A 144,179-nucleotide genomic window follows, 5' to 3' on the forward strand; every position below is an offset into this window, starting at 1 on the left:
CAGAGGCAGGCGTAGGGTTTTTTAGAATTGGGGTCCATGGAAAAGCGCGGGGCTGCCGACTGGGAGAAGGTACATTTCCATAACAAGGAAGCAGGTGCAGTCACATGTCCATTAGACAAGGGAGCAACAGTGGCATTTACACAACACAAGGGAACTGGAAGTAGCCAGTTCAAGGTCTATATTGACAAAATAAAGAGAAGGAAGCCCTTCATTCTGATGGAAAAGAAGAAAGCCCAGAGGAATGGAAGGACTATGAGGAAGGAGGGCCTTAGGCCAGGGGTGGGCAAACTTTTTGACTCGAGGGCCACAAGGGGTTCTTAAACTGGACCGAGGGCCAGAACAAGAGCATGGATGGAGTGTTTGTGTGAACTAATATAAATCCAAAGTCAACATCATTACATAAATGGGGACGGTTTTTTTTTGTTTTTTTTGTTTTATTCATTTCAAACGGGCCGGGCCGTAGTTTGCCCACGGCTGGTTAGCAATCAGTATAGCAACCAATTCGAAGGGGAATATTGACCAATCAGAGGGGATATCGGGACACAGGAACTGCAGCCTTTATAAGCCATAGAGAAAAGGGACTTATTGGGACCCTTTCCCCCCCTCCCTACACGGGAGTCTGTACTTGTTCTTCAATAAATTTCCATCTTTGCTATACCACTTTCTGTCTGTGGACTCATTCTTTGATTCTGGTGGACAAAGAATCCGGGTTCCGGTCCAAAAATTCGGTATCAGATGGTGTGTTGGCTGGGGATTTCTCCCTAAGTCAGTCAACACTCTTCACGTCGAATGGTGAGTAGTCACGGATTCTGTCTCTTTTCTGTTTCTGGTATGATTTTGGAGGCAGAAGGCCGCCCACCAGTAACTTAAACTTGGCTGCTGTCTAAAAAGCGGACATTCTCTCTCTCTCTCTCTCTCTCACTGCTTTTTTAAATATAATTTATTGATTTTTTACAGAGAGGAAGGGAAAGGTAGAGAGAGTTAGAAACATCAATGAGAGAGAAACATTGATCAGCTGCCTCCTGCACACCCCCTACTAGGGATGTGCCTGAAACCCTGGTACATGCCCTTGACCGGAATCGAACCCGGGACCCTTGAATCTGCAGGCTGATGCTCTATCCACTGAGCCAAACCAGTTAGGGCTCTCACTGCTTCTTTGTGGATGAATTCTCCAGGGCCAAAACCAAAGCGGGCATGGGTCAGTCAAGTAAAGGTCACTAGGGCAATTGCCGCTGGAAGAAAAAGCCTCCCATGGGAGGATACACTGGTGCCGGTTCGGGTTGAGCATTATGCTTCCGCCAGTTGCAAGTCAAAGCCCGGCCATAGACTAAATGAGTGCTTGGGTCTCTGCCCAGCTCCGAAGATCAAAGAGGCGATTCTACCCCGGGTCTGGGATTCTCGGATGTTCTTACGTAAGAACCACAGCGGAGGTGCTGGGAGCGAATCTCTCCATGGTGTGCAGACCGCCTCAATAGGGTTTTAACAACACATGTAATTAAAGTCTGCCCCGTCCAGGGGATGCAGACAAGGTTTGGTCACCCAGCATCCTTGGTCCTCGCGGCTGACTTAGCTGGGAGGGAAACTGAGACACGCTTCCAAGAACAGCACATTTCTGACCCAGTACTTATGCCGACTCCTCTGGCCCAGATCCCAAGCAGGTTTTAATTGGAGAATCATCTGCTTTTCTTCTGCTTGCTATCTCAGTCAGGTCAAAGAGTATCCAGCCAAGACCGCTGCCTCCGCGGTCCAGGACCCACTAAGCTTAAGATCCTAAGGCACCATTTGTGCACGCCCTTATGGTAAGGGTCCTAGGCAAGAGTTAAGAAAGGAGAGCCAGCTAACTGTTTTCCACCCTGCAGAAGTTTTAGCCTTTTCAGAGAATTCAGCATTAGAGCCAGACAAGCTGTTAAGTTATCTCATTAATTACTGGGTACTTCGCTTCTCGCCTTCATTGTGATTCTGTTAAATGCTCACACCCTCTCGGGAACATTCTGAAAAGTCTCATTTTCGCCAGATTTTATTTCCCAGTCCATTTGAAATTTGGAAAGGCTTTTGGTTAAGCGCACCAACATTACCACAGATTCAGAATTGGGACAACTAATTTTAGAGGACAAATGTATCGCTCAGGCTATCCCAGACATCAGGAGGTTGCAAGAATTGGCTATTGGTCCCAAGAGGACTTTAAAAATCTCCCGAAAGTTACCACCTCTGTGTTCTATAACAGAGACCAGAATGGGGGGAAAGGAGAAATGGGAGGCCAGGCTAAAGCCAAGGCTCTTAGTGCCACACTTAGGCAAGGCAAGGACCCCCAGTCAGAGCCCAGAGGCAAAGGGTCAGTCCCGGTCACCTGCTACAACTGTAGACAGGTTGGACTTATGCGCCGGAGTTGCCCAAGGGGCGTGGTGGACTCCTGAAGCCCTGTCCTGCCTGCCAAGGAAACCACTGGAAGTCGGACCGCCCCTGGAGACTGAGGTCCCTTGTGGGGGGCGGGGGGGTGGGGGGGGACTGACGACCAGTTGGCTCAACAAGGACTGATGGGGCTCGGGGTCTCTCAATTTGGTTCATCAGAGGACTGCCACCTCCACCCAGGAGCCCTGGGTAAGCCTGACAGTTGGGGGGGCAAGGAAATTAATTTCCTGCTCGATGATGGAGCCACCTTCTGTGTACTCCTCCCAAACCTTGGCAAACCATCCTCAGAGGCTGAAGCTGTTACAGGCATGCCTGGGAAGCCAAGAAAGAGATCCTTTTCTCAGCCTTTAGGGCGCAGCTGGGGTAAGTTGTTCCTTTCCCATGGCTTCCTGATCCTGCAAAAAGCCTCACATTCACAAACTTACACTTTCAAATTAGCTTCAGAATCTTCAAATGTTAACCCAGCAGAACATGGTTCTGAGTGACACACAGCCCTACACGGTGCAGAGGCAGAGAGCTTTCTATCTTCATAGAGACGCCGAAGAGCCATCCAAGCTAGCAGCCTAGGGACGTCGCAGCACATAAAGAGACGCTCAAGTTCAAACCCGCCATGTGTTCCTCCTGTCCACAAGCAGCTGAGCCCTGGCAAATTGGGATGTCCCCCGTCTTTAAACAGGCTGATTCAAACGTCAACATGAAACATGAACAGAAACACTCTCACACACAGTATCTACAGGTGCGCACAATCCACAGGCACTCCGCAAAGCACTCCATTAAAAGCCATGTCTCTCGTCCCGGGTTTGGGACTGGCCCTCCCCAGAACCTTAGCGTTTTCCAATGGACCATTTTGGCCATGTGGCTTGCCCGATTGTCTTGCATTCTCCTTGTGTCATTTTCATCATTTTTCAAAGAAAAACCATCTCAGGGCCATTCTACAGCATCCATGAAGAGGTGGGCTCAGGCCAAGGGCCACCTAAAGTGAGGTGGGGCGCCTCTCCTTGAACTAGCCTTTCCTCTACACGGTACAAAAGTCCCAGAAGCACCCCTTAATTTATGAGAAGTGGCTCACCTTTCCAAAAGCCTTCGTGAGCCTTCCAAAAAGGCCGAGGGGTTTTGTTATCCCCTTGACTAATGGTGGTTAATTCAGAGTAGTTAATAGGCTTTATTTTACTAAATTTGAGACCTTCTGTAGTGCAGAAAAAAATCAGGCGTTTTCTTTTTAAGGTTTGTGGGTCAAACTTATCCCAATTCTTGAGGATACATCCTAATGGACTGTCTTTTTGTAGTGTAGAAAACACTTCCCATCTGAAATAAGTATAAAAAAATAAAAAACGTGCAAGGATGCCTGCCACCCTTGTACAGGTGACCTACCCAAGGTCCGCGTGCAGTCGCAGACAAGATGGGCGGGTGGACCACGCACTTACCACCACTTCACATCAGAAACACTATCCTCTCAACCCCGAGCCTCCAGAAGGACTCAATATTCTAATAGGCCATCTATTCTAGAAGCCCAGAGGAATGGAAGGACCATGAGGAAGGAGGGCCTTAGGAATCACTGTAGTAACCACTTCGAAGGGGAATATTGACCAGTCGGGATATCGGGACACAGGAACTGCAGCCTTTATAAGCCATGGGGAAGAAGAACTCAGTGGGACCCTTCTCCCACTCCCTATGTTTTCAGATGTGTTCTACATACTTATTTTTTTTTTTTAAACATTCTCTTACTATGTTTAAAAAATTTAGCATGGTCCTAGCCGGTTTGGCTCAGTGGATAGAGCATTGCCTGCAGACTGAAGGGTTGCTGGCTCAATTACGGTCAAGGGCACATGCCTGGGTTGTAGGCTCAATCCCCAGTAGGGATCATTGATGTTTCTATCTCTCTCTCCCTCTCCTTTCCTCTCTAAAATCAATAAAAATATATTTTAAAAAAACCTTTAGCACGAAACACATTTATCAACGGTTACCATCTAGTTCACAAAATCACTGGGAAGGGGCAGCAGCTATATCTAAAATGAGCAGAAATACCGAGAGGCTGGGTGGTGGGGGACACAGTGGAGTTGCCCCTCCCAGGAAGTTCACATTCCTCCTCCATTTTCTCTCTTCTTTCGGGAACTCTAATTATTCAGATGTCGGGTAATATTATTTCTGGAACTCCTATTATTCATCCCCTATTAGCTTTTTCCCCTCTCATAATTTCTATTTCTTTGACTTTCCTGTCAAAGAAAGGATTTCATTAATTTTATTCTTCAGCTTTTCTACTAATTTTTAAATTTTTTGTTCTATTGATTTTTAAGTTTCACATTTCTAATACAATTAAAAATGAAAACTTTTAAAAGGAGTTAAAAATTGTTTGCCAATTCTGATGGTGTGTTTCTCAGCCCTCCATGCAGGCCTATGTAACCCTGTTTTATGGGTCATCCAGGGTTCGAACTGCTGTATCTTCCTGATGAACGGACTAATCTGTATTTCTAGTAATACTCATTTGCTTTAATGCCTGTTGTGATTGATATTTCCCCCGTTTTCATTTTTAAATGTAGCTTGTGGACATCTAGTTGGAGCCTTCGGGCTTGAGATCGCAGGAGCTTGCTGATGACGGAAAAAAAGCAGGACAAGATTAGTAGTACACAAAGGAATCCAATTAGGTACCAGGCAGTGTTTCTTAACATATTCCATGGATTAAATTCTTTTAAATCATCCAGCAGTTCTTTTGCCAGTTTTGCCGGAGATATAATTTCATCATGACTATTCTGAATGGCTTGCACATGTTTGTGTAGCTGCACTAGGTCTATACTGATATTATGATGATGCCATAGTCCCTGTAGGTGCATTTTGATTTTATTCCAATCCCATAGAGAACTGTTCTAGCGGGCTGAAGTCACACAGATATATGTAAAAGCAGCATGGCATTGCGGCTGCTGTCTAATCTTGATACTTTCTCATTGATGACCTAGTCCTATCACTACAGCTTCCAAAGCATTTAGCTTTGTTTCTAGCCTTTTGTCTATAGCTTCTTGATCATGAAATGTAGCCGAGGTGTTCTGAAGCCAATTTATTGACAAACTTTGTGTTCTGGATGCTTTGGGTCCATGCAAGAGAAGCAGTTACAGCAGATGCAGTGACAGTAACTAGGGTAATAAGACCAAAAATAATAAGTCCCAACGCACATTTTTCCTGGGACAGCTGATTGTGTAATTCCTGCAATGCCTGAAGGCCGCAGCATGATACCATTTTCCTCTTATGTTGGTAGGAAGCATAATGAAAGAAGGCTGCTTTAAAATTAATATATCTTCATTCAGGTTATGCCTGGAAACACAGCTGGTAAGGTTACAGTAATGACATTGGACAGCATAATGGATGTCGAATCTGGTGATGTTCACATTTCCAGTTATCAGTACACATGGGGACTGGACACAGGCTCGTGAGCCATAGCAAGGGCTCGATGTACATGCTCCTTTAGTAGTAGCTAAGAAAGAGCCAGTAAAATTAAGAAAGTCAAGGGCAGCGGCTAAACGCCACAGATCTTTCTGCAAACCTCCTGTTTTTGTGGTCAGGGCGTTCCCTACAAAACCTCCTGGTGACATAGGCTCGTGATGGGGATATTTAGCATCAAGCCTGTGGGACCAATCCAATACATACAAGTCAGAGCCAGAAATATGTCTCACTGGTACAGGGTTGGCACAATCTTGCCATTGAGGAAATGCTCCCAGCTCAGTAGTGGTGCTATTAGGGCAGGAGGGGAGCGGGGGATGCTGATCAGCCAGCCATCGGGTGGCCTTAGGAAATCCTAGTGTAGTAACTGTCTGAACATATTTTCCCATAGCCCAAGAGCCTGCAACGTTAGCAATGTTTGTGCCTCCATAGGACGTCTTATTTTCTTGGCCAAGCTGCAAACATCCTGAAGTCCCCCTTTTAGATAAACAAATAGGGAGCTCCCCACTGAAGCCATTATAAGTATAATCACCTTGGGAAGAAGGAGTTATATGCTTGTCGGAGCTCCCCCCCCGCCCCCCCCGACCATATTAGTGTTGTTAGTAAACACTGGCACTGATTCTCCGGTCCAGATGGCTGGATTGACCACAGGGGGGTCTGGAACATAAGTCCAGTAAGTTTCTGCTGCAGCCATACCTACTTGGCAGCTGACAAGCGCCAGCATAGCAACGAAAAGGTTGGAGGGGGTTACCTGAACCCCCTGTTCTTACGCCACGAGCATCGGTGGTCAGCTTCTTCAGTTGACACTAGCTTTTGGGTGGCCTTGGCCAGCTGCCTTCTGCTTTTCTCCTTCGGGGCTGGTGGCTGAGCTGGCATCATCACCGGAGGTGTGATCTTCAGCTTCTTGAACGGCGTAATGAGCTGTTCTCCTAGGAGGTCCATGGTTGTGACGCACTGCTTGCTCTGGCACCCAGGTGGGGTTAGAAGCCCCTTCTGGAAAGATACAAACATGGCCTCTCCCCCACATCATTACTGGATCTGGCCCTCTCCACTGCCCTGTTTATAAATCCTCCCATCATGCCATACCGGCAGATGCCATGGCACCAGGACTTTGATGCCTCTCGGCTGCTGTGCGACCCTCATCGTCACAATTTAAAAAATTGAAAGTGTGAAGGGCATGATTTAACTGATTCTGTAGAGTAAGATAATACCCCTCTCCCCCTTTCTGTTTTTATATTTGAGTCCTTAAGGTTCGATTAGCTCTTTCTACAATTGCCTGTCCCTAGGGATTATAGGGAATTCCTGTTTTATGCATAATTTGGTATTGCTTGCAAAACTGCGGAAAGGAGGAGCTAGTATAGGCAGGTCCATTATCTGTTTTTATCTCTAGGGGCCATCCCATGACTGGAGAAGCCGCTAGGCAGTGGTTAATTACATGCTTTGCACTTTCCCCTGTTTGGGGAGTAGCAAAAATGAAACGTGAGCATGTGTCTGTAGAGACATGGACCCACCAAAATCTGCCAAATTCAGGCACACGAGTAACATCCATTTGCCAGATTTCTTAGGTTTAAGTCCTCAGGGATTTACCCCCAATGCTGGCACAGGGAGGTGGATAACACACCGAGGGCATTGCTTAACAATTTGGCGAGCCTGTTCTCGGGAAATATGGAGTTCCCTGCGCAAGGCAAAGGCATTTTGACGATGCAGGGCATGCGAGGCCTGTGCCATGGAGGATGGAGTGACCTCCTCTACCGAGGCAACGAAGTGATCTACTTCCTCATTACCTGCAGCCAAGGGACCCGGAAGGCAAGAATGGGGTCTAATATGGCCAATAAAACATGGAAACCGCCGTTTTCGAATAACTCTTCACAAGGTGATAAACAGGTGGAATAGCTCTTCAGAGTTCGTATGCCCAATGGTAGCAGTTTCAATAACTGTAGCCATTCCAACTACATAAGCACTGTCACTGTAGATGTTGACAGGTTCAGAGGCAAAGTTTTCTAAAGCATAACTGAGAGCTTGGATTTCTACTCGTGCAGAGGAGTAATTTGCCTGAATTGCTTTAGAACTCTACACTATGAAATCCGGCTTTCCCTGAGCTGGACCCATCAGTGAAGACAGTGCTTGAGGGAGAGGTTGCTGCTTAACTATTTTTGGAAAGATAAAAGTTGTAACAGACAAAAACTGTAAAATCTTATTAGCAGGATAATGATTTCCAGTTTGACCAGGATAGTTAGCAAGAGCTGTTTGCCAATTAATAGGGTGTTGCCATAGCCAGCTTTGCTGTGCCGTGGTAAATGGCACTGTAATGAGGGAAGGTTCTTGCCCTACTAATTGAACTAGTCTGTACCGTGCTTTTGCTATGAGTTGAGAAACTGAATCATGAAATGGTGTGAATACTTTGGTCGGAGAATGGGCCAGTGGAGCTATTCTATTACTCCTGGGTCCTGCAAAATGACTCCCGTGGGAGTGTGAGTAGTAGAAAAAATTAACACCGGAAGAGGAGTAGTTAAATCTACTCTTGCAAGCTGAGCAGCATGAAGGGCGGCTTCTACTATGGTTAAAGCAGTACCAGCTTCAGCAGTTAATTGTCTGGGAGAAGATGGTGAGGAATCTCCTCCAAGAACATCAAAGGAGCGAAATCTGCAGTAGTCAGTTTTAATGAGGGACGGATCCAGTGAATGTTCCCGGGTAATTTTTGAAAAATCATTTAAAGTTGCTAATGTATCCGTCCGAATTTGTAAGCGTTGAGGACGCACAGTAGGTCCTTCAATTAAACTGCCTAGATATTGAAAAGGAGAAATTTTCTGTATCTTTTCTGGTGCAATACACAGCCCCATCGTTAAGAGAGAGTGCTGTAAGTCTGCAAAAGCTTTATGAAGAGTGTCTACATTCTCATGAGCCAACAAGATGTCATCCATATAATGGATGATGTGTGCCTGGGGGTGCTGCTGCCTTTTGGGGTGGAGCGCTGCATCCACAAAGTCCTGGCAGAGCGCAGGACTGTTAGCCATTCCCTGCGGCAGCACTTCAGCAGTATCTCTTCGTTGGCTCCTTAAAGTTTATGGCAGGGACACTAAATGCAAATCCAGTGGACACTGGATGCAAAGGCATAGTGAAAAAACAACCCTTTAAATCTAGAACGAGTAGTTCATCATTAAGAGGAATAGCAGTAAGTGAGGGCAGCCCCGATAAAAGGGGGCCGGCCCATAACCTCCATGGCCTCTATTGCTCGGAGATCTTGCAAAAGTCTCCTCCCACCTGATTTTTTCTTAATTGCTAAAATAGGTGTATTCCTTGGACCAGCCTTAAGTTGTTCTTGTACCATTGTACTAGAAGCTGTGCTGCTTGAAGCTTCTATCCAGGTAAGGGGCCACTGATCAACCCAAACAGGCATGTCTGAAAGCCAAGTAATTTTTGCAGCAGTCTTGGGTCGGGGAGACAGACGACCAAGGCCCTAATGAAAAAGCTGTGGCTCCCTGTATCCTAACCCTCTTCTCCCTTGCCCGGTGGACGTGGGGACAATCTGCCTTGCTGCCTTTTGCCGAGACCTTTAACAGGATAAAATCCTTGACTTGACATTGGAGCTGTAAGCACAGCGTTGGGACTCCTCGGCAGGAGACAGCGGGGGTTGGTAAAAGCCATCATGGGCACAAGCACTAGGCAGGCGTGAAAGATGAGAAGAAAAACCCGGCTCCGCAAACCACTCTTCCCTCACGCCCGCGCTTCCTCAGCGAAAGGGCCCGTCCCCAGCCGGCGCAGTTGCTGGTTCCGAGCCTGGCACCCCGGCCAGAAAGCCGCCCCGAAACGGCAAATGGGCCAGTGAGGGGAGAGGCGGGGCACCCACACACCCTATGACGCCAAATGGGCCCACAGTTGCCAATGGGCCTGCCCAACGCAGGGCTGCAACATGAGACGCCACAGGGCACCGGGTGGAGCCCGCAGCGATTTGCACAGAGAGCACAGGTGCCCAGCGCTGTCCGCCGAGTATTTCAAGGCGGCCGTGCAATTCCTTTTACAGTTACAGTGATATACTTTACGCTTCCAATTGACCTGGCTTCTTACAGCGCCACATCAGAGAACATCTCGCACCGGTGCGCTTACTTCAGGCGTCTTTCATCACGTAAATCCCTCATCTATTGACTAGCTTCACCGACCAAGCACGTCCTAGAGCCGCGGGGTATTGTGGGTGCAGTATGCAAAACTCTGGGCAGACGCAGCCCCGCCCCCCGCCGCCTCCCCACGCTCCCCGCGGGCGGAGAAGAGCCGCTCTCGCTGGCGCTGCGACCCGCTGGCGTCAGCCGGGCGGCGGAGAGGACGCCGGTGGCGGCCGGGAGGCGCCCTCGGGGGCCTGCGGGCCGGGAGGGCGCGACGCCCGGACCCAGCGTTGGCCCTGCCCCCGCGCGCGGGCCCCGCACCCGCAGCCCAAACCCCAGCCCGCTCATCCACGTGCGCGACCGGCTCTTGCCCGCGCCCTTGGTCAAGATGGCTGTCGCCTCCTCGCGGCTCTTCCCGCCCGCCTTCCGCCTCCTCCTCGGGTTCTTCGTGTTGCTCAGGTGGCCGTGGCCCCGACCCCCGACTCTCGGCCGGCGGCCGGATGCACCCCCAGACTTGCAACCTCTGACCCCGCCCAGGACAGCCCCCCCCCGCCCCCTTCACGGCGGGTCTAGACGGTCCGAGCCGATCCGTCGGGCCTCTCCCCTTAGCGGCCGCCCAGCTCCCGACCCCCTCCCGGACCCTCACCCCGTGGGCGGCACCGGGTCCCACTCCGGCTCCGGTCCCCTCCAGGCGGCGCCCGCGGCCTCCCCCTCCCCCGCGGCCCAGCCCCCGCGGCCGGAGCCCCGCCCCCCTGCCTGGGCCCCGCCAGCCCCGCGGTGCCGCGTGGGTCCTCAGCCTCGGGAAGACCCCTCCCCCTCCTGCCCTCTCCAATGTGAGTTTCTAATAAAGTCTGAGGTTCAGCATTACGTCCCGCGTGTGCACACCAGCTGTAGCATTTCTCTGTAATTTTCTGCTTCTGCCTTTTAGCCCCAAGATGTTCTTTGACGTTTTGTTACAGAAAAACCGGACAGGAACCAAACAGCGCTCTGAGAGTTTGGAGTTACACTGTATTCAGGGTGGTGGGCTTAGGGAAATTAACCCAAATTCTAAGCAAAGCTACAAGCAGAACTTCCCTTTTTACAGAAGAGCCAGCCCTCTGTGCGCTTGCTGGCGGCGGCCTTGAAAACTACACGGTTCTATCCAATTAAAAATGCACCTGGCATGGCATTGGGTGTATCTAGTCTAGTCTCTGGCCCGCAAGGTCAGACAGCCAAGTCTGTCTCCCCCATTATTCAAGCAGGCTAGAAAGCCAAGTTATTTTTCCAGAATTAGATAGAGGCCAGTTTTACAGAATGGGGGTTTGCCTTCGCACTTTGACCTGATCTTATGTCCTGAATGTGGGGCTCCCTTGGGGCCCATATCTAGGCGAGGCCTTACGGGACTTGGTGCCTTCTCCCAGTTCCCCCCGCTGCTTTGCATTTATTTCCACTGGTCTCTGCGCCCCCCCCCCCCCACTCCCCCCTCACACACACATTCGGGTGATGGGAGCGGTCACTGGAGCTTGGTTACTGGGTCCTGTGTGGTCTTCACATGGCCCAGCCCTCTCTCCTCCCACACCAAACATGGGCATGTTGCAGTGAACGCCATAGATGCTCGCTCTAATCGGAGGCCTTACACTTTTAGTCCAGGAGCCAACTCTTTCCCACCTGAGCAGGCCTTTATAGGACCCCACACGTGCTGTCAGAACGCCTGCCTGAGCTTCCCTAGGTGTTCAGAACCTTGCACCTGATCGGTGTGTGAGAGACATGACCAAGCCCTGGGAAGGCTCACAGGAGAACATGGCAACCAACGCAGGCCTGTTGCCCATCAGCAGCCACATGCCACTGCTGGCCCCATCCCAGCCGCCTGCAGGTTCAGTGTGGGCAAAGCGAGTGGAAGCCGCAGGCCGTCCGGAGTCTTCCTGACTGAATTGAGTCAGCACTTCTCTGCAGGTAGACGAGCCTCCTCAGAGGTCCTCTGCCCGCACCACCTAATCTGCCTCTTATACATGGGAGGGTTTTCATTCCTGCTATGTCACTACCCCAGCTAAGCGAGCCCAGAGACCGGGAGGGAATAAGGTCCCATTTTATACACTGCGCTCTGATTTACAGGGCACCCCTTTAACCTGAATCTAATTCTGTTTGTTGATGATTCATGCTGGAAGGATGAAAAGGGGAATTTCCAAGCTGGTTATGCGTCCCTACCCAATATGAACTGCTTGGAAGGAGGAACCTCCCTGAGTCTCCATTAGCCCCACAACACAGCTCCATGCTCTTACCAGAGCCCGCAAGTTATCAAAGGACACATTGTTAATGTTTAGACGGTCATGACCGCTGGTGTGCCTGTGAGGTCATCCATGATTTTGGAGTGTTAGGGAAACAAAGGGGTTTTCTTATGTTTATAAGGACCCCCATAAAAAATGGGCACCAATGCCCTGGCCACTGTGGCTCGGTTGTTTGGGTGTCATCCTGTGCACCAAAAGGCTGATTTCCACTCAGGGCACATGCCTGAGTTACAGACTCCATCCCTGATGGGTGGCTTTCAGGAGGCAACCCATTAATGTTTCCCTCCCCGTCCCTGCCCTCCCTCCCTCCCTTCCTCTATCTCTAAAAATCTTTTTTTAAAAAAAGGGCAACCAGTAGACAGCGATGCTCTGACCTTCTGAAAGGACTGTCACCAACACAGGCTCTCACTGAAAGGCCCGCCGGCCTGTTGGAGAAAGGCCCTCGCTGACTCATGCACAGGCAGCAGCACCGAACCTTCAAGGTTGTGAGGCACCTGGACAAAGTCTGTTCTGCTTCTGCAGAAACAGGCCCAGAGCTCTGCCTTCATACTTGGAATTATCCCGGTTCCTGTCGCCCTCAACCATCAGGCAAGGCTGAGAGAACTAATGGGCTCCTCGGACGTAAAACCTCTAAACCTGCTGAAGCTGCTGGAAGCCTGAGGGGCTGCCCTGGGCCTTGCTGAGTGTGCGCAGTAACCCCTCAGGGAAACAAGCTCCCCCCACACGCGGTCGTCCCCGCAGACCAATGTACATCGGTAACAGCTCTGCTGATGATCCTGGTCAGGCTAATGGGTTATACCAAAGTCTGTCAGCAGGTCAAAAGCTTTTCCAGATTCTGACTCAGAGGATCCCGGTGGTCAGGGTCCGGGGCCTGGTGGCTGGGTATTCTGGACCTGCCCTCAGAGGAAGACAGCCCTGGACCCCACTGGGGGGGACCTCAGCGTACCGGGTGCTGCTGACCATGGGCACTGCCGCATGCCAGCAGGCTCTTGGCCTGGGTCTCCATCTCCAGCTAAAGGCTCCGTCTGCCAGCTGGTGCTGAACAGACGCTGGCGACCCTGGACTCACATTGACAAGAAAGAGAAGTAGCTGACTTCCACTCGGGATACTGGATCAGGACTCCATAGTTTAACCACGAAACTGTTTCTTTCCCCCGTCCTTCCTTTACTCTGGCACTGGCCTACAGAGATAATGTCCTCATTCGTATACCCCAGGCCACTGTTCAGGGGGCTCCCTTTGAGACTGCTAGATTCATCATCAGATATTCTGACCTATCCCTGATGCTAAAGACACCTGCTACTTCCTGTGAGCTGTTTCTCTTCTACCCCAATGTCACTGCAGACTGTGACTGCACTCCTCCAGCCCCAGAAGTCTCTTATCAAGGTTAACCTTTATGGCCAGAACACCCAGTGCCCGTTTTCACCTGTCTCTAATGATACCTGTACTTAACCAATTTGACATAAATACCTATGTAAGTCTTAGTTCATGTGCACCCCTATGTTCTTGTCATTATCTACACCACATCTGCCTCCAATCACAAAACGATCTCACCAGCAGCTCCCATCTTTGCAAGGGATTTAGAACAACTCTTTTTTTTTTTAAATATATTTTATTGATTTTTTACAGAGAGGAAGGGAGAGAGATAGAGAGTTAGAAACATCGATGAGAGAGAAACATCGATCAGCTGCCTCCTGCACATCTCCTACTGGGGATATGCCCGCAACCCAGGTACATGCCCTTGACCGGAATCGAACCTGGGACCTTTCAGTCCGCAGGCCGACGCTCTAGCCACTGAGCCAAACCAGTTTCGGCTAGAACAACTCTTATTTCAGGTTAGATGGACTTCCCAAATGCGCTGGACACCTGACCGACCCATGGCTTGAATGGGCAAATGCAACAATTCCTGCTACTGAGTTCATTGGCAATGCTAGCTTAAGGGGAATGGCTGTGCCGCAACGGGGTTTTCTTTGTCTGTGGCCATTATCATTCTCCTTGGGCCTATGAATGCCTAGATGGCTGGCACATAACCAAGCAATGCCTCTTTGGCTATCTGTGCCCTAAACTGTTCACAAATGAACTGAGATACTTTATTGGTCAATTTCCTTGAGTTTACATTATGGAGTTAGAAAAGACCTTCCAGGAGGCATTCATGACTCAGGATTTGCTTCCTTTGGCAGGGCCCTACATCCCTGGTTAGGAGTAAGTGTAAATGAGGTTATGGTCAGGAACCTCTCCTTAAACTTGAAAATATTGCTGAATCCACTGCTAAGACAATAGCTGCCCAACAACAAAAAATTTGTAGACTCCAGTTAAGGTTGTTCTTGAAAATTAAATAGCCCCTGGTTATCTTCTAGCTGAACATGGAGTGCCTGTGCTGTAGCCAGCACAACTGCTGAGCCTGTATTCACACCTTTGGGGAAGCTGAAGTCAGTTACATAAGATCACGGAGCGAGCTGCTTGTCTTACAAGGGTGACTCCTTCAATGGAGTCTTTCTTTTCCTTATTTGATTTTGAATGGTTTGGGTCTGGGGACCATGGCTCTGAAGTTCACTCCAAAAGTTGGAAATTAACCTGCTTATAATAATCATAATGTCCTCGTTGATGTACTGAATTCTCCCAAAAGCTTTAAATGCATGTTCACAGCTGCTAACCACCAAGCAAATGATTTCCTGAAGATGGGAACACCAGAAAAGGAAGGAAGAGAATGACTGACTGAAAAATTGTGAGCCTACAGTCATGACCTGTGAATACCACACAGAGGGTATAAAAGCTGTGGGGACTACAGAGCAGTAGCTGAGAGGGCCACGGATCCCTTGAATTTAGATCACACCTCTCAGGCTGAGAGTCTGATCAAAGGGGTGGGTGAGGGACTTTTTAAGGAGACAATAGATCCCAAGGGAGTCACTTGTACTAGGTCCCCAGTCAGCAAACCAAGACTTCGTACCTAACCTACTTGCAGTTGTAGCCTCTCCCAAGAATGTAATCTTTAACCAGTTAATTTGCATTACCTGGTCAATAATAGTGAGGTAGTCAGTCTGATAGACCCCTTCTGTCACAGGAAGATGAACTCGCCTGAGGCAATCCAACCTTTGTTAGAAACTTCCTTTTTGAATAGTTGAATAAAGCCAACTAGATCTTTAAACTTAGGTGATTTTTTTTTTTTTTAACACCAGCATCTCTCACTTTCCTCTCCAGGGTTCCTCTTCACCCACAGGCACTCACAGGTCATCTGATATATGGGCAAACCTGGAAATGAGGTAGATCATACCCAAGGGGGCAAGCTTGATCAATGGGCACAGGAGCCAATAGACAGCACACGCTACTTCTATATGTAAGTCAGAAGTGTGGGGAGCAGCTATAGGGTTAAGCCTCAGACTGACCTGTTGGCAAAGTCACAAACAAGTCCCAGCTTAGAGGGCACAGTCCTCTTAGCATAATTAGGCTTGACCTTATGATGCTCCCTAGATCTTATCTGGGAAGCTAATGGGCTGAGGGAGGTGCAGGAAGTGGCCAAAACAAGTGAAACTCACAAGAACAGTGTAACTATGGTGACCACTACCTTGTTTACCTCTGACTATAAAATAAAGGCTCAGCTTGCCTCTGGATCTTTCTCTGTGGCCTCAGCCAGGCACAGGAAGATCCACGGAGACTAAAGAGAGCTATGCTGATCATCTGAAAGCTGTCTCTGTGTCCTTCATTCTTCGCCGACTCTGTCCACACCTTTGGGAACCCCTGGCCCGCTGGGGCTGGACCCCGGCACAGAAGGGTCTGAGCTGCATTCAACAGTTTCTCAGAGGCTTCCTAGCAGGACGAAACCTCAGTCACCCACAGCAGTAACCAGCTTAGGCACACATCTGTGTCTTCCCATCTTGTCCCTGTTCAGTCTCCCAGTGCCAACCCAACTCCTGCTCATTGGAGTCACTTCCCAGAGTGATTGCCTTTACTAGGCCTTCATATCAGGAAGAGCTCAGGCTCAGAAGGTCATGCTCTTTATTTGTGGGTCTTTTAGATTCCATCTCTCAATATAACATACTGTTATCCTATATAATAAAAGCCTAATATGCAAATTGTCCCCTCAGGCTGTTGGTTGTTCACTTGCTATGGCATGCACTGACCACCAGGGGGTGGTGCGGAACATGGTGGGCGTCAGCGACGTGCGGTGCTGGCAGTGGTGGCAGTGAAGGTGCTGCTGGCTCTGATGGACCCCGATAACAGCGGGACTGCAGCAGGATGGTGGAGCAGGTGAGTGGGAGGCGCCAGGTTAAGGTGGGTGCGACCAGGGACCCGATCGCCCCACAGATGGTGACCAACGGCAGGTGGTGGGCCTGCCACCTGGCTCCCAGGTGCTGAGGGAGCTGGGCAGGGGTCCCGGCCCCCATCGATTGCCCCACAGGCGGGATGGTGGAGCAGATGAGGGGGCAGCACCAGGCCACGGTGAGGTGCCAAGCAGGGCTACAGGGCTGCAAGTCTGGGAGCATGAGCTGGGGCTGCGAGCCTGGGGTGCACACTGGGGCCTGATCCCTGTAGGTCACCCCGAGAGACCCCAACCGTGCACAAATTCGTGCACTGGGCCTCTAGTGTGTGTGTGTGTGTGTGTGTGTGTGTGTGTATAAAAATATATTTATGATATATTTAAAGTTATAAAGAATCTCTCCTTTTCTTCATAGCTCCTTCAAGTTAAGAAGCTTCAAGCATTAGATTACCTCAGTTTCTCTTAGAGCAGTGGTTCTCAACCTGTGGGTCGCGACCACTTTGGGGGTTGAACGACCCTTTCACAGGGGTTGCCTAAGACCATCAGAAAACACATATATAATTACATATTGTTTTTGTGATTAACCACTATGCTTTAATTTATGTTCAATTTGTAACAATGAAAATACATCCTGCATATCAGATATTTACATTGCGATCTATAACAGTAGCAAAATTACAGTTATGAAGTAGCAACGAAAATAATTTTATGGTTGGGGGTCACCACAACATGAGGAACTGTATTAAAGGGTCGCGGCATTAGGAAGGTTGAGAACCACTGTCTGAGAGCAATATCTAAGAGATCCTCCATAGCTGGTAGAGAAAAGATCTTAAATTTTTTCAAGTCGGAAATTGTCATTTAAAGGGTTGCAATGAACTTCTGTATTTTAGGATGCAGGCTGTTCTTTAATGCCAGAAACAACATTTTGATGAATCTTTTAGTAATGTTAATGCACCTGCCACTCCCTCCATTATGGTATGATGCTAAGTAAAGGAATGAACAAACAAAACAAAACAAACCAAACAAATTCATAGATGCAGACAACAGATTGGTGGTTACAAGAAGGGAAGGGGTCGGGAGGAGAACAAAATGGGTAAAGGTGGTCAATTGTGTGGTGACAGGTGGAAACTGGACCTTTGGTGGTGACCATGCTATAGTGTATACAGATGTTGAATTATAATGTACCTCTGAAACTTATATAATGTTATAAACCAATGTTACCTCAATTAAAAAAAAGAGTCCTTGCCATTCTGTGGATGAGGGGAAAGTGGGTATATACAAAGTAACAGTGGACATTAAATGATAGTAAATTTTATTATGAAATGTCATTATAGAATATCTGTAGATGGGGGTCCTTTAAATTAGTCTCTTATGTATGTTCTTGATATTTTTCTTAATATAAATTTTTATACGTACAAAACTTTTAAAAGAAATGATAAAAATTTATTGAAGATATTAAGGACTAAAAGGAGAGATATGCCCTGTTTATAGGTCGAATGACTCAATAGTGTAAAAATAAATGCTAGTTCTCCTCCAGTTCAGCCCCAGTAGAGCTGGCCCCAGTGATTTCTGCAAGTTTTGCCAGCATTGCGGCAGTTCTGCTACCCAGCCTCCTCCTCCTCACTGGGCACAGCTTCTCAGGGCAACCAGAGAACCTCACCGTCCAGGTGGCTGCACCCACACTCTCCCAGTGAGGCCTCCTCCCAAGTTGGTTTGTTCCTTAGATATTCTGCTTCAGCCCTTGGGTGTTCTTTCGCGTTCTCTTTTATATCCTTTTAGTTGCAAATTCCTTATAAGTAGTGAATAATTTTTATATTGTGTAGTCCCTGTTTACATTGCTATGTGGTTTGTGTCTCCTAAGCGGGTCTGATTGATACACTAATAAAAGTAAAATTGAACTTGTACATATGTAATATGTGTGACCAGCTAGTGTGTGTGTGTGTGTGTGTGTGTGTGTGTGTGTGTGTGAGAGAGAGAGAGAGAGAGAGAGAGAGAGAGAGAGAGAGAGAGAGAAATAGAGAGAGAGAGGAACTTGCACATGTGTGGCAAATACAAATACAACAATATTCACAGCAATGTTGTTTAGCACAATCTAAAACAGAGCCAGTCCAACAGGAGACAGCTTGGCTGTGCGATGGGAGAGAAAGAGAGAAGTCAAAGGTATCTCCAAGGTTTCTCACGTGAACAACTGGAAGATAAGAGTTGCCATCTCTTGAGATAGGCAAGCCTGGCAGTTGAAGACAGTATCAGAAACTGGTTTTAGACGGGTTATGAGGCATCCAAATGGAGGTGTCAAGCAGGCAGTTGGATATGCAAGTCTGGAGGACTAGCCCGGGTTGTGCATTTGGGGGAGTCCTCAGCATACAGAGTCCCCACAGTCAAGAGGTTGGGTAATATCACAGACAAGTGTGACATGGGGGCACTTCTTGGATGACTGCTGCAGTCTCCCTCCCCTGCCTCAGACGTCACGCCCACCCTCTATCTCCGCCGCTGAAGGTCATCTTTCAGCATCCAGTGACCTTGTGAACGCAGAATTCAGATGCTGGGACTTCACGGCCTCAGCCTCTCCAATGGCTTCCTGCTGCTTCTGGACGGAAGCCCCACTCCTCCGCAGAGGCCCTGGCTGCTGCTCACCACCCGCCCCCCCCCTCCCCCCTACCGCATTCCTTCCCGAACACTCTCTCTAGGGCAGTGGTCTGCAAACCGAGGCTCACGATCCACATGCGGCTCTTTGGCCCCTTGAGTGTGGCTCTTCCACAAAATACCATGTGCGGGCGCGCACGCACAGTGTGATTGAAACTTCGTGGTCCATGCGCAGAAGTCGGTTTTCAGAAAGGAGATAGACGAAACCAGTATACAAGATGAGTGTGGATGGGAGAGTTGGAAGGGGTCGACCTCAGCGAACGTACCTCAATCAGATTGAGGACGTTTTTAGCAAAGGCCAGCTTAGGAGGACCCTGATTAAGTTAATAACAATGTACCTACCTATATAGTTTAAGTTTAAAAAATTTGGCTCTCAAAAGAAATTTCAATCATCGTACTGTTGATATTTGGCTCTGTTGACTAGTGAGTTTGCCGACCACTGGGCTAGGGTATTTGATCACGAGTCACCCTAACGGGACACTCAGAAGCACCTTGTTATGGCTCTGATACCTGCCAGCATGTTAGCTCTCTGCATATCATCTGTCTCCCCTCCGAGGCTCTCCGCTCCCCCAGGCAGTGGCCCAGGCTTCCTCTCCATTGTGTGTTCCCAATGCCATGGACTGCTACGCCACCTGGGAGGCAGTCATACATATTTGCTGAATAAACGTCTTACAGGATATTGCATTCTTTTTAGCTTCCAAATCAGGGGGAGAACCTTGAGCTGCCATTTTCATTTCGTCCACGCTTTATCTTTCTTCACATCCTTCACTCCTTCACCAGCTCCCCCATGGTCACAAACGCTCAACAGTGCTCTAAAGATATTAGAAAGAATACTTTATCACAAAGCCTGTGAATCGGAGGATTGTGTAAAGAAGTTACTCTAATCTAAAGGTCCGCGCACAGCGGAACTCACCCGGTGACTCCAGTAGGTGCCTGACCCGCCTCCCCAGCAGCTGCGCCCCAGGAGGCCCAGCGGGTCGGGTCTGCGAGGCCTGGGAGCCCCGAGCTGTGGTGCCGTCATGGGGGTGGCCCTGGAGCACGTCTTCATTCCCGTAGGGCTGCTGGTGTGCCTGGTCTACCTGGTAAAGTGGGCGAGATTCTCCAGATGTATTTTCCTGCACTTCTGGAAAGTTCTGCCAAGGTCTTTCCTGAAGTCAATGGGCCAGTGGGCAGGTAAAGAAAGCGCTCCAGTCTTGGGTTTTGTTGTTCCTGCTTATTATTGTTTGTGTCTCAAAAGGCATTCTGCATCTTTTTCCTTTGAGCAAAGATTGACTTCCTTTGGGTGATTTTAAGTTGGGGGGGGCGGGGTGTCTAGAAAGCATGAGTAGAATTAGAATTGTTGGGCAAAACAGACGGGGTCTGGGAGATTAGCTGGAGTGGACTGTGCCCGCCACCCACATGCTTGTCCGCAGACCCCACCAGCTGCACTGTCTTCCTTGGGGAGTTTCTGATGATTCAGATATAAATGCTGCAGATGCTCCTCATCCTCCTCTCCCCATTTCCAGAAGCCCAGAGAGCCTCCGTTTTGTTACAGGGTGTTTCAAAAGACTGAAATCCAAATAATTTTAATTCACTTTATTGAAAACATTTTTCTCCGAGCCCTTTTGGGAAGCGAGGGTATTACAAAATGCAGGCAACAAAGATCTCTGTGGAGACACCTTTTGAAGATAGAATCTGGGTCTGGTGTGTCCCAGGCAGGTTAACTGCTGCCTCCTAATGGGACTTATTCCTGGGACTGCTGGAATCTAGCCCCTGTCTGGGTGTACGGTAAAGAAAGCAGGAGGCTGTGGTTTCACGTTACATTTCCAAGTTGGGCACCAAGACATCCAATGGCCTAGAAAAAAAATTTAAGCAGCTTTAGAAATACCATGCCAAGCTAAATAGAAGAAATCGTAAGCAGCTTCATAGGGCTGCCAGATAAATACAGGATTCTCAGTTAAATTTGAATTTCAGATAAACAAGGAGTAATTTTGTAGTATATGACACCCCAAATGCTGTGTGGGACATATTTATACTAAAAACTATTCGTTGTTTACCTGGAAATCAAACGTAACTGGGCATCTCGCCTCCTTATTTGCTAAAGTGGCAATCTTACAACTTCAGCAATGGAAACGGAAAAATTACGATATAGAAATTGTTAGGAGTGGAAAATGGGTTTTGAACTGGGGCATGTTCCATTTGCAGTACGTGTGAATGCTCCCTCGCTTGGGGTCTGCACGCTGGGTCCATGAACTTGCTGGGTGCTCGACCTTGAGGGTCCGGACCCACATGCTCTGCTCTTACAGATGCAAATGCCCATGCCTGAGGGCGCTGTGAACTCTACAAGTGCTGCCCATCAGTGCTGGGCAAAGCCCCGCTAAGAACACTCGGTGCAAAAAAAGTTCATATGGGGCTAGAGATTTAGCATTTGTCACTCAAAAAACATAATCTTAACCTGTCTTTTGAAGCAGTCCTGAATAGTGTTATAATTAGCAGGAGTAAAATGTCCGTGGGCATAGGCAGATATTGGGAGATAATACAGGTCAAATGGGGGGCAGGGAGACAAGAAGAAGATGCAATTACTAGAGACTGAAAGGTCAACTCCTCGGGGCCCTGTTGTTGGTTGGCTAATCATGTCAATGGTATATCTTAATAGACTTGTGGCCGCAAAGTCAGCCAGCCTGTGTTCAAATCCATCATCATTACTGAGCAGCACGACCTTGACCAAGTTAAGAATGTCCTCTCTCTTGGCTTCTGATCTAGGAATTAAGAATAATGATGGTCCCTACTTTAGGGCTTGTTTTGAATATTGAGATGTTGCATCTATAACACTTGAAGCAGTGCCTGGCAGAAAGGAAGCTCTCGATAGATGCCAGCCACTTATTGATGCCATTATCTTAACTATAGTACCGGCCTCGTCCTGGGTGATTTCTGATACCCCCGTAAGAGAGGGGAAGTGGTGACGATAACCCTGAGCGTGGTACTTCTAGTAAGAGGGGCAGGTAACACCCTGGATTCGCTCAGAGGTACCTAATTAAACAAATGATGCCATTAGCAGTTACTAAGCCCGGTGCCCCTGCCAGGGTGCTGCTGGGAGCGTGCACAGCTTGGTCTGCTCTCACCTACAAGTGTTGGGTATAGAAGGATGAGAAGACCCATCTGATTGTTCTATATGAATCAACAGGCCACTGAGCATTGACTCTTCAGGGCCCTCATTTTATTTCAGCCTCTTCTTGCATTTCTGTGTTTTCCTCTTTGTTAAGTTCCCTGCCTTCCATGGGCATTGATTGCCGCTAGTCTGTGGGGGAGGAGAAGGGAAGGAGGGAGAACTGGACTTTTAGGAGGAACCTTGAAATGTCCCACAGTGACAGCTGGCTATGTGGGTAGAGAGATAGCAGGTGCACTGCTTGCCCTTCATGCGTTAAGGCTTGGAAATGTCTAAACCCTTATGGGGTCTGAAGGAACTGTTCCCTGCCTGGGGTGCTTTGTTTCATTTTGGGGTGTGTTTTCATGGCCTCACCAATCCCTCAAAAGGAATAAAAAAAGTTTCATTGTGAATGTTTAATGAGGGAAGTTGAGTGCTGCTTTGGAATATTTAAAAATATATATATATTTTTATTGATTTCAGAGAGGGAGAGAGAGAGAAACATCAATGATGAGAGAGAATCATTGACTGGCTGCCTCCTGCAGCCCACAGCCAGGGCATGTGCCCTTGACTGGAATCGAACCCGGGACCCCTCAGTCCACAGGGCGACACACTATCCACTGAGCAAACCGGCTAGGGCTGCTTTGGAATATTTAGTGTCCTAGGGAGGTGGCCTGCAAGAACACATGGCCAGCTAGATAGAGGACTTTAAAGGTTCAGCTTCCCTTTGAAACCATTTCTGCTTTTTGCAGTGATCACTGGAGCAGGAGACGGGATTGGGAAAGCGTATTCGTTTGAGGTGAGTTGTGTCCTTGGCCTTCTCTGCCTCTTGTGTTGAGCACATTAGAAAGCAACAGACATTCATTATGAAGGGACCTATTTTCTGTAAAAAAGGAAATTTGAAAGTCATAATCTCACTCCCTGGATACCTTTAAAAAATGCAGTGATATTCAAAAGTGGCAGTATCTCCCCTTAGGAGTTGTTTTACAAATATAGGGGCATTGTTATTTTCTAGTGGAATTGTACCACAAGCGTCATATACTTAAGCACAATTTCAAAAAAGTATAAACTACTTTTCTCTTATGTATCCTTTACGTTATGCTTAGGGCATATATTGATTTAAAACATCATTTGTGTGGGCAGAACATATTATCTATGACTTTAACTCCACGAAGATCAAGGGGCATTACAACTATTATGTAAAGAGAGCATCTGATAGGGCCGAGTCGCTGCAATGTTAGTGTCTTTTACTATTTCTCTCCAGGCTTCTTGTTGCTCTGCAGATAGATCCATAATTGATTGATCGATAGACAGATACCTAGGGAACAGATGGGTACCTTTAAAAATACTTTTATAGCATATGCAGTCTTACATGCTATTATTACTGTGTTATTACAAATTCCCTTAATAAAGTATTGTTTTCCTGGAATTCCTATGTATTTTATTTCTTACTAGTGTCATTATACTGGACAATGTGAAATACAAAAGAAGAAATACTAGTGGAATCTTAGGAATTCTGAGGACGACTGTTAGAAAATCAGTGACACCTTAAAGATAGAATCAAACGCGTTTGCGTCGTGAAAACTACAGCCAACAGCAGTGCAGCACCCAGGTGTTTTCTTGTCCCCGAGGCCGTCATCGTGACAGATGCCAAACCACCTGTGTGAGAGGACAGTGCAAGGTGCATGGCAGGCACTTGACAGAAACTGTTGGGACTTGAACAAACCTAAACTATTCCAGTTAGAAAAGCTCCCGGTGCTGGTCTTTTGGGACGGCCCCTCCCCATCCTGTATCCTCTGCCCATAAGTTCCTGGGCACAGACATTGTGCTCCAGCTCTTCACTCTTATCCTAACTGGTGAGTAACAACTTTCTGACGGCCAGTGGTTGCTCAAGGCTCAGCGGGTGAGTGTTGAGGTTGGGGAGACTGTTCAGCAGCCACTTTCCAAAGTCTTGTGTCTTCATTCCCCAAACGAGAAGGACAATTTTTCTCGCTGTTTGCATCAAACCTGTATCACCTTTTATATAACCATTTCCACCTTAGACCAGGTTTCTGGTCTGACCCCTCATCCAAAACTTCCACGGCTCCCCTCTCAGTTCTCGGCATTGCCCAGAAACGTGGGTCCTTTATGATTTTCCAGATTCTTTCCTCAGATTCATGCTGACTTGGCCTGCTCGTGGTCCCCGTGATGCTTGAGACTCAGATACTTTTCTTGCTGTAGAGGGGACCCGTAGGGACGCTCCCCTTAGCATTCGTTTCTCTACTGTTTCCGAAAGCCGTGGCCTGGGCGTCGGACGCTGAGGGGCCAGCCCGCCCTCTGGCACTCACTGTCTGAGACTTCGGACAGTGCCACATTCCTGGGCTTCTAGGCTTCACCAGCCAAGACACACCTCCCAAGAGCCTTCAAGCTCTGAGTTCTGCTTCTGTCCTAGACTGATTCTTGCTTTGCTCTTCTCCTGGTGTAACCTCTTCCTGTGTTCTCTGTTGTCCTTTGCTAAGGCTGGGAGACAGTTTTCTGGACTTCCTCCTTCCCTTCACGCTGGCTTTTCTCCTTCCAGCGAGCCTGCCCTTTGCTCCCTGGTAGCTGCTGCTCCACGGAGAGCAGTGGGGCGACAGGGTGCTGTGGACGGTGATGGCTGGGAGCCCCAACAGGGTGAGCCATCTCGTGTCACACCCTGCCTTCCATGCTCCCTGCAGAATCTCCACATCAAAACCTGGAGGCCATGGCAATCCCACTGGGCTTTTTAAAGGTTAAATGGGATGAGGAGGGGCAGGTGCTTTGCACAGAGTAAGCTCCTCAAGGGCAGCCACTGCTATTTTGGGTGTTTAAACTGTTTTCTTTACCACAAATTCCTTTTTATTTTTTTTAATGAGGAGGAAATGTACTGTACTTACCATATTTTTACTTTTTCCATTCTTCTTTCTTCCTCCCTGATGCTCCAAGAGTCTTTCTATATATATATGTTTATATTTCAGAGAGGTGGGAAGAGGGAGAAAGAGATAGGAACATCAATGAGGAGAGAGAATCATCGATTGGCTGCCTTCTGCACACGCCACACTGAGGATTGAGCCCGCAACCCCGGGTATGTGCTCCACACTAGGGATTGATTCTTGGTTCATAGGTCAATGCTCAACCACTGAGCCATGCAGGCCAGGCCCAAGAATCTTTCTTTTGTTAGTTCCTGTCTATTAAGAGAACTTCCTTTAGCTACTTTTTTAAGAAAAGTCTGCTGGTGACAGATTCTCTTTGTTTCCCTTCTTCAGGGAATGCCTTGACCTCCCCTTTGTCCCTGAAGGGCACTTTCGCTGGAAGAGTTACGGTTGGTAGTCCTTTCTTTCAGCACCTGAAAAATGTGGTGCCACTCAGTTCCGGCCTCAGAGTCTCTGATGAATCTGATGTCATTCAAATTGTTTTTCCACCTTTAAAGAAGGAGTTGTTTTTCTCTCTCACTGTTTTGAAGATTTTTTTCTTAGTCTGCAGAAGTTTAGTTTGAAAGACAAATTGGGAGCCGAAAACCAGGAGTACAGGCTTTATTAGGGGGAAAAACCTGCTGGGCTGTCTCGCAAGGGGAGAGCAGCAACCCGTGCAGAGGTGAGCACTCCTTTTGAGGGGAGGAATGGGAAGGAATGGGGGCGTAGGGTACTCAGCAGGCGCTGATTGGTGGCTTAATGTATGGTCCATATAAGGTACATGGTTAGACACTACGGTACTTAGGGACAAGGGCTTAGGGTATTTGGCAGGTACTGATGGGTGATTCAATGTATAGTCCATATAAGGGACATGGTTAGGCACTCAGGTGTTTCCAGGCTGCAGGTTACGTCATACTCTGCCCACCAGCTGGGAGAAGGGAGGATCTGTCATTGTTATGATGTTGCTTGGTGTGAATTTCTTTGGGTTTATCTTGTTTGAGGCTCACATAGCCTCTTGAATATGTAAGTTTACATCTTTTCACAAATTTGGAAAATTTTCATTCAGTATATCTTCAAATAGTTTTTCTGCCCCCCCCCCCCCCTCTTCTTCTGGAATTACAATGACATGGATGTTAGATCTTTAGTATAAGTGTCTGAGATGCTGGTCATTTATTTTTTCCCCCCAGTGCATTTTTCTCTGTTGTTTTGATGGGTAATTTCTATTGTTTTACCTTTAAGTTCATGAATTCTTTCCTTGGTCCCCTCCATTCTGCTATGGAGCCCATTCATCGAATTTTTAATTTTGGTTATTCCATTTTTTCAGTTCTAAAATTTCCATTTTGTTCTTTTCTCATATCTTCTATTTATTTGCTCAAACTTTGTATTTTCCATGGGTTTTGATTGTGTTCATCCTTGCTCATTAAGGCTTTTTACGATGGCTGCCTTAAAATCCTAGTCATGTATTTCCAACATCTGTGTCACTTCAATGCTGGCATCCGTTGATTATTTTTACTTCACTCAGATCGAGATCTTCCTGGTTCTTGGTGCGATGAGTGACTTTTGATCGACTTTTGGATATTTCTGATTTTATGGTAGAGGCTCTGGGTGGCATTAAATCTCCCGTTTCAGGTCTATGCCACGCCAGTATTGCTGTGGCAGGGGTGGGGCCGACTTGTGCCCACGGGTGAGGGGAGGCCAGGCCTCCCCATCGGCCTTCATTGGCACACGCTGCTGCCTCGTTCCTATGGGCTGGGGTCGGAGTGACCCCATTAGTTCAGTCTGGATGGGAGGGGCAAGAGTGCCCCCTCACTGCTCCCAGGAAGCCTCCAGTGGCACTTGGGGAAGGGGCCTCCTTAGCATGGGGTAGGGGTGGGGGGTGATGGTGCAAGTCCCGCCCTCTCTGCCTTCCCTGTTATCTCCCAGGAGAAGGGAGGGAGGGAGGGAGAGGGAGCCTTGGCACTGCGAGTGGTGGTAGGAGTTCAGGTTCTGCTGATGTTGGGGCGGGGCGGGGGCGGGAGGGGGGCTGTGAAAGTCCCTGCTCCCTCCTTGGCTCCTCTGATGCCCGCCTGGCTGGGGGGCGGCCACTGTTGCCGCAGCCTCCCAGTTCTAGCCATACTGCTCCGTGGGTAAGGGCGCTGACGGATGGCGAGGTCTGGCTGTGGTGACAGAGAGACCCAGTGACAGTCCTGGTTTTCCTGATGAGCAGGTGGCTGTGCTCAGGTTCCTTCTGTCTCGTCTTGTGGCCTGTGCTCTGGTCTTCAAAGCTGGAGCGGGGCCGTGAGCATGCCTGTGTCCTGAGAGCCCTGTGGCCAAGCCCGGCAAGAAAGGCCAGGCGTCACTCGCCACTGCCCGTGAAGACACGGCAGGTGCTAGCGCCCCCTAGCGGTCCCCGCCCGCGTGCACACCTGCACGTTTAGCTCTTGCTCATGTCCGCGCTAATGGAGTCCTGCTTTACACAACCCGCTCTCAGCTTTGCTTCATCCCTTTACTAATCCAGGGCGGAGCTCTGGCCTCGGCAAAGCCATGCAGACACCTGCGTCCTTGTTAATGACCTTGCGCCTCTTCATCCCAGGGTGTGCCTCGTCTCGTCCATCAGCTTCTTAGGGATGGACGCTGAGGTTCTTCATTTTCGTTTTTACAAATAATGTTTAAGATCCACCTTTGAACATGTACACACTCACATATACATCCCTGTCGGTACGATAGCTGGCTCATGGGTATGTGCACTGCAATATTGGGTACCATTGCCAAATTGTTCTCTACATGGCAGAACCAATTTTACTCCATTCCACATTACTATACATTTTATTATTGATGTAAAGTATGCATTTAATATAACTTAAAATATTGTACATTTTCCTTTTTGTCACTCTGATGTATGTAAGTACACCTGTACTCTTGGCTGTTAATGCCCAGAGAATGCTAGAAGCAAAACGCATGACTAAGACTGTCCGGTTTTACGCCTCCACATCTGGGCAGCTCTAGTGCCTCCCCCAACATCTGGGCTGGCATGGATGCCGGCACCGCTCCAGCCCCAGGGTGGCAGACAAGGGCAGTCAGACTTCTTCTCAAGGCAGCTCTCCTGGAAGCCAAGGGAACGCACAGAGCTGGGCCTTGGAGGAAATTCACTTCCTGGCGCTGCTTCAGACCAGCCAGGAAAAACCGCTGCCGCCCTGCTCTTGGCCGTCAGCACACACTTACTTGGCACATATGGTGGAGCCTTACGCCGTCTCAGGAAGGAATTTCTTCTTCCGAACGTTTACATGGCTCGAGTCTAAATTATTCCCGCTGCACTCTCAGCTCGTTCTCTCTCATCTTGCCTTAAATGTAAACAGTAGCTTTTAATTATTTTTACGTTCCCCTGGATTCATTGCTTTGTTCCTGGGTGGCTTGTCTTCAACCCATTAATTTTGTTTCAGGTTTTGAGTACCCTAGGTTCATTGTACTATGCCATGATGTGTGTGTGTGTGTGTGTGTGTGTGTGTGTGTGATGCATAGGCGTGATTACAAAAGATAATAAAATGAGTACTGTGTCCCTTATCACCCAGCTTAAGAAATAGAACACCAGCCCTAGCCAGTTTGACTTAATGGTTAGAGCATTGGCCTGTGGACTGAAGGGTCCCAGGTTCAATTCTGGTCAAGGGCACATGCCCAGGTTGCAGGCTCAATCCCCAGTAGGGGGTGTGCAGGAGGTAGCCTATCAATGATTCTCATCATTGATGTTTCCATCTCTCTCTTCCTCTCCCTTCCCCTCTGAAATCAATAATAATGTATTTAAAAAATGAAATAGAACATCACTCTCATCCTTGAGACATTCCATAGTCACAACATGCCTTTGTGTCCCTCCCTCACCCCCACTCATGTAAGCACAGATCATGATCATTGTGTTAAAATGTCCTTACTTAGAGCGTTCTATTACATATGCACGTGACCCTAACAATGTGTTGGTTGCACCACTTGTTTTGATTTCCATGCAAACTGATTCAGATGTCTTCTGCAACTTGCTTTTGATGGATCAGTAGCATGCCTTTGAAATTCATCCAGGCTGATGTGTGTAGAACACGGTTCACTCATTTTCATAATTATGTAGTATTCCATTATGTAAATATGTCCCGGTTTAGCTACCCTTACCTCTGTTGACGATCTTTTCTGCCATCTCTGCTTTGCTTCCACGAACGCATTGTCCGTGTCTCCAAAGGGCTCCTCGAGAACGTGCCCAGGAGCAGAACTTAGGCAGAGGCAACGTTGTTCGGTAACGTTGCCTCCAGCCAGTTTCCAAAGTTTCTGCGTTGAGGTGATAGCAGCCTCATGAACCGAATAGGGAAATGTTATCTCTTTTATCTTTTTGGAATTATTGGTTTTTTTATTTGAATGTTTGATAGAGTTTATCTGTAAAACCACCTGTGGCCGGAGTTTTCTTTGTGGGACAATTTATAAACGATTTACTTACATCATTATCAGCATCACTTCTTATTTATATGAATACATCATATTGATTATTGCTATTATTTTTAGTGACTATATGACTATTGGGTTTTTAATTTTTCTTGAATAAGTCTTGGACTTATATTTTTCAAGAAATACATTTATGACACCTAAGGTTTCAAATGTGTTGGCACATACTTTTTTTTTTTTGAAAACATTCTCTTACCATGTTGAGAAAACTTTAGCACGAAACACATTTATCAACGGTTACCATCTAGTTCACAAAATCACTGGGAAGGGGCAGCAGCTATATCTGAAAATGAGTAGAAATACCGAGAGGCTGGGTGGTGGGGGACACAGCAGAGCCGCCCCTCCCAGGAAGTTCACATTCCTCCTCCATTTTCTCTCTTCTTTCGGGAACTCTAATTATTCAGATGTCGGGTAATATTATTTCTGGAACTCCTATTTTTCATCCCCTATTAGCTTTTTTCCTCCTCATAATATCTATTTCTTTGGCTCTTTGCTTTCCTGTCTACAAAAGGATTTCATTAATTTTATTCTTCAGCTTGTCTACTAATTTTTTAATTTTTTGTTCTATTGATTTTTAAATTTCACATTTCTTTTTTTTTATTTTTTTTTATTTTTTTCCCATTTTTTTAAATTTATTGCTTAAAGTATTACAAAGGGTATTACATATGTGTCCATTTTATCCCCCCGCCCTAGATAGTCTCCTAGCCTCCCCTATCCCCCAATGTCTTATGTCCACTGGTTATGCTTATATGCATGCATACAAGTCCTTTAGTTGATCTCTTACCCCCCTACCTCCTGCCCCCCAACCCTCCCCGGCCTTCCCGCTGCAGTTTGACAATCTGTTTGAGGCAGCTCTGCCTCTGTATCTATTATTGTTCAAAAGTTTATAATAGTCTCTATTATCCATGAATGAGTGAGATCATGTGGTATTTTTCCTTCATTGACTGGCTTATTTCACTTAGCATAATGCTCTCCAGTTCCATCCATGACGTAGCAACTGGTAAGAGTTCCTTTAAATTTCAGATTTCTAATACAATTAAAAATGAAAACCTTTAAAAGAAGTTGAAAATTGTTGGCCAATTCTGATGGTGTGTTTCTCAGCTGCCTGTGCAGGCCTTTGTAACCCTGTTTTATGGGTCATCCAGGGTTCGAACTGCTGTATCTTCCTGATGAACGGACTAATCTGTATTTCTAGTAATACTCATGTGCTTTAATGCCTGTTGTGATTGATATTGACAAAGCCGTGCCCTTTTTCTTTTGGTTGGTGTTCCATACATATAGGCAATGTTTTTCTCATTTCAGTTTCTACCGTACGTTTTGGGTGTGTTTCTGGAAGATAGCATGCAGCCGGTTTTAATTACTCCTCTTGGGTGTTCTTGTCTTTAATGGAGCATAGCGTACGGACACTTCTGAAATCCTGCAGATATTACGATTACAGTGCAATCATTGTGTTCACTCAGCCAAATAACTCAAAGGATCGCTAATATTTTAAAAGCACAAGGATACCTGTGAAAACTTGTTGGACTTTTATTTAACGTAGCTAGGAAGCATACAGCAGGGAGACAGAGGAGCTCCTTGGAGAGCATTTGATAAGCGGGGCTGTATGTAGTCAGTCGGGAAAGGAATGTGAAATCACATGGGCAAGATAGGTACCAGCCGGGCTCCCTTTCCACGGGGCGGTGATCGCGCCACCCCTGGGTCAGCCTCTCGGCCAGCCTCTGAGCCCGCAGACGCCTCTGTCCCTGGCCTTGTTCCAGGGCAGTGGTTACCTGCCCCAGCGTCAGACCAGGTCAGGCAGCTATTGGAAAACGTTCGAGGGTGGTGTTAATAAACAACCCAAGCATTAATGTTTTGCCTGTATCAAATTTTGGGATGATGTGTTCCTTAATGATTTAACAGCAAAATTAAATTTTTTTAATCACAATGTGTGCATTATGGCCTTGTTAATGTGATAAGGTTAGGGGTAACCTTATCTACAAAACAAACTACAAAGGCTAGAGGCAGTTGTAAAATAAACATTTGTACACAAGAAAATTAAGCTGTGGCATGGGTATTGTAAAACTTAGAATTGGCATAATTAGCTTAATAAAGAGCAAATGGTGGGAGAAGACACGTCTACCACACTCACTTTCATAAAGATGGAGGTCTGCCCCGGAATAGAGTCTGTTACATAAGACAAAAAAAAAAAAAATACACAAACTTCTTGGTGCTAAGCCACTGAAATTTGGTGTTATTTGTTACAGCAGCTAATGTTATCCTAACTAATGCAAATTAACAAGAAATGTCCAAGATTTACATGAAGAAACTTTAAAAGTGTTTTGAAGAATGTATGAAATCTGAATAAATGGATACCATATTTATGGATGAGACATCTGATTACAGCCAATATGTAACTTCCACCTAAATGTCTCTAATTTTAACATAATACTTTAAAATATATACAACTTTATCTGTAAAATCACACTAAGAAAATTAAAAAATAACATTTTGAAAGAGAATAATACAGGGTAGGGACTTCCTCTATCAGACATCAGATACCAAAGCTTTATTGTAAGATTATGATTAAATCAGAAGTGGCCATGTCATTTAAATAACAAGCAGGTCAGTGAAAACAGAACAAATCGATCAGAAACAGACCCATGTACTTATGAAAATTTTGCATATGACTAAGTTGGCATTCAAATCAGGAAAGCAAGGACAAATAGAAAAATGTCGTTGAGACAATTAGCCACCCATTTTGAAAAATATAATGCAAGATGATTTCAACCTCACACCTTTTTCAAAAATAAATGACAATAACCGAAGAAACTACTAAGGGTTGTAGGAAAATATACTTATATCCTTGGAGTTAGAGAAAATCATAAGAAAAAAATTAAACCTATCAAGTCACAAACTTGATAACATTAAAATAACCTATCATGTATGCCAAGACACCATAAACAAAGGAGAAACACTGCTACATATACAGTAGGCAAATAATTATTACCCAGAATATATAAAAAACCTCCTACGAATTTATAAGAAAACTAGAGGCCCAGTGCACAAAAATTTGTGCACGCGGGGGGGGAGGGGGGGGCGGGTCCCTCAGCCCAGCCTGTGCCCTCTTGCAGTCTGGGACCCCTCGGGGGATGACCACCTGCTGGCTTAGGCCTGCTCTCCGGGGGATTGGGCCTAAGCTGGCAATCAGACAGCCCTCTGGCAGCCCAGCAGCCCTTGGGGGATGTCCACTTGCCAGTGGGGAGCAGACGTAAGCTGCAGTCGGACATCCTTAGCGCTGCTGAGGAGGCAGGAGAGGCTACCACCACCACCGCTGTACTGGCAGCCATCAGGCTGGCTTGTGGCTGAGCAGAGCTCCCCCATGTGGGAGTGCACTGACCACCAGAGGGCAGCTTCTGCATTGAGCGTCTGGCCCCTGGTGGTCAGTGTGTGTCATAGTGATCAGTCATTCCCAGTCCTTCTGCTGTTAGGGTCAGTTTGCATATTACCCTTTTATTATATAAGGTAGAGGCCTGGTGCAAGGGTGGGGGCTGGCTGGTTTGCCTTGAAGGGTGCCCCGGATCACGGTGGGGGTCCCACTGGGGTGCCTGGCCAGCCTGGGTGAGGGGTTGATGGCTGTTTGCAGCTGGTCACACCCCCTTCAGGGTGGGGGTCCTCACTGGGGTGCCTGTCCAGTCTGGGTGAGGGGCTGAAGGCCGTTTTCAGGCTGGCCGGCGACTGAAGCTCCGAGCCTCTCCTTCTTTTCTTTTTTTTAATTCTGGGATTTATTTACCTTCTATAATTGAAACATTATTGCCGTCACTGGCGCTCCCAGCTCTGAGGCCACGGCTGGCTGAAAGCAGGTATCTGGGGTTTGTTTAGCTTCTATAATTGAAACATTGTTGCTTTTGGGCTCAGAGCCGGGCGGCGGCAGGCGGGGGACCTTGGCTTCCTCCATCACTGGAGCAAGCAAGCCTCCTGCTCGCTTCAGCTGCCTGGCTGCCGGCTGCCATCTTTGTTGGCAGTTAATTTGCATATCTCACTGATTAGCCAATGGGAAGCATAGCAGAGGTATGGTTAATTACCCTTTTTGTCTTTTATTAGATAGGATGACAAAAACCCAGTAGAAGGATGGTCAAAGGGTATATACTGGTATTTCACACATAAACATACAAAAAGATACTCAGCCCCACTGTTAATTGGAAAAATTAAAACAATAAAAGGATATCATTTCTTGACCATTAAATTAGACAATTTTGAAAAGTTTGTTAATATAAACTATTGGCCAGAGAGTGGAGAAATAGCTATAATTGTATTTTTGATGGCACAGTTTGAAGGGAGGACATTTGGGCAATACTGTTAAAATTTAAAAAGCATATACCCTTTAACACAACAATTCCACTTGTCTATCTACTCTAGGAATTGATTAACTTGTATATACAAGGAGCTATATAGAAAGGTTTTTTTTGTGGCAGTATTGGTAATAAGAAAACTTGACAACAACTTAAATGCTCACCCATATGAGCTATAAGCACCTGGAAGCAATAAAAAGAGTCAAGTGGCTCAGCATGAACTGATGTGGACATGGGTCAATGCTCAGGGATGAGACACAGCATCACGTTAAAAAGGTAGCACTTACAATGCCATTTGTAAAGTGTGCAAAGAAAGAAAACCCATAACCCACACATTTACTTCTGTATGTTCTTATATGTGCGTGTAGATGCTGAGATAAAGTTAGGAAGGATCAACGCCAAACTCCAGGCAGGGAGAGCCTATGGTGGGTGAGGAAATGGCACTGTGGTGGCCTCAGGGACGCCTTCTACAACGAGAATGCACTGGTGTATTCAATAGTATAATTTAATAAATCAAAGCAGAAAAATATGTAAACGCTGAGGCTTCCACCCCAGAGATTTTTATTTGGATGGCTTTGGTAGGAATTGGTGTTTTTTGACATCTTCCTGGGTGATTCTGAGACCAGTGGCTTGAAGATCGAATTATTGGTTATTGTAGACCCTATAGTACAGTCTTTAATTCGGCTTCTTATGTTTCCTATAACATGTAATTCCTCATTGCAATGCTGGCATAGTGCTCGCTTTGACCACATATGTCCTAAAACCGGAATGATATAGAGAAGATGCACCTGGGCCTGCACAAGGGTGACATGCAAGTTCATGAAACATCCCATACATTTGTCAACATCGAACATTCTCTGTTGTGTATTGAAACATGGGTTTCGGGGTACAGACTTCTTGTGGCTTCTTGTCTGATGAAGATGAAGAGTAAATTCATGGACTAACACATTTCTTTAATAAAAATGTAGAAGTTTATTGGAAGCATATACAAACTCCATCTGGGCAGAGGTGTCCCAAAGGGGACCCCCTTAGGGAGGGGCCCCCAAATGGGAAAGCCTGCTCTCTCTCTCTCTCTCTCTCTCTCTCTCTCTCCCTCTCTCTCTCAAATGGAAAAAGAAATCCCTCCTCGTGTCCCTTTTCTCCGGCTTATATATGTGGCAGTCCTTTGTTTGAACCTGACCCTCTCTGATTGGACCTTTCATTAATTTAGGGCCCCCATGCTTTCCTCATTGGTTACTTTGTTACACAGTGTCAGTTTCAAAGGCCAAAGCCCAGTGGCGCCCCCTCTTCCTCTCCCCTTGTCTTATAACATTCCTCTGTTCTCTGTGAAAATATGTTTCCTTCGTTCCATTATCCTGTGACTTTTCTATATCCTCCGTGAATGTATGTCTTCTTCCCTCCTCCTGTGGCATTTTTCTGTCCGTTGTACAAGTAAGATAAGCATTTTGGCATCTCCAAACTGCTCAGGTCAGGGCTGCTTTTGATCTACCTTCTAATTGCTTTAATTGCTCATCCTTCACATATGCATGCCTCCCCCATGGACACTCTGCATTCCCAAAATCGGCCTATTTTGTCCCTAGAATTCCTTTCAGTATAATTTGCCACAATTTAAAAAGTAACAGTATAAGGCATTTAATTAAAACCATAGAGAAAGATTTTAATGAACTGGGTCCTTTGTCACTAACTCAAATGTCATCAGCCTGTTTGCAAGATCATTGGTTTTCCTTCTGTCCTCAGGCAAAGCTCTAATTTTGCTCACGTGTAGCATTGTTCGGTGTGAAGCCCGCGTTAATGCATGCCATTCCCGTCCTGTGTCCCTCGGCCCCCAGGAGTCAGGCAGTATCTATCCCGAAGAGACTTCCTTGCGGGTCTCAGGGAAGCAGGCACGTACCCTCCAGTTGGGAGCCAGAGGGCAGGCGACAGGGCTCAGGCATGAGCATGTCTGTGCAGAGTGAACCACAAGGAGAGCGTCCTTGTGAGCAGGAAGCAGCTCAGAAGGTGCTGCAGGAATCGGGTCTTTATGGAGCAGTGCTGCCTGGGGCCTGTTATGTAAAGTACTAGAGGCCCGGTGCATGAAATTTATGTATGGTGGCGGGGGGGGGGGGGGGGTGGTGGAGATACCTTCAGCCCAGCCTGCACCCTCTCCAATCCGGGACCCCTTGGACATCCCTCTCAAAATCCAGGACCGCTGGCTCCTAACCGCTCACCTGCCTGCCTGCCTGATCACCCCTATCTGCCCCCCCTGCTGGCCTGGTTGCCCCCAAATGCCTCCTCCCCTGCCAGCCTGGTTGCCCCCAAATGCCTCCTCCCCTGCCAGCCTGGTTGCCCCCAAATGCCTCCTCCCCTGCTGGCCTGGTTGCCCCCAAATGCCTCCTCCCCTGCCAGCCTGGTTGCCCCCAAATGCCTCCTCCCCTGCCAGCCTGGTTGCCCTCAACTGACCCCCCGCCCCCTGTGCCAGCCTGGTTGCTCTCAACTGCCCTCTGCTCCCTGTGCTGGCCTGGTCGCCCCACGCAGCCTGCTGTTCAGTCATGTGTTCGTCCCTCACTGCCCCCCCTGCCGGCCTGGTCGCCCCACGCAGCCTGCTGTTCGGTCATCCATCCGGTTGTTTTGGTTGTGACGGCCCCTGGCTTTTTATATATTCGGATAGTATAGCTCCTTCCAAATCCTGATTTCCAGCACCAGTCCATGCCCAGGCGGTCCTGATGAGAGGACGTCAGGCTGTGGTCTGTACAAAAGGGAACGTGGACCAGTTCCTCGCACGTCATAAACACACGCAGGATTATGTCATGTTTAGCCTGGCCCAGGGCGGCTGTTTTGCTCAGAACCCAGAAATGTCTGCACATTTAAACCCAGAAAAAGCAAGCACCTCGCCTTGGGACCCAGAGGGTGATGCCCCAGTTCACCTCTCAGTCAGGCCTTCCTGTCTGCTGACTGTCTCCTCTCTCTTGGTTTTCCCCTCCCAGCTAGCAAGACGAGGCCTCAACGTTGTGCTGATCAGCCGGACGCTGGAAAAACTACAGGCTATTGCCGTGGAGATTGGTGAGCGACCCCAGGGAATGAGGGAAGTGTCTGTGAGCCCTCTGGCCAGGTCTGCTCTGGTCCTGCCTGCAGAGGCACCGCCAGCATCCCCCCTGCTCCCTGGAGCCTGGGGCGCGGGCCCTTCTGCAGGAGCTCAGTTTGCAAAGCTAAGTGCAGGCTGTGAAGGGGGCGTTTCGTTCACCGCTGAGTCTCTGGCGGGCGAGGCAGGATCAGAGCAGCACCAGTAGGTCTTCTCTCTTCTCTGGCCCTGCGTCCTCATCTCTAGAATCAGACCTCCCCATCCAGAGGCCCAGCTTCCTGGTGGCTTCTGCCACTCCCCATGGGTCTGTGCTCTGCTCTGTGCAGGAAGGGGAGGGGCGACGCTTCGTGGTGACACTCAGATTTAAAAAAAAAGCCTTGGTGCAGGGCTGCTGTGCGGCTGTGAAGACTGCACTGCACAACGCTGGGAGGCCGCACTCACAGGACAGCGTGTTATTATCATGACCCCTCTGAAGTGTCCTTCGCTAATGACCATCGCAGTATCCCTTTTCGGGATTTGCATTTTAATGATTAATTATTAATTTAGTAATTAATACACTCCTTAGCTCAAAGGAATAGGCCTTTAATGATAAAGACTCGGGAAACCACGGCAGGCCGCCTGGGGGACAGTCTGTGTCCCTGGGGCATCAGGAGGGGACGGGGAGGCTCAGTGCCCTTGGGCCGATGAATTCTGCGTCTGGGTATCAGAGGTAACTCTGGCCAGGATTCGGGCATTCTTCAGTGCTCCTCCTGCAATGTTAAAGTGTGATTTTCATCGGCCTCTTAAAGAGCAAGCAGTGTCTTCAGTCTGAGAGCACCCCACCCCCAAACTATGCCTCAACATCACTTGCCCCAGAAATATTGGGTCTGGCTCCAGCGCTGAGAGGGGCAGCTGGTGGCATCTGTGCTGCTTCCACATCTGGCTGAGCTCCTGCACAGGCAAGTTCACCGCACGAGGCTAGTTCACGTGGGAGAGTGGCAGGGCCTGGCGGGGGGCAGTGCGGGTGCCTCGGGCAAGGCACTAGCGTCTCAGCTGGCTTCTCCTCGGGAAAATGGGGACAGCACCTACGTGGCACGGTTGGAGAGAGGATTAAAATAGGAGATGGTCAGGTAAAGGCTTGGCGGATGCTAACGTGTTGGGCAAATGCAGAGGGTGGCTGTGTCTCTGGAGGGACCCGGCGCGGCACAGGGGGCATCACACTGTGCCTGCAGCCCTTAGGCCAGGCCTCTCCACAGAGCGAGCACCAGAGTCAGCTGGGGCGCGGTGCAGAAGACCCCTGGCCTCCCAGTGGTGCCTGGTTCTCTAGGTCCCGGGTGGAGCCTGAGGTTTTGTATTTCTAACCAGTTGCTGGTGGTGTTGATGCTGTGTTCTGGGGACCCCACTTTGAGAATCACTGTGTTCAATCTAATGCGTGTACTTGTTATTGTGGTAACGCTCAGACTCACCCCTCTAGCACATGCCAGCTTTATCTGGGCTACTTCTTGTCTCTAATGGGGTGGTGGGCTTGTGCTCATAAATGTCGCTCAGGCTGCGTGGGAGCGCAGGGGAACTCCACGGGCAAGAGGGGATTTGGACTCGTGATCACTGAAGAAGAACATTGTCTCAAATGCAGAGCGCACTACAGGGAGGAGTGTGAGGATCATACAAGCAGACTTCACCAAGGACGACATCTATGAGGATATTAAAGAAGAACTCAAAGGCTTAGACATTGGAATTTTAGGTAAGCAAATGGCAATGCTCAAAGCGTGTTGTAATACGTCAGTGCAATAACCACCTCGGTGACCCTTGATTATCCCACGGTGGCTTGAGCTTAACCCATAACTGTGTTTTAAGCTGTAGCATTAACGAATATTAAAGTTCAGTTCTTCAAGAGGCGTTACCTGACTAACAGATGTATATGTAGCTTTAGAATGTATCAGACCTCCCCGACCGCCTTCCCTAATGTCAGAGAGGATGGATGTTCTCTCACCGACTGACACTGACCCTTGGCGGGAAGGGGGAGTCTCAGGAACACTCGCCGAAGGACCAGTTACCCAACACGCTTGGCTGTGATTGACCCATGAAATGGCAGCGCAGTGCGCGTACTTGCGAACTGACCACCTTATTCAGGACACAAGACGATGTTTTTTCTGTGATGATTATAAACACGCTATTTCATCACTACGTACACAGTACAATGTCTGTATTGTGCATAGAAAGAAGGTTTGATTTCTAAAGTTCCTGCTGAATTTAAAAAAATAATTACTAATTCTTTTTACTAATAACAATGAAAAACATATCATTGCAGAAAAACTGGAAAGAGTAGAGAAGCATATAAGAGAATTATGAATTTCTTAAAATCCTGATGCCCCAAGAGAGCATTTTGGTGCATATCCTTCCAGATACATATTCTCTCTCATATGTCTACATGGATCTTACGTGTTTACACATATTTATTTACATATTTACTTGTTTTAAATTTTGTTCTTTCCATCACCACCTGTCCCGTCTGTGCGTTGTGCATTTTTAAAAGCCGTTCATCACACACGCTTTCCCTGCCGTCAGCTGAGCAGCCGCGGTTGTGAGTGACTGACTGCGCTCCAGCCAGGCCGCACCCCGTTCCCTCCATGTGCTTCCGATCCCTGGCCCACGATCTCTTCCCTCAGATCTGTTCAGTTATCAAATCATGTCGCAATGAACGACCTCGGGTATCAATCTTGTTGAAGGTATTTTCTTCTTTTAAAAAAATATTTTTATTGATTTCAAAGAGGAAAGGAGAGGGAGAGAGAGAGAGAGAGAGAGAGAGAAACATCCATGATGAGAGAGAATCATTGATTGGCTGCCTTCTGCACGCCCCCTACTGGGGATCAAGCCCACAACCTGGGCACGTGCCCTGACCGGGAATCAAACCCTGGTCTCCAGGTTCATAGGTGGCCACTCAACCACGGAGTCACGCCGGCCAGGCATGAAGGTATTTTCTTAAAAACACTTTGCAAGAGAAGAATTTCTGGGTTGAGTGTAACTGTTTTTAAGGTTTTCAATAAACATTTGCCACTGGCTCTTCTGACATCTTGTTTTGCCTCCCCCGGCAGTCAACAATGTTGGAATGATCCCCAGCCTTCTGCCGCGCCATTTCCTTGACACACCGGACGAAATCCAGGTACAGCTGTGCTTTCTGTGGCGCCGTCCTCTCAGCAGGGCCGGGGAGGGTGTCTGGACAGAATTCTGTGTCCCAGGAGGGTGTCTGGAGGGTTCCCTTTCTTCTCATCCCTGTACTTGGTCCACAGCAAGGCATCCCTGCTCATGGCCATTTCTAAGGTAAGGGTCACCGCTCCCCGCCTCCGCACATCAGCACCTGCTTGCCGGCTGCTGCCCTGGTCTTGGGGGCTCTGTGCTGTGCTTCGTAAGGGGTCACCCTGCCTGAAAATTTTATGGCTGTGGATGCAAGTGGGAGAAGCTCTTTGGTTTTCTTTGTCTTCCCAGGTAATAAACTTTGTTCAGAGTTCAGCGTGAGGGAAGTCAGTGATACAAACTCTGCGGTTGAGGTATTTATTGTAAGTTCAGCAAGCGTGGCTCAGACCCATGGCCGCCATTGCTGGCCATGCGTGCATTTGGTGCATTTAGCAGCCCTGAATGGTACTCCTTGTTACGTCTTCCCAGGCTCTGACCTCTGAGGTCATGGGGTCATAGCCAGGCTGTCGTGCTCCCAGTCCCCGACTGTGCAGGTGTTCCCATGCTCCCACGTGAGTCCGAGAGGAGCGGGGTGGAGTGCCCACTGCTGGGACGTAGCTGCACAGCCTTGCCACACCCGCCTCTCCATTAAGCAGATGCCATTCTTGCTTCTTTCTCTATTCATGTCTGTACTTGTGCCCGTTTCTGTGTCTACCCCTCTCTCCCTCTCTGTCTGTCTCGGGAGACTCTACTAGTGTCTTTATCTGGCCTTTCTCTTCTCGCTGCCGTTGTCCCCAGGCCCACGCACGCTGCCCCCTTCCTCCAGCTGGGAAGCAACCGCTCCCTTGGAAAAGCTGTGTCCACATTCCTCTTTAAATCTTTTGAGGAAACTCTTAGTAATTGACTTCGTTCAATATCACACTCCACGGAAGCACATACGGACGGCAGCCGTTTCCCGGTCCTGGCGCAGGCGTCCTGAACTTCCAGGGGGAGCCGATGTGCCGGCTGGGCGAGCGGGGGAACAGCTCAGACGCCTGCCTCCGCCCACTTGATGTTTCTTTTTTAAAAAAAATATATTTTATTGATTTTTCACAGAGAGGAGGGGAGAGGGATAGAGAGTTAGAAACATAGGTGAGAGAGAAACATCCATCAGCTGCCTCTTGCACGCCCCCTACTGGGGATGTGCCCACAACCAAGGTACATGCCCTTGACCGGAATCAAACCTGGGACACTTCAGTCCACAAGCCGACGCTCTATCCCAGGGGTCCTCAAACTACGGCCCGCGGGCCACATGCAAATACAAATATTGTATTTGTTCCCGTTTTGTTTTTTTTACTTCAAAATAAGATATGTGCAGTGTGCATAGGAATTTGTTCATAGTTTTTTTTTAAACTATAGTCTGGCCCTCCAACGGTCTGAGGGACAGTGAACTGGCCCCCTGTTTAAAAAGTTTGAGGACCCCTGCTCTATCCACTGAGCCAAACTGGTTAGGGCCACTTGATGTTTCGTTAGCACCGACTGCATGTCAAGAGAATGTCTCAGCTGATTTGTGGTTATGGTTGTTTATTCCAGAGCCTCATCCATTGTAACATCACCTCGGTAGTGAAGGTACGTGATCAGTGTATGTGCCGAACACATTAACGTGGGGCAGCTCCCGGCATGTGGCAACGCCGGACACCCGGCCCTTCCCTGTGGAGGGGGCTCTCTGGACTTGAACTGCACTTGACTGCGAGGCCCACGCGTGCCCTTTCGGTTGTCTTGTTCTGTTTTCACCAAGCGCAGGGAGGGATTCATGCTCCCTCGTGTTTGAGGCCTATTTCTGCCTTCGGTTCTGCCACATGTCAGAACATATTAGACCTGACGCTGCTGAAACTGATTCTGGATTCCAGGGTGACTTTTTAAAAAAATTCAGGACTTTCGTCTGATTTTATTCTAGTAAATAGAGGAAAAGTCGCCCTTTTGGAGAAAAAGACAGAGGGCAGGCAAGGATTTTATGGACTCTTGTTCCATAAGTACTTGCCAATTGGAGGTCATGTATCTCTGACTCCAGCTCAGCCACTAGCTGGCTGGGCAGCGCTGGGCGTGCCGTTTAACTCCCTGGAACCTCAGACCCTTCATCTGCTAGGAAAGTGTGGCACTGTGTCGTGTCGGGTGCTGTTCAGCACAAGCATCTGTAGGCACGACGGCCACGGAGCTGAGCTGACTGTGCCCTGGAGAGAGCGGGGGGGGGGGGGGGGCGGGGTGGGGTGGGGTGGGGGAGGGGAGGGCCCTCCTGGGCAGGCGGTTGGGGGAAGGTGCTGCCGAGAAGCAGGCCCAGCCGCCGCCTGCTGAGCAGATGGCACTTCTGTGTGAACACGGGTTTCTCTCCTCTGAATAGCCTGTGAGTGAACCCTGGGCCCTGAGCCCTCCCTGGCCCCACAGCCGGTATCTGGCTCAGGCCACAGAGCTCACACCTGCGCCTGGCGCCCTGTGGCCATTCCCCAGGCCCCGTGGAACCGCAGCAGGGAGCCAGGTGTGACCCCTGGCTTCATGGGTCCGGACCCTGGCTGGGAGCAGCAGGAGGTTCAGTCTCATCTTGAGGACGTGGACTGGCCTCGGAGGACGGCTTTCCCACAGGAGAGTCAGCTGCTCTCGACCTAAGGGGAGGGGATGGATGCTGAGTAGAGCCAAACAATTTTTTTTTCGGGTGGATAAGTTGGGCTGACAAAAATTGTTTTTACCATTGACTGTTTTTCTGTAAGCATAGTGGTATTTTACGTAGCCTGCCCAGTGTTCATTGGTACACACATTCTTTTAGGCTGAGCAATCAATAGCTTTTCAAACTCTCAGCTGATGTATATGTAAGTTTTATATTTCCAACTGTTGTCGGTAGTCTTATCACTAAAATCTTTCACATTATTTGACACGTGGATCTCTCACTCTTGGTCCATTTGATCAAGGGGCTTCCCAGATGTATTTGATAACCCTGACTCCTTTAGCAGAGGAATGTTTTGATTTGCTAAACAATTATTTTATATATTGTTAGACACTAACTTCCCTAAATAACAGAGAAAACACACGGGAGGTTAGCTTATAAGCATGCCACCCCAGCTGTCCACGCTGGTGGGAGGCATGACAAGTATCCCTTATTTATTCCACAGGAGCCGTCTGGGAGTAGGAGAGGCCCCTGTCAGGGCAGGGATGGGAGATGAGCTTGTGGGCAAAAGGAAGGTGAGATCAGAGACTAAATATTGGGAGCTTTGTGACAGAGCTCGCAAACCCGACGTCCTCTCTCTAACTGGGATTACTCCCCCGGGAGGCTAGAGCATTCAGCCGGGAGGCTTTGAGGACGTGCTGGCGTGCTCCTCAGTGACGCTGGAAAAGCCAAGGAAGGGTGATGACAATCTAGCCCTCATCCTTTTCTCACCTCCCTTCAAATCCAGGCTTTCAGGAGGCAGTCCCGTGGGTCCTAGGGACCACCCCCCACTCTGGAGGCCCCGCAGATAGGGCGTGGCAGGGACAGAGCCCCCCGGGAGCTCCTGGGGCTCCCAGGCCACGTGCAGAGACTGGCAGAGCTAGTCTTCTGGCCCCAGGCCTTTTGATTTCTCTGCTTTGCCCCACCCGTTTGGTTCCTCTCTGTCTCAAACCTGCTCCCCAGACAGGGCCCCGTCCACTCGGATGTACGTTTGAGAACCCTTTAGTCCACACAGTTGCCGCCTCCTTAATTCTTAAAACGTGTGCCTTACAATTACGACGTGAAAAGCTCTTTAACGGGATGTTTAAGCTCCGGAAGTTGCAGAAAAGACCTCTTTTGGGGCAGAAGGTTGGGAGGGGGAAGGGACTTCCCAATACAGTTGTGATTCTGACAGACCGACAGACAGACATGTCTGTCTGGGGAGCTAGCACAGACCACCTGCAGGTTGCTTATGCGGCCGCTGTTGGATTGTCAGGTGTCCTTCCCGGTACTTGCGACGCTCATGGACACCTGTGTGATGTCCTGGCGCCCCCCGTCCTCACTCATGGCTGAGGCTTGTGACGAGCAGCCTCCGCGTGCCTGTCTCCTGGGTAGAGAGTATCTGGGACCCTCAGCGCTGGCCCCACACCAGGACAGTTTCCATGATTTTCCACTGCCCTCGTTTTGCAGGAAGACTGGGGCTTTAGCAGGAGAAACCAGAGGCCTCTGAGAAGTTGGCCATTTTCTGAGTTGCGCCCTGTAGGTTCCGGCCTGACTCTAGTGTTGCCAGAATGACCTCCAATGCACGTGGCCATCTGAGAAGATTAGGCAGTTCCCCAGCCCCCTCCCACACCCACTCCCCCAAGTTGCACCCCCATTGCTATTGTCAAGGCTTAACGTTGACCTTCTCTTGTAGATGACCCAGCTCATTCTGAAGCACATGGAGGCAAGGTGAGGCCTTTCTTTGAAACAGTGGAGCGCACGGGCTCCCTGGCCTGGCCGGCGGCGGGTGTGGAGGCTGGGGCTGGGGCGCCTCTGGCTGCGGCTTTAACAAGTGATAACACTGTGATGACAGGACATGGACATTACAGGGGAAATAACATTCTGCCCCGGCCAGCTTGGCAACACACAAGCATATTGAAGGTCAAGTGTAACATCCACTGGAGGGAGGAAGGGAACAGCGGATTAAGCACACATTGTAGTAAAAAATTAACTTAGGTTGAGCATAAAAAAAACTTCAGAAGTTGGCCTGAGACCAAGACCATCTCTTTGTTATTATAACTTTCAGCTGTTGTCAGAATGAATACTCCAGTTTAGTGGTAAAAATCAGCACCCCATCAGCACCCCATCAGCACCCCATCAGTGCCTCCATTTACGCCACGTGTTTATCACCGTGTTACCTACCCATAGGAGCCGGTCTCACGCACCCACGGGAGCCGGTCTCAGGCACCCACGGAAGCCGGTCTCAGGCACCCACGGGAGCCGGTCTCAGGCCGTGTTCATGAACAGCAAGTGGCCGATGGCTTTGTCCTCCCTCAAGGAAGCGAGGCTGGCCCTGCTATTCTAATGTGCAGTTTCATGGTTTTTCTGGATTAAACCGGTCTCATTGGGGTGGATTAAAGGGATTACATTTCCAAAGGGCACTTAGGGAACCCCGGGACTTGTGAGGACTCCTGTGTGAGCAGGTGATGGGCCATCCAGCTCCACCCAAGGCTGACGGCATCTACCTTGTTGAGGGTCGTCATGGGCAGAAGGGCCCTGAGCGCCTGTGCCCGCGCCCGAGGGGGAAGGATCCCCTCCCCTCCTGTCTGCGCTCAGTGGGTTCCTGCGTTTCGGTGGGGGCCCCTTGTTGCAGCAGAACCCCTTCCCGGTGGCAAGCCCTGACGCCCACTGACTGCCCAGGGTCACCGTGTGGGGCCGTGGCCCTGAGGGACGCAGAGAGGGGTTCCCCAGGCTCACACGCGCCCCTCGGTTTCTTCCTTCTCACGGAGCCCCCAGGCAGCACAGCCCCTGAAACGTTGCTTCTTTGCCTTTTAGGAGGAAAGGGCTCGTCCTGAACATTTCTTCCGGGGTGGCCCTCTTTCCCTGGCCTTTCTACTCCATGTATTCGGCTTCCAAGGTGAGCGACAGCGCGGAGTTCCAGGCTCCTCCTCCCTCCCCTTGCTGTTCCTGCTTGCCATTTTCCTTTGGCCCATCTGGCCGGCCCATGGGCAGATGGCCAGGAGGCGCTGTCCTGTGTCCAGGGCGGAGCTAGTCAGCAGGGGTTTAGGTGCACAGAAGGGGGCACAGCCTGGCTGAGGGCTGGCGAAGGCCTGCAGCAGCATGGAGGGGGATGGGGCGCAGGCGGGTGCAGCCCTGGCCCCAGCCCTCACTCACCTCCTGGCCTGGGAACCCTGCTGTCCACTCTGGTTTCCTCCCTGCCCTGGAGGCCTAGCCAGGTGTCCCCGTGCCCTCGTCTTAAAAACAAACTCGGGGGGGGGGTGCTCTACACAAGGGACAGCCCCCCACCCCTGGGTTGGGTCATGTATGTGCAGTGGCCCGAGGTATGTATTTATCCCCACCATGTATGTTCCCATTCATTGCGGGATCTCTTCTCAGACCAAGAGATGAAGTCCTAACTCGCATCAGAGAAGCGGCCACGTTTTAAGACAACGTGGTGGGCTCCTGCGGGGCCCCTGGAACCTGCAAAGTTGGTTCGGAGGGAGAAAGCAAGCTCCGGGCCCTGAGGTGTTTCTCCTTCTCGCTCCAGGCTTTTGTGTGCACGTTTTCCAAGGCCCTGCAAGCGGAATATAAGGAGAAAGGAATAATTATCCAGGTGAGGCTGACAGTTCCGAGTCCCCTGAAGAGGCGCTCCAGGTCCCCGTGGAGCCGGCCACTGCCTCCTGCAGGGCTGGTGCTGAAGTGCAGCGGGAGGAGCGGTCTGCATGACTCTCGGGGTTCCTGCGGCCCTTGCACTGGCCGCTGTGCCCTGTGGCCGCGCCTGCTGCCACCCTCTGCCGTGCCCTGGGCTGGAGCAGGAGACGGGGCAGTGTGAGTGAGTGCCCAGGAGCGCTGTCACCCCTCTTGCTACCCGATGCTGCATCACGCCAGAAGTTGGGGCCTGGTCGGCCATGCTTTCCTCTCTGCTGTAGGTACGGGAGACGGGCTTGTGTGGGAGGATGGTGGAGAGGGAAAGAGACACGGGCACCGGTCCACGTTGGAAGGGGTGGGGGTGCCCCCCTTGCGGGCTGCTCATCTGTGCTGGGCCCAGAGGTCCTCACCCCTGGCTCTGAGCCGCGGGCAGAGGGGCTCGGCTGCACCTTCACCCACAGCCGCACACCGATCGGGCTGTCGCTGCCTGTAGGCTGAGCAATAGGACATCTTGTGTCAGTGATGTCCACGCGGCTGGCTCGCAGCTCAGAGTCCAGTGATTTCTAGGACCTGGAATAAAAGGTGTATTTGCAGGGCTTTGTTGCTGTTTGGGAGGAAGTTGTACGGCATAGTATTAGAAGTGGAAAGGCTCACTCACCGTGGCATCTCTCTCTTTTTTTTCTTTTTTAATATGTTTTTATTGATCTCAGAGAGGAAGGGAGAGGGAGAGAGAGAGAAACATCAATGATGAGAGAGAATCATTGATTGGCTGCCTACAGGGGATCAAGCCCACAACCCAGGCATGTGCCCTTGGCCGGAATCGAACCCGGGACCCTTGAGTTTACAGGCCAACGCTCTATCCACTGAGCCAAACCAGCTAGGGGTCACGCAACATCTTTACAATCATTGGTGTGCATGTGGATTTCAATTAAAATGCTCACGGGTATGAGACGATCTCAGGTGGCTACGCTATAAGTTAACCAGCTATAGGTAAAGTTTATTCAAAAGGCAGATATGAATTAATGGTGAGAACTTTGCAATTAACATCGACTTCCGCCGCTGAGTGACGGGAACAGCACACCCTGCCGCTAGGCCACCCGCTCTTTGCCCTGCTGACTGAAGTCCCGCCCATCAGGGATTGCCCTTCCTGCCCATCTTCCAGCTCCCGCTGCAGACAGATTCCTTTTGCACAAGTGCTGCCCCGTGCAGGCGGTTCGCTGCAGCAAAACATAACCCTTCACACCGCACTGACTTCCAACCACAAAGATTTATTTCTCATTCATGATGCGCATCGACTGGGAGCTGCCAGGGCATCAGCTCGGGGCAGTGACGCAGGGACCGGCGGAGGGAGCAGCTGCTCCGTGGGGGTTGTGAGCTGACGCGCCAGGGCAACGTGGAAGCAGTTCCAGAGGGTCTTGCTTTGATAAACAAGGGCTCTGGCTCAGAAAAGACGCCGGTCACTTTTGCTCACACTCATGGGCCAGATCTGGTCACATGGTCCCACCCAACCATGTGTAATTCTCTCACGTGCCTGGAGGAGAACAGAACTAAAAATACTTGGTGAACCACACGAATGCTTACCAGCGCTACTTCCTTACTGGCCATATGACAGGCTTAGCGTCACCATGATCTTGAGAATTGTGGTGAGAGAGGCTGGGGCTGCCAAGTGAGTGTTCCGTGGGGCAGCAGGGGTGGGAGGAGGTGGGGGAGGGGAGGGGCCCCTTCCTGGAGGCAGGAGCCTCGGAGCTGCTCTCCTAGGAGTGAGAGAGGCGACCTTTCGGAACCACTGGCCTCTCCAGACACTTACGTAATTGGTGCTCAATGAAGATTTGTGAATTGGGCAACGAAGCAGGCACTAGAGACTTGAGTTTGATTTTCAAATCCCAGCTCTGCCACTTGCCATGTGAGTGATCCTGGAAAACCTGCTGAAACTCCGCGAGCCTCAGTTTCCCAGAATCACCTGCACAGCCCCTACTGGGGATCGAGCCCCCAACCCGGGCCTGCGCCCTTGACTGGAATCAACCGGGACCCTTTGGTTCCCAGGCAGATGCTCTACCCACTGACCAAAACAGGCCGGGCAGCACTTTGTTTTATAAGTGACAATCCAAGGAGGAGACGTAAGTGGGTTACAGGAAATCCACTGGTGATAGATGAGAGAGAGAGGGAGGGAGGGTAGGAGGGAAGGAGCAAAGGGGGGTGGGGAATGCGGGGACCTCTGGGATTGGATAAAAAGTAAAATGATAGACGCATACTTCTTTTAAAAAAAAATTTTTATTGATTGCAGAGAGGGAGGGAGAGAGAAACATCATCGATGAGAGAGAATCTCCCCATCTGTAAAAAGGGCATGTTTACCATGGCTGCTCACTTCTCTAGGTTCTTATAAAGATCTAATGAATGAACAAATACGCACATTTCACCCCTGTTTATGAAGCCCCTGTGCTCCACAATGAGGTGTTTTGTGAACCAAACCCCACTGTGGGAATGAAAATACTTACTATTTCCCCACCTGGGAGTGGGTTGGGAATGCATACTCCTGCATCTCTCCAGGAGGAACACGGTGAGATCGGTGGAAGAAAGTGTTTTGCCGATTAACGACGATAGCGTTCATTTCCATGAGGGCCCATTCAATCGTGTTGACTGATTCATAACTGATTCATTCATAACAGTGTCATGTCAGGGGTGATGTGAAGAAAAGCTGACATGATGAAAATTGCAAACGTGATGTGAAGAAAAGTAAAACCAAGAAAACAAGCACGGACCTTTTTTCTCTAAAGATGCCAGCTCTGTGTGTCTGGGAGAAAGTCAGCCTCCTGCCAGGTGTGGAGGCCGTGGGTGGAAAGAGGGGGTTGTGAATGTGCAACCCAGAGGCTTTAGTTGCCCCATCGTTGGCTGTGTGCGTTAGAAACACACGTCTGAGCGAGGGTTGCCAGATAAAATACAGAACACCCAATAAAATCTGAATTTCAGATAAATAAGTGAAAATTTAAATGTAAATATAGCCCATGGAGTACTTGGGACATAGTTATACCGAATTTAAAAATTTTTTTTAAAGTATTACATGTCTCCTTTCCCCCCCCTTCCCCCCCGATTGACTGCCCCCTCCATTCCTGCCCCCACCCCCAGTAATCCCCCCCCCACCGCCCCATTGTCTGTGTCCATTGGTTATGCTAATATGCATGCATACAAGTTCTTTGATTGGTCTCTAACCCACCCCCCTCCCCTGCCTTCTTTCTGAGGTTGGATGGTCTGATCAGTGTTTTAGTCTCTGGATCAATTTTTGTTCATCAGTTTATGTTGTTCATTATATCCCACATATGAGTGAGATCATGTGATACTTATCTTTCTCCGACTGGCTAATTTTGCTTAGCATAATGCTCTCCAGCTCCATCCATGCTGTTGCAAATGGTAAAAATTCCTTTTTTTTTTTTTTTTTTTTTTTTTTTTTACCACAGAGTAGTATTCTATTGTGTAGATGTACCACCATTTTTTAATCCACTCATCTGCTGATGGGCACTTAGGCTGTTTCCAGATCTTAGCTATGGTGAATTGTGCTGCTATGAACATAGGGGTGCATATATCCTTTCTGATTGGTGTTTCTGGTTTCTTAGGATATATTCCTAGAAGTGGGATCACTGGGTCAAATGGGAGTTCTATTTTTAATTTTGTGAGGAAACTCCATACTGTTCTCCATAGTGGCTGCACCAGTCTGCATTCCCACCAGCAGTGCACGAGGGTTCCTTTTTCTCCACAACCTCTCCAACACTTGTTGTTTGTTGATTTGTTGATGATAGCCATTCTGACAGGTGTGAGATGGTACCTCATTGTTGTTTTGATTTACATCTATCAGATGATTAGTGACTTTGAGCATGTTTTCATATGTCTCTCTGCCTTCTGTATGTCCTCTTTTGAAAAGTGTCTATTTAGGTCCGTTGCCCATTTTTTTGATTGGATTGTTTATCTTCTTTTTGTTAAGTTGTATGAGTTCCCTGTAAATTTTGGAGATTAAACCCTTATTGGATGTAACATTGGTAAATATGTTCTCCCATGCAGTGGGCTTTCTTGTTGTTTTCTTTTGCTGTGCAGAAGCCTTTTATTTTGATGTAGTCCCATTTGTTTATTTTCTCCTTAGTTTCCATATTGGTAAAGATACTGCTACAACATATGTCTGGTATTTTGCTGCCTATGGAGTCTTCTAAGGTTTTTATGGTTTCCCATCTTACATTTAAGTCCTTTATCCATTTTGAGTTTGTTTTTATGTATGGTGTAAGCTGGTGAACTAGTTTCATTTTTTTGCATGTATCTGTCCAATTTTCCCAACACCATTTATTGAAGAGACTGTCTTGACTCCATTGTATGCTCTTGCCTCCTTTGTCAAATATTAATTGAGCCTAATAGCTTGGGTTGATTTCTGGGTTCTCTGTTCTGTTCCTTTGGTCTATATGTCTGTTCTTGTGCCAGTACCAGGCAGTTTTGAGAATAGTGGGTTTGTAATATAGCTTGATATCTGGTATTGTGATCCCTCCAAATTTGTTCTTCTTTCTCAGAATTGCTGTGGCTATTTGGGGTCTTTTTTTTAATTCCAGATGAATTTTTGGAGAGTTTGTTCTAGGTCTGTGAAATATGCTGTTAGTATTTTAATGGGGATTGCACTGAATCTATAAATTGCTTTGGGTAGTATGAACATTTTAATGATTTTGATTCTACCAATCCATGAACACGGTATGTTCTTCTATTTGTTTATGTCTTCCTCTATCTCTTTTTTCAATGCCCTGTAGTTTTCTGAGTAGAGGTCTTTTACCTCCTTATTTAAGTTTATTTCTAGGTATCTTAATTTTTTTGTTGCAGTGGTAAATGGTTTTTGTTTTTTTTTAATTTCTCTTTATGTGAGTTCATTATTGGTGTATAAAAAAGCCATAGACTTCTGGGTGTTAATTTTGTATCCTGTGACATTGCCAAATTCATTTATTAAGTCTAGTAGTTTTTTGATGTGGTCTTTAGGGTTTTCTAGGTACAATATCATGTCATCTGCAAATAATGACAATTTTACGTCTTCTTTTCCAATGTGGATGCCTTTTATTTTTTCTTCTTGTCTGATCACTATGGCTAGCAGTTCCAGTACTATGTCGAACAGGAGTGGTGAAAGTGGGCATCCTTGTCTTGTTCCCGTTCTTAGGGGAAATGAGTTTAGTTTTTGCCCATTGAGTATGATGTTGGCTGTAGATTTGTCATATAAGGCTTTTATTATGTTGAGGTATGCTCCCTATATTCCCACTTGGCTGAGAGGTTTTTTTTTTAAATCAAGAAAGGGTGCGGATTTTGTCAAATGCTTTTTCTGCATTGATTGATATGATTATGTGATTTTTGTCTCTCAATTTGTTTATGTGACGTATCACATTTATTGATTTACAGATATTGTACCCTCCTGGTATCCCCGGAATAAATCCCACTTGGTCATGTTGTATGATCTTTCTAATGTAATGCTGGATCCAATTTGCTAGAATTATGTTGAGGATTTTAGCATCTATGTTCATCAAGGATATTGGCCTGTAGTTCTATTTCTTTGTGGTGTCTTTATCTGGTTTTGGAATAGGGTAATGCTGGCTTCATAGAAAGAGCTTGGAAGTGTGCCTTCCTCTTGAATTTTTTGGAATAGTCTGAGGAGGATAGGTTTTAATTCTCTGAATGTTTGGTAGAACTATCCTCTAAAGCCCTCCAGACCAGGGCTTTTGTTTGTTGGAAGATTTTTGATTACTGCTTTAATTTCATCGGTAGTTATTGGCCTATTCAGGTTTTTTTATTCTTCCTGATTGAATTTTGGAAGCTTGTATTTTTCTAGGAATATGTCCCTTTCATTTAGGCTGTCCAGTTTGTTGGAGTAGAGTTGTTCATAGTATTTTTTTTTTTTTTACAATCCTTTGTATTTCTGTGGGGTCTGTTGTTACTTCACCTATTTCATTTCTGATTTTGTTTATTAGGGCCCTCTCTCTTTGTTTCTTGGTGAGCCAAGCTAGAGGCTCATCGATCTTGTTTATCCTTTCAAAGAACCAGCTCATGGTTTTATTGATCTTTTGTATTTTTTTTTTGTCTGTATGTCATTTATTTCTGCTTTGATCTTTATTATTTCCTTCCTTCTGCTTACTCTGGGCTTTTCTTGTTACTGTCTTTCTAATTCTTTTTAAAAATATATATATTTTATTGATTTTTTACAGAGAGGAGGAGAGAGGGACAGAGAGTCAGAAATATCGATGAGAGAGAAACATCGATCAGCTGCCTCCTGCACACTCCCCACTGAGGATGTGCGTGCAACCAAGGTACATGCCCTTGACCGGAATCGAACCTGGGACCCTTCAGTCCACAGGCTGACACTCTATCCACTGAGCCAAACCAGTTAGGGCTCTTTCTAATTCTTTAAATTGTAGGGTTAGGTAATTTATTACCATTTTTCTTGTTTTTTTGAGGTAGGCCTGCAGAACTATGTACTTCCCTCTCAGGATTGCTTTCACTCTGTCCCATAGATTTTGGATTGTTGTGTTTTCATTGTTGTTTCTTATCAGGATACTTTTTACTTCTTCTTTGATCTCTTTGGTAACCCAATCATTGTTTAATAGCATGCTATTTAGCCTCCAAGTGTTTAATTTTTTTTCATTTTTTTTATTGTAGTTGATTTCTAATTGTATGCCATTGTGATCTGAGAAGATGCTTGATATGATTTCTATCTTCTTGAATTTGAGGAGACTTTGCCTGTATCTCAATATATGGGCTATCTTTGAAAATGTCCCATGTGCACTTGAGAAGAATGTATATCTGCTTTGGGATTAAATGTTCTGAAGATGTCAATTAATTCCATCTCATCTAGTGAGTCATTTAGGATTGATGTTTCTTTGCTGATTTTTTGTTTAGAGGATTTATCCAGTGGCATCAATGGGGTATTAAAGTTGACTGTATTGCTGTCGATCTCTCCCTTGATATCTTCCAGAAGTGTTTTTATGTATTTGGGTGCTTCTGTATTGGGTGCATATATGTTTATCAGAGTTATATCCTCTTGTTGAATTGCTCCCTTTAGTATTATGAAGTGGCCTTCCTTATCTCTTGTTATGGCCTTCACTTTGAGGTCTATTTTGTCAGATATAAGTATTGCTACCCCAGCTGTTTTTTCATTTCTATTCACCTGAAAATTTTTTTCCCATACCTTTGCTATAAGTCTGTGTTAGTCCTTTGTTCTGAGGTGGGTCTCTTGTAGACAGCATATATATGGGTCATGTTTTCTTATCCATTCAGCTACCCTATGTCTTCTGTTTGGAACATTTAATCCATTTATGTTTAAGGTTATTATTGATAGGTACTTGTTTGTTGCCATTTTTATTCTCTATGCCTGTGTTCCTTCTTCCCTTCTGATTTCTTCTTTTATTTATTTATTTATTTTTTAAAATATATTTTATTGATTTTTTACAGAGAGGAAGGGAGAGAGATAGAGAGTTAGAAACATCGATGAGAGAGAAACATCGATCAGCCGCCTCCTGCACATCTCCTACTGGGGATGTGCCCGCAACCCAGGTACATGCCCTTGACCGGAATCGAACCTGGGACCCTTCAGTCCGCAGGCCGACGCTCTATCCACTGAGCCAAACCAGTCTCGGCTGATTTCTTCTTTTAATAGCAGTCCCTTTAGCATTTCTTGCATTGGTGGCTTGGTGGTAATAAACTCCCTTAGCCCTTTTTTGTCTGAAGATACTTATTTCACCTTCAATTTTGAATGATAGCTTTGCTGGGTATAGTATTCTTGGATTCAGTCCCTTGCTTTGCATCACTTTGTATATTTCATTCCATTCCCTTCTGGCTTGATGTGTTTCTGTTGAGAAATCAGTTGATAGTCTAATGGGAAATCCCTTATAGGTAACTTTTTGTCTCTCTCTGGCAGCCTTTAAAATTCTTACTTTGTTGTTGGTGTTTGCCATTTTAATTATGATGTGTCTTGGTGTTGGTCTTTTTGGGATCCTCTTGTTTGGGACTCTGTGCTTCTTGAACTTGTGTGAGTTTTTTCTTCCCAATATCAGGGAAGTTTTCTGTCATTATTTCTTCAAACAGGTTTTCTATTCCTTGCTCAGTTTTCTCTCCTTCTGGCACCCCTATTATGTGGATGTTTTGTGTTATCCCAGAGCTCCCTTAGGATCTCTTCCTGCTTTTTAAGTTTTTTTTTTTTTTTTCCAGTTGCTGCTCTTCTTGGGTGTTTTTTCCTACCTTGCCTTCTAGCTTGCTGGTGCAGTCCTCAGTTTCTGCTAGTCTACTACTGATGCTTTCTATTGTGTTCTACGTCATTCTTCATTTCTTCTTGGCTCTTCTCCATTTCCTATTGATTCTTACACATGTTGTTGAATTGTCTTCCATCCTTTTCAGTGTCCTTATGACCATTGCTCTGAATTCTTTCTCTGACAAATTTCTTGCCTCCATTTCATTTACTTCCTTTTCTGGCTATTCCTCCTTTTCATATGGGGTCTGTTTCTTTGTCTCCCCTTTTTGCTCCTTCAGGGTGTCTGGTTATGTGGTTCACCCTCTACCACATTGACTGAGAGGTACAAAACACAACTCAACAAGACACAACACAGAGGGAACAAAACAAGAATGTATTCATGACACTGATAACCCCAATAAAGGTGACCACCAGAGAAAAGAGAATTAGGGGAGAGAAAAGAGCACAGAAATGATATTGAGAAAAGGAAAAAAAGGTAAGAGAGAAAAGAAAAAGAAGAAAAAAGAAGGGGGAAAATATATGTATATGGGGAGAAAAGTCCACAAAACAAACAAATAAACCAAAAAATGCAAACCACAAACACCCAGAAAAAAGGGGGGAACTGAATCTGAAGAAGCACAGCTTATTTCCAGAAGGTAAGGTAAAGGAATTGAATGAGTGGGTAAATGGCCACAGTTCTATATAGAGGAGGTAGAAAGAGAATGAGTGGATAAGAAGAAAAGTAAAAAACAAAATAATAATTAAAAAATTCTTCCCTTTCTTTAATCTATTATCTATCTACCTGTATATTCATCTATTTTTGGAAAAGGACACTAGAGTAGAGAGCAAATAGGCTTGAGTTTGGTGAGTGTAACTAATTAAGCAACTAGGAGAAGAAGAGAGCAAGCAAGGGCAGGAAAAACAAAAGCATAAAAAATGGCTAGCGAAGAAAGAGAAAAGAGAAGTGTACAAGGACTTGGAGGAGGGGAGAGGAAATTAGATATATGAGTAAGCCAGCAGAGAGTAGTATAATAGTAACACGTCAGTAAAGCAGATAAAGAAGATCAATTTTTTATAAGGAGTAAAAAGAAAGGAGAGAGAAAAACGTTCTCCAGGCGTCCTCTGTCCTTTCCAGCCACAGATCGTCTCACCAGCTGTGTTTAATTTGCCAATTCCGGGTGGATGTTATTTGATTTAGTTGTTTCTTCTATCTGCTCCATGAGAAGGTGCAGGACACATCTGCCTATTTGGACGCCATTTTGTCTCCCCCAGTTATACTGAATTTTGTTGTTGCTGCTGTTTTTCTGGATTTGGTTGAACTGAGTGTCTTGCACTTTTATTTCAAAGCCTGGTAGCCATGCTCGGAGAGCTGGCTCATGCCTCAGCCGTGTGCACTCGGGGCACCGTGATGTGTGGCCGAGGCCTCCCCTGGCGTTAGTGGCAAAGGGAAACCAGAGGCTGATTGCCAGCGCTGTGCCGCTTCTGTGCCTGTGCAGTGCCCCTCCCTGTTTCGAACCCTGGAACTTCTGACAGGATGGCCGGAGTTGGGAAAGGAAGGGATGGGGAGATGCGGGCTCACTTCTCAGGGATGGGCAGATGGCTCCTGTGTTACAGCTTTATTTCCCATTGTAGGTGCTGACCCCCTATGCTGTTTCAACCCCAATGACAAAGAATCTCAACACCAGCCTGATGACCAAGACTGCCGATGAGTTTGTTAAAGAATCGCTCAATTACGTCACATTTGGCGATGAAACCTGCGGCTGCCTCGTCCATGAAATCTTGGTAATTGATAACTTCTCCTTCTTGAAGCGTGTGAGCACAGGTGTGCAGGCGGCCCTGTGGGCTGAGCCAGCTCTTCCTTGCTCTTGGAGGCCTGGTGCGTCCCCAAGGCGGGAAGTCTCACCCCTGGCTGCCTCACTTCTCCCTCAGAAAGGAAGGAGGCTCCAGAGCTCCTGGAAGAGCCGGCCGAGACCCAGGGAGCGTCTCCGTGGGGCTACTGTGGCCTCTGACCCCGTTAGTAAATGTTTAACTCTGGCCATCCAGGAGAAAAGTAAAACAAGCACCTGATTTGTAGCATTTGCTGATTTCCATGATTTAAACCCTCCAGTGTGCTGCCACTGCACATGAGTGGGGAGCGTGCACAGCTGGCTCTGTGAGCAGTGAGCTGGTCCCGGCACGCCATGGGCCCCGTCACATGAAAATAAGGTTCACTAGCGTGTGGCACCACGAGTTCTTGCCATTCCCTGGCCACTTTTAGAAATAAATACAGGCCTGGCCAGTGTGGCTCAGTTGGTTGAGAGTTGTCCCATGCACAGAGGTTGCTGGTTCCATTCCTGGCCAGGGCACATGCCTGGGTTGTGGGCTTGATCCTTGGTAGGGGGCATGCAGGAGGCAACGGATTGCTGTTCTCTCTTACATCGATATTTCTCTCTCTCTCTCTCTCTCTCTCTCTCTCTCTCTCTCTTTCTCTCTCTGTCCCTCTGTCTCTGTCTCTCTCTTTCACTCTCCCTTCCTCTCTCTCTAAAAATATCAATAAAAACATATTTTTAAAGACAGAAACAAATACAAACATGAAACAAAGGTCGATGCGAATGTGCACGCTGATAGTGAAAACACAACAGTGTCCGTGTAGTGCGGTTCCCAGCATCAGCAAAGAGCTTTAGACAGATCTGCTTTCTCCTGCAGCCTCACTGTCATAGAACCTGGGCGGGAAGGACATGCAGACACTGGGAGAGGGAGCAGCAGGAGGAGGAAATGCTCGCTGAGAGGAAGGGGGCGCGGGTGCTGCTTTGCTGTGGACTCAGTTCTCTTTATTTAGAATTTCCTCAGGGCTGGTCCTGTAAGTGCCTGTTTTGGTTTCTGAGAAAACCTTGTTTGCTGAGAAAGTGTCACAAAAGCTTTAAATTTTAGCCGCTTCAGCCATGCACCATACACCTATGCTCTTGTCAGCAATAGACCACATGTCTGATGGTGGCCCCATAGGTTACAATGGAGCGAAGATCAAACTTCCTATTGCCTACTGATGCTTAGTCACCAGAGTGTTGCAGCAACATGTCACTTACGTGTCTGCGGTGATGCTGGTGTAAACAAACCTACTACGCTGCCAGTTTTATATTTTCAGTGATTCCACTTCTGAGAATATATCCCAGGAGTCCCTGAAACACCATTCAGAATGTACGCACCCCTATGCTCATACCAGCGTTATTTACAACAGCCAAGATCTGGAAACAGCCCAAGTGCCCATCAGCAGATGAATGCATAAAAAAAGCTGTGGGACATTTACACCATGGAATACTATGCGGCTGTGAAAAAGAAGGAACTTTTACCCTTTGTGACAGCATGGAGGGACCTGGAGAGTATTCTGTTAAATGAAATAAGCCAGTCAGAGAAAGACAAATATATAATCTCACTAATATGTGGAATCTAATGAACAAATAAACCGACAAACAAAATGGAACCGTAAGCATGGACACATGGCCTGTGCCTGAGGGGTGGGGGTGACTGGATAAAGAAAGTGAAGGGATTAGCTAAAGAACTTATATGCAAACCCCGTGGACACAGACAATAGTTTGGTGAAGACCGAAGAAGGGGGAGTGGGGTGGGTGGAGGTGGGCAAAGGGGGGGAGGGGGACACATGCAATAACGTCAACACTAAAAACTTTAAAATAATAATAAGAAGTATAGCACATGCAATTATCTGTAGTGTGTATTACTTGATATGATAATAAATGACTGTTACTGGTTTATATATTTACTGTACTATACTTCTTATAATTTTTAAAAATGTGTACTCTTTCTACTTATGAAAAGTCTGCTGTAAAACAGTAAGCCATGTTACCATGGCAGCAGCCTCATACTTCCTGTGTTGGCCATGTCCCTTGAGTGCATCGTTTTCTTTAGTGCTTGATTTAACCTTGTGTTGTTTGTTCACTGTGGCCCCTCCGCACACAGAACCCACTGTTAATGTTGCCAGTAAGAGGCCACGCTGAGCGATTGACCTGGAGATGAAATGAACTGTGGTTCAGGACTGCGGATTTGGAAAATCAGGGATGGTTATTGCTCCCCAGTCAGACATGGCCCATTCCACCATAGCTACGGTCATAAATAACAGGAAGAAAGTGAGGGGAGCTGAGAAGGGACTATATCAACGACCTGCACTGAAGACCAGCCACAGGAGCGTGTCCCTCTCAGAACCAAGGTGGTCACGTCCAAAGCAAAAAGTTTGTGATGTTGAGAGAAAAGGCTGCGCCTGACTGTGATGCTGAGTTCATTGCCGGCTCCGGGGTTTCCAGCAATTCAAGAACAGTTGTCCCTCCACAAGGTGCAGTGAGTGGCGAGTCTGCACGTGCTGATGTGAAGGCAGCTGGAGAAGTTTTGGAAACTCCAGAGGAGCGGGTTGTGGAGGAACATCACTCGCCAGAGCAAATGTCCAGCATGGAGGGAACGCCCTGTTGGAATGTAACCGGAAAGGACTTCCATCCATAAGGAGGCCAAGGCCAGGCCAGGGGTTAAGGCATTTAAGGACAGAATCGCAGTCCTGCTTGGGGCAATGTTTCAGGCGTCAGATGGAAACGCTGTGTGACCTGGCGCAGCGAGAGGCGCAGGGCGTCCCATACGTCCATCAGCACACACGGCCATTGTGCAGGAGCCACACCGAGCCCTCGGTGCTCCCGCCTCCCTCCCAAGACGCCCTCCTCAGTGGCTATGCCAGCAAAATGGAGAAGCACTGTTTGGAGAATACAGTGGGGCCTTGACTTACGAGTTTAATTCGTTCTGAGACTGAGCTCATTAAGGAGCTCGTTAAGGAGCTCGTTAACTCAAATTACTCTATCAACTCAATGCAAAAAATCCTCCGAGAGACAGCTGGTATCTCAAAAAACTCGTTAGTCGGGACACTTGTAAGTCAAGGCCCCACTGTAGTACCTTTCCACACTTAGCTTATTATTTACAATCCCCCCAGACATCTTCCTTGTATTGGCGATCTTCATCCCAAAATCGAAGTGTGCTTCTCCCTCCAAACACGCCAGTGGATCAGGGAGTTATAGCAGCTTTTAAAGCTCACTACCTAAGGACGACCTTTGCCCAGGCCATTGCTGAAACTGACGAAGACGCTGATGCCATTTTGGAAAAATTACATCTTCAGCTGCTTCAGGAGCCTTGCTTGGGCTTAGAGCCATGGTCGGCAAACTGCGGCTCGCGAGCCACATGCGGCTCTTTGGCCTCTTGAGTGTGGCTCTTCCACAAAATACCACGTGTGGGCACACGTACAGTGCGATTGAAACTTCGTGGCCCATGCGCAGAAGTCGGTTTTCGGCCTGGGCGAGTCTATTTTGCAGAAGTACTGTTGATATTTGGCTCTGTTGACTAATGAGTTTGCCGACCACTGGCTTAGAGTGATGCCACCAAGGAGGGTATGAATGGCACCTGGAGGAAGACACTCAAGAAGTTTGTCCATCACTTCAAAGGGTTTGCCAAGATTGAGGAGGCTGCAAGAATCCACAAGGCTGTGGCTGAGATGGCAAACAGCCTTAACCTGGGTGTGAATGAGGATGACAAGGAGGAGGAGCTCCGAGGGGGGGTCTGAGGAAGTGGCTGAGGAGGAGTTGTTGGAATGGGATGCGCAGCTGAAGAAGAAGCCAGGGGAAAGGAAACTGCAGGAGCAGAAAAAGAATCTCTAAGAAAATTCATGGTGAAGGTTCTAGCAGAAGGTTTGCAGACCTCAACAAGCTTCTTTCAAAGTTATTCATTAATTTAAAAACACCAGAAGTTTTTCACTTACAGAGAAGAATGCTCATGTTGCATTATCTGCTCACAAGCAAGTCTATGATGAAAACAAAATTTTAACAAACCGTCATGGACATATTTCCGAAAAGAGTGACACCTCCTCACACGAGCATGTCATTGCCCCTGAAGACCTGCTAGTGGGACAGGATGCGGGGGTGGAAGACATGTCACTTGACAGTGACGATCCTGACCCTGTGTGCGCCTAGGCTAGTGTGTGTTTGTATCTGAGTTTTTTTGTTTGTTTTGTTTTGTATTTACTTAAATGCTTTATTGTTGAAAGTGTTACATATGTCTCCTTTTCCCCCCATTGACCTCTCCCCAGCTGCTCCCACCCCCAGCACATGCCCTCACTCTCCTACTATCTGTGTCCATTGGTTATGCTCATATGCATGCATACAAGTCCTTTGGTTGATCTCTTACCCCCCCCCCCACCTTCTCTCTGAGGTGTGACGGTCTGTTCGATGCTTCCGTGATTCTGGATCTATTTTTGTTCATCAGTTTATGTTGTTCATTATATTCCACAAATGAGTGAGATCACGTGATATTTATCTTTCTCTGCCTGGCTAATTTTGCTTAGCACAATGCTCTCCAGGTCCATCCATGTTGTTATGAATGGTAAGAGTTCCTTCTTTTTTATAGCAGCATAGTATTCCATGTATCTTAGTTTTTAACAAAAAAGTTCAAAAAGTAAAAATAGGAAAAAACTTATAGAATAAGGATATAAAGAAACAAATAATTTTTGTACAGTTATAAAATGTGTTTGTGTTTTATGCTAAGTGTTATTGCAAAAGAATTGAAAGTTAAAAATACTAAAAAGTTGCTGAAACCAGTTTGGCTCAGTGGATAGAGCGTCGGCCTGCGGACTGAAAGGTCCCAGGTTCGATTCCGGTCAAGGGCATGTACCTGGGTTGTGGGCGCATCCCCAGTGGGAGATGTGCAGGAGGCAGCTGATCGATGTTTCTCTCTCATCGATGTTTCTAACTCTCTATCTCTCTCCCTTCCTCTCTGTAAAAAAATCAATAAAATATATATTTTTTAAAAAGTTTATAAAGTAGAAAAGTTAAAGCAAGCTAAGCTTAATTCATTATTAAAGAGTGAAATTCTTAAAAATAAAGTGTATCTTAACTATATAGTGATTAAAAGTTTACAGTAGCAAACAGTAATGTACTGGGCCTTCTAATTCACTCACCACTCACTCACTGACTCACCCAGAGCAACTCTAGTTTTCTGAGCGCCACTCATGGTAAGTGTCCCATACAGATGTACCATTTTTTATCTTTTATACCATATTGTAACCATATTTAACATTATTAAATATACTTTTTCTGTGTTTAGATACACAAATACTTATCATTGTGTTATGATCGCCTACCGCATTCAGTACAGTGATAGGATGTACAGGTTTGTTGCCTAGGGACAACAGTCTATACCACACAGCCTAGGCGTGTAGTAGGAGGTACCATAAAGCATGTAAGTTTGCTTTATGATGTTCGCACAATGACGAAATCATCGAATGATGCATTTCTTAGAATGAATCCTTCTTGTTAAGTGACACATGACTGTACTAGAAGACTTTGGGACTTACCTTCAGTAGTCAGAAGAAATATGTTTTTGAAATGATAAATATGAACTGAGATGTTTTAGTTGTAACTTCCTTGCTCTTCTTTTCACCCAGACACTCATGTTTTTGTCTATTTAAGGCGAGCTTTCTGAGCCTGATCCCATCTTGGGTGATCTACAGCAGCTTGGTCAAGAAGCTACTCCTGACTCATTCTATACAAACTTTTTGTTCAACCCACTGAATGAGGGTTCGTTCACACTAGCCGTGCTGCCGTTGCAGTGTGGTGCAGTACTGCAATGCAGCGCAGCTAGGGTTAATGCAGGGTACACAGGTTTCCATCATGTTTGCGTTGATGCTAATGTGCAGTGGTGCATGTTAACACAAATGCCCTGTAGCACGCGTTTTTACAGCTGAAAGTCTTTGTAGTTTTATTAACAAGTCATTGTGATGTCCAGAATGTGGGAACAGGAAAAAATTGTGTTTGAGTAGAGCTCTTAATCTTACCTCAGAAAGGCTCTGATACTGTGCTCTCCAGGGGCGTGCCTCCCTACATCACCACGATAAGGTGTCTACGCATTCCCAGGGTGATGTCGGGAGACGCGTCCGCGGGCATTACAAGGAGCCTCTGGAAGATTGAGAGGTAGTTCCTTCTACTGAATGGGCGGATATAAATCCACCCACTCAGAAGAAGGAGCTGCGGCCGTGTTTCCGACGCTGCCATGTTTACACTGCTGCTGGTGAAGGAGCGGAGGGGAGAGCAAGAGAACCCTCCGCTCTTTCGGCTCCGCGGGCCGGATGGAACAGCCGAACGGGTCGGATCTGGCCCGCGGGCCGTAGTTTGCCCACGGCTGAGTTAGGGGGATCAGGCCAGCAGGCAGGTGAGCGGTTAGGTGCCAGCAGCCCCAAGGGGTCCCAGATTGGAGAGGGTGCAGGCCAGGCTGAGGGACCCCCCCACTCCATTGCACGAATTTCATGCACTGGGCCTCTAGTTTATATATATATATATAAGCCTAATATGCTAAGTGTCCAACCGTTTGGTAGACTGTTCAATCCTTTGCTCGACCAGTCGCTGTGACGCACACTGACCACCAGGGGGCAGACGCTCCAACCTGTAGGTTAGGTTCTACTGGGGTCCCGCTGATCAGGACTGGGTGAGACAGGCTGAATATGCCCTAGAGCCAACCTCCCGTGGGCCCTCCCTGGCATCTAAAATATTTCTTCTAATTAATTTCCTTTTGATGTGTACGAATTTGTGCACTGGGCCTCTAGTCTTTTTATAAAGTGAAAGCTGACTGTGCATATTCCCGGTCAGGGACTTGTAACAATACTTTATGGCTGAAGGTCATTCGTTAGAGTGAATGTAATTTACTGTGAAAAACGTCAGCATAGATATTGTTACCTGAGAAATGCATGGATTGCCTTTCTCCTTTGTTTGGGGTACCTCTGGGAAAAAATTTCTGGAGGCTCCCACAGGAGAAAGCTTTAGTTGCATGAAATTACCAGGTGTATTGGTTAGTAATGTGGATTTTGTAATCAAAACATGATAATTTCAAGAACAACATCAACAGTACTTTATTCAAAGTAATGTCCATTGCTAGCTACATATTTCCCCCATCTTTCAGGTAATTTGTGGATAGCGTCCCAATAGAACTTTTCTTGTTTTGAGGCAAACCATTCAGAGACCCAATTTTCCACTTCGTACTTTTTTTTTGCAGGATTCTATTTTATTTTTCAATTATAGTTTACATTCAATATTATTATTATTTTTTTTAATTGCTTAAAGTATTACAAAAAGTATTACATATGTCTCCTTCCCTCCCCCCCCCCCGACATTCCCCCAGCCTCCCGTACCCCCCATTTTCCATAGTGGCTGCACCACTCTGCATTCCAACCAGCAGAGCATGAGTGTTCCCTTTTCTCCGCATCCTCTCCAGCACTTGTCGTTTGATGATTTGTTGATGATAGCCATTCTGACAGGTGTGAGGTGATACCTCATTGTTTTGATTTGCATCTCTTAGATGATTAGTGACTTTGAGCATGTTTTCATATGTCTCTTGGCTTTCTGAATGTCCTCTTTTGAAAAGTGTCTATTTAGGTCCTTTGCCCATTTTTTGATTGGATTGTTTATCTTCCTTTTGTTAAGTTGTATGAGTTCCCTATAAATGTTGGAGATTAAGCCCTTATCGGTGATAACATTGGCAAATATGTTCTCCCATGCAGTGGGCTTTCTTGTTGTTTTGTTGATGGTTTCTTTTGCTGTGCAGAAGCTTTTTATTTTGATGTAGTCCCATTTGTTTATTTTCTCTTTAGTTTCCAATGTCCTAGGAGTAGTATCAGTGAAGAAATTGCTTCGGCATATGTCTGAGATTTTGTTGCCTTTGAATTCCTCTAGTATTTTTATGGTTTCCTGTCTTACATTTAAGTCCTTTATCCATTTTGAGTTTATTTTTGTGTATGGTGTGAGTTGGTGCTCTAGTTTCATTTTTTTGCATATATCTGTCCAATTTTCCCAACACCATTTATTGAAGAGACTATCTTGACTCCATTGTATGTTCTTGCCTCCTTTGTCAAATATTAATTGAGCATATTGGTTCGGTTCAATTTCTGGGTTCTCTATTCTATTCCATTATCAATATGTCTGTTCTTGTGCCAGTACCAGGAAGTTTTGAGAACGGTGGCTTTGTAATACAGCTTGATATCAGGTGTTGAGATCCCACCTACTTTGTTCTTCTTTCTCAGGATTGCTGCAACTATTTGGGGCCTTTTTTTTTTTTTATTATTCCAGATGAATTTTTGGAGAGTTCGTTCTAGGTCTGTCAAATATGCTGTTCGTATATTTTAATTGGAAGTGCGTTGAATTTATAGATTGCTTTGGGTAATATGGACATTTTAATGATGTTGATTCTAACAATCCATGAACACGGTATATTCTTCCATCTTTTTATGTCTTTATCTCTTTTTCAACATCCGGTAGTTTTCTGAGTAGAGGTCTTTTACCTCTTTAGTTAAGTTTATTCCTAAGTATATTAATTTTTTTGGTGTGATGGTAAATGGGATTGTTTTTTTAGTCTCTCTTTCTGTAAGTTCACTATTGGCAAATAGAAATGCCATAGATTTCTTGGGGTTAATTTTGTATCCTGCTACATTGCTGAATTCATTTATCAAGTCTAATAGGTTTTTGGTGGAGTCTTTAAGGTTTTTTTTATGCACAATATCATGTCATCTGCGAATAAGGACAGTTTTACTTCTTCTTTTCCAATTTGGATGCCTTTTATTTCTTCTTCTTGTCTAATTGCAATGGCTAATACTTCCAGTACTGTGTCGAACAGGAGTGGTGAGAGTGGGCATCCCTGTCTTGTTCCTGTTCTTAGGGGAAATGGTTTTAGTTTTTGCCCATTGATTATGATGTTGGCTGTGGGTTTGTCATATATGGCTTTTATTATGTTGAGGTATGATCCTTCTATTCCCACCTTGCTGAGAGTTTTTATCAGAAATGGGTGTTGGATTTTGTCAAATGCTTTTTCTGCATCAATTGATATGACCATGTGGTTTTTTTCTTTCAATTTGTTTATGTGATGTATCACGTTTATTGACTTGTGGATATTGTACCATCCTTGCATCCCAGGGATAAATTCTACTTGGTAATGGTGTATGATCTTTCTGATGTACTGCTGGATCCGATTTGCTAAGATTTTGTTGAGGATTTTGGCATCTATGTTCACGAGGGATATTGGCCTGTAATTCTCTTTCATTGTATTGTCTTTATCTGTTTTTGGTATGAGGGTTATGCTGGCTTCATAGAATGAGCTTGGAAGTGTTCCTTCCTCTTGAATTTTTTGGAATAGTCTGAGGAAGATAGGTTTTAGTTCTTCCTTGAATGTTTGGTAAAACTCCCCTGTGAAGCCGTCTGGCCCTGGGCTTTTGTTTGCTGGAAGCTTTTTGATGACTGCTTCCGTTTCTCCCACAGTTATCAGCCTATTGAGATTTTTAGATTCTTTCTGATTGAGTTTTGGAAGGTTGTATTTTTCTAGGAATATGTCCATTTCCTCCAGGTTTTCTGGTTTGTTGGAGTAGAGTTGTTCATAGTATTTTTTAACAATCATTTACATTTCTGTGGGGTCTGTTGTTATTTCACCTCTGTCATTTCTGATTTTATTTATTTGGGTCCTCTCTCTTTGCTTCTTGGTGAGCCTGGCTAGAGGTTCATCAATCTTGTTTATCCTCTCAAAGAACCAGCTCTCAGTTTCATTGATCTTATGTATTGGTTTTTTTTGGTCTCTATGTCATTTATTTCTGCTGTGATCGTTATTATCTCCTTCCTTCTGCTCACTCTAGGCTTTTCTTGTTGCTCTCTTTCTAATTCTTTGAGTTGTAGAGTTAGATGATTTACTACCATTTTTTCTTGTTTTTTGAGGTAGGCCTGTAGAGCTATAAACTTCCCTCTCAGGACTGCTTTCATTGTGTCCCATAGGTTTTGGATTGTTGTGTTTTCATTGTCATTAGTTTCCAGGATGTTTTTAATTTCTTCTTTGACCTCGTTGGTAACCCAATCAATATTTAATAACATGCTATTCAGCTTCCAAGTGTTTGAGTGTTTTGAATTGTTTTTATTGTAGTTTATTTCTAATACTATGCCATTGTGGTCTGAGAAGATGCTTGGTATGATTTCAATCTTCTTGAGTTTGGGGAGACTTTGCTTGTGACCCAGTACGTGGTCTATTTTTGAAAATGACCCATGTGCACTTGAGAAGAACGTATATTCCGTGGCTTTGGGGTGAAATGTTCTGAAGATGTCAATTAAGTCCATCTGATCTAGTGAGTCATTTAGGATTGCTGTTTCTTTGCCAAATTTTTGTCTAGAGGATTTATCCAGTGATGTCAGTGGTGTATTAAAGTCCCCTACTATGATTGTATTGTTGTTGATCTCTCCCTTGCTATCTTCCAGGAGTTTTTTTTATGTATTTGGGTGCTCTTACATTGGGTGCATATATGTTTATCAGAGTTATATCCTCTTGTTGTATTGATCCCTTTAGTATTATGAAGTGGCCTTCTTTATCTCTTGTGATGGCCTTCACTTTGAGGTCTATTTTGTCTGATATAAGTATTGCTACCCCAGCTTTTTTTTTCATTTCCATTTGCCTGAAAGATATTTTTCCATCCCTTCACTTTCAGTCTGTGTTAGTCCTTTGTTCTGAAATGGGTCTCTTGTAGACAGCAAATAATATGGGTCATGTTTTTTATCCATTCAGCCACTTGATGTCTTTTGATTGGAGCATTTAGTCCATTTACACTTAAAGTTATTATTGAAAGGTACTTGTTTGTAGCCATTTCTATTTTTTACGGCTGTTTTCTTTCTTAGCTTTTTATTTCTTCTTTTTATACCAGTCCCTTTAGCATTTCTTGCATTGCTGGCTTGGTGGTGATAAACTCCCTTAGCCTTTTTTTGTTTGTGAAGCTTCTTATTTCCCCTTCAATTTTGAATGATAGCCTTGCTGGATAGAGTATTCTTGGATTCAGTCCTTTGCTTTGCATCACTTTGTAAATTTCCGTCCATTCTTTTCTGGCCTGATGTGTTTCTGTTGTGAAATCATTTGATAATCTAATGGGAGATCCCTTGTATGTAACTTTCTGTCTCTCTCTTGCAGCCTTTAAGATTCTCTCTTTGTCCTGAACATTTGCCATGGTAATTATGATGTGTCTTGGTGTGGGTCTTTTCGGGTTCATCTTGCTTAGGACTCTCTGTGCTTGTGTGACTTTTTTCTTCCCCACATCAGGGAAGTTTTCTGATATTATTTCTTCAAATAGGTTTTCTAATCCTTGCTCCTCTTCCTGTTGTTCTGATACCTCTATTATTTGTATGTTGCTTCGTTTCATGTTGTCTCATAGCTCCCTTAGACTCTCCTCCTGTCTTTTAATTTTTTTCTCCAATTGCAGTTCAGTTTGGGTGTGTTTTACTTCCCTGTCTTCTAATTCGCTAATTCGGTCCTCTGCTTCTCCTAGCCTACTTTTGAAACTTTCCATGGTGTTTTTTATTGCAGCTATATCACTCTTTATTTCTTCTTGATTCTTACATACGTTGTTGATTTTTTCCTCCAAACGGTTTATGCATCCTAGGACCCTTATTCTGAATTCTTTTTCTGACATATTGCATGCCTCTGTTTTACTTAGCTGCTTTTCTGACAATTTCTCATTTTCTTTCCTTTGGGGTTTCTTTGTCTACCCATTTTTGGTCTCACCCACTGATCTAGATGTCAAGTCGTGCAGGGGCTGCTCCTTGGGTGGCAGTGGTTCCTCAGGCTGCAGTTGCCCCTCTAGTTGTTGCAGTAGTGGCTGTTCCTCAGTTGGCAGCGGCTCCTCTGGTGGGTGCTGTTCGCAGCAGTGGTGTCTCCTCTGGTTGGTAGGTGAGGCTGCTCGCACAGCTGCTGTTCCTTGGACAGGGGTGGGCTGATCACGAGGCTGCTGCTCTTCAGGTCGGGTGGGCTGAGCATGGCTGCTGCTCCTTGGACAGGAGCGGGCTGTTCACGTGGCTTCTGCTCCTCGGATGGGCACGGACTGCTCATGTGGCTGCTGCTCCTTGGATCGGGGCTGGCTGCACGCTGCTACTGTTCCTCAGATGGGGCGGGCTGCTCGTGAGGCTGCCGCTCTTTGGACAGGGGCAGGTTGCTTACAGGGCTGCTGCTCCTCATATGGGTGTGGGCTGCTCGTGCAGCTGTTGCTCCTCAGATGGGGGGCAGGCTGCTTGCGTGGCTGCTGCTCCTCAGGTGGGGGTGAGCTGCACGTGTGGCTGCTGCTCCTCAGATGGGGGAGGGATGCTCACCCAGCTGCTGCTCGTCGGACAGGTGCAGATTGCATGTGGCTGCTGCTCCTTGGACCAGTGTAGGCTGCTCAGGGCTGCTGCTCCTCAGGTGTGGTTTGTCTGTCTGTTCGTGTGGCTGCTACTCCTCGGACGGGGGCGGGCTGCTCAGGCAGCTGTTTCTCCTTGGGCCAGATTGAGCTGCATGTGCAGCTGCTACACCTTGTACAGGGGCTGTCTTCTTGCATGGCTGCTTCTCTTCAGGCGGGAGCAAGCTGCACGTGTGTCTGCTGCTCCTCGGATGGGAGCAGGCCGCTTACCCAGCTGCTGCTCATCGGACAGGTGCAGGCTGCGTGTGGCTGCTGCTCCTCGGACCAGTGTGGACTGTGCAGGGCTGCCGCTCCTCAGATATGGGTGGTCTGCTCATGTGGCTGCTGCTCCTCAGACTGGGGGAGCTGCTTGGGCGGCTACTGCTCCTTGAATGGGAGCGGGCTGCTCGCGGCGATGCTGTTCCTCGTATGGGTATGGGTTGCTCACACCGCTGCTGCTCCTCGTATGGGGGCAGGCTGCTCGTGCAGCTGCTGCTCCTCAGATGGGAGCGGGCTGCGTGGGGCTGCCGCTCCTCAATTGTGGGCAGGCTGCTCGTATGGCTGCCGCTCCTCAGATGGGGCAGGCTGCTCACGTGGTTGCTGCTCCTTGGATGAGGGAGCGGGCTGCTCACACAGCTGACAGCTGCTGCTCCTTGGACTGGGGTAGGCCACGTGAGGCTTCTGCTCTTAGGCACGGGACAGGCTGCTCATGGGGTGCTGCTCCTTGGACTGGAGTGGGCTGCTCACGTGTCTGCTGCTTGCGTGGTTGCAGTGTCCCGGGCTAAGGCGTTGGGCCAGTCAGGGGGGAGCACGCTTCAGAACTCACAAGAGCCTGTGCCCAGGGTGGCTGGAGATTCGTTGATTGTGGGACCCCACCTGAGGTAGCAGGTCCCTGGCAGGGGTGTATGTAGAGTCCTAGGTGTTATCTGAGGGCACCCTGGGTGGGGGTGAGGCCTGGCTCCCAGTTACATTAGCTCTCCCCTTATAAACACTAGGCTTCTGAGGACGAGCCAGCCTCCTGGAACTGCTTACATGGTAGCAGAGGCTGCCTAATTAGGCAAGCCCATTTAGCCTGACCCCGAAGGCCCTGCAGGATCTATCTGTGCCTCACTCACATACACACACACACATCCCACATGACCACACACTCCTCTTTTGGTCCCTCACTGACTCTCGCTCTCTCCCTCACTGCCGCTTTCTTCCTGCCTCTGTAGTTGGGTCTGAGGTGTTATTGACCCGTTTGTGGATGGAGTTTCCTCTCCAGGTGTTTGGTTATGAGCTGACTCTCTAACATCTGGCCAGACAGGATAAAATTCACTTCGACAAGACATAACACAAAGGGACCAAAGCACGAATGCACTCACGACAATAATAACCCTATTATCAGTGACCACCTGAGGAAAGAGGATTAGGGGCGAGAAAAGAGAACATAAGTGATATCGAAGAGAGTGAAAAAGATAGAAAAGAAGAAGGAAGCAAAGGAGATCATATATATATATATATATATATATATATATATATATATATGTATATATATACACAAAACACCACAGAACCAATACATAAACAAACAAACAAAACAAACAAAAATAATAGTAATAATAAAAATAAAAAGTAAAAATAAAAAAATACAAACACCAAACCCCCAGGAAAGAGGAGGGGGCAGAATCTGTAGATGCTGAGCTTATATATAGAAGATAAGGTTAAAAGTTGAATGAATATGGGGAGGATCTCAGTTCAGTATAGAGAAAGTAGAAAGGGGATGGATGGATAATAGGAAAGAGAATGAGAAAAAATAATAATAAGTTTATAAAAAATTTGATTTCAAAAATGGTATAAAAATAGCAAATAAAAATAAAATAAAATAGAGTGGTGGAAAGATAATGTGAAAAGAAATAGAAAATAAAGCAACAAACAAAAACAGGAACAAAAAAACAAAACAAACAAACACAAAAGAGATAACAAAGTAATAAAAAATAAAATAAAATAAAAATGAAAAAGTGAAGTGTTTCTTTGGCTGGCTTAAGATCCCAATCTTCTGTACTGTAGTGTTTCTCTTTAGTCCCTCTTCGTACGTTTTGAAGTGCTGCTCAGAAAGTGTGTGTGCCATGTGTCATCAATCCGAACAAATGGTAATCTGAAGGAGAAGGCCTGGTGAATATGGCGGGTGGGTTCATACTTCCCAGGCAAGATCTTTTAATGAGTCTTTAACTGGTTTTGAAGCGTGTGATGGTGTGCTATCATGAAGCAAAATTACTTTGCCAAGTCTTCTGGCCCATTCTGGTCGTTTCACAATCAAAGCGTGGTGCAAATTGATTATTTGTTGTCGGTAGCGATCAGTATTAATGGTTTCACCTGGTTTTAGAAGCTCATAATACACCACACCTTCCTGATCCCACCAAACGCAGAGCATTGTCTTCTTTCCGAAGTGATTTGGCCTTGCAGTCGATGTTCATGTTTGACTTGGATCAACCCATGATTCTGTGCGTTTGGGATTCTCAGAATAAATCCACTTTTCATCGCCAGTCACAATTCGATGCAAAAAAAGACTTTCTTTCGTGCCGTTGAAGCAACATTTTACTGATGACTTTTTGGTTTTCCATTTGTCTTTGGTCAGTTGATGTGGCACCCATTTTCCTTCCTTTAAAATCTTTCCCATTGCTTGTAAATGGTCAGAAATTGTTTGCTGAGCAACGTTTAATCTTTCTGCAAGCTGTTTTTGGTTTGACACCCATCTTCATCCAATAATGCTGGTAATTGTTGGTCTTCAAACTTTTTCGGTTGACCTGGATGTTCTTTGTCTTTCACATCGAAATCATCACTTTTAAAGCGTTTAAACCAGCGCTCACAAGGATCTTGAGATGGAGCGTGTTCACCATAAGCTTCCCGAAGTACACGGTAACTTTCAGCACTGCCATCAGAGCAGGTGGGCTCCACTGCCAGGTCCTCCTCGTTCAGAGGTCAGAACAGAGATGTGGATCCTCAGTGTCACTGCACAGAACTTGATCCTTCAGGCTCTGCGCCTGCTGCCCGGAGCGTGAGCTACGAGTCGATGGGAGTGGGATGACTGCATGAGGACTCCGTGAACCCACTTCCCAGGGAAACCAGCAAAACCAAAGACGACTATAAAAAATTTAGTCTCTTGAAATTGTCCTAAGGTAGCAAATGGCGGACATTGATTCAAAAAAACCATGCCCTGACCAGTTTGGCTCAAGGGACAGAGCGTCAGCCTGTGGACTGAAGGGTCCCTGGTGCGATTCCGGTCAAGGGCATGTACCTTGGTTGCGGGCACATCCCCAATGGGGGGTGTGCAGGAGGCAGCTGATGGATGTTTCTCTCTCATCAATGTTTCTAACTCTCTATCCCTCTCCCTTCCTCTCTGTAAAAAACCAATAAAATATATTTTATATAAAAAGATGCAGAAAAAAAAAACATTTTAAAAAAGAAAAAGAAAACCTGGTAAAACTTGGTAAGAAGAGTGAGAGGCTGTGGCATTTGAGTCTTGCCCCAGCCCCGTCCCAGCTTGGAGCGTCCTAGGATGGACGCTCCATCCTAGGTGGGTGTGGCCAAGAAGGCGGGGCTCACTCTCTTCCCAGCTCCCAGTGGAGTGTCGCCATAGCTGAGTAGGAGGGCAGCCACCAGCATCTCTCATCTCCATGTTGAAGAGGCTCAATTACTGGTTCGGGCAGCTGAAGGATAGGGCCACCTCCACCAAGCCCTGCCCATAGGATGGAGGCTCTCCCCCAGGGGCCGGAGGCCAAGAATACTGGGTTCGCATCACCCTCACCCCAACATTTTTTTATATATATTTTTATTGATTTCAGAGAGGGAGAGAGAGATAGAAACATCAATGATGATAGAGAATCATTGATTAGCTGCCTCCTGCACACCCCCCACTGGCCTATGCCCTTGACCGGAATCAAACCCTCGACCCTTGATTCCGCAGGCCAACGCTTTATCCACTGAACCAAGCCGGCTAGGGCCTCACCCCAACTTGATGGTAGGGCAGAGGCTCCATGCTGGGGAGAGGCAAGCAGACAAGACGAGGCGAGGCTGCTACCCAGCCTGGCACATACAGGAGCAGGTCAGAGGCTTTTCCCAGAAGGTGCAGTCTGTGCAGTAAAGAATTTAACCTCTTATCCAAAAAGATGTCTGGCTTCTGGGAGATAATCCTAATCCCTTGGCATGTTAGGCCTGATGAAATGTCATTGTTTACTTGGGGACTGTGGGTCATACCGGAGAGTCTAACAATGTGATCTGAGATGGGGGCCGGCCTTACCTGCATGTGGTCTGACCACACCCGAAAGATCAATTCTGTGGTTTAGGGCGGGTGCGATGGGTGATGCCTGGGGGTGCTGGAGACTTGAGGTCGCCATTGGGCATCAGTCCCACCTCTGTAACGGAGCCATGACGTAGCACGAGGTGATAGGATAACCGCTCTGAACGCCGAGGTGGGGGGGGGGGGGTGTCCCTTGTTGGGACTCCATGCCTGTGCTCACAGCGCGGTGCAGGGGAAGTCATGTGTCCTGACTCCATGGAGAGAGCAATGGCAGCCCCAACTAGGTACTTCCTCAGACTCTCCTCTCTGCTCTCTCCGCCCTGTGGTGTGCTGATGGAACACTGTTCCGGAAAGTTGGCTTTTGTGGTACTAAAAATTACTTGAGGGTGAATTTTGAGGACGTTCCCCAGGGACTTGGGGATTTTTGTTTAGGACAAGCCCTTTCGGCTGAGTCCTTGTGCATTTCCATCTCAGACTTGGGGTACTGGCCTGAAGAGATGGGGGTGGGTAGGGTTCCCGTGGATGTAGTTTTGAATGGGATGGTCTAGCACTTTGCCGGAGACCAATGCCAGCATGTCATCATTTCAAGGGTTTCATCAAAAGGTTGATGAGACTTGGGGACTCCACAGGGTTGAGTCACACATGTAGTCACCTGTTGGGAATGGCTACAGGCATTTCCCCAAACCTGAATAGGAAACTGATTGTGGCTGCCAGACAGTTAAAGGGCATCTTAATCTACATGTTATTGCCTCCTAAACAGCCGTAGGCTATTCCCCCATTCTGACGATGGACCCTGTACCCTTTGAAACCTTACCCTTTGAGGTGTATTATCTCCACCTTGCCTTAGGACAAATTGTGTTAATAAAAGCAAGGGTCCTAGACAAGGAGGGATTCTTCAGTTCCTTTAGCTGAAGGTCCTCTGACCCCCAATGCCTTTCAAAATTATATCTCGTCTCCGGACTCTTTATTAGTCCCTGGATTCCTATGTCATCTACACGCAGCCCCTTTTCCAGATTCCTGAGCCCTTCTTGACGCTGGGACAAGAACCCCGGCAGTACTTGTGTATTTTATCTGGGAAACCAACCGAGGATATTGCTGCGGCCTAGATCAGTGGTCGGCCAACTGTGGCTTGCGAGCCACACGCGGCTCTTTGGCCCCTTGAGTGTGGCTCTTCCACAAAATACCGACTTCTGCACATGGGCCATGAAGTTTCAATCGCACTGTACATACATGCGCGCCCGCACGTGGTGTTTTGTGGAACAGCCACACTCAAGGGGCCAAAGAGCCGCGTGTGGCTCGAGAGCCGCAGTTTGATGACCACTGGCCTAGATGATGGGCATTTTCTAACTGTGGTGTATTCTTCTGTTGTGATGGTACCTTCTGCCCTCAGATGGACTGGGTTTACGTTCAAGCCTCCCAATTCAAAAAAACAGAGTTATTGAGGTTTTATTAAAATACTATAAAATGTACCAGTTGTAAAGTGTATGATTTAATGATTTTTTGGTAAATTTTTAGAGTCATGCAACCATCACCACAATCCAGTTTTAGAGCCTTTCCATCACCCCCCCGAACAACCCCTCATTCCATTTGTAGTCAATCTCCATTTCTATCCCCAGCCCTCAGCACTCACCTGCTTGCATGCCGTGCATCTTAACCAAGTTTTGCCAGTTTAATCTACCGCCACTAATGCATGAAGGAGAATGTCAGTTTCTTTTTTAAAAATATATCTTATTGATTTTTTTACAGAGAGGAAGGGAGAGGGATAGAGAGTTAGAAACATCGATGAGAGAGAAACATCAATCAGCTGCCTCCTGCACACCCCCTACTGGGGATGTGCCGGCAACCAAGGTACATGCCCTTGACCGGAACCGAACCCGGGACCCTTTAATCTGCAAGCCAACGCTCTACCCACTGAGCCAAACCAGTTAGGGTGAGAATGTCAGTTTCATTGCATCCTCGTGAGCACTGGGTAACTGCTTGAAGTTCTATTTACTAATTTATGTGTATGTAGCATTTTATTCATTTCATTTAAATTTCTTTTTTTTTCCAGACAGATAGAAATATATGATTCTGGGTAGTTAGTTCTCTGACTTCAGTGTCCCTGCCTTGGAGCCAGGTCCACAGGATGACTGCCCACCTGGCTGTGTGGACTTCTGCAATCATGCCCCACCTTCCCGTGCCTCCCTCTCCCGTCTGTAAAGCGCCTACTCCCTTAGGGCTGACGTCTGCCGATTCATCTGTGTAAACCCTGAGGTAAAGGCTGTTGAGTGAACACAGGTCAAAACCTTAGGGATTTTGGCCTCAGTCAGGGAACCTGGCCGGGAGGTCTTGAGCTTCTGCAACTACTCTGTGCCCTGAGCCCACAGCGCTCACTGATCGGACCAGGCTGACCTCTGGGGAGACTGCAGGGGCTGGAGGACCAGTGGTTTCAGGGGTCTCGGGTCCTGGGCAGGGGTCTGAAGCCAGAGATATTTTTAAAATATATATTTGTATTGATTTCAGAGAGGAAGAGAGTAGGAGAGAGAGAAACATCAATGATGAGAGAGAATCATTGATTGGCTGCCTCCTGCAAGCCCCCCACTGGGGATCCAGCTTGAAACCTGGGCATGTGCCCTGACCGGGAATGGAACACTGACCTCCTGGCTCATACGTTGACTCTCAACCACAGAGCCACGCAGCCGGGTGAGAGCCCAGGGGTCTTGGTGTCTGGCACGGGCGGGTGGGGGGTGGGGGAGGGTGGGGGGGCGCTGCAGGAGCAGATGGCTTGGCGCCCCTTTCCGGCAGCCCCCTCTACAGCAATCCTCTCCCTCTAGTGTCTAGGCTCCTAGCCGGACCCCAGAGGGTCAGGGTGCGACCCAGGACTGGGCCCTTCAGCAGAGGCTGTGGGCGCCTCCTGGGGGTTCAGGCGCTCCCCTTGCTCTCTGCAAAAAGGCATCATGTGCCTCTGGACACTTCAGACAACACAGGCATGATGCAGCAGAAACGACAAAAGTAACAATCTCAGCCGGTTAACTGGGTCAGGACCCTCTGTTGCTCACAATGCGCCCCAGAGCCCCACTGACCCCCAACAAGGCGTCCGCTAGGCCACCGGCTCTGCTCAGGGCAGCGGGCCTTCTCCTGGCTCTGCCGCAGGGCCTGTGCTTCGGCTCTGCCCTCTGCCTGACATTCTCCACCTGGCTCCTGCGCTGTCCCCCTTCCAGCCCCTGCTGGAGGGTCATCGGCTCGGTGCGCCCTGTCCAGTCCCAGTTTCACTCTCAGCATGCCCCAAACCAGCTGCACCCCCACGCCCCCCACCTACACACAGCCCCCCCGCATCCTCCCAAATCCAGCCAAGCTTCTGACTTCCCCGCTGTTCCCAGGACAGCGAGGCCTCCCGTCCTCCTCCGTCTCGTGTGGTTTAGGGTTGGAACCGTCTTTCCCCACCTGTTCTTTTTCCTGAGGGCGGCTCTCCAAGGCGGCCAGGCGCTGTCCGAGGCCGCTGCCGTTTTCACTCCGGGTGAAGCCGCACTGGCATCATGGCTCTCGTGTGCCTAGTAAGTGGGAGTGGGCTCTAGGCTGCACTGCGGGACCCAGCCGCCGCCCGCACGTGGGGCCTTTACAGCGTAGGTTATAGTAATAACAACAAACTGAGTTTGACATTCTCCTTCTTGGCCAGACTGGCTAAATGTCCCTGCTCAGGAGCCCATGCGCATTGGGCCTTGCTGGACATACCAGAGACCCCCAGCGCCTGCTGTTATGGGTTAGCTCAGCGAGATAGACCACCGACTCAGAATTTAAATTTTAAGAGCCTTTATTAAGCTGACCGGCTGACTGCTAGCCGTGTCCTTCCCATAAGAGCCCACAGCTTGCAGTGCAGACCAAGAGTACAGCAAGACCTTTTATCTGCAACACTACAAAGTATTTTTTTTTAAAAAAAGAAAAAAACTGCAAAGCGGGTCCTTAGCCGTTCCTGGTACTGGCAGGGTAAAAAGTTTACATAAAATTTACGAGCAGAGTCACACCTGGCTGGGTTCAACCATAACACATTGCTTTTCTAGCGAGGTAAGTAGCCATTTTTCTCTCCCATGGTCCCTGCCCCTCAGCCTACTCAGTAATTCTGTTTTGTCAGGCCCCTGCCCCTAGCACATTCCCTACTGGTCTTATGGCCGAATCAAATCTTTGATTCGGCGTCCTCCTCCAAGATTCTGGAGTATTGGGCGTGTAGGACCATGAGCTTGACAGCTGGGATTCGGTCTTGGATAGAATTGAGGAGACACCTGAGCAGGCAGGGTCCGAAAATGAGGCCGACCATTAGGAGAAGGAGGGGCCCTGCCACTGCAGATGGGAGGGTCGTGAGCCACGGGGGCCAGGAGAACAGATTCTCATACCAGTTCCCCTCTGCCCTGCGGGCCTCTTCTCTGTCCGTCAGCCGTTTCCGTAACCGACTTAAACTTTCTCTGATTACCCCGGAGTGGTTAGTGCAGAAGCAGCACGCCTCCCCAGGTGCTAGGCACAGTCCCCCTCCTTTCAGGAAAAGTAGGTCGAGTTCCCTCCTGTTCTGTAAGACTACTTCAGCTAAGGACCCTACTGATTCCTCCAACTGTCCTATGGATTTTTTTAGGGTACTCAGGTCCTGGTCCATTTGATTACCCAGTTCTTTGTAATTTTGATGTCCTGTCTGTAGGGCGGCTGTCCCTACCGCTGTGGATCCTGCAATTCCGAGTCCTACGAGTAGGGGACCCAGAACCGGGCTCTCTTAACCCGCCGGGGCTCTATGAGGAGGTGCTCCCTTCCTCCTTCCCCTGAGTAATAATACACCTGCGGCAGGGTGTGAGTTAGGGCACAGCCCTGGCTCGGGCCCAGTCTGGAGGGTTAGGGAGAGTATGCAAGAGGTGATTCCGGAGATGCATGCCCACCAGGTACCATTTGGGGCCACCAGGTACCAGGGGGCCCCGGACCCTGGTCTCTCGGGAAGTCGGAGTGTCTGGTTACGATTTTCTGCATAGGGGGAATCAGGGAGGGAGTAGCTGGCAGATGTGACACACCGCCCGGCTTCAGTAATATCTCCTAAAGTTAATCCCCTCCTCCCTTTTTCCCATGCACATGGTCCCGGGGTTTCTGCATCCGCGGACACATTGCGGACGTGGGCCGCACTTGCCCCAAAGGGAGCTGAAGCTCCGATCTCTACGTAATAGGGGGGCTCGGGGTTGAGGCACAACCAGCAGTTTGCAGTAAGGTTGGGCGCACTTTTGTTCAGAAGTTGGAACGAGGCTTCCAGCTGCGCGAAAAGGTCTGGTCTTAGCACAGCTCCCCAAGGCGGAGGCCAGGTTTCTGCATCCCGGCAGCTTGCCTCAGTCTTTGATGATGGTGGTGGCGTGGCGGGCTCATCACACGTGGGGCCGGGCTTGGTCTCCTGACCTCGGGTCGCTGAGGGGCCAGGGGGCCAATTGGGTTGGGCAGTCGGGGTATTTCCCATCGCTGGATAGTAAATAGTACCCCAGGGTCTGGTCCAGAGACATATAGCCTCAATCCCCATGTCTTTCCCCCAGTCCAGTCTTTAGCCCAATATGCCACTGGTTTAATGACAATGGGGTTGCAGTTTCCAACAGTACAGGTCCTTTCCGGGGCCCCTGGCCGCACCTGTCGGGTGAATCGGATGTCCCTGTCCGGAAGCTTCGGGGGGCCATTTGGCATAGGTTTCACAGCCCCACTGCCCACAATAATAATCCTCCTGGTCCCCACACTTCAGAAAGGGAGTCCGGGGTGGCGCGGGCAGACATATAGGGGAGTATGCCAAAGTTGCTGCTCAGTCCCTCGGGTCCCGCAGCCATAGGTGGTTGCAGCCCTGTGTGTAGCCATTCCCCGGGGATCCCCAGCTGCGACCCGGCTGGGCCCAAATTCGTGAGCCTGGGTCTGTCCTGGGGCAGGTTCCAATCCTCCCTGAAGAGGCTACACAGGTCAAACCGGAGAGTCGGTTCGCCCGTGCCCGTTTCTCGGGCCAGTACTACCCCGTGCGTGGTGCGGATCACCCCCCAGGCATAACGTGGGGCCTGGTGGGAAAGGGGCTTACCGAGCCGCCACGTGACAGCGAGCAGCAGCAGATAGATCATGATGCAGGTACTAGTTTCACCTTTAGTGGGTCCTGGGTTAGTTTCACTTTCCACCTCCGGGGCTGTCACCGCTGTCAGCCGCCTTCACTTGGGTGCGATGGATCCAGTGCCTCTTTCCTGCGACTTTGATGGCGGTTGGAGTGCTCAGCACCACCTGGTAGGGTCCATCCCATCTAGGTTCCAGGCTGCCAGGGTCGTGACTTCACCCAGACGAGATCACCCGGAGAGAAGGCAGGCTGCGTTGGACTGGATCTCAGCACGTCCTCCTCCCGTACGGCTCTCACCACCCGTCGTGCCGACATGGCGCTGCTCTGCAAAGCCTGTAAGGACTTAAGCAAATTTCGGGTAGACAGCCGGGCAAGATTTTCCTCCCTTAGGCGGGAAGGAGAGGTGGTGACCTGCCAAACATATGGGGTGCACCTAGCTCCGAGGAGGGCAAAAGGAAGGAGACTTACCCAGTTTTCGCCAGTCTCTAATTTTAACTTAGTTAATGTTTTTCTAGGGTCCGATTTATTCTCTCTACCTGTCCAGAACTCTGTAGCCTATAAACACAATGCAATTTCCAAGTAACTCTCAGGGCCTTCACTATGGATTGTGTAACTTTGGCGATAAACGCTGGGCCATTGTCGGACCCCATGTACAGTGGCAGGCTAAACCGGGGGACAGTTTCAGTGAGGAGTTTCCTAGCTACTGCCTGTGCTGTCTCTGCCTTGGCTGGGTGTGCCTCAGGCCAGCCAGAGAAGGTATCAGTGAAAACCAGCAGGTACTTCTGCCTTCCTTGTCCTCCTGGTGTCTCAGTGAAGTCCACTTCCCAGTGTTCTCCGGAGTTCTGACCTCGGAATCGCTGCCCCGGCATGGCCACAACAGGGGGCCCTTGATTTACTCGGGCACACACTTGGCACTTTCTAATCAAGTCTGATAGTTTCGTTCCCCCCAGGTGGGTACTCTGGTGGGTCTGGGAAGCGATGGTTCGCCCCAGGGCTTCTGGCACTATAGGCCTCCCATCTGGCAGAATTAGCCATCCAGCCTCTTCTTCCTGGGCCCTTAGTTTCTCAGCTAGCCTCTGCTCCTCCGGCAGATGAGCAGGCTTCTCTGGGAGCCTTGGTGCTGGCAGGGCTATGAGAACTTCTAGGGGCCCTACTGGTCTTTTAGCCAATTCCTTGGCCTCCTGTAAGGGCAGTGTAAGGAGATATATCCTCGCAGTCCCTGGGTAGGTCTGGCAGGGCCAGTGCCGGGGCGCTCACCAGGGCTTCTTAGATCTCCCCTGGCTCCTCCTCATGTTACTACTGCCGCCCCCGCATACCGCATACCGGGTGATGTCCATGTAGAGGGTTTCATCCGGATTCTGCAGGGGCTGGTCCACAAGGTCCTCGCGGAGGGGAGTGAGGGAGGGTAGTCAGTGTCTCCTCGCAGTCATGCAAAGGGGCCTCTGCCTCCACGTCAGGGAGGAGTGTGGCCGGGTTCAAGGCAGCTGTTTTCAGGAAGCTAAAAGGTTCACTCTTTTTCCTTTTTCCCACCAGAGGACCTGAGTGAGTGCTATGAGTTCCACAAGGAAGTCCACCTTGTGGCCCCCCAAACTGTCAGGGTTATCCTGGGTTCTTGGGGGCCAGCTGAGCCCTGACAACCCTAATCCACCTCCTTCACCAAGTGCGAGTCGGTTCCCTCGCACTTTTAGGGCATTTCTGTTTCCAATGTCCTTCCTTTCTGCAAAATGCACATTGATTTTTCCCAAGCCGGGGTTGGACTCCTTTTCTCCCGCGAGGCTTTTCTTGGCCCTTGTTGTTTCTCTGGCCTCTTGGGCCTTTTTTTTTTTTTTTCGTTTAAGGCCAGGAGGACCTTGGCCATCCTGGTGTTTAAACCTGCCGTCGGGTCCTCCCGATTGTTGAAAACCTTCTGGGCCACCTCAACCAACTCAGAGATTGATTTCTCCTCAAAGCCTTCTAACTTCTGTCATTTTTTAATATCTGGGGTCGACTGGGAAACAAATGTAACATTGACAGCCCTCCGATTTTCCGGGGCATCAGGGTTAGGCCCCTGGACTGTCTCTGTCATTTTAGAGAGGTTTGTGGGTCTCCAAGCAGCAGCTTGGATGGCCCCTAATAGAGTCTGGCGATACCGATCGAGAGCCTCCTTTCCCCTGTCACTATTGGGGTTTCAGTTGGGTTGCCTGGAGGGAAACACAGCCTTTAATCTATCTTTAAATGGTAAGAAGAAATTTACAATGTGTCTATAATTAAATAGATAGGTATAGCTGTTCCCTGTAGTAGGGCTCCCCTTATTTGACTTGTTCTCTCAGAACGGACTAAAGGAGCTTTATTTCCTTATAGGGTCTTACATGTCACAGGACCTCACAGGGTCTGTAATTCCTGTAACAGAGGGCCAGTATCCACTACTTTACTAACCCCCTCTGTTCTAGACAGGCCTTCCCCAGTTTCCTACAGTTGAGGTTTTGTGCCAGCCCTGACATGGGCATGGCCACACAGGCCTGTAAGACAGTATACAGGCAGCTTAACCCCTATAAACTGGGCTTGGACCTCTGTCTAGCAAATTGCAGTCTATAAGTTCAATATGCAGCCTCCGGTCCTCCTAACCCAGCGAGGTTTCGGCTGGTCTCTGAGTCAGACTCCTCCTCTCTTGGAGAATTTCAAAGTCCTGATGACTCTCAGGCCCAGGGGGAGTGCCCTTTTCTCAACTTCGTCTATTAGTTACAGGGCCCTGCTTTCCTTGTCTTCCCACAAGTCCCCTTTATGGCAGAGCAGCGACCAGGCCTCTTTGAAGGGAGTGTGCTGGAAGGGGATAACAGCCCCTCCTCTTCCAGCAGCAACAGGAACTAAACCCTTCAGTACATTTGCAAGCAGGGAGCTTTTACTAGCTCTGTCTGCAGCTTTCATAGATCTCAGGCTTGCTATGCTTTCTGGGGCTGTAGGAAGGCTAGTACTAGTCACTGGCTTCTGGCTTAACTGCTGTAGCCTGCAAGCCAAAGGCCCAAGTCTTGTATTGCTTGTTGTAACACATTCATTTTTTACTGGGCAGCAGCAGGGCAGCTCTAATGTCAGGTAAATTTCTGCTGTTCTCTACTTTCTTGCTGTTGCTGCTGCTTTTTTTCAGGGCCACCGCAGGCAGCTCAGGCATCCAGCCCCCCTTCTTTGATCATTCACTCCCCAATCTAGTCTGGAGCTGAGGAATAGCATCTCGATCCGCCTTGCATCCCAGAGGGCTGCCCGTCTGGCCCCAGATCTAGAGGGCCGGCCTGCCATAGTGGCAACATAGGAACTGCAGGACTGGCAGATGTCGCAGGGTCCTGCAGATTCTCCCCCCACCCTCTCTCTCCCTCCATACGCTGTCCCTGTCTAGTATGGGATGGACTGAAGGGGTTGAAGGACGACAAAGCCCCTCCCGTCGGTGGGTGCGGAGGGAAGACAATTGGCATTGGGGGAGGCAGGGGCTCCGGGTCAAGAGCTGGTGGCATGGCCTGGGCCTGAGGCCGGGGCTCACCCAGATCCGATGCCTGGGGACCATAGGGGGGCAGCTGGCTAATGGGTTCTTCCTGCTCTCCCTGAAGGACCGGGGGAGCCTTTCCCTTCTTGGGCCCGGCCAAAAAATTGTCTGTCTCTGTCCCAATTTTCCCCTCGGGAAGCAAGCCCTCATCTACCGGGGTTTCTTGGACAATACGTCAATTCAAACCTGAATATAAGGAATTTGATCAGGATGCCCTGGGCGGCCGTATAGGTCATAATGGACCCGGTAGGCAGTGGTCAGATCAAAAGACCCTGCATCCGGCCACCCCTCCTGGAAAGTGGGCCACTCCCGTTTACAGAATCGCTGTAAATCAAAAGCATTAACATTAAAACCTTTAAATCTACCCTAGAACTTCAGTTTAATACAGTAAATTTACAACCTAGGTTAGAGCAACTGATAGAAATCTTTATTAGCTAAGTGGGCTGATTCCCCTTTAATAGTGAGCAAAAGACTCTGAGAAAAAAATAATTCTCGCAGCTGCAAGAGGCTTTTGAAAGACCATTAAGGGGCCAGCCCAAACGTTCAGCCAAGCTTATCAATAGAAAGTAGAATAAATCAAAGCAGCTTTTACTTCACACAGACCAGTAATGATTTACACTTTCTTAGTAGCCTAGCCCAGGCTGGAGCTGTATCCAGTCCCCCTTCTCTGTAGTAATGTGGCTAGTCCCACACAAACTTTGTCCCGACCCCATGATGATTGGTGGCGAGAGACAGACAAGGGAGGGGGTGACCTGTTTTCACAGATCCTCATGCAGATGCCTGCCTGACCGAAGTCATGGAGCCACACAAAGGAGAGGAGAGGCCAGGCCCCCTCCCTCCACACTCACATACTTTCACCAGACATTCACTCAGAGTTTAAACAATCCACCCAATTCCTAACAATTTCCCAATTCCTGAGGGAGCTCTATAGCTTCCCGGGAGGTGATCAAGCTCCCCTTCCACTCACCCGGAGTGGGCCTGACTGATAGGGGGTCGATGAAGATGACCGACCCTACCCCATTTGACAAAGACAAAGACAACAAAGAACAGAGACAAAACAAACCAGCCAAATGCAGCCTAAGGTTGCCCGGAACCTGCAGCTTGCTCCTTGAAGTCCTGAAAATTTTCAAAAAACATTGCAGCAGGGTACACACAGAAGCAGACAACTTTTTGACAATAAACACCAAAACAAACAAATACCAGACAAACCCAGTGCAGCCTACAGCCACACGAACCAGGGACCCCGGCCACCGTCGTGGCCGCGGGTCAGGACCAGGAGAACCGCTGCGTCCAGCCCTCCGAATTGGTCCTTCCGTGGGACGTCCCAGTTCCTGTTTAACGACCGGCCCTTACCTCTCTCGAGAGTCCAGGTGGCTCGGTTTCCGAACTGAAAGTCTTTGGGTGGACTGGAGGCCTCCTTGGTAGTCGTTCCCCACAGGGATGTGGTGTATCTCGCTGCGTGCCCGGCGACAAGTGGGGGAGGGCCTCCTTCCTTAAATAGGGGGTCCCTCTCACCCCTGCTGGGGGAGAGCCTCCTGCCCTAAATAAGGGGTCCCTCTCACCCCTGCTGGGGGAGAGCCTCCTGCCTTAAATAGGGGGTCCCTCTCACCCCTGTCGGGGGAGAGCCTCCTGCCCTAAATAAGGGGTCCCTCTCACCCCTGCCGGGGATCTCGCTGCGGGCCTCCAAATGTTATGGGTTAGCTCAGCGAGATAGACCACCGACTCAGAATTTAAATTTTAAGAGCCTTTATTAAGCTGACAGGCTGACTGCTAGCCGTGTCCTTCCCATAAGAGCCCACAGCTTGCAGTGCAGACCAAGAGTACAGCAAGACCTTTTATCTGCAACACTACAAAGTATTTTTTTAAAAAAAGAAAAAAACTGCAAAGCGGTTCCTTAGCCGTTCCTGGTACTGGCAGGGTAAAAAGTTTACATAAAATTTACGAGCAGGGTCACACCTGGCTGGGTTCAACCATAACACATTGCTTTTCTAGCGAGGTAATTAGCAATTTTTCTCTCCCATGGTCCCTGCCCCTCAGCCTACTTAGTAATTCTCTTTTGTCAGGCCCCTGCCCCTAGCACACTGCCTCAGGGCAAGGGGATAAAGTGGGCCTGGCCTCTCCATTGGAAAAATTTATTTTTCCCCTTTGCAACTAACAAGTGATCTGGGGGTCGTGGGGAGGGGAGGTGATCCATAATACTTTCAAGAGAGTGCATTTTTGAGCACCTACTGAATGCAGGCACCACGCAGAGCACAGGAAGAGAAGGACTTTAGCCTCCTGGTTGTGGGAGCGCAGGTGTGGTCTGTGTGCCCACTCAGGCTGTGGGGCTCCCAGGATTATGACACCCGACAGGTAGGCGTGGAAGGCTTTCCTCAACCTGTGGGCGCCAGCTGAAGTCTCCTCCCTCCCTTAGCACGCGATTCATTGAGCACAGCCGCCCCACAAGCTGCCATGTCCTGGCCTTTGTCAGAGGCCCCATGTGCCTCCCTGAGGCTGGGCGCTCAACACGAGGAAGCAGAGCAGACGCCCCGTTGTGTGCTCATTTCCCTGGAGCCATTTGCAGCAGGCGGAGGTGTCCATTGTCCTTGAGGGCGGCTGCTGAGGGTGCATGCAGCCAATCTTAAGTGTGGAGGGGGCTGCTGGCTGTTGGGAAGGATGAGAAAAACAAAAAATCATCCCCTTGGGGGGAAATAAAATGAGGTGTCACAGAGGAGAAAAGTGCAAAATTCGGCTCAGCAAACCACCCTACCCTGAGGCCGGGGCTGCCCTCACCTGCAGCCCAAAGCGAGCCGCTTTTCAGTCCAAATCAAGCCAGGAGGGAGGCCACGAGAGGCCACGACAGCTAACCACAGCCGGGGCTGCCCTCACCTTCGGCCCAAAGCGAGCCGCTTTCCAGTCCAAATCAAGCCACGAGGGAGGCACCCGCACAGATTTGTACAGAGCACAAAGCAGCGGCCACGCTCGCACAGTATTTAAAGTACAGAGTTCAACTCCCTTTACAGTGACAGCGACATACTTTACGCTTCCATTTGACCTGGTTTCTTACGGCACCACATCAGACAACATCTCGGACCGGTGCGCTTACTTCAGGCGTCTTTCATCATCACGTAAATCCCTCATCTCTTGACTAGCTTCACCGACCAAGCACGTCCTAGAGCCGCGGGGTATTGTGGGTGCAGTATGCAAAACTCTGGGCAGACGCAGCCCCGCCCCCCGCCGCATCCCCCACGCTCCCCGCGGAGAAGGGCCGCCCTCGCTGGCGCTGCGACCCGCTGGCGTCAGCCGGGCGGCGGAGAGGACGCCGGTGGCGGCCGGGAGGCGCCCTCGGGGGCCTGCGGGCCGGGAGGGCGCGACGCCCGGACGCAGCGGCGGCCCTGCCCCCGCGCGCGGGCCCCGCACCCGCAGCCCAAACCCCAGCCCGCTCATCCACGTGCGCGACCGGCTCTTGCCCGCGCCCTTGGTCAAGATGGCAGTCGCCTCCTCGCGGCTCTTCCCGCCCGCCTTCCGCCGCCGCCTCGAGTTCTTCGTGTTGCTCAGGTGACCGTGGCCCCGACTCCCGACTCTCGGCCGGCGGCCGGATGCACCCCCAGACTTGCAACCTCTGACCCCGCCCCGGACAGCCCCCCCCGCCCCCCCTTCACGGCGGGTCTAGACGGTCCGAGCCGATCCGTCGGGCCCCTCCCCTTAGCGGCCGCCCAGCTCCCGACCCCCTCCCGGACCCTCACCCCGTGGGCGGCACCGGATCCCACTCCGGCTCCCGTCCCCTCCAGGCGGCGCCCGCGGCCTCCCCCTCCCCCGCGGCCCAGCCAGGAAACAGCCCCAGCAGCAGCTCCCAACTGTTTCCAGGCAGCAGCCCATAATCACCTATTTCCCAGCTCCAACCAAGTGTGGCAGGGGGACCCTCCGGCCTTTATCAGGCGGGAGGCAGCACAGATGGAAGGCTGGGCAAACACAGGGCAAATGCTCCCATCAAAACCACCAGCTGCCGATGTTCCTTGGGGTGTCACACCTTCCAAACAAAAAGAAGGGAATCAAGCAAGAAGCAAGAGCCCAGCACTCCTCGGCGGGAACAAAAGCTCAGTGAAAGCTGGCAAGGCTCCCTGCTCTGAAATGATTCCCAGACAACAGTAAATCGGGACAGCGGTCAGTGTTGAGTGGAGACACGTGGGCCTGGCTGCGAAGCCCAATTCCTCAGCTCTCTTCACAATATGTGAACGCAAAAAACACAGGGTTAGGGGGAATAGGGTTCACCCGTTTCCATTAAGCCCAATTAAAGAACCTCATCCCGGAAAGGCAGGGCGCCACTGTAGTGCTTTAGTACATATGCTGGGAGGGGACCCAGGTTCAAATCCCAGCTCTGCCACTCACTGATTAGCTGAACCTGTGTAAGTTACTCAGTTTTTTTGTGCCTCAGTTTCCTCCTCTGTGAAATGAAGACAACAGTAATAATAGTTCCTCCTTCCTACGTTGTAATGAGGATTACATGGTCCCTGACACATTATTAGTGCTCAGCAAATGTTAGCTATTAGCTAGTGCTAGTGGTGATGGGTATAAAAATCTTAAAATACAGAGCTTTTCTACCCTTGTTTCATAAGCCAGCCCAACATCTCGGGGCCTTTATTTTGAGGAAATTCTCTCTTAATGTAAAGACCCTCAAAAAGCTTGTAGACAGTCTATCATTCAAAACCCAGGATTAATATATTGGGAAACCCCTATATCACACAACTAAAAGTTATTTCTAACATCTGCCCCAAACTGTATACACTAAAGTATGTTTCTCTTCTCACTCAGGCTGCTGGTTGTGGAAGTTCTTCCCCAAGGGCGAATTCACCAGGGTTTGGTGTGAAGGTTTATAAGTACAATGTCTACACTTTAAGTTGTTCCACCAATAGTTGAAATGCCAACTCCCCATAATTGATATGTGCTGGGATAAACACTTATATTAAGATTAATTAGTGTGGCTCACTGTATTTTCCAAAGATGGTCACAGAAGGCAAAGGAGAGTCAGCGTACTCTTGCTATTTAAGTAATTTTAATTCAAAATCATAAAGATGCCAAAGTGACATAGTTGAGGGTGGCCTGCCCTGAGTCCCATCTTTAGTCTTACAAAATCAGCTAAACTAAGTTTTGCTTGTATGAATAAACTGGCTTTATCTGCTCAGGGAATTTTCAAGGCCTGTCTCCATTTGGCCTTGATTTTAACATGAGCTAATTGGCACACAAATTGTATTCTAGGGACTATGTCTGTGGCATGGACCTCCAGCTTCAGGGGGTGATGGGTGACGGTCTGCTCCTTGGTCCTCTGCAGTCAGTGCAGAGCCTGGTGAAGAAAATGATGCTGGATGGCCATCAGGCCCCCAGACTATCTGACGTTGGCATTCCTCTTGAGGTAGTTGGTGTAATGAGTCAGGAGTAGCTTCTTGACCAAGCTGCTGTAGATCACCCAAGATGGGATCAGGCTCAGAAAGCTCGCCTTAAATAGACAAGAACATGAGTGTCTGGGTGAAAAGAAGAGCAAGGAAGTTACAACTAAAACATCTCAGTTCATATTTATCATTTCAAAAAAATATTTCTTCTGACTACTGAAGGTAAGTCCCAAAGTCTTCTAGTACAGTCATGTGTCACTTAACCAGAAGGATTCATTCTAAGAAATACATCATTCGATGATTTCGTCATTGTGCGAACATCATAAAGCAAACTTACATGCTTTATGGGACCTCCTACTACACGCCTAGGCTGTGTGGTATAGACTGTTGTCCCTAGGCAACAAACCTGTACATCCTATCACTGTACTGAATGCGGTAGGCGATCATAACACAATGATAAGTATTTGTGTATCTAAACACAGAAAAAGTATATTTAATAATGTTAAATATGGTTACAATATGGTATAAAAGATAAAAAATGGTACATCTGTATGGGACACTTACCATGAGTGGCGCTCAGAAAACTAGAGTTGCTCTGGGTGAGTCAGTGAGTGAGTGGTGAGTGAATTAGAAGGCCCAGTAAATTACTGTTTGCTACTGTAAACTTTTAATCACTATATAGTTAAGATACACTTTATTTTTAAGAATTTCACTCTTCAGCCAAAACCGGTTTGGCTCAGTGGATAGAGCGTCAGCCTGCGGACTGAGGGGTCCCAGGTTCGATTCCAGTCAAGGGCATGTACCTGGGTTGCGGGCACATCCCCAGTGGGGGATGTGCAGGAGGCAGCTGATCGATGTTTCTCTCTCATCGAGGTTTCTAACTCTATCTCTCTCTCCCTTCCTCTCTGTGAAAAATCAATAAAATATATTTATAAAAAAAATAAAAAAAAAAAGAATTTCACTCTTCAATAATGAATTAAGCTTAGCTTGCTATAACTTTTCTACTTGATAAACTTTCTTTTTAAAATATATTTTATTGATTTTTTTACAGAGAGGAAGGGAGAGAGATAGAGAGTTAGAAACATCGATGAGAGAGAAACATCGATCAGCTGCCTCCTACACATCTCCCACTGGGGATGCGCCCACAACCCAGGTACATGCCCTTGACCGGAATCGAACCTGGGACCTTTCAGTCCGCAGGCCGACGCTCTATCCACTGAGCAAAACCGGTTTCGGCAACTTTTAGTATTTTTAACTTTCAATTCTTTTGCAATAACACTTAGCATAAAACACAAACACATTTTATAACTGTACAAAAATTATTTGTTTCTTTATATCCTTATTCTATAAGTTTTTTCCTATTTTTACTTTTTGAACTTTTTTGTTAAAAACTAAGATACATGGAATACTATGCTGCTATAAAAAAGAAGGAACTCTTACCATTCATAACAACATGGATGGACCTGGAGAGCATTGTGCTAAGCAAAATTAGCCAGGCAGAGAAAGATAAATATCACGTGATCTCACTCATTTGTGGAATATAATGAACAACATAAACTGATGAACAAAAATAGATCCAGAATCACGGAAGCATCGAACAGACCGTCACACCTCAGAGAGAAGGTGGGGGGGGGCGGGTAAGAGATCAACCAAAGGACTTGTATGCATGCATATGAGCATAACCAATGGACACAGATAGTAGGAGAGTGAGGGCATGTGCTGGGGGTGGGAGCAGCTGGGGAGAGGTCAATGGGGGGAAAAGGAGACATATGTAACACTTTCAACAATAAAGCATTTAAGTAAATCCAAACAAAACAAACAAAAAAACTCAGATACAAACACACACTAGCCTAGGCGCACACAGGGTCAGGATCGTCACTGTCAAGTGACATGTCTTCCACCCCCGCATCCTGTCCCACTAGCAGGTCTTCAGGGGCAATGACATGCTCGCGTGAGGAGGTGTCACTCTTTTCGGAAATATGTCCATGACGGTTTGTTAAAATTTTGTTTTCATCATAGACTTGCTTGTGAGCAGATAATGCAACATGAGCATTCTTCTCTGTAAGTGAAAAACTTCTGGTGTTTTTAAATTAATGAATAACTTTTAAAGAAGCTTGTTGAGGTCTGCAAACCTTCTGCTAGAACCTTCACCATGAATTTTCTTAGAGATTCTTTTTCTGCTCCTGCAGTTTCCTTTCCCCTGGCTTCTTCTTCAGCTACGCATCCCATTCCAACAAATTCTCCTCAGCCACTTCCTCAGACCACCCTCGGAGCTCCTCCTCCTTGTCATCCTCATTCACACCCAGGTTAAGGCTGTTTGCCATCTCAGCCACAGCCTTGTGGATTCTTGCAGCCTCCTCAATCTTGGCAAACCCTTTGAAGTGATGGACAAACTTCTTGAGTGTCTTCCTCCAGGTGCCATTCATACCCTCCTTGGTGGCATCACTCTAAGCCAGTGGTCGGCAAACTCATTAGTCAACAGAGCCAAATATCAACAGTACTTCTGCAAAATAGACTCGCCCAGGCCGAAAACCGACTTCTGCGCATGGGCCACGAAGTTTCAATCGCACTGTACGTGCGCCCACACGTGGTATTTTGTGGAAGAGCCACACTCAAGAGGCCAAAGAGCCGCATGTGGCTCGCGAGCCGCAGTTTGCCGACCATGGCTCTAAGCCCAAGCAAGGCTCCTGAAGCAGCTGAAGATGTAATTTTTCCAAAATGGCATCAGCGTCTTCGTCAGTTTCAGCAATGGCCTGGGCAAAGGTCGTCCTTAGGTAGTAAGCTTTAAAAGCTGCTATAACTCCCTGATCCACTGGCGTGTTTGGAGGGAGAAGCACACTTCGATTTTGGGATGAAGATCGCCAATACAAGGAAGATGTCTGGGGGGATTGTAAATAATAAGCTAAGTGTGGAAAGGTACTACAGTGGGGCCTTGACTTACAAGTGTCCCGACTAACGAGTTTTTTGAGATACCAGCTGTCTCTCGGAGGATTTTTTGCATTGAGTTGATAGAGTAATTTGAGTTAACGAGCTCCTTAACGAGCTCCTTAATGAGCTCAGTCTCAGAACGAATTAAACTCGTAAGTCAAGGCCCCACTGTATTCTCCAAACAGTGCTTCTCCATTTTGCTGGCATAGCCACTGAGGAGGGCGTCTTGGGAGGGAGGCGGGAGCACCGAGGGCTCGGTGTGGCTCCTGCACAATGGCCGTGTGTGCTGATGGACGCGTGGGACGCCCTGCGCCTCTCGCTGCGCCAGGTCACACAGCGTTTCCATCTGACGCCTGAAACATTGCCCCAAGCAGGACTGCGATTCTGTCCTTAAATGCCTTAACACCTGGCCTGGCCTTGGCCTCCTTATGGATGGAAGTCCTTTCCGGCTCCATTCCAACAGGGCGTTCCCTCCATGCTGGACATTTGCTCTGGCGAGTGATGTTCCTCCACAACCCGCTCCTCTGGAGTTTCCAAAACTTCTCCAGCTGCCTTCACATCAGCACGTGCAGACTCGCCACTCACTGCACCTTGTGGAGGGACAACTGTTCTTGAATTGCTGGAAACCCCGGAGCCGGCAATGAACTCAGCATCACAGTCAGGCGCAGCCTTTTCTCTCAACATCACAAACTTTTTGCTTTGGACGTGACCACCTTGGTTCTGAGAGGGACACGCTCCTGTGACTGGTCTTCAGTGCAGGTCGTTGATATAGTCCCTTCTCAGCTCCCCTCACTTTCTTCCTGTTATTTATGACGGTAGCTATGGTGGAATGGGCCATGTCTGACTGGGGAGCAATAACCATCCCTGATTTTCCAAATCCGCAGTCCTGAACCACAGTTCATTTCATCTCCAGGTCAATCGCTCAGCGTGGCCTCTTACTGGCAACATTAATAGTGGGTTCTGTGTGCGGAGGGGCCACAGTGAACAAACAACACAAGGTTAAATCAAGCACAAGAGAAAACGATGCACTCAAGAGACATGGCCAACACAGGAAGTATGAGGCTGCTGCCATGGTAACATGGCTTACTGTTTTACAGCAGACTTTTCATAAGTAGAAAGAGTACACATTTTTAAAAATTATAAGAAGTATAGTACAGTAAATATATAAACCAGTAATAGTCATTTATTATCATATCAAGTAATACACACTACAGATAATTGCATGTGCTATACTTCTTATTATTATTTTAAAGTTTTTAGTGTTGACGTTATTGCATGTGTCCCCCTCCCCCCCTTTGCCCACCTCCACCCACCCCACTCCCCCTTCTTCGGTCTTCACCAAACTATTGTCTGTGTCCACGGGGTTTGCATATAAGTTCTTTAGCTAATCCCTTCACTTTCTTTATCCAGTCACCCCCACCCCTCAGGCACAGGCCATGTGTCCATGCTTACGGTTCCATTTTGTTTGTCGGTTTATTTGTTCATTAGATTCCACATATTAGTGAGATTATATATTTGTCTTTCTCTGACTGGCTTATTTCATTTAAAAGAATACTCTCCAGGTCCCTCCATGCTGTCACAAAGGGTAAAAGTTCCTTCTTTTTCACAGCCGCATAGTATTCCATGGTGTAAATGTCCCACGGCTTTTTTTATGCACTCATCTGCTGATGGGCACTTGGGCTGTTTCCAGATCTTGGCTGTTGTAAATAACGCTGGTATGAGCATAGGGGTGCGTACATTCTGAATGGTGTTTCAGGGACTCCTGGGATATATTCTCAGAAGTGGAATCACTGAAAATATAAAACTGGCAGCGTAGTAGGTTTGTTTACACCAGCATCACCGCAGACACGTAAGTGACATGTTGCTGCAACACTCTGGTGACTAAGCATCGGTAGGCAATAGGAAGTTTGATCTTCGCTCCATTGTAACCTATGGGGCCACCATCAGACATGTGGTCTATTGCTGACAAGAGCATAGGTGTATGGTGCATGGCTGAAGCGGCTAAAATTTAAAGCTTTTGTGACACTTTCTCAGCAAACAAGGTTTTCTCAGAAACCAAAACAGGCACTTACAGGACCAGCCCTGAGGAAATTCTAAATAAAGAGAACTGAGTCCACAGCAAAGCAGCACCCGCGCCCCCTTCCTCTCAGCGAGCATTTCCTCCTCCTGCTGCTCCCTCTCCCAGTGTCTGCATGTCCTTCCCGCCCAGGTTCTATGACAGTGAGGCTGCAGGAGAAAGCAGATCTGTCTAAAGCTCTTTGGTGATGCTGGGAACCGCACTACACGGACACTGTGTTGTGTTTTCACTATCAGCGTGCACATTCGCATCGACCTTTGTTTCATGTTTGTATTTGTTTCTGTCTTTAAAAATATGTTTTTATTGATACTTTTAGAGAGAGAGGAAGGGAGAGTGAAAGAGAGAGACAGAGACAGAGGGACAGAGAGAGAAATATCGATGTAAGAGAGAACAGCAAACGGTTGCCTCCTGCATGCCCCCTACCAAGGATCAAGCCCACAACCCAGGCATGTGCCTTGGCCAGGAATGGAACCAGCAACCTCTGTGCATGGGACAACTCTCAACCAACTGAGCCACACTGGCCAGGCCTGTATTTATTTCTAAAAGTGGCCAGCGAATGGCAAGAACTCGTGGTGCCACACGCTAGTGAATCTTATTTTCATGTGACGGGGCCCATGGCGTCCGGGACCAGCTCACTGCTCACAGAGCCAGCTGTGCACGCTCCCCACTCATGTGCAGTGGCAGCACACTGGAGGGTTTAAATCATGGAAATCAGCAAATGCTACAAATCAGGTGCTTGTTTTACTTTTCTCCTGGACGGCCAGAGTTAAACATTTACTAACAGGGGGTCAGAGGCCACAGTAGCCCCACGGAGACGCTCCCTGGGTCTCGGCCGGCTCTTCCAGGAGCTCTGGAGCCTCCTTCCTTTCTGAGGGAGAAGTGAGGCAGCCAGGGGTGAGACTTCCCGCCTTGGGGACGCACCAGGCCTCCAAGAGCAAGGAAGAGCTGGCTCAGCCCACAGGGCCGCCTGCACACCTGTGCTCACACGCTTCAAGAAGGAGAAGTTATCAATTACCAAGATTTCATGGACGAGGCAGCCGCAGGTTTCATCGCCAAATGTGACGTAATTGAGCGATTCTTTAACAAACTCATCGGCAGTCTTGGTCATCAGGCTGGTGTTGAGATTCTTTGTCATTGGGGTTGAAACAGCATAGGGGGTCAGCACCTACAATGGGAAATAAAGCTGTAACACAGGAGCGATCTGTCCATCCCTGAGAAGTGAGCCCCCATCTCCCCATCCCTTCCTTTCCCAACTCCGGCCATCCTGTCAGAAGTTCCAGGGTTCGAAACAGGGAGGGGGCACTGCACAGGCACAGAAGCGGCACAGCGCTGGCAATCAGCCTCTGGTTTCCCTTTGCCACTAACGCCAGGGGAGGCCTCGGCCACACATCACGGTGCCCCGAGTGCATTTTTTGGTTTATTTGTTTGTTTTGTGGACTTTTCTCCCCATATACATATATTTTCCCCCTTCTTTTTTCTTCTTTTTCTTTTCTCTCTTACCTTTTTTTCCTTTTCTCAATATCATTTCTGTGCTCTTTTCTCTCCCCTAATTCTCTTTTCTCTGGTGGTCACCTTTATTGGGGTTATCAGTGTCATGAATACATTCTTGGTTTGTTCCCTCTGTGTTGTGTCTTGTTGAGTTGTGTTTTGTACCTCTCAGTCAATGTGGTAGAGGGTGAACCACATAACCAGACACCCTGAAGGAGCAAAAAGGGGAGACAAAGAAACAGACCCCATATGAAAAGGAGGAATAGCCAGAAAAGCAAGTAAATGAAATGGAGGCAAGAAATTTGTCAGAGAAAGAATTCAGAGCAATGGTCATAAGGACACTGAAAAGGATGGAAGACAATTCAACAACATGTGTAAGAATCAATAGGAATAAACAAACTCAGAAATGAAAGAGGAGAAATAACAACAGACCCCATAGAAATACAAAGGATTGTTAGAAAATACTATGAACAACTCTACTCCAACACACTAGACAACCTGTAGGAAATGGACATATTCCTAGATAAATACAACCTTCCAAAACTTAACCAGGAAGAATCTAAAAATCTCAATAGGCCAATAACTATGGAGGAAATCGAAGCAGTAATCAAAAAGCTTCCAGCAAACAAAAGCCCGGGGCCAGATGGCTTCACAGGGGAGTTTTACCAAACATTCAAGGAAGACTTAAGACCTATCCTCCTCAGACTATGTCGAAAGATCCAAGAGGAAGGAACACTTCCCAGCTCATTCTATGAAGCCAACATCACCCTAATCCCAAAACCAGATAAAGACAATACAATGAAAGAGAATTATAGGCCAATATCCCTCATGAACATAGATGCCAAAATCCTCAACAAAATCCTAGCAAATCAGATCCAGCAGTACATCAAAAAGATCATACACCATGACCAAGTAGGATTTATCCCAGGGATGCAAGGATGGTACAATATCCACAAATCAATAAACGTGATACATCACATAAACAAATTGAGAGAAAAAAATCACATGGTCATATCAGTTGATGCGGAAAAAGCATTTGACAAAATCCAACACCCTTTCTTGATAAAAACTCTCAGCAAGATAGGAATTGAGGGATCATACCTCAACATAATAAAAGCCATATATGACAAACCCACAGCCAACATCATAATCAATGGGCAAAAACTAAAACCATTCCCCCTAAAAACAGGAACAAGACAGGGATGCCCCCTCTCACCACTCCTGTTCAACATAGTACTGGAAGTACTAGCCATTGCGATCAGACACGAAGAAGAAATAAAAGGCATCCAGATTGGAAAAGAAGAAGTAAAACTGTCCTTATTTGCAGATGACATGATACTGTACATACAGAACCCTAAAGACTCCATCAAAAAATTATTAGACTTAATAAATGAATTCGGCAATGTAGCAGGATACAAAATTAATGCTAAGAAATCCATGGCATTTCTTTACACCAATAGTGAACTTTCAGAAAGTGAAACTACAGAAGCAATCCCATTTACCATTGCACCAAAAAAATTAAAATACCTAGGAATCAACTTAACTAAGGAGGTAAAAGACTTATATGCTGAAAACTACAGGACACTGAAAAAAGAGATAGAGGAAGACATAAACAGATGGAAGAATATACCGTGTTCATGGATTGGTAGAATCAACATCATCAAAATGTCCATACTACCCAAAGCAATTTATAGATTCAATGCAATCCCCATTAAATTACCAACGGCATATTTCACAAATCTAGAACGAACGTTCCAAAAATTCATCTGGAATAAAAAAAGACCCCGAATAGCTGCAGCAATCCTGAGAAAACACAAAGTAGGTGGGATCTCAATACCAGATAGCAAACTGTATTACAAAGCCACTGTTCTTAAAACAGCTTGGTACTGGCACAAGAACAGACATATAGATCAATGGAATAGAATAGAGACCCCAGAAATCGACCCAAACCACTATGCCCAATTAATATTCGACAAAGGAGGCAAGAGCATACAATGGAGTCAAGACAGTCTTTTCAATAAATGGTGTTGGGAAAATTGGACAGATACATGCAAAAGGATGAAACTAGATCACCAACTCACACCATACACAAAAATAAACTCAAAATGGATAAAAGACTTAAACGTAAGACGGGAAACCATAAAAATACTAGAGGAATCCACAGGCAGCGAAATCGCAAACATATGCTGAAGAAATTTCTTCTCTGATAATGCTCCTAGGGCAATGGAAACTAAAGAGAAAATAAACAAATGGGACTACATCAAAATAAAAAGCTTTTGCACAGCAAAGGAAACCATCAAAAAAACAACAAGAAGACCCACTACATGGGAGAACATATTTACCAATGATACCACCGATAAGGGTTTAATTTCCAACATATACAGGGATCTCATGAAACTTAACAAAAGGAAGATAAACAATCCAATAAAAAAATGGGCAACGGACCTAGATAGACACTTTTCGAAAGAGGACATACAGAAGGCAGACATATGAAAACCTGCTCAAAGTCACTAATTATACGAGAGATGCAAATCAAAACGACAATGCGTTATCATCTCACACCTGTCAGAATGGCTATCATCAACAAATCAACAAACAACAAGTGTTGGAGAGGATGTGGAGAAAAAGGAACCCTTCTGCACTGCTGGTGGGAATGCAGACTGGTGCAGCCACTGTGGAGAACAGTATGGAGCTACCTCAGAAGACTAAAAATGGAACTCCCATTTGACCCTGTGATCCCACTCCTAGGAATATATCCCAAGAAACCAGAAACGCCAATTAGAAAGGATATATGCACCCCTATGTTCATAGCAGCACAATTCACCATAGCTAAGATTTGGAAACAGCCTAGGTGCCCATCAGCAGATGAGTGGATTAGAAAACTGTGGTACATATACACAATGGAATACTATGCTGCAGTAAAAAAAGGGAACACTTGCCTTTTGCAACAGCATGGATGGAACTGGAGAGCATTATGCTAAGTGAAGTTAGCCAGTCAGAGAAAGATAAATACCACATGATCTCACTCATTTGTGGATTATAGAGAACAACATAGACTGATGAAAAAGGACAGACCCAAAGACTGAGAAACAGCGATCAGGCTATCAATCCCCAGAAGGAAAGTAGGGGAGGGCGGGGGTAAGGGGAAGAGATCAACAGAAGGACTTGTATACATGTATATAAGCCAAACCAATGGACATGGACAACGGGGGGATGGGAGCATGAGTTTGTGTGTGGTGGGGAGGTTGGGGGTTAAAGGGGGGGATGAGGACACATTTGTAATACCTTAACTAATAATAAAAAAAAAATGGAGAAAAAAAAATATGAAATTCCACATTAAGAGAAAGATAAGAATCATATGACTGTATCAATAGATGGAGAAAAAAATATTTGAAAAATTCAACATTGTTTCATGTTAAAACTTCTCATGGTGACTGTAGTTAATAGTACTGTATTGTATATTTGAAAATTGCTAAGAGAATAGATCTTGAAAGTTCTCATAAGAAAAAAGTTGTAACTGTGCAGTGATGGATGTTAACTAGACTTGTTATTGTGATGACCATTTCTTGATATGTTGATATATAAAATCATTATGTTGTACACCTGAAAAAAAAAAAGAATCAATAGGAAATGGAGAAGAGCCAAGAAGAAATGAAGAATGACGTAGAACACAATAGAAAGCATCAATAGTAGACTAGCAGAAACTGAGGACTGCACCAGCAAGCTAGAAGGCAAGGTAGGAAAAAACACCCAAGAAGAGCAGCAACTGGAAAAAAAAAAACAACTTAAAAAGCAGGAAGAGATCCTAAGGGAGCTCTGGGATAACACAAAACATCCACATAATAGGGGTGCCAGAAGGAGAGAAAACTGAGCAAGGAATAGAAAACCTGTTTGAAGAAATAATGACAGAAAACTTCCCTGATATTGGGAAGAAAAAACTCACACAAGTTCAAGAAGCACAGAGTCCCAAACAAGAGGATCCCAAAAAGACCAACACCAAGACACATCATAATTAAAATGGCAAACACCAACAACAAAGTAAGAATTTTAAAGGCTGCCAGAGAGAGACAAAAAGTTACCTATAAGGGATTTCCCATTAGACTATCAACTGATTTCTCAACAGAAACACATCAAGCCAGAAGGGAATGGAATGAAATATACAAAGTGATGCAAAGCAAGGGACTGAATCCAAGAATACTATACCCAGCAAAGCTATCATTCAAAATTGAAGGTGAAATAAGGATCTTCAGACAAAAAAGGGCTAAGGGAGTTTATTACCACCAAGCCACCAATGCAAGAAATGCTAAAGGGACTGCTATTAAAAGAAGAAATCAGCCGAGACTGGTTTGGCTCAGTGGATAGAGCGTCGGCCTGCGGACTGAAGGGTCCCAGGTTCGATTCCGGTCAAGGGCATGTACCTGGGTTGCGGGCACATCCCCAGTAGGAGATGTGCAGGAGGCGGCTGATCGATGTTTCTCTCTCATCGATGTTTCTAACTCTCTATCTCTCTCCCTTCCTCTCTGTAAAAAATCAATAAAATATATTTTAAAAAAATAAATAAATAAAAGAAGAAATCAGAAGGGAAGAAGGAACACAGGCATAGAGAATAAAAATGGCAACAAACAAGTACCTATCAATAATAACCTTAAACATAAATGGATTAAATGTTCCAAACAAAAGACATAGGGTAGCTGAATGGATAAGAAAACATGACCCATATATATGCTGTCTACAAGAGACCCACCTCAGAACAAAGGACTAACACAGACTTATAGCAAAGGTATGGGAAAAAAATTTTCAGGTGAATAGAAATGAAAAAACAGCTGGGGTAGCAATACTTATATCTGACAAAATAGACCTCAAAGTGAAGGCCATAACAAGAGATAAGGAAGGCCACTTCATAATACTAAAGGGAGCAATTCAACAAGAGGATATAACTCTAATAAACATATATGCACCCAATACAGAAGCACCCAAATACATAAAAACACTTCTGGAAGATATCAAGGGAGAGATCGACAGCAATACAGTCAACTTTAATACCCCATTGATGCCACTGGATAAATCCTCTAAACAAAAAATCAGCAAAGAAACATCAATCCTAAATGACTCACTAGATGAGATGGAATTAATTGACATCTTCAGAACATTTAATCCCAAAGCAGATATACATTCTTCTCAAGTGCACATGGGACATTTTCAAAGATAGCCCATATATTGAGATACAGGCAAAGTCTCCTCAAATTCAAGAAGATAGAAATCATATCAATCATCTTCTCAGATCACAATGGCATACAATTAGAAATCAACTACAATAAAAAAAATGAAAAAAAATTAAACACTTGGAGGCTAAATAGCATGCTATTAAACAATGATTGGGTTACCAAAGAGATCAAAGAAGAAGTAAAAAGTATCCTGATAAGAAACAACAATGAAAACACAACAATCCAAAATCTATGGGACAGAGTGAAAGCAATCCTGAGAGGGAAGTACATAGTTCTGCAGGCCTACCTCAAAAAAACAAGAAAAATGGTAATAAATTACCTAAGCCTACAATTTAACGAATTAGAAAGAGCCCTAACTGGTTTGGCTCAGTGGATAGAGTGTCGGCCTGTGGACTGAAGGGTCCCAGGTTCGATTCCGGTCAAGGGCATGTACCTTGGTTGCAGGCACATCCTCAGTGGGGAGTGTGCAGGAGGCAGCTGATCGATGTTTCTCTCTCATCGATATTTCTGACTCTCTGTCCCTCTCTCCTCCTCTCTGTAAAAAATCAATAAAACATATATTTTTTAAAAAAGAATTAGAAAGACAGTAACAAGAAAAGCCCAGAGTAAGCAGAAGGAAGGAAATAATAAAGATCAAAGCAGAAATAAATGACATACAGACAAAAAAAAAATACAAAAGATCAATAAAACCATGAGCTGGTTCTTTGAAAGGATAAACAAGATCGATGAGCCTCTAGCCTGGCTCACCAAGAAACAAAGAGAGAGGGCCCTAATAAAAAAAATCAGAAATGAAATAGGTGAAGTAACAACAGACCCCACAGAAATACAAAGGATTGTAAAAAAAAAAAAAAATACTATGAACAACTCTACTCCAACAAACTGGACAGCCTAAATGAAAGGGACATATTCCTAGAAAAATACAAGCTTCCAAAATTCAATCAGGAAGAATAAAAAAACCTGAATAGGCCAATAACTACCGATGAAATTAAAGCAGTAATCAAAAATCTTCCAACAAACAAAAGCCCTGGTCTGGAGGGCTTTAGAGGGTAGTTCTACCAAACATTCAGAGAATTAAAACCTATCCTCCTCAGACTATTCCAAAAAATTCAAGAGGAAGGCACACTTCCAAGCTCTTTCTATGAAGCCAGCATTACCCTATTCCAAAACCAGATAAAGACACCACAAAGAAATAGAACTACAGGCCAATAACCTTGATGAACATAGATGCTAAAATCCTCAACATAATTCTAGCAAATTGGATCCAGCATTACATTAGAAAGATCATACAACATGACCAAGTGGGATTTATTCCAGGGATACCAGGAGGGTACAATATCTGTAAATCAATAAATGTGATACATCACATAAACAAATTGAGAGACAAAAATCACATAATCATATCAATCAATGCAGAAAAAGCATTTGACAAAATCCGCACCCTTTCTTGATTTAAAAAAAAAAACTCTCAGCCAAGTGGGAATATAGGGAGCATACCTCAACATAATAAAAGCCTGATATGACAAATCTACAGCCAACATCATACTCAATGGGCAAAAACTAAACTCATTTCCCCTAAGAACGGGAACAAGACAAGGATGCCCACTTTCACCACTCCTGTTCGACATAGTACTGGAACTGCTAGCCATAGTGATCAGACAAGAAGAAAAAATAAAAGGCATCCACATTGGAAAAGAAGACGTAAAATTGTCATTATTTGCAGATGACATGATATTGTACCTAGAAAACCCTAAAGACCACATCAAAAAACTACTAGACTTAATAAATGAATTTGGCAATGTCACAGGATACAAAATTAACACCCAGAAGTCTATGGCTTTTTTATACACCAATAATGAACTCACAGAAAGAGAAACTAAAAAAAAAAACAAAAACCATTTACCACTGCAACAAAAAAATTAAGATACCTAGAAATAAACTTAAATAAGGAGGTAAAAGACCTCTACTCAGAAAACTACAGGGCATTGAAAAAAGAGATAGAGGAAGACATAAACAAATAGAAGAACATACCGTGTTCATGGATTGGTAGAATCAAAATCATTAAAATGTTCATACTACCCAAAGCAATTTATAGATTCAATGCAATCTCCATTAAAATACTAACAGCATATTTCACAGACCTAGAACAAACTCTCCAAAAATTCATCTGGAATAAAAAAAAAAGACCCCAAATAGCCACAGCAATTCTGAGAAAGAAGAACAAATTTGGAGGGATCACAATACCAGATATCAAGCTATATTACAAACCCACTATTCTCAAAACTGCCTGGTACTGGCACAAGAACAGACATATAGACCAAAGGAACAGAACAGAGAACCCAGAAATCGACCCAAGCTATTAGGCTCAATTAATATTTGACAAACGAGGCAAGAGCATACAATGGAGTCAAGACAGTCTCTTCAATAAATGGTGTTGGGAAAATTGGACAGATACATGCAAAAAAATGAAACTAGTTCACCAGCTTACACCATACATAAAAACAAACTCAAAATGGATAAAGGACTTAAATGTAAGATGGGAAACCATAAAAACCTTAGAAGACTACATAGGCAGCAAAATACCAGACATATGTTGTAGCAGTATCTTTACCAATATAAAAACTAAGGAGAAAATAAACAAATGGGACTACATCAAAATAAAAGGCTTCTGCACAGCAAAAGAAACCATCAACAAAACAACAAGAAAGCCCACTGCATGGGAGAACATATTTACCAATGTTACATCCAATAAGGGTTTAATCTCCAAAATTTACAGGGAACTCATACAACTTAACAAAAAGAAGATAAACAATCCAATCAAAAAAATGGGCAACGGACCTAAATAGACACTTTTCAAAAGAGGACATACAGAAGGCAGAGAGACATATGAAAACATGCTCAAAGTCACTAATCATCTGAGAGATGTAAATCAAAACAACAATGAGGTACCATCTCACACCTGTCAGAATGGCTATCATCAACAAATCAACAAACAACAAGTGTTGGAGAGGTTGTGGAGAAAAAGGAACCCTCGTGCACTGCTGGTGGGAATGCAGACTGGTGAAGCCACTATGAAGAACAGTATGGAGTTTCCTCACAAAGTTAAAAATGGAACTCCCATTTGACCCAGTGATCCCACTTCTAGGAATATATCCTAAGAAACCAGAAACACCAATCAGAAAGGATATATGCACCCCTATGTTCATAGCAGCACAATTCACCATAGCTAAGATCTGGAAACAGCCTAAGTGCCCATCAGCAGATGAGTGGATTAAAAAATGGTGGTACATCTACACAACAGAATACTACTCTGTGGTAAAAAAAAAAAAAGAAGGAATTTTTACCATTTGCAACAGCATGGATGGAGCTGGAGAGCATTATGCTAAGCAAAATTAGCCAGTTGGAGAAAGATAAGTATCACATGATCTCACTCATATGTGGGATATAATGAACAACATAAACTGATGAACAAAAATTGATCCAGAGACTAAAACACTGATCAGACCATCCAACCTCAGAAAGAAGGCAGGGGAGGGGGGTGGGTTAGAGACCAATCAAAGAACTTGTATGCATGCATATTAGCATAACCAATGGACACAGACAATGGGGCGGGGGGGGGGGGTTACTGGGGGTGGGGCAGGAATGGAGGGGGCAGTCAATCGGGGGGGAGGGGGGGAAAGGAGACATGTAATACTTTAAAAAAAATTTTTTAAATTCGGTATAACTATGTCCCAAGTACTCCATGGGCTATATTTACATTTAAATTTTCACTTATTTATCTGAAATTCAGATTTTATTGGGTGTTCTGTATTTTATCTGGCAACCCTCGCTCAGACGTGTGTTTCTAACGCACACAGCCAACGATGGGGCAACTAAAGCCTCTGGGTTGCACATTCACAACCCCCTCTTTCCACCCACGGCCTCCACACCTGGCAGGAGGCTGACTTTCTCCCAGACACACAGAGCTGGCATCTTTAGAGAAAAAAGGTCCGTGCTTGTTTTCTTGGTTTTACTTTTCTTCACATCACGTTTGCAATTTTCATCATGTCAGCTTTTCTTCACATCACCCCTGACATGACACTGTTATGAATGAATCAGTTATGAATCAGTCAACACGATTGAATGGGCCCTCATGGAAATGAACGCTATCGTCGTTAATCGGCAAAACACTTTCTTCCACCGATCTCACTGTGTTCCTCCTGGAGAGATGCAGGAGTATGCATTCCCAACCCAGTCCCAGGTGGGGAAATAGTATTTTCATTCCCACAGTGGGGTTTGGTTCACAAAACACCTCATTGTGGAGCACAGGGGCTTCATAAACAGGGGTGAAATGTGCGTATTTGTTCATTCATTAGATCTTTATAAGAACCTAGAGAAGTGAGCAGCCATGGTAAACATGCCCTTTTTACAGATGGGGAGATTCTCTCTCATCGATGATGTTTCTCTCTCCCTCCCTCTCTGCAATCAATAAAAATTTGTTTTTAAAAGAAGTATGCGTCTATCATTTTACTTTTTATCCAATCCCAGAGGTCCCCGCACTCCCCACCCCGCTTTGCTCCTTCCCTCCTTCCCTCCCTCCCTCTCTCTCTCATCTATCACCAGTGGATTTCCTGTAACCCACTTACGTCTCCTCCTTGGATTGTCACTTATAAAACAAAGTGCCGCCCAGACTGTTTTGGTCAGTGGGTAGAGCATCTGCCTGGGAACCAAAGGGTCCGGGTTGATTCCAGTCAAGGGCGCAGGCCCGGGTTGGGGGCTCGATCCCCAGTAGGGGTTGTGCAGGTGATTCTGGGAAACTGAGGCTCGCGGAGTTTCAGCAGGTTTTCCAGGATCACTCACATGGCAAGTGGCAGAGCTGGGATTTGAAAATCAAACTCAAGTCTCTAGTGCCTGCTTCGTTGCCCAACTCACAAATCTTCATTGAGCACCAATTACACAAGTGTCTGGAGAGGCCAGTGGTTCCGAAAGGTCGCCTCTCTCACTCCTAGGAGAGCAGCTCCGAGGCTCCTGCCTCCAGGAAGGGGCCCCTCCCCTCCCCCACCTCCTCCCACCCCTGCTGCCCCACGGAATGCACTCACTTGGCAGCCCCAGCCTCTCTCACCACAATTCTCAAGATCATGGTGACGCTCAGCCTGTCATATGGCCAGTAAGCAAGGAGCTCTGGTAAGCATTCGTGTGGTTCACCAAGTATTTTTAGTTCTGTTCTCCTCCAGGCACGTGAGAGAATTACACATGGTTGGGTGGGACCATGTGACCAGATCTGGCCCATGAGTGTGAGCAAAAGTGACCGGCGTCTTTTCTGAGCCAGAGCCCTTGGTTATCAAAGCAAGACCCTCTGGAACTGCTTCCACGTTGCCCTGGCGCGTCAGCTCACAACCCCCACGGAGCAGCTGCTCCATCCGCCGGTCCCTGCGTCACTGCCCCGAGCTGATGCCCTGGCAGCTCCCAGTCGATGCGCATCATGAATGAGAAATAAATCTTTGCGGTTGGAAGTCAGTGCGGTGTGAAGGCTTATGTTTTGCTGCAGCGAACCGCCTGCACGGGGCAGCACTTGTGCAAAAGGAATCTGTCTGCAGCGGGAGCTGGAAGATGGGCAGGAAGGGCAATCCCTGATGGGCGGGACTTCAGTCAGCCGGGCAAAGAGCGGGTGGCCTAGCGGCAGGGTGTGCTGTTCCCGTCACTCAGCGGCGGGAGTCAATGTTAATTGCAAAGTCCTCACCATTAATTCATATCTGCCTTTTGAATAAACTTTACTTAATTTATAACGTAGCCACCTGAGATCGTCTCATACCCATGAGCATTTTAATTGAAATCCAAATGCACACCAATGATTTTAAAGCTGTCACGTGACCCCTAGCTGGTTTGGCTCAGTGGGTAGAGCGTTGGCCTGTAAACTCAAGGGTCCCGGGTTTGATTCCGGCCAAGGGCACATGCCTGGGTTGTGGGCTTGATCCCCTGTAGGCAGCCAATCAATGATTCTCTCTCATCATTGATGTTTCTCACTCTCTCCCTCTCCCTTCCTCTCTGAGATCAATAAAAACATATTAAAAAAGAAAAAAAAGAGAGAGATGCCACGGTGAGTGAGCCTTTCCACTTCTAATACTATGCCGTACAACTTCCTCCCAAACAGCAACAAAGCCCTGCAAATACACCTTTTATTCCAGGTCCTAGAAATCACTGGACTCTGAGCTGCGAGCCAGCCGCATGGACATCGCGGACACAAGATGTCCTATTGCTCAGCCTACAGGCAGCGACAGCCCGATCGGTGTGCGGCTGTGGGTGAAGGTGCGGCAGAGCCCCTCTGCCCGCGGCTCAGAGCCAGGGGTGAGGACCTCTGGGCCCAGCACAGATGAGCAGCCCGCAAGGGGGGCACCCCCACCCCTTCCAACGTGGACCGGTGCCCGTGTCTCTTTCCCTCTCCACCATCCTCCCACACAAGCCCGTCTCCCGTACCTACAGCAGAGAGGAAAGCATGGCCGACCAGGCCCCAACTTCTGGCGTGATGCAGCATCGGGTAGCAAGAGGGGTGACAGCGCTCCTGGGCACTCACTCACCCTGCCCCGTCTCCTGCTCCAGCCCAGGGCACGGCAGAGGGTGGCAGCCGGTGCGGCCACAGGGCACAGCGGCCAGTGCAAGGGCCGCAGGAACCCCGAGAGTCATGCAGACCGCTCCTCCCACTGCACTTCAGCACCAGCCCTGCAGGAGGCCGTGGCCGGCTCCACGGGGACCTGGAGCGCCTCTTCAGGGGACTCGGAACTGTCAGCCTCACCTGGATAATTATTCCTTTCTCCTTATATTCCGCTTGCAGGGCCTTGGAAAACGTGCACACAAAAGCCTGGAGCGAGAAGGAGAAACACCTCAGGGCCCGGAGCTTGCTTTCTCCGTCAGAACCAACTTTGCAGATTCCAGGGGCCCCGCAGGAGCCCACCACGTTGTCTTAAAACGTGGCCGCTTCTCTGATGCGAGTTAGGACTTCATCTCTTGGTCTGAGAAGAGATCCCGCAATGAGTGGGAACATACATGGTGGGGACAAATACATACCTCGGGCCACTGCACATACATGACCCAACCCAGGGGTGGGGGGCTGTCCCTTGTGTAGAGCACCCCCGCCCCCCCGAGTTTGTTTTTAAGACGAGGGCACGGGGACACCTGGCTAGGCCTCCAGGGCAGGGAGGAAACCAGAGTGGACAGCAGGGTTCCCAGGCCAGGAGGTGAGTGAGGGCTGGGGCCAGGGCTGCACCCGCCTGCGCCCCCTCCCCCTCCATGCTGCTGCAGGCCTTCGCCAGCCCTCAGCCAGGCTGTGCCCCCTTCTGTGCACCCAAACCCCTGCTGACTAGCTCCGCCCTGGACACAGGAGAGCGCCTCCTGGCCATCTGCCCATGGGCCGGCCAGGTGGGCCAAAGGAAAATGGCAAGCGGGAACAGCAAGGGAGGGAGGAGGAGCCTGGAACTCCGCGCTGTCGCTCACCTTGGAAGCCGAATACATGGAGTAGAAAGGCCAGGGAAAGAGGGCCACCCCGGAAGAAATGTTCAGGACGAGCCCTTTCCTCCTAAAAGGCAAAGAAGCAACGTTTCAGGGGCTGTGCTGCCTGGGGGCTCCGTGCGAAGGAAGAAACCGCGGGGCGCGTGTGAGCCCGGGGAACCCCTCTCTGCGTCCCTCAGGGCCACGGCCCCACATGGTGACGCTGGGCAGTCAGTGGGTGTCAGGGCTTGCCACCGGGAAGGGGTTCTGCTGCAACAAGGGGCCCCCACCGAAACGCAGGAACCCACTGAGCGCAGACAGGAGGGGAGGGGATCCTTCCCCCTCGGGCGCGGGCACAGGCGCTCAGGGCCCTTCTGCCCATGACGACCCTCAACAAGGCAGATGCAGTCAGCCTTGGGTGGAGCTGGATGGCCCATCACCTGCTCACACAGGCGTCCTCACAAGTCCCGGGGTTCCCTAAGTGCCCTTTGGAAATGTAATCCCTTTAATCCACCCCAATGAGACCGGTTTGATCCAGAAAAACCACGAAACTGCACATTAGAATAGCAGGGCCAGCCTCGCTTCCTCGAGGGAGGACAAAGCCATCGGCCACTTGCTGTTCATGAACACGGCCTGAGACCGGCTTCCGTGGGTTCGTGAGACCAGCTCCCGTGGGTGCGTGAGACCGGCTCCTATGGGTGGGTAACAGGGTGATAAAGACGTGGCGTAAATGGAGGCACTGATGGGGTGCTAATGGGGTGCTGATGGGGTGCTGATTTTTACCACTAAACTGGAGTATTCATTCTGACAACAGCTGAAATTTATAATAACAAAGAGATGGTCTTGGTCTCAGGCCAACTTCTGAAGTTTTTTTTATGCTCAACATAAGTTAATTTTTTACTACAATGTGTGCTGAATCCGCTGTTCCCTTCCTCCCTCCAGTGGATGTTACACTTGACCTTCACTATGCTTGTGTGTTGCCAAGCTGGCCGGGGCAGAATGTTATTTCCCCTGTAATGTCCATGTCCTGTCATCACAGTGTTATCACTTGTTAAAGCCGCAGCCAGAGGCGCCCCAGCCCCAGCCTCCGCACCCGCCGCCGGCCAGGCCAGGGAGCCCGTGCGCTCCACCGTTTCAAAGAAAGGCCTCACCTTGCCTCCATGTGCTTCAGAATGAGCTGGGTCATCTACAAGAGAAGGTCAACGTTAAGCCTTGACAATAGCAATGGGGGTGCAACTTGGGGGAGTGGGTGTGGGAGGGGGCTGGGGAACTGCCTAATCTTCTCAGATGGCCACGTGCATTGGAGGTCATTCTGGCAACACTAGAGTCAGGCCGGAACCTACAGGACGCAACTCAGAAAATGGCCAACTTCTCAGAGGCCTCTGGTTTCTCCTGCTAAAGCCCCAGTCTTCCTGCAAAACGAGGGCAGTGGAAAATCATGGAAACTGTCCTGGTGTGGGGCCAGCGCTGAGGGTCCCAGATACTCTCTACCCAGGAGACAGGCAAGCGGAGGCTGCTCGTCACAAGCCTCAGCCATGAGTGAGGACGGGGGGCACCAGGACATCACACAGGTGTCCATGAGCGTCGCAAGTACCGGGAAGGACACCTGACAATCCAACAGCGGCCGCATAAGCAACCTGCACGTGGTCTGTGCTAGCTCCCCAGACAGACATGTCTGTCTGTCGGTCTGTCAGAATCACAACTGTATTGGGAAGTCCCTTCCCCCTCCCAACCTTCTGCCCCAAAAGAGGTCTTTTCTGCAACTTTGGGAGCTTAAACATCCCGTTAAAGAGCTTTTCACGTCGTAATTGTAAGGCACACGTTTTAAGAATTAAGGAGGCGGCAACTGTGTGGACTAAAGGGTTCTCAAACGTACATCCGAGTGGACGGGGCCCTGTCTGGGGAGCAGGTTTGAGACAGAGAGGAACCAAACGGGTGGGGCAAAGCAGAGAAATCCAAAGGCCTGGGGCCAGAAGACTAGCTCTGCCAGTCTCTGCACGTGGCCTGGGAGCCCCAGGAGCTCCCGGGGGGCTCTGTCCCTGCCACGCCCTATCTGCGGGGCCTCCAGAGTGGGGGGTGGTCCCTAGGACCCACGGGACTGCCTCCTGAAAGCCTGGATTTGAAGGGAGGTGAGAAAAGGATGAGGGCTAGATTGTCATCACCCTTCCTTGGCTTTTCCAGCGTCACTGAGGAGCACGCCAGCACGTCCTCAAAGCCTCCCGGCTGAATGCTCTAGCCTCCCGGGGGAGTAATCCCAGTTAGAGAGAGGACGTCGGGTTTGCGAGTCTCTGTCACAAAGCTCCCAATATTTAGTCTCTGATCTCACCTCCCTTTTGCCCACAAGCTCGTCTCCCATCCCTGCCCTGACAGGGGCCTCTCCTACTCCCAGACGGCTCCTGTGGAATAAATAAGGGATACTTGTCATGCCTCCCACCAGCGTGCACAGCTGGGGTGGCATGCTTATAAGCTAACCTCCCGTGTGTTTTCTCTGTTATTTAGGGAAGTCAGTGTCTAACAATATATAAAATAATTGTTTAGCAAATCAAAACATTCCTCTGCTAAAGGAGTCAGGGTTATCAAATACATCTGGGAAGCCCCTTGATCAAATGGACCAAGAGTGAGAGATCCACGTGTCAAATAATGTGAAAGATTTTAGTGATAAGACTACCGACAACAGTTGGAAATATAAAACTTACATATACATCAGCTGAGAGTTTGAAAAGCTATTGATTGCTCAGCCTAAAAGAATGTGTGTACCAATGAACACAGGGCAGGCTACGTAAAATACCACTATGCTTACAGAAAAACAGTCAATGGTAAAAACAATTTTTGTCAGCCCAACTTATCCACCCAAAAAAAAATTGTTTGGCTCTACTCAGCATCCATCCCCTCTCCTTAGGTCGAGAGCAGCTGATTCTCCTGTGGGAAAGCCGTCCTCCGCGGCCAGTCCACGTCCTCAAGATGAGACTGAGCCTCCTGCTGCTCCCAGCCAGGGTCCGGACCCATGAAGCCAGGGGTCACACCTGGCTCCCTGCTGCGGTTCCACGGGGCCTGGGGAATGGCCACAGGGCGCCAGGCGCAGGTGTGAACTCTGTGGCCTGAGCCAGGCACCGGCTGTGGGGCCAGGGGGGGCTCAGAGCCCACGGTTCACTCACAGGCCATTCAGAGGAGAGAAACCCGTGTTCACACAGAAGTGCCATCTGCTCAGCAGGCGGCGGCTGGGCCTGCTTCTCAGCAGCACCTTCCCCCAACCGCCTGCCCAGGAGGGCCCTCCCCTCCCCCACCCCACCCCCCGCCCCCCGCTCTCTCCAGGGCACAGTCAGCTCAGCTCCGTGGCCGTCGTGCCTACAGATGCTTGTGCTGAACAGCACCCGACACGACACAGTGCCACACTTTCCTAGCAGATGAAGGGTCTGAGGTTCCAGGGAGTTAAACGGCACGCCCAGCGCTGCCCAGCCAGCTAGTGGCTGAGCTGGAGTCAGAGATACATGACCTCCAATTGGCAAGTACTTATGGAACAAGAGTCCATAAAATCCTTGCCTGCCCTCTGTCTTTTTCTCCAACAGAGCGACTTTTCCTCTATTTACTAGAATAAAATCAGACGAAAGTCCTGAATTTTTTTAAAAAGTCACCCTGGAATCCAGAATCAGTTTCAGCAGCATCAGGTCTAATATGTTCTGACATGTGGCAGACCGAAGGCAGAAATAGGCCTCAAACACGAGGGAGCATGAATCCCTCCCTGCGCTTGGTGAAAACAGAACAAGACAACCGAAAGGGCACGCGTGGGCCTCGCAGTCAAGTGCAGTTCAAGTCCAGAGAGCCCCCTCCACAGGGAAGGGCCGGGTGTCCGGCGTTGCCACATGCCGGGAGCTGCCCCACGTTAATGCGTTCGGCACATACACTGATCACGTACCTTCACTACCGAGGTGATGTTACAATGGATGAGGCTCTGGAATAAACAACCATAACCACAAATCAGCTGAGACATTCTCTTGACATGCAGTCATGCTAACGAAACATCAAGTGGCCCTAACCGGTTTGGCTCAGTGGATAGAGCAGGGGTCCTCAAACTTTTTAAACAGGGGGCCAGTTCACTGTCCCTCAGACCGTTGGAGGGCCAGACTATAGTTTAAAAAAAAACTATGAACAAATTCCTATGCACACTGCACATATCTTATTTTGAAGTAAAAAAAACAAAACGGGAACAAATACAATATTTGTATTTGCATGTGGCCCGCGGGCCGTAGTTTGAGGACCCCTGGGATAGAGCGTGGGCTTGTGGACTGAAGGGTCCCAGGTTTGATTCCGGTCAAGGGCATGTACCTTGGTTGTGGGCACATCCCCAGTAGGGGGCGTGCAAGAGGCAGCTGATCGATGTTTCTCTCTCACCTATGTTTCTAACTCTCTCTCCCTCTCCCCTCCTCTCTGTGAAAAATCAATAAAATATATTTTTTTTAAAAAAGAAACATCAAGTGGGCGGAGGCAGGCGTCTGAGCTGTTCCCCCGCTCGCCCAGCCGGCACATCGGCTCCCCCTGGAAGTTCAGGACGCCTGCGCCAGGACCGGGAAACGGCTGCCGTCCGTATGTGCTTCTGTGGAGTGTGATCTTGAACGAAGTCAATTACTAAGAGTTTCCTCAAAAGATTTAAAGAGGAATGTGGACACAGCTTTTCCAAGGGAGCGGTTACTTCCCAGCTGGAGGAAGGGGGCAGCGTGCGTGGGCCTGGGGACAACGGCAGCGAGAAGAGAAAGGCCAGATAAAGACACTAGTAGAGTCTCCCGAGACAGACAGAGAGGGAGAGAGGGGTAGACACAGAAACGGGCACAAGTACAGACATGAATAGAGAAAGAAGCAAGAATGGCATCTGCTTAATGGAGAGGCGGGTGTGGCAAGGCTGTGCAGCTACGTCCCAGCAGTGGGCACTCCGCCCCGCTCCTCTCGGACTCACGTGGGAGCATGGGAACACCTGCACAGTCGGGGACTGGGAGCACGACAGCCTGGATATGACCCCATGACCTCAGAGGTCAGAGCCTGGGAAGACGTAACAAGGAGTACCATTCAGGGCTGCTAAATGCACCAAATGCACGCATGGCCAGCAATGGCGGCCATGGGTCTGAGCCACGCTTGCTGAACTTACAATAAATACCTCAACCGCAGAGTTTGTATCACTGACTTCCCTCACGCTGAACTCTGAACAAAGTTTATTACCTGGGAAGACAAAGAAAACCAAAGAGCTTCTCCCACTTGCATCCACAGCCATAAAATTTTCAGGCAGGGTGACCCCTTACGAAGCACAGCACAGAGCCCCCAAGACCAGGGCAGCAGCCGGCAAGCAGGTGCTGATGTGCGGAGGCGGGGAGCGGTGACCCTTACCTTAGAAATGGCCATGAGCAGGGATGCCTTGCTGTGGACCAAGTACAGGGATGAGAAGAAAGGGAACCCTCCAGATACCCTCCTGGGACACAGAATTCTGTCCAGACACCCTCCCCGGCCCTGCTGAGAGGACGGCGCCACAGAAAGCACAGCTGTACCTGGATTTCGTCCGGTGTGTCAAGGAAATGGCGCGGCAGAAGGCTGGGGATCATTCCAACATTGTTGACTGCCGGGGGAGGCAAAACAAGATGTCAGAAGAGCCAGTGGCAAATGTTTATTGAAAACCTTAAAAACAGTTACACTCAACCCAGAAATTCTTCTCTTGGAAAGTGTTTTTAAGAAAATACCTTCATGCCTGGCCGGCGTGACTCCGTGGTTGAGTGGCCACCTATGAACCTGGAGATCAGGGTTTGATTCCCGGTCAGGGCACGTGCCCAGGTTGTGGGCTTGATCCCCAGTAGGGGGCGTGCAGAAGGCAGCCGATCAATGATTCTCTCTCATCATGGATGTTTCTCTCTCTCTCTCTCTCTCTCTCTCTCTCTCTCTCTCTCTCTCTCTCCCTCTCCTTTCCTCTTTGAAATCAATAAAAATATTTTTTTAAAAGAAGAAAATACCTTCAACAAGATTGATACCTGAGGTCGTTCATTGCGACATGATTTGATAACTGAACAGACCTGAGGGAAGAGATCGTGACCCAGGGACAGGAAACACATGGAGGGAACGGGGTGCGGCCTGGCTGGAGCGCAGTCAGTCACTCACAACCACGGCTGCTCAGCTGACGGCAGGGGGAAGCGTGTGTGACGAACGGCTTTTAAAAATGCACAACGCACAGACGGGACAGGTGGTGATGGAAAGAACAAAATTTAAAACAAGTAAATATGTAAATAAATATGTGTAAACATGTAAGATCCATGTAGACATATGAGAATATGTATCTGGAAGTACATGCACCAAAATGCTCTCTTGGGGCATCAGGATTTTAAGAAATTCATAATTCTCTTATATGCTTCTCTACTCTTTCCAGTTTTTCTGCAACGATATGTTTTTCATTGTTATTAGTAAAAAGAATTAGTAATTATTTTTTTAAATTCAGCAGGAACTTTAGAAATCAAACCTTCTTTCTATGCACAATACAGACATTGTACTGTGTATGTAGTGATGAAATAGCGTGTTTATAATCATCACAGAAAAAACATCATCTTGTGTCCTGAATAAGGTGGTCAGTTCGCAAGTACGTGCACTGCGCTGCCATTTCATGGGTCAATCACAGCCAAGCGTGTTGGGTAACTGGTCCTTCGGCGAGTGTTCCTGAGACTCCCCCTTCCCGCCAAGGGTCAGTGTCAGTCGGTGAGAGAACATCCATCCTCTCTGACATTAGGGAAGGCGGTCAGGGAGGTCTGATACATTCTAAAGCTACATATACATCTGTTAGTCAGGTAACGCCTCTTGAAGAACTGAACTTTAATATTCGTTAATGCTACAGCTTAAAACACAGTTATGGGTTAAGCTCAAGCCACCGTGGGATAATCAAGGGTCACCGAGGTGGCTATTGCACTGACGTATTACAACACGCTTTGAGCATTGCCATTTGCTTACCTAAAATTCCAATTTCTAAGCCTTTGAGTTCTTCTTTAATATCCTCATAGATGTCGTCCTTGGTGAAGTCTGCTTGTATGATCCTCACACTCCTCCCTGTAGTGCGCTCTGCATTTGAGACAATGTTCTTCTTCAGTGATCACGAGTCCAAATCCCCTCTTGCCCGTGGAGTTCCCCTGCGCTCCCACGCAGCCTGAGCGACATTCATGAGCACAAGCCCACCACCCCATTAGAGACAAGAAGTAGCCCAGATAAAGCTGGCATGTGCTAGAGGGGTGAGTCTGAGCGTTACCACAATAACAAGTACACGCATTAGATTGAACACAGTGATTCTCAAAGTGGGGTCCCCAGAACACAGCATCAACACCACCAGCAACTGGTTAGAAATACAAAACCTCAGGCTCCACCCGGGACCTAGAGAACCAGGCACCCCTGGGAGGCCAGGGGTCTTCTGCACCGCGCCCCAGCTGACTCTGGTGCTCGCTCTGTGGAGAGGCCTGGCCTAAGGGCTGCAGGCACAGTGTGATGCCCCCTGTGCCGCGCCGGGTACCTCCAGAGACACAGCCACCCTCTGCATTTGCCCAACACGTTAGCATTCACCAAGCCTTTACCTGCACCATCTCCATTTTCCAGAGGAGAAACCAGCTGAGAAGCTAGTGCCTGGCCCGAAGCACCCGCCCTGCTCCCCGCCAGGCCCTGCCACTCTCCCACGTGAACTAGCCTCGTGCGGTGAACTTGCCTGTGCAGGAGCTCAGCCAGATGTGGAAGCAGCACAGATGCCACCAGCTGCCCCTCTCAGCGCTGGAGCCAGACCCAATATTTCTGGGGCAAGTGATGTTGAGGCATAGTTTGGGGGTGGGGTGCTCTCAGACTGAAGACACTGCTTGCTCTTTAAGAGGCCGATGAAAATCACACTTTAACATTGCGGGAGGAGCACTGAAGAATGCCCGAATCCTGGCCAGAGTTACCTCTGATACCCAGACGCAGAATTCATCGGCCCAAGGGCACTGAGCCTCCCCGCCCGCCTCCTGATGCCCCAGGGACACAGACTGTCCCCCAGGCGGCCTGCCGTGGTTTCCCGAGTCTTTATCATTAAAGGCCTATTCCTTTGAGTTAAGGAGTGTATTAATTATTAAATTAATCATTAATCATTAAAATGCAAATCCCGAAAAGGGATACTGTGATCGTCATTAGCGAAGGACACTTCAGAGGGGTCATGATAATAACACGCTGTCCTGTGAGTGCGGCCTCCCAGCGTTGTGCAGTGCAGTCTTCACAGCCGCACAGCAGCCCTGCACCAAGGCTTTCTTTTTAAATCTGAGTGTCACCACGAAGCGTCGCCCCTCCCCTTCCTGCACGGAGCAGAGCACAGACCCATGGGGAGTGGCAGAAGCCACCAGGAAGCTGGGCCTCTGGATGGGGAGGTCTGATTCTAGAGATGAGGACGCAGGACCAGAGAAGAGAGAAGACCTACTGGTGCTGCTCTGATCCTGCCTCGCCCGCCAGAGACTCGGCCGTGAACGAAACGCCCCCTTCACAGCCTGCACTTAGCTTTGCAAACTGAGCTCCCGCAGAAGGGCCCGCGCCCCAGGCTCCAGGGAGCAGGGGGGATGCTGGCGGTGCCTCTGCAGGCAGGACCAGAGCAGACCTGGCCAGAGGGCTCACAGACACTTCCCTCATTCCCTGGGGTCGCTCACCAATCTCCACGGCAATAGCCTGTAGTTTTTCCAGCGTCCGGCTGATCAGCACAACGTTGAGGCCTCGTCTTGCTAGCTGGGAGGGGAAAACCAAGAGAGAGGAGACAGTCAGCAGACAGGAAGGCCTGACTGAAAGGTGAACTGGGGCATCACCCTCTGGGTCCCAAGGCGAGGTGCTTGCTTTTTCTGGGTTTAAATGTGCAGACATTTCTGGGTTCTGAGCAAAACAGCCGCCCTGGGCCAGGCTAAACATGACATAATCCTGCTTGTGTTTATGACGTGCGAGGAACTGGTCCACGTTCCCTTTTGTACAGACCACAGCCTGACGTCCTCTCATCAGGACCGCTTGGGCATGGACTGGTGCTGGAAATCAGGATTTGCAAGAAGCTATACTATCCGAATATATAAAAAGCCAGGGGCCGTCACAACCAAAACAACCGGATGGATGACCGAACAGCAGGCTGCATGGGGCGACCAGGCCGGCAGGGGGGGCAGTGAGGGACGACCATATTACCGAACAGCAGGCTGCGTGGGGCGACCAGGCCAGCACAGGGAGCAGAAGGCAGTTGAGAGCAACCAGGCTGGCACAGGGGGCGGGGGGCCAGTTGAGGGCAACCAGGCTGGCAGAGGGGGCAGGGGGCAGTTGAGGGCAACCAGGCCGGCAGGGGAGGAGGAATTTGGGGGCAACCAGGCCAGCAGGGGGGGCAGATAGGGGTGATCAGGCAGGCAGGCAGGTGAGCGGTTAGGAGCCAGCGGTCCAGGATTGTGAGAGGGATGTCCAAGGGGTCCCGGATTGGAGAGGGTGCAGGCTGGGCTGAAGGGATCTCCACCACCGCCACCCCCCCGGCCACCATACATAAATTTCATGCACCGGGCCTCTAGTACTTTACATAACAGGCCCCAGGCAGCACTGCTCCATAAAGACCCGATTCCTGCAGCACCTTCTGAGCTGCTTCCTGCTCACAAGGACGCTCTCCTTGTGGTTCACTCTGCACAGACATGCTCATGCCTGAGCCCTGTCGCCTGCCCTCTGGCTCCCAACTGGAGGGTACGTGCCTGCTTCCCTGAGACCCACAAGGAAGTCTCTTCGGGATAGGTACTGCCTGACTCCTGGGGGCCGAGGGACGCAGGACGGGAATGGCATGCATTAACGCGGGCTTCGCACCGAACAATGCTACACGTGAGCAAAATTAGAGCTTTGCCTGAGGACAGAAGGAAAACCAATGATCTTGCAAACAGGCTGATGACATTTGAGTTAGTGACAAAGGACCCAGTTCATTAAAATCTTTCTCTATGGTTTTAATTAAATGCCTTATACTGTTACTTTTTAAATTGTGGCAAATTATACTGAAGGGAATTCTAGGGACAAAATAGGCTGATTTTGGGAATACAGAGTGTCCATGGGGGAGGCATGCATATGTGAAGGATGAGCAATTAAAGCAATTAGAAGGTAGATCAAAAGCAGCCCTGACCTGAGCAGTTTGGAGACGCCAAAATGCTTATCTTACTTGTACAACGGACAGAAAAATGCCACAGGAGGAGGGAGGAAGACATACATTCACGGAGGATATAGAAAAGTCACAGGATAATGGAACGAAGGAAACATATTTTCACAGAGAACAGAGGAATGTTATAAGACAAGGGGAGAGGAAGAGGGGGCGCCACTGGGCTTTGGCCTTTGAAACTGACACTGTGTAACAAAGTAACCAATGAGGAAAGCATGGGGGCCCTAAATTAATGAAAGGTCCAATCAGAGAGGGTCAGGTTCAAACAAGGACTGCAACATATATAAGCCGGAGAAAAGGGACACGAGGAGGGATTTCTTTTTCCATTTGAGAGAGAGAGGGAGGGAGAGAGAGAGAGAGAGAGAGAGAGAGAGCAAGCAGGCTTTCCCATTTGGGGGCCCCTCCCTAAGGGGGTCCCCTTTAGGACACCTCTGCCCAGTGGAGTTTGTATATGCTTCCAATAAACTTCTACATTTTCATTAAAGAAATGTGTTAGTCCATGAATTTACTCTTCATCTTCATCAGACAAGAAGCCACAAGAAGTCTGTACCCCGAAACCCATGTTTCAATACACAACAGAGAATGTTGGATGTTGACAAATGTATGGGATGTTTCATGAACTTGCATGTCACCCTTGTGCAGGCCCAGGTTCATCTTCTCTATATCATTCCGGTTTTAGGACATATGTGGTCAAAGCGAGCACTATGCCAGCATTGCAATGAGGAATTACATGTTATAGGAAACATAAGAAGCCGAATTAAAGACTGTACTATAGGGTCTACAATAACCAATAATTCGATCTTCAAGCCACTGGTCTCAGAATCACCCAGGAAGATGTCAAAAAACACCAATTCCTACCAAAACCATCCAAATAAAAATCTCTGGGGTGGAAGCCTCAGCGTCTACATATTTGTCTGCTTTGATTTATTAAATTATACTATTGAATACACCAGTGCATTCTCCTTGTAGAAGGCGTCCCTGAGGCCACCACAGTGCCATTTCCTCACCCACCATAGGCTCTCCCTGCCTGGAGTTTGGCGTTGATCCTTCCTAACTTTATCTCAGCATCTACACGCACATATAAGAACATACAGAAGTAAATGTGTGTGTTGTGGGTTTTCTTTCTTTGCACACTTTACAAATGGCATTGTAAGTGCTACCTTTTTAACATAATGTTGTGTCTTATCCCTGAGCATGGAACATATGTCCACATCAGTTCATGCTGAGCCACTTGACTCTTTTTATTGCTTCCAGGTGCTTATAGCTCATATGGGTGAGCATTTAAGTTGTTGTCAAGTTTTCTTATTACCAATACTGCCACAAAGAAAACCTTTCTATATAGCTCCTTGTATATACAAGTTAATCAATTCCTAGAGTAGATAGACAAGTGGAATTGTTGTGTTAAAGGGTATATGCTTTTTAAATTTTAACAGTATTGCCCAAATGTCCTCCCTTCAAACTGTGCCATCAAAAATACAATTATATCTATTTCTTCACTCTCTGTTTATATTAACAAACTTTTCAAAATTGTCCAATCTAATGGTCAAGAAATGATATCCTTTTATTGTTTTAATTTTTCCAATTAACAGTGGGGCTGAGTATCTTTTTGTATGTTTATCTGTTTGTATGTTTATGTGTGAAATACCAGTATATACCCTTTGACCATCCTTCTACTGGGTTTTTGTCATCCTATCTAATAAAAGACAAAAAGGGTAATTAACATACCTCTGCTACGCTTCCCATTGGCTAATCAGCGAGATATGCAAATTAACTGCCAACAAAGATGGCGGCCGGCAGCCACTCAGCTGAAGCGAGCAGGAAGTTTGCTTGCTCCAGTGATGGAGGAAGCCAGGGTCCCCCGCCTGCCGCCTCCCGGCTCTGAGCCCAAAAGCAACAATGTTTCAATTATAGAAGCTAAACAAACCCCAGATACCTGCTTTCAGCCAGCCGTGGCCTCAGAGCTGGGAGCGCCAGTGACGGCAACAATGTTTCAATTATAGAAGGTAAATAAATCCCAGAATTAAGAAAAAGAAAAAAAATAGAGGCTCAGAGCTTCAGTCGCCGGCCAGCCTGAAAACAGCCCTCAGCCCCTCACCCAGACTGGCCAGGCACCCCAGTGAGGACCCCCACCCTGAAGGGGGTGTGACCAGCTGCAAACAGCCATCAGCCCCTCACCCAGGCTGGCCAGGCACCCCAGTGGGACCCCCACCCTGATCCGGGGCACCCTTCAGGGCAAACCAGCCAGCCCCCACCCTTGCACCAGGCCTCTATCCTATATAATAAAAGCGTAATATGCAAACTGACCCTAACAGCAGAACAACTGGGAATAACTGGTCACTATGACACACACTGACCACCAGGGGCCAGGCGCTCAATGCAGGAGCTGCCCTCTGGTGGTCAGTGCACTCCCACATGGGGGAGCTCTGCTCAGCCACAAGCCAGGCTGATGGCTGCCAGTACAGCGGTGGTGGTGGGAGTCTCTCCTGCCTCCTCAGCAGCGCTAAGGATGTCCGACTGCAGCTTAGGTCTGCTCCCCACTGGCAAGTGGACATTCCCCGAGGGCTGTTGGGCTGCCAGAGGGATGTCTGATTGCCAGGTTAGGCCCAATCCCCCGGGGAGCAGGCCTAAGCCAGCAGGTGGTCATCCCCCGAGGGGTCCCAGACTGCAAGAGGGCACAGGCCGGGCTGAGGGACCCCCTCCCCCCACGTGCACAAATTTTTGTGCACCGGGCCTCTAGTTTTCTTATAAATTTGTAGGAGGTTTTTTATATATTCTGGGTAATAATTATTTGCCTACTGTATATGTAGCAGTGTTTCTCCTTTGTTTATGGTGTCTTGGCATACATGATAGGTTATTTTAATGTTATCAAGTTTGTGACTTGATAGGTTTAATTTTTTTCTTATGATTTTCTCTAACTCCAAGGATATAAGTATATTTTCCTACAACCCTTCATAGTTTCTTCGGTTATTGTCATTTATTTTTGAAAAAGGTGTGAGGTTGAAATCATCTAGCATTATATTTTTCAAAATGGGTGGCTAATTGTCTCAACGACATTTTTCTATTTGTCCTTTCTTTCCTGATTTGAATGCCAACTTAGTCATATGCAAAATTTTCATAAGTACACGGGTCTGTTTCTGATCAATTTGTTCTGTTTTCACTGACCTGTTTGTTATTTAAATGACATGGCCACTTCTGATTTAATCATAATCTTACAATAAAGCTTTGGTATCTGATGTCTGATAGAGGAAGTCCCTACCCTGTATTATTCTCTTTCAAAATGTTATTTTTTAATCTTCTTAGTGTGATTTTACAGATAAAGTTGTATATATTTTAAAGTATTATGTTAAAATTAGAGACATTTAGGTGGAAGTTACATCTTGGCTGTAATCAGATGTCTCATCCATAAATATGGTATCCATTTATTCAGATTTCATACATTCTTCTAAACACTTTTAAAGTTTCTTCATGTAAATCTTGGACATTTCTTGTTAATTTGCATTAGTTAGGATAGCATTAGCTGCTGTAACAAATAACACCAAATTTCAGTGGCTTAGCACAAAGAAGTTTGTGTATTTTTTTTTTTTGTCTTATGTAACAGACTCTATTCCGGGGCGGACCTCCACCTTTATGAAAGTGAGTGTGGTAGACGTGTCTTCTCCCACCATTTGCTCTTTATTAAGCTAATTATGCCAATTCTAAGTTTTACAACACCCCTGCCACAGCTTAATTTTCTTGTGTACAAATGTTTATTTTACAACTGCCTCTAGCCTTTGTAGTTTGTTTTGTAGATAAGGTTACCCCTAACCTTATCACATTAACAAGGCCATAATGCACACATTGTGATTAAAAAAAATTAATTTTGCTGTTAAATCGTTAAGGAACACATCATCCCAAACTTCGATACAGGCAAAACAATAATGCTTGGGTTGTTTACTAACACCACCCTCGAATGTTTTCCAATAGCTGCCTGACCTGGTCTGACGCTGGGGCAGGTAACCACTGCCCTGGAACAAGGCCAGGGACAGAGGCGTCTGCGGGCTCGGAGGCTGGCCGAGAGGCTGACCCAGGGGTGGCGCGATCACCGCCCCGTGGAAAGGGAGCCCGGCTGGTACCTATCTTGCCCATGTGATTTCACATTCCTTTCCCGACTGACTACATACAGCCCCGCTTATCAAATGCTCTCCAAGGAGCTCCTCTGTCTCCCTGCTGTATGCTTCCTAGCTACGTTAAATAAAAGTCCAACAAGTTTTCACAGGTATCCTTGTGCTTTTAAAATATTAGCGATCCTTTGAGTTATTTGGCTGAGTGAACACAATGATTACACTGTAATCGTAATATCTGCAGGATTTCAGAAGTGTCCGTACGCTATGCTCCATTAAAGACAAGAACACCCAAGAGGAGTAATTAAAACCGGCTGCATGCTATCTTCCAGAAACACACCCAAAACGTACGGTAGAAACTGAAATGAGAGAAAACATTGCCTATATGTATGGACACCAACCAAAAGAAAAAAGGCACGGCTTTGTCAATATCAATCACAACAGGCATTAAAGCACATTAGTATTACTAGAAATACACATTAGTCCGTTCATCAGGAAGATACAGCAGTTTGAACCCTGGATGACCCATAAAACAGGGTTACATAGGCCTGCACAGGCAGCTGAGAAACACACCATCAGAATTGGCAAACAATTTTTAACTTCTTTTAAAGGTTTTCATTTTTAATTGTATTAGAAATGTGAAATTTAAAAATCAATAGAACAAAAAATTAAAAAATTAGTAGAAAAGCTGAAGAATAAAATTAATGAAATCCTTTCTTTGACAGGAAAGCAAAGAGCCAAAGAAATAGAAATTATGAGAGGGGAAAAAGCTAATAGGGGATGAATAATAGGAGTTCCAGAAATAATATTACCCGACATCTGAATAATTAGAGTTCCCAAAAGAAGAGAGAAAATGGAGGAGGAATGTGAACTTGCAGGGAGGGGCGGCTCTGCTGTGTCCCCCACCACCCAGCCTCTCGGTATTTCTACTCATTTTCAGATATAGCTGCTGCCCCTTCCCAGTGATTTTGTGAACTAGATGGTAACCGTTGATAAATGTGTTTCGTGCTAAAGTTTTCTAAACATGGTAAGAGAATGTTTTAAAAAGAAAAAAAAGTATGTGCCAACACATTTGAAACCTTAGGTGTCATAAATGTATTTCTTGAAAAATATAAGTCCAAGACTTATTCAAGAAAAATTAAAAACCCGATAGTCATATAGTCACTAAAAATAATAGCAATAATCAATATGATATATTCATATAAATAAGAAGTGATGCTGATAATGATGTAAGTAAATCGTTTATAAATTGTCCCACAAAGAAAACTCCGGCCACAGGTGGTTTTACAGATAAACTCTATCAAACATTCAAATAAAAAAAACAATAATTCCAAAAGGATAAAAGAGATAACATTTCCCTATTCGGTTCATGAGGCTGCTATCACCTCAACGCAGAATCTTTGGAAACTGGCTGGAGGCAACATTACCGAACAACGTTGCCTCTGCCTAAGTTCTGCTCCTGGGCACGTTCTTGAGGAGCCCTTTGGAGACACGGACAATGCGTTCGTGGAAGCAAAGCAGAGACGGCAGAAAAGATTGTCAACAGAGGTAAGGGTAGCTAAACCGGGACATATTTACATAATGGAATACTACATAATTATGAAAATGAGTGAACCGTGTTCTACACACATCAGCCTGGATGAATTTCAAAGGCATGATTGATCCATCAAAAGCAAGTTGCAGAAGACATCTGAATCAGTTTGCATGGAAATCAAAACAAATGGTGCAACCAACACATTGTTAGGGTCACGTGCATATGTAATAGAACGCTCTAAGTAAGGACATTTTAACACAATGATCATGATCTGTGCTTACATGAGTGGGGGTGAGGGAGGGACACAACGGCATGTTGTGACTATGGAATGTCTCAAGGATGAGAGTGATGTTCTATTTCATTTTTTAAATACATTATTATTGATTTCAGAGAGGAAGGGAGAGGAAGAGAGAGATGGAAACATTAGTGATGAGAATCATTGATAGGCTACCTCCTGCACACCCCCTACTGGGGATTGAGCCTGCAACCTGGGCATGTGCCCTTGACCAGAATTGAACCTGGGACCCTTCAGTCCACAGGCCAATGCTCTAACCATTAAGTCAAACTGGCTAGGGCTGGTGTTCTATTTCTTAAGCTGGGTGATAAGGGACACAGTACTCATTTTATTATCTTTTGTAATCATGCCTATGCATCACACACACACACACACACACACACACACACACATCATGGCATAGTACAATGAACCTAGGGTACTCAAAACCTGAAACAAAATTAATGGGTTGAAGACAAGCCACCCAGGAACAAAGCAATGAATCCAGGGGAACATAAAAATAATTAAAAGCTACTGTTTACATTTAAGGCAAGATGAGAGAGAACGAGCTGAGAGTGCAGCGGGAATAATTTAGACTCGAGCCATGTAAACGTCGGAAGAAGAAATTCCTTGCTGAGACGGCGTAAGGCTCCACCATATGTGCCAAGTAAGTGTGTGCTGACGGCCAAGAGCAGGGCGGCAGCGGTTTTTCCTGGCTGGTCTGAAGCAGAGCTGGGCGCAGCGGTTTTTCCTGGCTGGTCTGAAGCAGAGCTGGGAAGTGAATTTCCTCCAAGGCCCAGCTCTTTGCCGTTCCCTTGGCTTCCAGGAGCGCTGCCTTGAGAAGAAGTCTGACTGCCCTTGTCTGCCACCCTGGGGCTGGAGCAGTGCCGGCATCCATGCCAGCCCAGATGTTGGGGGGGCACTAGAGCTGCCCAGATGTGGAGGCGTAAAACCGGCAGTCTTAGTCATGCGTTTTGCTTCTAGCATTCTCTGGGCATTAACAGCCAAGAGTACAGGTGTATTTACATACATCAGAGTGACAAAAAGGAAAATGTACAATATTTTAAGTTATATTAAATGCATACTTTACATCAATAATAAAATGTATAGTAATGTGGGATGGATTAAAATTGGTTCTGCCATGTAGAGAACAATTTGGCAATGGTACCCAATATTGAAGTGCACATACCCATGAGCCAGCTATCGTACCGACAGGGATGTATATGTGAGTGTGTACATGTTCAAAGGTGGATCTTAAACATTATTTGTAAAAACGAAAATGAAGAACCTCAGCGTCCATCCCTAAGAAGCTGATGGACGAGACGAGGCACACCCTGGGATGAAGAGGCGCAAGGTCATTAACAAGGACGCAGGTGTCTGTATGGCTTTGCCGAGGCCAGAGCTCCGCCCTGGATTAGTAAAGGGATGAAGCAAAGCTGAGAGCGGGTTGTGTAAAGCAGGACTCCATTAGCGCGGACATGAGCAAGAGCTAACCGTGCAGGTGTGCACGCGGGCGGGGACCGCTAGGGGGCGCTAGCACCTGCCGTGTCTTCACGGGCAGTGGCGAGTGACGCCTGGCCTTTCTTGCCGGGCTTGGCCACAGGGCTCTCAGGACACAGGCATGCTCACGGCCCCGCTCCAGCTTTGAAGACCAGAGCACAGGCCACAAGACGAGACAGAAGGAACCTGAGCACAGCCACCTGCTCATCAGGAAAACCAGGACTGTCACTGGGTCTCTCTGTCACCACAGCCAGACCTCGCCATCCGTCAGCGCCCTTACCCACGGAGCAGTATGGCTAGAACTGGGAGGCTGCGGCAACAGTGGCCGCCCCCCAGCCAGGCCGGCATCAGAGGAGCCAAGGAGGGAGCAGGGACTTTCACAGCCCCCCTCCCGCCCCCGCCCCGCCCCAACATCAGCAGAACCTGAACTCCTATCACCACTCGCAGAGCCAAGGCTCCCTCTCCCTCCCTCCCTCCCTCCTCCTGGGAGATAACAGGGAAGGCAGAGAGGGCGGGACTTGCACCATCACCCCCCACCCCAACCCCATGCTAAGGAGGCCCCTTCCCCAAGTGCCACTGGAGGCTTCCTGGGAGCAGTGAGGGGGCACTCTTGCCCCTCCCATCCAGACTGACCTAATGGGGTCACTCCGACCCCAGCCCATAGGACCGAGGCAGCAGCGTGTGCCAATGAAGGCCAAGGGGGAGGCCTGGCCTCCCCTCACCCGTGGGCACAAGTCGGCCCCACCCCTGACGCAGCAATACTGGCGTGGCATAGACCTGAAACGGGAGATTTAATACCACCCAGAGCCTCTACCATAAAATCAGAAATATCCAAAATTCGATCAGAAGTCACTCATCGCACCAAGAACCAGGAAGATCTCGATCTGAGTGAAGTAAAAATAATCAACGGATGCCAGCATTGAAGTGACACAGATGTTGGAAATATATGACTAGGATTTTAAGGCAGCCATCGTAAAAAGCCTTAATGAGCAAGGATGAACACAATCAAAACCCATGGAAAATACAAAGTTTGAGCAAATAAATAGAAGATATGAGAAAAGAACAAAATGGAAATTTTAGAACTGAAAAATGCAATAACCAAAATTAAAAATTCGATGAATGGGCTCCATAGCAGAATAGAGGGGACCAAGGAAAGAATTCATGAACTTAAAGGTAAAACAATAGAAATTACCCATCAAAACAACAGAGAAAAATGCACTGGGGGGAAAAAATAAATGACCAGCATCTCAGACACTTATACTAAAGATCTAACATCCATGTCATTGTAATTCCAGAAGAAGAGGGGTGGGCAGAAAAACTATTTGAAGATATACTGAATGAAAATTTTCCAAATTTGTGAAAAGATGTAAACTTACATATTCAAGAGGCTGTGTGAGCCTCAAACAAGATAAACCCAAAGAAATTCACACCAAGCAACATCATAACAATGACAGATCCTCCCTTCTCCCAGCTGGTGGGCAGAGTATGACGTAACCTGCAGCCTGGAAACACCTGAGTGCCTAACCATGTCCCTTATATGGACTATACATTGAACCACCCATCAGTACCTGCCAAATACCCTAAGCCCTTGTCCCTAAGTACCGTAGTGTCTAACCATGTACCTTATATGGACCATACATTAAGCCACCAATCAGCGCCTGCTGAGTACCCTACGCCCCCATTCCTTCCCATTCCTCCCCTCAAAAGGAGTGCTCACCTCTGCACGGGTTGCTGCTCTCCCCTTGCGAGACAGCCCAGCAGGTTTTCCCCCTAATAAAGCCTGTACTCCTGGTTTTCGGCTCCCAATTTGTCTTTCAAACTAAACTTCTGCAGACTAAGAAAAAAATCTTCAAAACAGTGAGAGAGAAAAACAACTCCTTCTTTAAAGGTGGAAAAACAATTTGAATGACATCAGATTCATCAGAGACTCTGAGGCCGGAACTGGGTGGCACCACATTTTTCAGGTGCTGAAAGAAAGGACTATCACCCGTAACTCTTCCAGCGAAAGTGCCCTTCAGGGACAAAGGGGAAGTCAAGGCATTCCCCGATGAAGGGAAACAAAGAGAATCTGTCACCAGCAGACTTTTCTTAAAAAAGTAGCTAAAGGAAGTTCTCTTAATAGACAGGAAATAACAAAAGAAAGATTCTTGGGCCTGGCCTGCATGGCTCAGTGGTTGAGCATTGACCTATGAACCAAGAATCAATCCCTAGTGTGGAGCACATACCCGGGGTTGCGGGCTCAATCCTCAGTGTGGCGTGTGCAGAAGGCAGCCAATCGATGATTCTCTCTCCTCATTGATGTTCCTATCTCTTTCTCCCTCTTCCCACCTCTCTGAAATATAAACATATATATATAGAAAGACTCTTGGAGCATCAGGGAGGAAGAAAGAAGAATAGAAAAAGTAAAAATATGGTAAGTACAGTACATTTCCTCCTCATTAAAAAAAATAAAAAGGAATTTGTGGTAAAGAAAACAGTTTAAACACCCAAAATAGCAGTGGCTGCCCTTGAGGAGCTTACTCGGTGCAAAGCACCTGCCCCTCCTCATCCCATTTAACCTTTAAAAAGCCCAGTGGGATTGCCATCGCCTCCAGGTTTTGATGTGGAGATTCTGCAGGGAGCATGGAAGGCAGGGTGTGACACGAGATGGCTAACCCTTTCCCAGTTGGGGCTCCCAGCCATCACCGTCCACAGCACCCTGTCGCCCCACTGCTCTCCGTGGAGCAGCAGCTACCAGGGAGCAAAGGGCAGGCTCGCTGGAAGGAGAAAAGCCAGCGTGAAGGGAAGGAGGAAGTCCAGAAAACTGTCTCCCAGCCTTAGCAAAGGACAACAGAGAACACAGGAAGAGGTTACACCAGGAGAAGAGCAAAGCAAGAATCAGTCTAGGACAGAAGCAGAACTCAGAGCTTGAAGGCTCTTGGGAGGTGTGTCTTGGCTGGTGAAGCCTAGAAGCCCAGGAATGTGTCACTGTCCAAAGTCTCAGACAGTGAGTGCCAGAGGGCGGGCTGGCCCCTCAGCGTCCCACGCCCAGGCCACGGCTTTCGGAAACAGTAGAGAAACGAATGCTAAGGGGAGCGTCCCTACGGGTCCCCTCTACAGCAAGAAAAGTATCTGAGTCTCAAGCATCACGGGGACCACGAGCAGGCCAAGTCAGCATGAATCTGAGGAAAGAATCTGGAAAATCATAAAGGACCCACGTTTCTGGGCAATGCCGAGAACTGAGAGGGGAGCCGTGGAAGTTTTGGATGAGGGGTCAGACCAGAAACCTGGTCTAAGGTGGAAATGGTTATATAAAAGGTGATACAGGTTTGATGCAAACAGCGAGAAAAATTGTCCTTCTCGTTTGGGGAATGGAAGACACAAGACTTTGGAAAGTGGCTGCTGAACAGTCTCCCCAACCTCAACACTCACCCGCTGAGCCTTGAGCAACCACTGGCCGTCAGAAAGTTGTTACTCACCAGTTAGGATAAGAGCGAAGAGCTGGAGCACAATGTCTGTGCCCAGGAACTTATGGGCAGAGGATACAGGATGGGGAGGGGCCGTCCCAAAAGACCAGCACCGGGAGCTTTTCTAACTGGAATAGTTTAGGTTTGTTCAAGTCCCAACAGTTTCTGTCAAGTGCCTGCCATGCACCTTGCACTGTCCTCTCACACAGGTGGTTTGGCATCTGTCGTGATGACGACCTCGGGGACAAGAAAACACCTGGGTGCTGCACTGCTGTTGGCTGTAGTTTTCACGACGCAAACGCGTTCGATTCTATCTTTAAGGTGTCACTGATTTTCTAACAGTCGTCCTCAGAATTCCTAAGATTCCACTAGTATTTCTTCTTTCGTATTTCACATTGTCCAGTATAATGACACTAGTAAGAAATAAAATACATAGGAATTCCAGGAAAACAATACTTTATTAAGGGAATTTGTAATAACACAGTAATAATAGCATGTAAGACTGCATATGCTATAAAAGTATTTTTAAAGGTACCCATCTATTCCCTAGGTATCTGTCTATCGATCAATCAATCTATGGATCTATCTGCAGAGCAACAAGAAGCCTGGAGAGAAATACTAAAAGACACTAACATTGCAGCGACTCGGCCCTATCAGATCCTCTCTTTACATAATAGTTGTAATGCCCCTTGATCTTCGTGGAGTTAAAGTCATAGATAATATGTTCTGCCCACACAAATGATGTTTTAAATCAATATATGCCCTAAGCATAATGTAAAGGATACATAAGAGAAAAGTAGTTTATACTTTTTTGAAATTGTGCTTAAGTATATGACGCTTGTGGTACAATTCCACTAGAAAATAACAATGCCCCTGTATTTGTAAAACAACTCCTAAGGGGAGATACTGCCACTTTTGAATATCACTGCATTTTTTAAAGGTATCCAGGGAGTGAGATTATGACTTCCAAATTTCCTTTTTTACAGAAAATAGGTCCCTTCATAATGAATGTCTGTTGCTTTATAATGTGCTCAATACAAGAGGCAGAGAAGGCCAAGGACACAACTCACCTCAAACGAATACGCTTTCCCAATCCCGTCTCCTGCTCCAGTGATCACTGCAAAAAGCAGAAATGGTTTCAAAGGGAAGCTGAACCTTTAAAGTCCTCTATCTAGCTGGCCATGTGTTCTTGCAGGCCACCTCCCTAGGACACTAAATATTCCAAAGCAGCCCTAGCCGGTTTGCTCAGTGGATAATGTGTCGCCCTGTGGACTGAGGGGTCCCGGGTTCGATTCCAGTCAAGGGCACATGCCCTGGCTATGGGCTGCAGGAGGCAGCCAGTCAATGATTCTCTCTCATCATTGATGTTTCTCTCTCTCTCCCTCTCTGAAATCAATAAAAATATATATATATTTTTAAATATTCCAAAGCAGCACTCAACTTCCCTCATTAAACATTCACAATGAAACTTTTTTTATTCCTTTTGAGGGATTGGTGAGGCCATGAAAACACACCCCAAAATGAAACAAAGCACCCCAGGCAGGGAACAGTTCCTTCAGACCCCATAAGGGTTTAGACATTTCCAAGCCTTAACGCATCAAGGGCAAGCAGTGCACCTGCTATCTCTCTACCCACACAGCCAGCTGTCACTGTGGGACATTTCAAGGTTCCTCCTAAAAGTCCAGTTCTCCCTCCTTCCCTTCTCCTCCCCCACAGACTAGCGGCAATCAATGCCCATGGAAGGCAGGGAACTTAACAAAGAGGAAAACACAGAAATGCAAGAAGAGGCTGAAATAAAATGAGGGCCCTGAAGAGTCAATGCTCAGTGGCCTGTTGATTCATATAGAACAATCAGATGGGCCTTCTCATCCTTCTATACCCAACACTTGTAGGTGAGAGCAGACCAAGCTGTGCACGCTCCCAGCAGCACCCTGGCAGGGGCACCGGGCTTAGTAGCTGCTAATGGCATCATCTGTTTAATTAGGTACCTCTGAGCGAATCCAGGGTGTTACCTGCCCCTCTTACTAGAAGTACCACGCTCAGGGTTATCGTCACCACTTCCCCTCTCTTACGGGGGTATCAGAAATCACCCAGGACGAGGCCGGTACTATAGTTAAGATAATGGCATCAGTAAATGGCTGGCATCTATCGAGAGCTTCCTTTCTGCCAGGCACTGCTTCAAGTGTTATAGATGCAACATCTCAATATTCAAAACAAGCCCTAAAGTAGGGACCATCATTATTCTTAATTCCTAGATCAGAAGCCGAGAGAGAGGACATTCTTAACTTGGTCAAGGTCGTGCTGCTCAGTAATGATGATGGATTTGAACACAGGCTGGCTGACTTTGCGGCCACAAGTCTATTAAGATATACCATTGACATGATTAGCCAACCAACAACAGGGCCCCGAGGAGTTGACCTTTCAGTCTCTAGTAATTGCATCTTCTTCTTGTCTCCCTGCCCCCCATTTGACCTGTATTATCTCCCAATATCTGCCTATGCCCACGGACATTTTACTCCTGCTAATTATAACACTATTCAGGACTGCTTCAAAAGACAGGTTAAGATTATGTTTTTTGAGTGACAAATGCTAAGTCTCTAGCCCCATGTGAACTTTTTTTGCACCGAGTGTTCTTAGCGGGGCTTTGCCCAGCACTGATGGGCAGCACTTGTAGAGTTCACAGCGCCCTCAGGCATGGGCATTTGCATCTGTAAGAGCAGAGCATGTGGGTCCGGACCCTCAAGGTCGAGCACCCAGCAAGTTCATGGACCCAGCGTGCAGACCCCAAGCGAGGGAGCATTCACACGTACTGCAAATGGAACATGCCCCAGTTCAAAACCCATTTTCCACTCCTAACAATTTCTATATCGTAATTTTTCCGTTTCCATTGCTGAAGTTGTAAGATTGCCACTTTAGCAAATAAGGAGGCGAGATGCCCAGTTACGTTTGATTTCCAGGTAAACAACGAATAGTTTTTAGTATAAATATGTCCCACACAGCATTTGGGGTGTCATACACTACAAAATTACTCCTTGTTTATCTGAAATTCAAATTTAACTGAGAATCCTGTATTTATCTGGCAGCCCTATGAAGCTGCTTACAATTTCTTCTATTTAGCTGGGCATGGTATTTCTAAAGCTGCTTAAATTTTTTTTTCTAGGCCATTGGATGTCTTGGTGCCCAACTTGGAAATGTAACGTGAAACCACAGCCTCCCGCTTTCTTTACCTTACACCCAGACAGGGGCTAGATTCCAGCAGTCCCAGGAATAAGTCCCATTAGGAGGCAGCAGTTAACCTGCCTGGGACACACCAGACCCAGATTCTATCTTCAAAAGGTGTCTCCACAGAGATCTTTGTTGCCTGCATTTTGTAATACCCTCGCTTCCCAAAAGGGCTCGGAGAAAAATGTTTTCAATAAAGTGAATTAAAATTATTTGGATTTCAGTCTTTTGAAACACCCTGTAACAAAACGGAGGCTCTCTGGGCTTCTGGAAATGGGGAGAGGAGGATGAGGAGCATCTGCAGCATTTATATCTGAATCATCAGAAACTCCCCAAGGAAGACAGTGCAGCTGGTGGGGTCCGCGGACAAGCATGTGGGTGGCAGGCACAGTCCACTCCAGCTAATCTCCCAGACCCCGTCTGTTTTGCCCAACAATTCTAATTCTACTCATGCTTTCTAGACACCCCGCCCCCCCCAACTTAAAATCACCCAAAGGAAGTCAATCTTTGCTCAAAGGAAAAAGATGCAGAATGCCTTTTGAGACACAAACAATAATAAGCAGGAACAACAAAACCCAAGACTGGAGCGCTTTCTTTACCTGCCCACTGGCCCATTGACTTCAGGAAAGACCTTGGCAGAACTTTCCAGAAGTGCAGGAAAATACATCTGGAGAATCTCGCCCACTTTACCAGGTAGACCAGGCACACCAGCAGCCCTACGGGAATGAAGACGTGCTCCAGGGCCACCCCCATGACGGCACCACAGCTCGGGGCTCCCAGGCCTCGCAGACCCGACCCGCTGGGCCTCCTGGGGCGCAGCTGCTGGGGAGGCGGGTCAGGCACCTACTGGAGTCACCGGGTGAGTTCCGCTGTGCGCGGACCTTTAGATTAGAGTAACTTCTTTACACAATCCTCCAATTCACAGGCTTTGTGATAAAGTATTCTTTCTAATATCTTTAGAGCACTGTTGAGCGTTTGTGACCATGGGGGAGCTGGTGAAGGAGTGAAGGATGTGAAGAAAGATAAAGCGTGGACGAAATGAAAATGGCAGCTCAAGGTTCTCCCCCTGATTTGGAAGCTAAAAAGAATGCAATATCCTGTAAGACGTTTATTCAGCAAATATGTATGACTGCCTCCCAGGTGGCGTAGCAGTCCATGGCATTGGGAACACACAATGGAGAGGAAGCCTGGGCCACTGCCTGGGGGAGCGGAGAGCCTCGGAGGGGAGACAGATGATATGCAGAGAGCTAACATGCTGGCAGGTATCAGAGCCATAAAAAGGTGCTTCTGAGTGTCCCGTTAGGGTGACTCGTGATCAAATACCCTAGCCCAGTGGTCGGCAAACTCACTAGTCAACAGAGCCAAATATCAACAGTACGATGATTGAAATTTCTTTTGAGAGCCAAATTTTTTAAACTTAAACTATATAGGTAGGTACATTGTTATTAACTTAATCAGGGTCCTCCTAAGCTGGCCTTTGCTAAAAACGTCCTCAATCTGATTGAGGTACGTTCGCTGAGGTCGACCCCTTCCAACTCTCCCATCCACACTCATCTTGTATACTGGTTTCGTCTATCTCCTTTCTGAAAACCGACTTCTGCGCATGGACCACGAAGTTTCAATCACACTGTGCGTGCGTGCCCGCACATGGTATTTTGTGGAAGAGCCACACTCAAGGGGCCAAAGAGCCGCATGTGGATCGTGAGCCTCGGTTTGCAGACCACTGCCCTAGAGAGAGTGTTCGGGAAGGAATGCGGTAGGGGGGAGGGGGGGGGCGGGTGGTGAGCAGCAGCCAGGGCCTCTGCGGAGGAGTGGGGCTTCCGTCCAGAAGCAGCAGGAAGCCATTGGAGAGGCTGAGGCCGTGAAGTCCCAGCATCTGAATTCTGCATTCACAAGGTCACTGGATGCTGAAAGATGACCTTCAGCGGCGGAGATAGAGGGTGGGCGTGACGTCTGAGGCAGGGGAGGGAGACTGCAGCAGTCATCCAAGAAGTGCCCCCATGTCACACTTGTCTGTGATATTACCCAACCTCTTGACTGTGGGGACTCTGTATGCTGAGGACTCCCCCAAATGCACAACCCGGGCTAGTCCTCCAGACTTGCATATCCAACTGCCTGCTTGACACCTCCATTTGGATGCCTCATAACCCGTCTAAAACCAGTTTCTGATACTGTCTTCAACTGCCAGGCTTGCCTATCTCAAGAGATGGCAACTCTTATCTTCCAGTTGTTCACATGAGAAACCTTGGAGATACCTTTGACTTCTCTCTTTCTCTCCCATCGCACAGCCAAGCTGTCTCCTGTTGGATTGGCTCTGTTTTAGATTGTGCTAAACAACATTGCTGTGAATATTGTTGTATTTGTACTTGCCACACATGTGCAAGTTCCTCTCTCTCTCTATTTCTCTCTCTCTCTCTCTCTCTCTCTCTCTCTCTCACACACACACACACACACACACACACACTAGCTGGTCACACATATTACATATGTACAAGTTCAATTTTACTTTTATTAGTGTATCAATCAGACCCGCTTAGGAGACACAAACCACATAGCAATGTAAACAGGGACTACACAATATAAAAATTATTCACTACTTATAAGGAATTTGCAACTAAAAGGATATAAAAGAGAACGCGAAAGAACACCCAAGGGCTGAAGCAGAATATCTAAGGAACAAACCAACTTGGGAGGAGGCCTCACTGGGAGAGTGTGGGTGCAGCCACCTGGACGGTGAGGTTCTCTGGTTGCCCTCAGAAGCTGTGCCCAGTGAGGAGGAGGAGGCTGGGTAGCAGAACTGCCGCAATGCTGGCAAAACTTGCAGAAATCACTGGGGCCAGCTCTACTGGGGCTGAACTGGAGGAGAACTAGCATTTATTTTTACACTATTGAGTCATTCGACCTATAAACAGGGCATATCTCTCCTTTTAGTCCTTAATATCTTCAATAAATTTTTATCATTTCTTTTAAAAGTTTTGTACGTATAAAAATTTATATTAAGAAAAATATCAAGAACATACATAAGAGACTAATTTAAAGGACCCCCATCTACAGATATTCTATAATGACATTTCATAATAAAATTTACTATCATTTAATGTCCACTGTTACTTTGTATATACCCACTTTCCCCTCATCCACAGAATGGCAAGGACTCTTTTTTTAATTGAGGTAACATTGGTTTATAACATTATATAAGTTTCAGAGGTACATTATAATTCAACATCTGTATACACTATAGCATGGTCACCACCAAAGGTCCAGTTTCCACCTGTCACCACACAATTGACCCCCTTTATCCATTTTGTTCTCCTCCCGACCCGTTCCCCTCTTGTAACCACCAATCTGTTGTCTGCATCTATGAATTTGTTTGGTTTGTTTTGTTTTGTTTGTTCATTCCTTTACTTAGCATCATACCATAATGGAGGGAGTGGCAGGTGCATTAACATTACTAAAAGATTCATCAAAATGTTGTTTCTGGCATTAAAGAACAGCCTGCATCCTAAAATACAGAAGTTCATTGCAACCCTTTAAATGACAATTTCCGACTTGAAAAAATTTAAGATCTTTTCTCTACCAGCTATGGAGGATCTCTTAGATATTGCTCTCAGACAGTGGTTCTCAACCTTCCTAATGCCGTGACCCTTTAATACAGTTCCTCATGTTGTGGTGACCCCCAACCATAAAATTATTTTCGTTGCTACTTCATAACTGTAATTTTGCTACTGTTATAGATCGCAATGTAAATATCTGATATGCAGGATGTATTTTCATTGTTACAAATTGAACATAAATTAAAGCATAGTGGTTAATCACAAAAACAATATGTAATTATATATGTGTTTTCTGATGGTCTTAGGCAACCCCTGTGAAAGGGTCATTCAACCCCCAAAGTGGTCGCGACCCACAGGTTGAGAACCACTGCTCTAAGAGAAACTGAGGTAATCTAATGCTTGAAGCTTCTTAACTTGAAGGAGCTATGAAGAAAAGGAGAGATTCTTTATAACTTTAAATATATCATAAATATATTTTTATACACACACACACACACACACACACACACTAGAGGCCCAGTGCACGAATTTGTGCACGGTTGGGGTCTCTCGGGGTGACCTACAGGGATCAGGCCCCAGTGTGCACCCCAGGCTCGCAGCCCCAGCTCATGCTCCCAGACTTGCAGCCCTGTAGCCCTGCTTGGCACCCCACCGTGGCCTGGTGCTGCCCCCTCATCTGCTCCACCATCCCGCCTGTGGGGCAATCGATGGGGGCCGGGACCCCTGCCCAGCTCCCTCAGCACCTGGGAGCCAGGTGGCAGGCCCACCACCTGCCGTTGGTCACCATCTGTGGGGCGATCGGGTCCCTGCTCGCACCCACCTTAACCTGGCGCCTCCCACTCACCTGCTCCACCATCCTGCTGCAGTCCCGCTGTTATCGGGGTCCATCAGAGCCAGCAGCACCTTCACTGCCACCACTGCCAGCACCGCATGTCGCTGACGCCCACCATGTTCCGCACCACCCCCTGGTGGTCAGTGCATGCCATAGCAAGTGAACAACCAACAGCCTGAGGGGACAATTTGCATATTAGGCTTTTATTATATAGGATAACAGTATGTTATATTGAGAGATGGAATCTAAAAGACCCACAAATAAAGAGCATGACCTTCTGAGCCTGAGCTCTTCCTGATATGAAGGCCTAGTAAAGGCAATCACTCTGGGAAGTGACTCCAATGAGCAGGAGTTGGGTTGGCACTGGGAGACTGAACAGGGACAAGATGGGAAGACACAGATGTGTGCCTAAGCTGGTCACTGCTGTGGGTGACTGAGGTTTCGTCCTGCTAGGAAGCCTCTGAGAAACTGTTGAATGCAGCTCAGACCCTTCTGTGCCGGGGTCCAGCCCCAGCGGGCCAGGGGTTCCCAAAGGTGTGGACAGAGTCGGCGAAGAATGAAGGACACAGAGACAGCTTTCAGATGATCAGCATAGCTCTCTTTAGTCTCCGTGGATCTTCCTGTGCCTGGCTGAGGCCACAGAGAAAGATCCAGAGGCAAGCTGAGCCTTTATTTTATAGTCAGAGGTAAACAAGGTAGTGGTCACCATAGTTACACTGTTCTTGTGAGTTTCACTTGTTTTGGCCACTTCCTGCACCTCCCTCAGCCCATTAGCTTCCCAGATAAGATCTAGGGAGCATCATAAGGTCAAGCCTAATTATGCTAAGAGGACTGTGCCCTCTAAGCTGGGACTTGTTTGTGACTTTGCCAACAGGTCAGTCTGAGGCTTAACCCTATAGCTGCTCCCCACACTTCTGACTTACATATAGAAGTAGCGTGTGTTGTCTATTGGCTCCTGTGCCCATTGATCAAGCTTGCCCCCTTGGGTATGATCTACCTCATTTCCAGGTTTGCCCATATATCAGATGACCTGTGAGTGCCTGTGGGTGAAGAGGAACCCTGGAGAGGAAAGTGAGAGATGCTGGTGTTAAAAAAAAAAAAATCACCTAAGTTTAAAGATCTAGTTGGCTTTATTCAACTATTCAAAAAGGAAGTTTCTAACAAAGGTTGGATTGCCTCAGGCGAGTTCATCTTCCTGTGACAGAAGGGGTCTATCAGACTGACTACCTCACTATTATTGACCAGGTAATGCAAATTAACTGGTTAAAGATTACATTCTTGGGAGAGGCTACAACTGCAAGTAGGTTAGGTACGAAGTCTTGGTTTGCTGACTGGGGACCTAGTACAAGTGACTCCCTTGGGATCTATTGTCTCCTTAAAAATTCCCTCACCCACCCCTTTGATCAGACTCTCAGCCTGAGAGGTGTGATCTAAATTCAAGGGATCCGTGGCCCTCTCAGCTACTGCTCTGTAGTCCCCACAGCTTTTATACCCTCTGTGTGGTATTCACAGGTCATGACTGTAGGCTCACAATTTTTCAGTCAGTCATTCTCTTCCTTCCTTTTCTGGTGTTCCCATCTTCAGGAAATCATTTGCTTGGTGGTTAGCAGCTGTGAACATGCATTTAAAGCTTTTGGGAGAATTCAGTACATCAACGAGGACATTATGATTATTATAAGCAGGTTAATTTCCAACTTTTGGAGTGAACTTCAGAGCCATGGTCCCCAGACCCAAACCATTCAAAATCAAATAAGGAAAAGAAAGACTCCATTGAAGGAGTCACCCTTGTAAGACAAGCAGCTCGCTCCGTGATCTTATGTAACTGACTTCAGCTTCCCCAAAGGTGTGAATACAGGCTCAGCAGTTGTGCTGGCTACAGCACAGGCACTCCATGTTCAGCTAGAAGATAACCAGGGGCTATTTAATTTTCAAGAACAACCTTAACTGGAGTCTACAAATTTTTTGTTGTTGGGCAGCTATTGTCTTAGCAGTGGATTCAGCAATATTTTCAAGTTTAAGGAGAGGTTCCTGACCATAACCTCATTTACACTTACTCCTAACCAGGGATGTAGGGCCCTGCCAAAGGAAGCAAATCCTGAGTCATGAATGCCTCCTGGAAGGTCTTTTCTAACTCCATAATGTAAACTCAAGGGAATTGACCAATAAAGTATCTCAGTTCATTTGTGAACAGTTTAGGGCACAGATAGCCAAAGAGGCATTGCTTGGTTATGTGCCAGCCATCTAGGCATTCATAGGCCCAAGGAGAATGATAATGGCCACAGACAAAGAAAACCCCGTTGCGGCACAGCCATTCCCCTTAAGCTGGCATTGCCAATGAACTCAGTAGCAGGAATTGTTGCATTTGCCCATTCAAGCCATGGGTCGGTCAGGTGTCCAGCGCATTTGGGAAGTCCATCTAACCTGAAATAAGAGTTGTTCTAGCCGAAACTGGTTTGGCTCAGTGGCTAGAGCGTCGGCCTGCGGACTGAAAGGTCCCAGGTTCGATTCCGGTCAAGGGCATGTACCTGGGTTGCGGGCATATCCCCAGTAGGAGATGTGCAGGAGGCAGCTGATCGATGTTTCTCTCTCATCGATGTTTCTAACTCTCTATCTCTCTCCCTTCCTCTCTGTAAAAAATCAATAAAATATATTTTAAAAAAAAAAGAGTTGTTCTAAATCCCTTGCAAAGATGGGAGCTGCTGGTGAGATCGTTTTGTGATTGGAGGCAGATGTGGTGTAGATAATGACAAGAACATAGGGGTGCACATGAACTAAGACTTACATAGGTATTTATGTCAAATTGGTTAAGTACAGGTATCATTAGAGACAGGTGAAAACGGGCACTGGGTGTTCTGGCCATAAAGGTTAACCTTGATAAGAGACTTCTGGGGCTGGAGGAGTGCAGTCACAGTCTGCAGTGACATTGGGGTAGAAGAGAAACAGCTCACAGGAAGTAGCAGGTGTCTTTAGCATCAGGGATAGGTCAGAATATCTGATGATGAATCTAGCAGTCTCAAAGGGAGCCCCCTCAACAGTGGCCTGGGGTATACGAATGAGGACATTATCTCTGTAGGCCAGTGCCAGAGTAAAGGAAGGACAGGGGGAAAGAAACAGTTTCGTGGTTAAACTATGGAGTCCTGATCCAGTATCCCGAGTGGAAGTCAGCTACTTCTCTTTCTTGTCAATGTGAGTCCAGGGTCGCCAGCGTCTGTTCAGCACCAGCTGGCAGACGGAGCCTTTAGCTGGAGATGGAGACCCAGGCCAAGAGCCTGCTGGCATGCGGCAGTGCCCATGGTCAGCAGCACCCGGTACGCTGAGGTCCCCCCCAGTGGGGTCCAGGGCTGTCTTCCTCTGAGGGCAGGTCCAGAACACCCAGCCACCAGGCCCCGGACCCTGACCACCGGGATCCTCTGAGTCAGAATCTGGAAAAGCTTTTGACCTGCTGACAGACTTTGGTATAACCCATTAGCCTGACCAGGATCATCAGCAGAGCTGTTACCGATGTACATTGGTCTGCGGGGACGACCGCGAGTGGGGGGAGCTTGTTTCCCTGAGGGGTTACTGCGCACACTCAGCAAGGCCCAGGGCAGCCCCTCAGGCTTCCAGCAGCTTCAGCAGGTTTAGAGGTTTTACGTCCGAGGAGCCCATGAGTTCTCTCAGCCTTGCCTGATGGTTGAGAGCGACAGGAACCGGGATAATTCCAAGTATGAAGGCAGAGCTCTGGGCCTGTTTCTGCAGAAGCAGAACAGACTTTGTCCAGGTGCCTCACAACCTTGAAGGTTCTGTGCTGCTGCCTGTGCATGAGTCAGCGAGGGCCTTTCTCCAACAGGCCGGCGGGCCTTTCAGTGAGAGCCTGTGTTGGTGACAGTCCTTTCAGAAGGTCAGAGCATCGCTGTCTACTGGTTGCCTTTTTTTTAAAAAAAGATTTTTAGAGATAGAGGAAGGGAGGGAGGGAGGGCAGGGATGGGGAGGGAAACATTAATGGGTTGCCTCCTGAAAGCCACCCATCAGGGATGGAGTCTGTAACTCAGGCATGTGCCCTGAGTGGAAATCAACCTTTTGGTGCACAGGATGACACCCAAACAACCGAGCCACACTGGCCAGGGCATTGGTGCCCATTTTTTATGGGGGTCCTTATAAACATAAGAAAACCCCTTTGTTTCCCTAACACTCCAAAATCATGGATGACCTCACAGGCACACCAGCGGTCATGACCGTCTAAACATTAACAATGTGTCCTTTGATAACTTGCGGGCTCTGGTAAGAGCATGGAGCTGTGTTGTGGGGCTAATGGAGACTCAGGGAGGTTCCTCCTTCCAAGCAGTTCATATTGGGTAGGGACGCATAACCAGCTTGGAAATTCCCCTTTTCATCCTTCCAGCATGAATCATCAACAAACAGAATTAGATTCAGGGTAAAGGGGTGCCCTGTAAATCAGAGCGCAGTGTATAAAATGGGACCTTATTCCCTCCCGGTCTCTGGGCTCGCTTAGCTGGGGTAGTGACATAGCAGGAATGAAAACCCTCCCATGTATAAGAGGCAGATTAGGTGGTGCGGGCAGAGGACCTCTGAGGAGGCTCGTCTACCTGCAGAGAAGTGCTGACTCAATTCAGTCAGGAAGACTCCGGACGGCCTGCGGCTTCCACTCACTTTGCCCACACTGAACCTGCAGGCGGCTGGGATGGGGCCAGCAGTGGCATGTGGCTGCTGATGGGCAACAGGCCTGCGTTGGTTGCCATTGTAAGGTCCCAAGACACCCGGTGAGTCCGACGGAGGGGGCGACGACCCCAAGTCAAACGTGGAGACCGAAACTTGATGCAAAAGCAAGAGGATTTTTATTACAAGCGCAGCGCAGGGGCTCTCAGGCAGACAGACAGCAACACAAGGGAAGCGCTGGCTGACTGGAGCCCCGAGCAATTGCAGAACATGAGTTTATAAAGGCAAAAACCACACGCAGGTGGCCGGAAAACAGGGAACTAGGTTACCAGTGAACTCATCTCCTGCAGGGACAGACCTTTGTTAGTAGTTGCCTAAGGGGCAGCGTGGTTTGTCTTTACACAAACCGATCCCAGGAAGAGATAAGATAGCTATGCTATGACCAGACCAGGGCACCAGAGCTTACTGGAAAGGTCAGTTAAAACACAGGAGGAGGGGGGTTTTCTCTTTGTTCTTACAATAACCAGGGCTTACTGGAAAGGTTAGTTAAGAGGGGGAAGGGAGGTTTCAGCGGCCTTACATTCCCCCCTTTTCTTTTGGGGAGTTTCAATCATGGAACTAGAGACCTTCGTCTAGGGATACAGGTTGATACTGCTGCTGAAGGACCATTATAGAGGCAGATTCTGTCCTGATGGGCTAGACTTCAACCCATCCAGAGAAAGAGTCTATAAAAACTAGCAGGTACTTATACACTGATGTCGGTGGCTTAATCTCTGTGAAATCCACCTCCCAATGCTCTCCTAGGGAGTTTCACTGGGCCCGAATTCCCAGGGGGACCCTCTTTACCTTGCATTTACCTGTGACCTGCCTCACAAAAGTTCAGAAGTCTTGGTGACACCTATGTGGGTAGCCTGGTGTAACTGGGCAACTAAAGTCCGACCTAGAGCCTCTGGGACCAACAGTCTGCTATCTGGTAGAGTCGACCAAGCATTTGGTCCTCTGGTAGCTTGCTTCTGTTCTGCCAATACTTTCTCTTGTAAAGGCCCCACTGGTTTTTGCACGGCTTCCTTGGCAGCTTGGTACTGGGTGACCCTGGTGTTTGACATCCATCTCTCCAGAGCACCTCAAAGGAGGGCTTCCGCAGCATGGGGTATTGTCAGGGCTAGTTCCTGGCCCAAAGTCAGTTTATCTGCCTCCTTTACCAGCAATGCTGTGGTGGCCACTGCCCGGAGGCACGCTGGCCACCCTGCAGCCACGGGGTCTAGTCTCTTAGACAGATAGGCCACAGGTCTCTTCCAGGGACCTAGAGTCTGGGTGAGAACCCCTTTGGCAATGCCCCTTACCTCACTCACGTAGAGGTGGAAGGGCTTCCTGACGTCTGGCAAGGCTAGGGCAGGTGCTGAGATGAGAGCCTTCTTTAGCTCCTCAAAAAGCCCATTGTTCCACTTCGGTCCAGTTTAGCAATCTCCGCAAATGCCAGTATCCACAGGCGGCAGTATCCAACTGCCCCTAAGTATTCCCGAACCCAAGCTGGAGTGGCGGTGGCTTGCAATTGGACCACTACAGGTGCTTGATGACTTGCTAACTCCAGGGGGTTGTTTTCTGCCCAAACCATGGGAAAGAGACGTAATTTCCCCAAGTAAGCAGAGTCACATTGGCCCTTTCCTGCAAGAGATATTCATCTGAGAGAGGACAGGTTAGAAGAATGCGGCCAGGGGTAGATGGGTCCGGGCCTGGGTTCCTTGGATCCACAGTGAAGTGTGCTCCGTCCCCCTCAAAGGATATGGTGGCTTGTTGTTTCTGTAAGAGATCACGTCCAAGAAAGGGGTACAGGCAAACTGGCATGACCAGAAACGAATGTGTTACCACGTTCTTTCCAATGTCCACAGTTCTCTTTGATGTCCAAGGAAAAAGGCAGTTTGTCCGGTGGCTTCCTGGACCGATGTCTTCTTAGATGTTTCAGGTCCCATTGGCTCTGTCAAGACTGAATAGGCTGCTCCAGAATACACCAGGAAACTAACTGGGGGTCATGGCCCTATTAGTTCCCTTCCCTTAGTGTAAATCCTTCAGAGCCTGCATTTTCCCTTCAGCCTTCCGCTTTCCTTTGTTAACCTACCAGGATATTCTCTCTTTCAGTGCCCCTACTTCCTACAATAGGCATACTAATTTCTTCCTAGTTTGCTGCCGGCCTTTTCTTTCCTTTAGTCCTATTTCTCCTCTGGGGTGTCCCTACTGTTAACGACTTTCTGGGCTACCTCTACCAGCTGTGACCAATTCATTCCTTCTACCTCCTTTTAAGCAACCTCCCCCCCCCCCCGAAACCCCCAACAGAACGCGGTGAAAAGTGTCCAAGGAGGCCTTGTCCCTGGGGGTTCTTGGATCTCGCTGGGGCCTCCAAAAGAATCCGCTCCCTTTCCTCTGTAGTAAAGAGAGTCTGGAGAAGCTGCTGACAGTCGTCCCAAGTGGGCTGGTGAGAGAACATAAGGGACTTGACCAGCCCCGTCAGGCGCTGGGGATCTTCTGCTGCGGCGGGGGCCTGGGCCACGAGAACCCAGGAGGCTCCGGGCGCAGCCAGGGTTTCAGCCAAGGGGGAGGGTTTTGGACCAGGTCCTGCCAGACGACGATATACGGCTGCTGGTCCGGGTGGCCTGCCGGGCCTGATTGGAACACCTTATTCTTTACTGCAAAAATACTAGATAGGTCAAAAGTCCCGTCCGCTGGCCACCCCACGCCTAGGGCTGGCCAGTCGGATGAACAGAAAGTCTGCCAGGGACCCTTCTTGACACTGACGGAAAGGTTGAGTCCCCGACTCCGGACGTCCTTCCAGTGTGCCACTGTAAGAGAAAGAGGGGTGCTGCTTCCTTGGCCCATGTTACCTGGATGGGAGAGGAGGAGTAGAAGACAAAAACAAAGAACAAATAATGACGTGACAAGACACCGGATCCACAAGAATTTACCCAGATACAGAATGCCCGCTGAGGGATGATATCCCTCCCTGATACTAGTCCGGCCGGACACGCGAGTGCCCGTTGCCGGACAGCCAGAACCAGAAGTGACCAAGACCTCCTCTTGGTCACCACCCATCCCTGGGGCGTCCCCCAGGGTGACAGTTTTTCTGGCCAAAGTCCCTTCGACCAGAGGAGCCGACTCCTTACGGAGCCGACAACCTGTCTTCCCGAAAAACCAAAACTGAGAACGAACAAAAGACAAGACAAACACTGAACGACTCCGGAGTCTGCTTACCTCCAAGACCGATGTCGGTGCTTGAGGGGTGGTCGCCCCAAATCCCGGACGAGCCCCCAAATGTAAGGTCCCAAGAACCCCGGTAAGTCCGACGGAGGGGGCGACGACCCCAAGTCAAACGCGGAGACCGAAACTTGATGCAAAAGCAAGAGGATTTTTATTACAAGCGCAGCACAGGGGCTCTCAGGCAGACAGACAGCAACACAAGGGAAGCGCTGGCTGACTGGAGCCCCGAGCAATTGCAGAACATGAGTTTATAAAGGCAAAAACCACACGCAGGTGGCCGGAAAACAGGGAACTAGGTTAACAGTTAACTCATCTCCTGCAGGGACAGACTTTGTTAGTAGTTGCCTAAGGGGCAGGGTGGTTTGTCTTTACACAAAC

At 47.7% G+C, this 144,179-nt stretch overlaps 2 protein-coding genes across 2 annotated transcripts; one reads left to right on the plus strand and one right to left on the minus strand.

Annotated features, from left to right (window-relative positions):
- Positions 1–20,113: 20,113 nt before the first annotated feature.
- LOC308528431 (17-beta-hydroxysteroid dehydrogenase type 3-like) lies at positions 20,114–62,214 on the plus strand (the record flags this gene model as incomplete). Its single annotated transcript, XM_081104032.1, has 11 exons — positions 20,114–20,267; positions 22,971–23,017; positions 36,874–36,949; positions 38,581–38,688; positions 40,040–40,107; positions 41,691–41,726; positions 44,468–44,502; positions 45,589–45,670; positions 46,301–46,366; positions 56,261–56,410; positions 62,113–62,214. The coding sequence occupies 11 exons, from the start codon at positions 20,114–20,116 to the stop codon at positions 62,212–62,214; spliced, it is 924 nt and encodes a 307-aa protein (XP_080960158.1).
- Positions 62,215–87,743: 25,529 nt separating this feature from the next.
- On the minus strand, positions 87,744–132,263 carry LOC308528160 (17-beta-hydroxysteroid dehydrogenase type 3-like; the record flags this gene model as incomplete). Its single annotated transcript, XM_081103699.1, has 11 exons — positions 87,744–88,194; positions 94,108–94,257; positions 106,572–106,637; positions 107,270–107,351; positions 108,415–108,449; positions 111,177–111,212; positions 112,795–112,862; positions 114,233–114,340; positions 115,930–116,005; positions 129,359–129,405; positions 132,110–132,263. The coding sequence occupies 11 exons, from the start codon at positions 132,261–132,263 to the stop codon at positions 88,084–88,086; spliced, it is 933 nt and encodes a 310-aa protein (XP_080959825.1). The 3' UTR covers positions 87,744–88,083.
- Positions 132,264–144,179: the final 11,916 nt, after the last annotated feature.

Source organism: Myotis nattereri (genome assembly GCF_964212035.1).
Source record: "Myotis nattereri genome assembly, chromosome: 12".
Lineage (NCBI taxonomy): Eukaryota > Metazoa > Chordata > Mammalia > Chiroptera > Vespertilionidae > Myotis > Myotis nattereri.